General features: G+C 41.9%; 2 protein-coding genes across 2 annotated transcripts; both read right to left on the reverse strand.

Moving 5' to 3' along the window:
- Window positions 1–19695: 19695 nt before the first annotated feature.
- On the reverse strand, window positions 19696–78291 carry TTC17 (tetratricopeptide repeat domain 17). Its single transcript, XM_048058320.2, has 25 exons — window positions 78061–78291; window positions 63264–63353; window positions 61330–61499; window positions 60191–60302; window positions 58939–59070; window positions 58157–58266; window positions 57697–57841; window positions 57127–57266; window positions 56721–56881; window positions 56264–56376; window positions 54607–54747; window positions 54103–54218; window positions 52824–52998; window positions 52189–52266; window positions 49795–50019; window positions 47478–47664; window positions 32299–32466; window positions 31420–31670; window positions 30637–30802; window positions 28076–28196; window positions 27606–27765; window positions 27051–27134; window positions 25139–25258; window positions 22991–23134; window positions 19696–20348 (listed from the first exon to the last, which is right to left on the reverse strand). Exons 1-25 carry the CDS (start codon window positions 78274–78276, stop codon window positions 20217–20219), a joined length of 3657 nt encoding a protein of 1218 aa, XP_047914277.2. The 5' UTR covers window positions 78277–78291; the 3' UTR covers window positions 19696–20216.
- Window positions 78292–79129: 838 nt separating this feature from the next.
- Window positions 79130–94952, reverse strand: API5 (apoptosis inhibitor 5). Its single transcript, XM_048058323.2, has 14 exons — window positions 94774–94952; window positions 91194–91355; window positions 90541–90634; window positions 89489–89554; window positions 89006–89157; window positions 87487–87693; window positions 86839–86943; window positions 86106–86195; window positions 85331–85512; window positions 85020–85113; window positions 83557–83613; window positions 82537–82613; window positions 82007–82143; window positions 79130–81257 (listed from the first exon to the last, which is right to left on the reverse strand). The coding sequence occupies exons 1-14, from the start codon at window positions 94840–94842 to the stop codon at window positions 81178–81180; spliced, it is 1572 nt and encodes a 523-aa protein (XP_047914280.1). The 5' UTR covers window positions 94843–94952; the 3' UTR covers window positions 79130–81177.
- Window positions 94953–144179: the final 49227 nt, after the last annotated feature.

Genomic DNA, 144179 nt, shown 5'->3' on the forward strand with positions numbered 1-144179 from the left:
TGGAAAGCAGCGCGGCTGACACGCAGGCAGAATGCAGTCCCCTGGTTATCCGTGGAGCAGGTACAGCAGAGTAAATGGCTCCTGCCTGACCTATATGGCTCTGACGTTCGCTAGAGAGCACGAGCGGAGCTGATGCTTCACAGCCTTCCCTCTCCTAACCCCTTCCAGTCCCTACCACGGGATTTTCTAGGTTACGGTAGCACTTTAATTACCTGAACCAGTTTCTGCTGAGACCCGAAATGATCCCCATGACCTAAACCACAGAGGGAATCCTGAGAGGACCCAGGTACAGTGCTTTGATTTGGGGACCGAAAGAACAAAGTGCACCAACCACAGGAGAAGAGGCAAAACCGCCAGTGCGGAGCCCGCAGATGAAACCGATTTACAATTAGGGTCACATCCTGCAGTCATCACTCACAGCAAAACCCAAGGAAAGGCAAGGAAGAACAAGCCTCCCAAAGTCAGCGAGAGCCCCGGCGCCGCAGGTTTGTCATCTGCTGGCCTGTGCCTGGGGCTGGAGCGGGGCCCTGAGCCCGGCTATTGCGTCTCGCCTTTCCTCGGCGAGGCTCTGCAAAGCCAGCAGTTGGTTCTGCACCTCCTGGGGGCCGTGTGGCTGAATTATTGATGGCGGGAGGTGAAAAGCAATAAACAAGAAATCAGCCAAATTGCTAGCGTGAGGGAAGAACAGGTATTAATACAATTACGAAAAATGAAGCCCTTGTTCCTGCAAATGGGGGAAGGAGCGCAGTGTGGTGGTTAAAGCAGAAAGGGAGAGGCAGGACCCCAGGGCTGCGGCTCTGCTGGGTGCGTGGGCAGCTGGCTGAGGCCTCGGTAAGCGCTCGGTTGGTACTTGCCTTACTTGAGGTTGCACGTCCTTTGGTCAGGGGTTTCCTCGTTATTTTGGGAGGAGCAGCTAGTTCTGTGGGGCCCACGGGCAATGCTACGAACAGAGCTGGTGCTCGATGTAAAATCAACGCATACACATATGCTTGTGTGCATTTGTGACCCCTTCCTATTTAATTATCTGCCTACATCATTAAAAGCTTTTAGGGGTGGGTGCCGTTTACCTTTCTGTCTGTACACACAAGGACCTCGATCATGATTAGGGCCTCTGAGAACGGACACAATAAGAGTTTAAAAATATATACAGTAGTGGGTGTTGTGAGTGACCTTTGTTCCTTCTGCCTTAGACAGAAAGCCTTGTTTTTCAGTAAGCCTTACACAGTCTTATATAGCTTGTGGGATTTTTTTACCTCATGTGGCTGTCAGTTTAAGATACTCGGGTGGAATATTTAACTCGGATGCTTTTCACCTTCTTCTCTCGCTCTTTGCATGAAGCAGCACAGGTTTCTTCTCCTGAGCGAGCAGAGTGTCTCTCATAAAAACCATGGCAGCTAAATCTGGGATTTTTGTGATTTCTCCTTCACAGGTCTTGGTTCAAAATATTCAGTCTTGCTGAGAAAGCCCCTTCACACACAGGGAGATCTAGAGCAGCCAGTAAACTAGATCATGTCTCTTTCCTCCTCAGGAATGCAGCAGAGGAAAGCAGCTTCCCAAGATATCTTCCCTGGGGTCAGGGGCTCCCAATAAGAGAAGGGGAGTCAGCACTTGGAGGAAAAATCGTAAGCACCACCTGTTCACAGGAGAAAATTACCAGGACTGCAGCTGAGATCTGCAAATTTCACCTCTGCTTTTCATAGGTACAACACACATGACGCTGTCCAGGAGAAGGCAAAGATGGTTTTGCCCTGATGGATTTGGCACTCCTGTGAGAGACGTCTGGGGGGCTGCTTTGGTTAGCAAAAGCATCCTGAGGCCGTGATATAGCCCAGAATATCTTTGGTGCTCCATGCTACATAGATATTAACTCTGCTACATCCCCTGTCTCATGGCCACTAAATTAATGAAGGAATTAGCATAAAGATGCCTCTACCGAGATGCAGCTTTCCCTGACGTCGGTGGCACCACTCCCGCCTTGTTTGCCAGCAGAAATGGGAGCAGAGCAGAGGGGTAGGAGGATTTTCCCCTTTGCTCACAGACATATTTGGCCTGATATTTCTCCCCCTGAAGGGATGAGCATCTCCTCGCCTGGCCTCCCTGCCCCCCGGGCCTGACCCCCACCAGCCCACCCTGCAGCCGCGGGAGCCGGGGGGCTGCAGGCGGAGCCCTGGGGGGGGCACGTGTGGCCGCTGCCACAGGGTGGGCAGGGGGGTGAGGGGCTGTGGCGAGGCCTCCCCTGTTGCCCCCGCCCCAGCGGGGAGCGGGGCTGCTGCTAAGCTGCGCCAAATCCCCCTTAAAATCCTGCGGTTTGGTGTCTTGCTGGGTTTTATTTCTCTCTCCCGTTCCTCTCTCGCCCTGGAGTTCTGTAGTAGCCCTGAATTAGCATGTCACGTGTATGGCATGTGGAAATGAATCAGGGGCATGTGAGGAGGAGGAGGACGCCTGTGTCTGTGTTTGCATCCAAGGATCTCCTCTCACTCGGTGTTTGCGTAGGTGTCTAGCTCCCTGCTCCCCTCCCCTCCCTGCCTGCCTCGCTCTCCCTGCCTCCCTCTCATCCCTCCATCTGGCCAGCCCAGCTCTCCCTGCCAGCTCAAGCAATACCTCAGGCAGAAAATGCAGATTTTTCTCTGCACCCCGGTAGGAAAACGGGGTGGCCCTAAGCTCCCCGTGCGTACTCAGGGGAGAGTCTGTGTGTGCTCCCAAATACAGGCTCCCTTTCCTGCTCCCCCCTCCACCGCATTTTTGCTCCTTAGTCAGCACCCGAAGCCCTGCAGACTGCACCGAGGGCAAGATTATTAATGCCAACACAACTCAGCACGGCCCCCAGCCCACCCCAGAGCTGTGGGGGTCACACTCACCCCCCGTGAGGAAGCTGCCACTGGCGGGGATGGGACGCGTCCCCACGGGGGGCACCTCAGCAGAGGAGCTCGGCGCGGTGTGGGGGCGAAGGCCCAGCTTGGTTAGAGCTGGGGGGCCGGGAGGGGTGCTGAGGCCATCTGGGGTCACAGCCCATCACCCCAAAACAGGGCTGGTGCCAGGAAGGGCTGGGGAGTACACCCTGAGCCTTGTCCCTGCGGCAGCCACCCGCACCAGCCCAGAGCCCCCCCAGCCCCCAGTCGCGCTCCCGTTAGACCAGTCGCCCCCTCCCCTAGTGACAAACTCCAGTCCTGCCTTTTTTTTTCCCTTCCCTCCTTTTCTTTTGAAGTCTCCCTCGGCACTGGGCGAGCTGGGATGTTTCTGCATCCCCCAAGGCCGCTTCCCAAGCGGGGCTCCCTGCCGCCACCTCCCAGGCTCCCCCGGCGAGGGGCGAGGCTGGCCCCTCGACGCTTCCACTCCAAGCCCCCCTCCTGACTGGGAATAGCCGCCTCCCTCCTCAGCGCTCTCTTCCCTCCTCGGTTCTCTCCCAAACCCCATCTCTGATGGCCCCCTTCGCCCATCTCCACGTCGCCTGCCCCCCTTTGCCCCCAGGCTTTCCCTTGCCGGGCCTGGCCGGGGCCCCGTGTCCCCCCCCCGGGGCGGCTGCGGCTGGCGGCGAGGTGCAGCCCTGCGTGAGGCAGGCTATAAATAGCGCCCTAAGCTCCGCTCTCATTGACACCGCTTGGACAGAGCACGGAAAAATAAACAAAGGAGACTCCGGCTCCGAACGGCGGCCACATTCCTCCTGCTAAATAATAACAGATTTTCCACCAAGGTGCACGGGTAACGCGCAGACCGGTGTACGAGGGAGGGAGGGAGCAGGAATCAAAACAAATTATACACACCCAGTGCGTGTCAATATTTTGGTCCCTCTCATTCTGCCCTGTAGTAGCTAAGCACACACAGATTGTCTATATTTAGAGAAGGGTATATTTTTAAATACTGGGAGATGGAGCTTGTTGCCATTAATAATGGTGGAGCGCACCGAAGGAGGCAGCCCGGCGAGGACTTGTCGAATGTTGCTTTAGTGACATATAGAGGCCTGACAGATAAAGGACAAGGCAGGAGCAGAGCAAATATTTTGAAATCAAGCAGTGATTACCCTGAAGTTTGCAGTTGTGTTGCTATTTTTACACAGGGGGCTGTTTGCACCGGGAGATCATCCGCAGTTCCCTGGTGCAGAGACTCAGGCAGTGGGAAGGGAGTTATATTATCAGGGGTTTATTTTATTCGGTGTTTTCCTTCTTTTAATTGAGGACAGAACACATTCTGCAGCAGAAAGCTTCAGCTCACTATGGATGAAAGCAGGGGTGGGCACAGGGAGAAAAAGTAGTGTTTATTACCAAATTCTGGGATGCTAACTCAGCCCGCCTTAGGAAGGGCAGCATCTGCACTTTAACAATTTTTTTTTCCATCCTGTCCTTCCCAAAATAACCTCTCCCAATCTGAGTATTTCTATAGGGATTTTAATCACGACTTGTTATGTATATTAGTGGAAGAGGAAAACCATTGATTAAGACCTGCAGTATAACAGGCTGGGAGAGGTACATGCCTGGTAGTAAAACACTGGCCAAGAAGCTTAATACGTGAAGGCAGGAGGAAGAGAATGAAAATAAAATAATAAAGACAAGAGGAGCAAAAGACACGACGCTTACATTATCGTTGGGTAAATGAACATTGGGTGATTTACCCAAGGCCATGGAGTGAGTCTGTGGCATCACCATCTCGTCCATCTCAACGCAACACTCCCTATGTGACCAAGAGGATGCTTCATTTTTTTTTTTTTTCTCCTAGATGTCTCTGCTTAGACATCTCACAGGCAGGGCGGCTTACAGAAGCAGAGATTCCAGCAATTTTCCTGCTGCTCTCCATGGAGGCACACACACTGGTGGGAGCAGCCCCCTGGCTGAGGCCCCCCGTGGCACTGGGGACACCGGGAGAGCTATGAGGGCCCCCTCCGCTTCACAGCAGCTCTCCATTATGTCAAGCCTGGGGACGGGCACATTTCCAAGGAAAGCCACTCCTGAAGGGCCGTCACCTGTCCCCACCTCCAGGTCAGGGGAGCACTTTTCACTCTGCGGCATCCAAGGAGGGGGCCAGCCCTCCATGGCCATGACAGTCACTAATTATCAGATCTGTGGACACAGGTACACCCCTGATTCCTGGCAAAACCCAGCCGGGCATGTTTTACACACACTTGTGTGCACAAAGAACACCTGATAGGCGGGAAAGGGTGGAGGAGATGATGCTCCTCAGCCTCTTCCTGCTTCTGTCACTGTCTGACCTGGGTAAGCTGGCAGGGTAGAGCAGGAATAGATGGGGAAGGTATGGGGTGAAATTAATTAGTACCTCATAATGGGTGGAAGAAGCCAGAGAGTTTGGGCTGCACATGCTTGGGCCATACAGCCTGGGAAGGACAAGGCCTCGCCTCATCCTGGACCGGGCTTCACAAATACTGGCATGAACCTCCAGCTGCCCCTTCACTTGTGAAGATCTGGGTGGTTTGTTTTTTTTTTGCTTTTTCTTTTTAAACCTTGGAGTGCTCAGCCCACCTGTTTGAGCTTTTACCTCACAACTTCCCTACAAACAGACTCAGCGAGCGGCAACAGGCTACAGCTGCCTCCTTTCCTGTGAGGGAGAGGGGTGGATGCGGCGGGGCATTTCAGGCTGAGCCAGCTACACTAGCTGAACAATCCTCCCTTTACATCTACGCACGCAGCGCAGATCTATCTTCAGCTGAACGCTGGAATGAGAAACAAGCCGGCAGCCTCGCGCCGCCCGTCTGATGCAGGTGCAGCGCACCCCACACACACGCCGGGGATTTGGGGGAGAGCAGGCTGCGGCGGGGAGGGATTCCCATCGAGGAGCCCCCGCTCACTGCCTGCTCGGTGAGGCGCGGGGGAGGGCTCCTCTTCTCGGCGCCACAGACACGAGATCAGTTGCCTCACGATGGCACAGTTCCCTGACTCGTCTGGGAATTCACGCGCCGCTCTCATTTGCGGCCTCCAAGCAAACGGGACCGCGGCTGGAGCGACGCGCTGGGGCTCGTGCCACCACTGCCCACCTGGCCCCTCGTGCAAACCCGTCCCTGGCCCCAGGAAAGGGCCGCCTGGCCACGGTTCTGGGTGGGTGCTGAGCGGGCTGGGCCTCCCAGCTGCAGCACCAGTGCGGAATGACATTGGGTAGAAAAGCGGCTATTTCAGGAAAAACAGTCTTGCCCTCGCAGCCTCCCACTGGTCTGATCCTTGGTGATGGAGGGTGGGACGGGATTAGCTACCAACTTTTGCATCTGATATAGCTGCATCCATGGAACCAGGGGTTGGGAAGTACACTGATTTATGACAAGCTCTCATCCCCAGATGAAAATGGCCCTCTCCTCCTCTTTATGTTTCGGTTGTGACAGCTCATCACGCTGATGGTGGTGGAAGCTGCTCTAAGGGGGCTGCCGCAGCACAGCAGCGCTGGAGGGCACCCGCACTGCTTGCCTACCCAACCTGTGAGCTGCAGCAGGGTCAGCTGCCACCAGTGCTGCTCCTGACCGATGCCTGCTGAACCTCCTTGGAGGCTCTGCCAACATCCATTACCCCGCAACCTCCATTTCACAGAGCATTTCTCTGCACGGCAGAAAGCAAGTGCAGTGGTTCAGCACTGGCCGTGCTCAAATCCCCAGATGGAGAACGTGGACGGGCCCAGCCAAGGCCTGTGGTCGCACCACACATGGGGATGTGACGGCCGCACATCGGCTCCTCCATCCCAGCCAGCAGCTCCCCACTTAACACAAAACACTAAGACAAGCATAGGTTGAACCCGCTCTGCAGAGCTGCTGGGCTCTTGGGTCCTGTAACTACCAGAGAAGCGGGTCCAGGTACTTGCTAAGAATTTTTTTGACAAGCATGTTGATTCACGAAAACCAAACTGGGATGAGGTGTGAGGGCAGTGAAGACAAACGCATCTGTGGAAGACGGCTCTGAGGAAGAGCTGTAATAGGAGGCTGGGGTGTGGGATGACTCTTATCCGAGCACCAGGACTAAGATTTCCATTGGCCTTGATGACAATAAACCTCCAGCTGACAACGCAGGCTGCTGTTATGCTCTGATATATCTACAGGGACAGTGGCACCATGCCAGCTGGGTGTTTTATTCATACTTCGTTACTCTTATAAAGATAGGCTCAAGTGACTCATATGTCACTGGCCACACACCATACATTTAAACTCATTGTCATGGATTTGATTTCTGGGGGTTAGGTTGTCGTCTTTTTTTTTTTTAAAATATTAATTCCTTTCCCTCCACTCTCCTCAATTTAATTATGACTGTGTAATCTGGAGATCTGTAAAGCTCTAGCCTGAGGTCTCTGGCTATCAAGTTTCCATGTTCACAATTAGCAAATGGAGACAACGAGAGCAGCAGCGCTGGAAGAAAGCAGTTTTAACTTAAGATCCTTAAGAGGATCTGTGATGCTGTGGTCTCATCACTAACAGGAGGGCCACGGATGAGGAAGGATTTAGGTTTCAATCCCAAGTTTTGGGGCATTAAAAATAATATGAAAACCAGTCTTTGCTCGACTTCCTAGACCTAGATAATTGTTAAGCAATGAGGAGCACTAAAGGGATTTTAAGCCTTCCTCTGTAGTGTTCAGGTAACATTGTACCATGCTGATATCTTGTTGGTCTTAGCTGGGAAGTTCTCATTTCTCATCAAATGTCACTGAACAGTGGCTTTTGAGCAACACAACCCTGAAAAGTGTGTATTTTTTTCACATTCTGACTGTCAGCTGTTGCTTTCCCCCACTGTCTCGTGCCACAATATCCTCAGTGACTTCTCTCTAAAACTTTGCACTTGCTGCTAGACAGAGCCTCGTGGGCCCCAGGCACAGTCTAAGACCTTCAACGTCAAGAGGAAGATAAGGGGCTCTGAAAAGTCCAGGTTGTCACCTGTGGCACTTCCCTCAACATTTCTACGTTGCACCCATGTGTGAGGACCAGCATTAAAATCATGGCAAAATGATCAACAAGATTGGCCAAAAAGTTGCTGGCAAGCTCTTGAATTCAGTATCTGTACACCATACATTTTATACCACGTAACATCTGAATTCCTAGTATCACATTCCTGCAGTGCTAACTAGGCATCTTCAACCTCGTGTTGTCTTATTTTAGGATGAACTTAAAATATAGATTCAGAATTGTACCTTCCCAGAATCAAGAAAAGCAGAGGTGGTGTTTTGGGAAAAGATTTCAATGAAGTGATTGGATACAGCTCACGAACATTTTCCATTTCTAGAACAGATGTGCAGACATGAGGCATTCTCTACCATAACTCCCATCTTCCTAAGAAGACATTCCCCCCCACCCCCCCTTTTTAGAGGAAGAAATTTCAATTTCTTTTTGTAATTTTAACTGCAGTAGAGTGAAAACAGGTAAATATTTGCACTTGGATTTCTCAAGGAAAACATCATACCTGTTACCACCTACCTGTGTCTGATGATCTACCCTCCATCACAGGAGTATTACTGCCATCTCAGATGCTATGGATGCTTGCTCAGGTCCTGTGCTGTACCATGGTAATTGGTTATCAGGGAAAGAGAAGGGTGGTGTCTACACACCTCCCATGCAGACACCCTTCAGGCACCCCAAGATGCTAGTTGTGTCCAGTCAGACCTGAAATTAAAAAAAGAATACTCAAAATTTGCTGATACAATGAAAAGGATAAGCTCGTTTATGCAGCGTTATGCCTTAATTGTCACAGCAATGGAAAAATACTTCTACACTGTTCCTAATTTTTCTTGCTGTAGCTGCAGCTGAGACCTATTAAAGGGTGTATCCCTGAGCAGGTGGTCCCATGGAGAGACTTTGAACTGTCAACAGATGCGGGGAAAGAAAGGGAATAGGAGCACACATCAGGAAAGGCATCAGACCTTCTCACTGAGCTTAAGCATGGGACAGATGCAGTGACACAGTACGTGAAGCAAGTCATTTCTGACTAACTCCCTCCTCAGCAATGATGCTCCACTTCTACAGAAACGAAGGACAATGCAGATAGCCAGAAGTGTGAATCTCCCAGTCCAGCTTTCTAAGCTGCAGGCTCCTAGAAAGGCGTGCGAGGGTCTGGAGGCTTGCAGGCTACACGTCCCTCCACCCTGTGATGGTACCAAAGGTGGTTAGAAGATGGAGGATGCTGTTGTGTACTTGGTACTGCAGTGGTCTGGCACTGCAGCCTTAGGAAAAGGAGGAAACCTGACGTGAAGGTTAAAGTCAAAACTGAGACTGCCACCTCCTAATTTCTGTTCCAGGCGTTACCTGTAAGGTGGCTTGGCATGAGTCCCCCTGGTGCCTCGCTGCCCCTCTTTGCACGGCGGGGTTAATGACGCCTGCTGTCGCCTAGCTGGGGGTGCTGAACGAAGCCGAGCCTGCAAGGGGCTTTAGGAGCCCCCGCCAAGGGGCGAGGAAGCAAACCACGAACTGGCTGGTAGTAGACGTGCAACACCCTGCCTTCTGCATATCTGCTACAGGGAGGCAAAGGGGAAAACGACTCCAAGAGCTTCTCCTTTTCATTTTGCTGTAGACTTCTGCTGCCTATTTCTTGTGTCTGCTTCACCAGGGAAATTTCTTTGGATCTGTCATAGAGGCAGAAAAATCCCAGACCAATTTTTTTATTTTATTTTAGGGTGGAGGCAGCTGCAGATAGGAACCAAACCTGTACCTTTTAATCTCTCTATCTGGCTAGATTAAATACATTTATAGCACACAAAATGTGCTGCAAAGTAGAAACTAGAAGGCTGGCTTTGCTGGGCAGGAGAGAGTTAATCCCTATGGGGTGCTCATGTACGTCAGAGCAGGTTCCTGTCTGTGCAGTGCTCAGCTAGGATTGAGAGCTTTTGTTCCTTGTTGTTTTTCATGATTTCTTTGCATTTAATAGTGTTTGGATTTTTTTTTCTTTTTTTTTTTTAAAAATACATTTTAAAGAGCATTTCAAGCTGGCAAATGGGGGGCAGAGCGAGAGCCCTGTGGCCCGCAGCCCCCTCCTGTGCGTCCCAAGCCCCTGGCTGAGCACCCCAGGCAGGCAGGGGCCGGACGTGTCCGCACCGCGGCCGCTGCCACACCCTGCAGGGGCAGCCCCGGCTGCGGCAGGGCCGAGCCCCGGCCCCGCTCCCGTCCCCTCCCGGGGGGCCGCAAGGTGCTGGGGGGCTCGGGGGGGGCCCGCTGCTCGCCCCCTGCCCCGTCCCTGCCCCGCTCGGCCCCCGGCCCCCGTCTCTGCGGGGCCGGTGACCAAACCCCGACGGCCCCGCTCGCGGCTCGTCCCTTCGGTTTCTGGCCGATTTTCGCTCATCCCGGCGGGGAGCCGCGTCCCGCCTCGCCGGCTCTGAGCCCAGCCCGGGGGGGGGTCAGGGGCTGAGGGAGCCCGAGGTGGGTCCCGGGGCGAGCTGAGGCGTTTCGGGGCAGCCGCAGGGCAGGGGAACGCCCGTGCCCCGCCGCGGGCCGGGGAGGGCGAGCAGGGGGCCCCCCGCCCGCAGGCGGCTGCCGGCTGCGCCCAGCCGGGGCAGCCCCGAAGGGCGGGCGGCGGGGGCTCGCCCCGTCTGGGGCTGCAGACGAGGGACCTCGGGCGGGAGCCGCCCCGGGCCGGGGCTTTGGGGCCGCCCGGCTGCGGCGCCCCGGCTCTGCCCCGGCCGGGGGGCGAGGCGGCGGAGCGACAGCCCCGGCCCCGACGGCCCCGCAGCCCGAGGGGCGCACGGGGCCGCGAGCCCGGCCCGGCCCGGCGCCGCTCGCCGGGCTCCGGCTGCCACCTGCAGGCCGCAGCCGGCAGCGGCGGGCCGCGGGGAAGGCGGGCGGCGGGGAGCCGGCCGCCCACGGGCGGAGGCACCCGGGGCCCCGCCGGGGCAGGGCCGGCCCCAGGGCCAAGGCCAGGAGCAGCCGGGAGGGGCCCGGCCCCGGCGGCGAGGGGTGGCCGGGGCGTGCTGGGGGGGCGAAGGCTCAGGGGGAGCCCTGAGATGGAGGCGCCTGTGGGAGCGAGGCGGGGTGGCAGGGGACGGGGGGTGAGGCTGAGGCGGGCGCTGGGGCCGGCCGGGTGCCAGCGCCTCGTGGGCAGAGCTGCGGGGCTCTCACCTCAAACGGGTGCCGTGGGGCACGGCTGGGCAGGCCGCTGGCACCAGCCCGGCTGCGGGCAGAGCGAGGCAGTCGGGGCGCTGCCCTCGGCCCCTTCCCAGCCGCGCTCCAGCTGCCCGCTCCGCCGGCGTTCCGCTGAGGAACCAGGAGCGTTCCGGCGGTGGTGCTGGAGAGGTTCAGCACCGGTAACGTCTCCTTCCCTGGCCTGGAGCAAGGCACAAACACCGCAGGGGTGAGGGATCGCCCCGCCGCCCGCTCCTCAGCCCCTGCAGCTTCGAGCTGGGCGAGGAGAGCCCGGCTGGAGGGGGCAGGCAGCGAGGGCGGCTCGCAGCCCCCAGGTGCTCTTCCCTCTTCTTCCTCCCACTCCTCCCACCTTCCTCCAGCTGCTGGTGCTGCTCTTTCCTCCCACACAGCAGCTCTAAGAGGCTGTAGGAGACGGTAAGGAACAGGGGAAGCACTCGGAGGCTGACAGCTGCCAGTGCCTGGTTTCTCTGCAGAGCCCCATCTTCCCTCCACCTTTGCAGTCTCCTCCGTTTGCTCAGAGCCGGCCGCAGGGCTCACAGGGGTGGCCAGACAGAGCCACATGGAGGGAGCGGGATGTCGGGAAATGCAGGTGCCTGGGAGCTACAGCTGGGCTCTGGGAGGAAGCCTTCGAAGATTAAGGAAAAATAAGTAAAACTCTGCTGGTCCCCCCAAAGCCAGACGTGCCAGCCAGGCCCCATTTTGATGGAGACATCAGGAGCAGTGCACAAGCGAATGTACGAGACTGTAATCAAGGACTGCTGGTGGCACTGGGAAATGAGTTACAAGGATGGATTCATTTCCATCTTATCCACTGTGCCCATGTAGTTCATTCTATTAAATATCCCCTCCCCCCCCTTTTTCTTTTTAAACTAATATTATGAATTCATCCACACGTCTAATTCCCCTCTCAAAACTTGCTTGCACACTCTGACAGAATTAGAAAGTCTTGCTGCTCTTGTTCACTAACAGAAAGTTTTAAAGTCAAAGACTTGACGGGTTGCCCGTGGAACAGACAAATCACAGTAACCTGATATGTTAGGACACACTATCTGGACTGGAAGAACTGCAGCTGCCACTCAGTTACCCCAAAACACATTAAAAAGAAGAATGGAGCTCAGGGCTAAGCCAATAAACAAGAAGACAAAGAAAAGAAAAGCCCTCTGCCTGGATTCACAGAGCTAATAGGCAGGCCCTGCTCCTCTGCCTAGCACCCAAGAAGGCTGAAAGCACAGAAGGGGTTTGTCCTGGCTTCTCATCGGAAGAGTTTCTAAGGAAAGAGAAAAAAAAAAAATGGGTAGGAGTTTTTCCTCTTTTCTTCCTCTTGCAGGTCCTCCAGCTGAAGAAAAGAAGCCTTGTCAACACTAAAATACGTCCCATTGTTTGTTGCGCTGGTCAAAATGTCTTTGAAGCATTTTAGGGGAAAGTGGTTCATAAGAAACACTCTTTCTACGAGCACAGAATATCCTATTTATCAAAGAGGACACGGGGATCTTTGTCAGGATAGCAGTGTCGGTGCTATGCTGCTCTGCTCCTGAGGAAGCACAGTCCTTCCCCCTCAGCTGGAGAGGGGTTCAGTCGGGCTGCGGCCGCCCCGTTACGCGCTCCCCGAGGTGCTTGCACTGCTGTAGGTGTGGGAGCGGGGCCGCTGTGGAGGCTGAAAGGAGGGCCCACGTAAACCTGCGGCACGCTACGATAAAAACCCTTGCAGGGCTCTTGCAACCCAGTGCTGACCAAGCTGCTCCAAATCATTAAAATTGCCCTGCGATGACCACGGGCAATTAAGGAATTACCGCTTGTAAGGTCATTCACTTCGCCTCTGTCAGTTCATTGAAACAGACCGTAAGGCACCGCAGTAACCCACAGGTAACGCGCAGATTGCAAAGGCTGCCGTTCCAATTTTCATTAGGGCAGCATAACAGTTAACAGCACCAGCTCAGTGAACAAACCAGCAATTTAACGTTATACCCCACGGTTACAATTAACCACGGGGATGATTCTCATAGTAGCACACCGGCACGTGCAAAGAGCTTGGTGTGGCAGGGCAGGCGACAGTCAGCATTTGCTGTGACCCCACCGAGCCTGTGTGGCCAGACGGCAAACAGGGGCCCTACTTCTCTAACCTGATTAGGGAGGTACACATGGCGCTTTTTGCTACACGAGTGTGTGCATCCCTCCACAATTAGGGACCTCTACAGGTGCCGTTGTGCCACCTGCTTGCACAGAAAACTCTTCCTCAGCTGACCCAACACGCAGCTACATCCCTGTGCCAAGAGACAAGGCGCAGACCTCGCTGCATCTGCGGAGGGTGAGAGCAAGTGGGCCAGGAGATGCATCTGGCGTGTGGGCTGTAGATCGGCCACCCCGGTGTTAACACCTTGCTTACCTGAGTCACGTCCTGACCTTTCTCTCCCAGCAGCATTTGCAATCCAGGTGGAGAAGCAGGAGAGAAAGCAGATTGCAGATGCTGTACATGCTGATGATAAAAAATTCACTTTTTAGCAAGTGTTCTGTATTCCCAAACAAGAGTCACTAGGCTGAAAGCCAAAATGAGCCTAGTCAGGCCTCAGCTTAGTCAGCAAGGCATGCTTTAGACAAGCCTCCAATTGGAAAGGTGAGGGAGAACAACTGTGCATGGTCTCTTCCGGCACAAGAAATAGGAAACATCACTCGCAACTGGCAGGTTCAAAACAAACAGATGATTCTTCACCGCTACTTCTTCGAAAAGGAACCTGAACTCTGGAACTGCCTGCTGTGGCTGCTTATGGACGGGATGCTGAAATACCTGCAAGTTAGAAAATGGGCATACATCGTCACAGGAGGAGACCTGGCAGCGTCACACAGCTGCGTTTGAACGCAGGGCGCAGGCACCCCAGCCTGTCGGTGCGGTGGGCACGTCAGGCACCCCGCAGCACTGCCCTCGGCACCGGGGCGCTGCGCTGGGCTCCAGGGCTCTCCCTGCTTGTGCTCTTCCCCCAGCACCTGCCCCCGAGCTGGCTGGGGGAGCCGAGCCCCTCTTGCCCTCCCAATGGCATGGGGACTGATGGCACATCTGAACCCACAGAGGGCTACACAGCACCCGCTAATGGCTTCTCGTATGTCCTTCTCCGACTTCTCCAGACAACCAGAAGAAACCAACCACGCCATTCAGGGTACCTCTTTGTCCGGTCCTGCAGCCAGCAGCAGTCTTTTATGCTACAAAGGCTGACCCCTCGGCCTCCGCACTCCTACCTGGGGTTCTGAGAGATCCCCCTGCTCTTAGTCTCACCGCTAAAACCTGGTTTCTTTTCCCTGTTCCCACAGAACACCGTCCTACCTTAGCTCCTGGCGTGGCAGTTGGATAAAACTGGCATCCTCTGGGCTTCCACCATCCATTTATTTTGTTAAGATTGCACCTGCCCACGAGTCAGTGTCTCTTAATGACTTTTAAATATTACTTCTTTGCCCCTCAGCAGCACACGGAGCACAAGACAGGCTACAGCAAAAGGCAGTCATAAGACATAATGGTAACTCATGTTATCGTACTGTAATTTGCAACTGCAGCAGCTCTGAGATTTATTTTTTTAAACTACAGTAGAATTAGATAATTATAGAGAGAGGACAAGACTGGATTTAGATCAAAAAAACAGTCAAAAATTTAGGTTGAAAGTTTTCCATTACTGTATTAGAACGACGACTGCTTGGCTTGGCAGACTGCTGTGTTCTGCACAGAGAAACGTGGATTGCTCAAAGTTTGAAAACAGCAGCGATGTCACCGTGACAGGACTACAACCAGCAGATATGAATGAACAGCCATCTAATCCTTGACCGCGGAGTGAACTCCACAGGCAAAGGCTGTAACCATTGAAAGTTTACCGTGGGCCAACGTCTGTGACAGTGCTCTCTTCAGAACTGAGATTGTCTTGTCTGAAACACCTGGCCTGCTATGAGCACAAATAGATACAAATAGCAAAACTCTATTAGGCTAGAAATAACCCGATTCTGAAGGACCAAAAATGGAAGGAACAGTCTGAAACTAAATACAAAAATAAAAACCAGAACACCTGTCTTCAGACAATCCTCTTGAAAATGCCACAAGGCTAACTCACGAACACCTAAATTTGAAACTGTTCCTTCTGTGGCATGGTTATTGTTCCTCCTGTGGTACTATTGAACTTGGTTACTATTATTTTTGCTCTAAGACCCAAACACAGATAATTAGGATAAAAGGTTAAAAATCAACAGTTAACAGAAGTTGTGAGGGTTGCTGTTTCACGGGCTCAGCCTTACCTAAACGCTGTTCCAAATCAATCCTGCTCTTTTCCATACTTAAATCTGAGAAAAGCTTTAAGTACGAGAACCCTCTCATTTAATTCGGCAAGACTCCACAGTTAACGTTGTATGTACAGAATATAGGTTGTATCAATCTTGTCTAGATTTCCTAATAACAACGATAAAATGCATTTAAGCTCACTGCCTGGCCTTTCCTGTTCATCGTCTGCAGGACAGCCTTCTGTTGGCTCTCACAGACGACCAGCCATCAGATGGCAACCAGAAAACCACAAATTGATAGCAAAGCTTCATAAGCCTCAGCATTCACAGACCCATTTGTTTTGTTTGAATCAATACTGGCATGCTTGAGTACATTTGGCAAATTAAAAGAGAAAATCAACAAGATCAACCCCCCAGGCAACAAACCTTACTCTTTGGGGACATTTCTTTGAAATGAGTCTCACTGGCCAGAACGTGGCCAGCTGGTCCTCTTAAGAAATCAAGGCAACCTGCAACACTCCAGAAGGACACCTCTAGTGATGCTTGAGATGGGAGGACCATCTTGAACCTTCCACGCAACATCCAGTAGTTCTGGAGATGAAAAGGAGCTTGCATTTTTCTGAATGCCAAAAGAAGTTCTTCTAAAGCATTTTCACTCTTTCAATGCTGATACAGAGACTATTAAAGTCTTCCCATTCCCCACTTCATAGGTCTCCACACAGTTGTTTTTAATTTGTGCTGTTACTATTTGTATTCCCTGGCACTACAACTGTTTCTCATACAAAGACATAAACAGCAGCGATTCCAGCTCCAAAAACCCCATATGTTCTAAAAAGACATCAGACAACGCGTGGGAGGCAGAGAGGTACAGCGAGGAGGGGAAATGCCTCGCCTAAAGCCATGCAGAAGGGCAGCGACACGGCTGGGAACATTACTGCTCGTGAAGCAGGTCTAAACACAGGGGGCTCTAATTTGCTAACCAGACAAGTTCATGGCAGCTACTGAAAGCCGCCCATAAGCAAAATGCCACGAGTCGCATCCCAGTTCTGTAGTAGAGCTAGTACAGCACCTTTGGCTACCGTACAATTGCTATGGAGAGGTTATGGGGCTTTGTTTTTATTCTCCTTCCTCTTAGTTAAGAGAGAAGGTAGGAGGGTTAGAGAATGGGGAAAAAAAGAAGGTTGTAAGCTCCATCAGAAAACTTTTCAGATTTGTATTTTCAGTCTATTACAAAAGTTGGTCATCACAGGTGATGCAAGAAAACCACAGGCGATGGAAATTAAGATCCCAGCCTCTACTGCATTGTAAAACCTATTGTTTCAATGCAATGCTATGGTCACACTGGGTGCCACAGCACTTTGCATTTTTCTTCTTTGTAGGGGATCAGTGCAGCCCTGATCAGTACAGCTATGCCATCAATGGTGAATCAAAGCCACCACTCCATATACAGAAGCACCCAATTCTTTTCCTGCAAGTTGTGCTCTGAAAAGCCCTTTGATATCAGGCGCATGATGCCATCTGCAAACAAATGGAGACTTTTTCCCATCTGTACTTCAATTTCTGTGAACGCTCTGGAAACAACGGAGGGAAAAAATATATATTTTAGAAAAGAGGATTTTCCTGTTTACCTATGATTTTGTCATCTCTAAATTAGACTACTTGGGAGACACACTTAGCAGAGCTAGTCATTATGAAATAAGTCACTAAGTCTCATTAGAAATCATGTTTAAATTTAGTTGGTCAAAAGGTACTCAATGGAAAGGACTAGGCAGTTTGAACAGGCAATTTGTCACAGGGAGGGTGAATCACCCTCTGGAGATAATCATCTTCTCCATCTACTGAAGATGGAGCCCAGACAACTAGCTTAGCTAGCTTATTTTAAAATGGACTAAATGAAGATGGATTTCATCCTTAAATAGCTAGCTCATCCTGCAGAGAACCACACCTTTGCTCCATAAAATGCACTGGCTTCCCTTTCAACACGTTGTCCAACTTGTCTCCTGCTTCTAAGCTAAGCATAATTAGTTTTTGTTTGACTGACACTTGAACACAGCCAAACCACTCAAAACCCCCCATTCTTTGCATTTATGCAGGAGGGTTTCAGACACAGAAATGCGAAAGAAGAGCAATCCATCTGCCTTCTCCAAGGTGGGAGCCAGTGTTCCCCAGTAGATTCATCAGCAGGTGAAATTTTTAGGACACATGCTGTACTGCTGGCATTAGCCCAAGTTTATGCTCAAGTAGATCTCTTTGCTTCTCTGCATCAATTTTATGCACTGCTTATGCACTGCAAGCAGCTGATGGAAATCATTATAACGCTTAAAAGAATTACCTAAAATTTATGAAAAGACAGTTAAGAGGGAAGCACGAGCTATTTCGAAATTAGTTGCACGGCAGATACAGCATAGAGTAGCCGATTAACAAGTGAACAGCTGTACAAACAACTTTAATGGGAGTAAGGCAGTACACGTTCCCTTAAAACACTTAACTAAGATTCAGAAAAAATACAGGGAGCCAGACTACTGCAGTTCTGAAGAACCATTTATAAGGTGCGAGTTCTCTGAAAACGCACACAGATCAAGAAGATAAATAGCCTGCTACTCCTTGGTGGTAGCACCAGTTTACAGTATGGCCATGCACACAGCAGTGTTCCTGCCTTTTGTATGACGTCTATATACAGTGCACCTCACTGCAATTCTAAAACAAACAAAAAAACCCAAGTGCAGTAAGCAAGATGTAAACTGACAAGAGTATTAATGGCTAATTTTAAGTGTGCACCAGTGCTGTCTATGAGCATAATACTCGTTGATCCAGAAGAGGTCTATTTTAATTCCATCTATTGACACAGCCAGTGTTGACCACCTGTGCCCCTCATATGGCTGCTTTAGGTTCTTATGGAGCTGCCTTACTCTTTACTTAAATCCTAACATTGCTCATCATCAGTGAGACAGATGCAGTAGAAAGCTCAGCATGTAGCAATCACTTGATTTGACCACGATACATTAGGAAACTAAGCTGTAAGCTGGATCCTCTATCCCAAGTAAGAGAGGTTTGTGCATATTACGTTTTAAAACTAGCACATGAAACATAAAATTTGCCAAATACTCCCAAGGTTTTATCAACCACTATGAACGTAAAGCAGATCAGTAAAAAACAAAACAAAGAAGAATAAAATGCTGCCTCTCTTTGCATTTCTTTAGTTCAAGGAAAAGCCTTTTGCTTTAATATTTTTCTACCTCGAATGGAACTTGTTTCCCTTTACTTGCACCTACCTTACTAGGTTCTCCTCCCAAACATCTGTGAGAAGTCTCTGCAATTCATTAACCCAGTCCATGATTCTTTGGTGATGTATCAGACTTTCCAGAAAGTGATCTGCCTCCTCACACTAGAGTTTATATAGATGGATCTCCAGTCAACATTATGAGGCTTTTGAGTAGCCTTGGGAAGAGAATGAAATTTGATATGCTTTTGTCTCTGTTGACCATCAGAAATTCAACACATTGACCCATTTTTAATAAAAATCTACCCAACAGTAGCACTTGCTTATACCTCTTTGAGGCTTTCTAGATTAATAGAAATTACTTGCAGTAAAACAGAGGTAAACATTTGCCTTAGAACTGTTCATCTTCAATTATATATAAAAATATTCAGGATCCTTTTATGAAGTAATAAAGTAGATAAAAAAAAAATACGTTGATGCCATAATTTCCACCACTGCCATACTTGCTCTTAATTTGCGTCACTGAACGAAGAAACATTAAAAAGGAGCCAGGCACAGAGGTACTGAGAATTTTCCATGGATATGTAGAAAATCATTATCTAAATCAAGGGTGTTAAAGGCCCTCCTGACTCCCAGCTCTGTTTGCTACCAAAGAAAGGCTGTAGTTCCCCAAGCCTAATCTCCTTCAAATGGCACATGACACACAGATTAGAGGAGACGCTGTGTTTTGTTCATAAACAATTTATTTTATTTCAAATATGTGCCCTTGTTGATTCAACAATGATGTCTGGAGAATCATGTCCTCCACCAAACAAAAAGAGAACTGATTTGGAAATCTTTCACCTGACTCATTTGCTGATGATACCTTGACACTGCCTCCCTGCTCCTTCTCAGCAGCTGAAAGTATGGCTCAGAGTGAGCATAAACTTGCACCTTACTCTGAAATGACTAGAAATACAATGAACAAAGAACCAGTAAAAACCACCATTCAGGGAGGCAGAGGGCTATGAATATACAGACAAATAGAAAACATCTTATTGGGATTTTTACTGGTTTTTTTTTTCTGCAAGTAAGTTTAAAAACCACTTTAACTTTAGTGTCCTGCTGTTTTCCCCTCCTCATTTCCTCCTCATCCCCCAACAGAAATAATTCCAAAAATGCTAGATGTTCCTAACAACCCCTCCCCCCCTTTAAAAAGAAAAAACAAAAACGAACAAACAAACCATTTGAAATTCTGTCCCCCTCCTTCCAAAAAAGCAGGCAATGTGGGATGGAGTAAACAGGACTGGACAAAGCATGAGTTTCACATGGATGAACTGCTGATTATCTCTTCTTACTATTTGGTATGGGTGTTTGCTTTGCATTTCTATTGATGTAGATTATAAGACATGAAGCAAGTTATTTTGGATGCTGATGCCAATCTGAGCATTAAGGAAAAACTAATGATGCCTGAGTCCTGGCATAGGTGGTCATGGACTTATGGAAGTTCCTTGGTTTAATATTTACAAGGATGTTTCAAAATTATGGTCTGTGAAACATTTTCCGAAGATGTTCCTTTATCTGATAAAAAATAAAAGAACCCTTGATCCAAATCCCATCTCTTTTTAAAAGTCTTGTTAAAAATGTTGATTCATCAATTTATCTTAGCACACTTAAAAGCAGAATAGTGAATAATGACTTTAAAAAAAAAAAAGAGAAACATGCTGATCTCTACGGAGACCGTCGCTCTTTTTTCATAAGTAAATGACACTGAATGGTGCGGATTCGATTCTTTGCTGGGGCAAACTCCGGCTGAAGTTTTAATGTTGACTCATACCATTTCATCGCCTTTTCAAACTCTTCCTATAAAGAAAGAACAAAGATCGCATTAAGTCAGATTCTAAAAACAGCAGACACTACCATTTTCTATTTCCTCCCTGTTCTAAGTAGTTAAGTAGCATGGTATACACAGAAGTAACCGAACCATCCTGGTGGTTTAGTGGTTTTTATTTTTTTTTCCTCCAAATAACTCTGATATTTTCTTGGGCTTATATGACCCAATTTTGCATAACCCATGGAAGAGAGTCGAATCACTGTTAAGCATTACTGACCAATTCTCTTACCTTTTTCCTTTTAATAGTAGATATATGCATTCTTACTGTGAGATAACTTTTAAAAAGCAGATTTCATCCAGAATTTACATAGATCAAAGCTTTACACACTCTTGTATACTGCAAAAATATCAACTCTGCTGAAAAGGTAACATTTTTAAGAACAAACTTGAAATTAGTACTAAAAGATTACTCAAATTAAGGAAGTTAACAAAACAACCTAATAATTTAAAATCATACAGTAGCTAGACAATTTCAATTGATAACCTGGACTCCAGAATGATAGTAAGAAGCATTCATGGTGTAGTAACATTTATTTTTATAGTACTGAAATCTAATTATCTACACCATCCCACTTTTATTTATTTATTAACCAGGAAAACATGCCAACTTCCTATAATGTCTTAGAAGAAAAACACAAGCGGAAAAAAAACAGACATTGTGGGTTTTTCAGTCTATTTCTACATTTTTTCCTCCTCTTTTCTCATTATAGGAACTGAGCTACTCCTATGACATATTTTTGGGACTGTGAACGAGAATTTATTTATTTTCCAAATCTACTGAAGGGAACCACTAAAAGAGCTTTAAAACAGACGCTGGACTTGGGTGGCTTTTCTCTTAAACAGCATATTCAGTATTTCCTAGGGCAAGACTATTGATGAACTACTGGTAAAGAGCTAAATTAACACTGCCGTGTGAAAGCAGACAGCACGCTGTACACTGCCTCTAGACTTTGAATTTATTTTCTTTCTAAGTTAAAGAAGACAGAAGTTTGGGCAGACTGCTGGTTCATACTTACAACTCCCAGGATCTCACTCTAAGCATTACCTCAACTTCAGTCGAGTTCTGTTTCTCAGTAACTATTTGTACAGTCCAGGTAACATTCATCTCTAGCCACTTTATAGTGGCTACCTAGATCAATGAGTTGTAAAGTTGTCATTTTAAAAAAGTGTATTTTAATACAGTTTCAACAGGAATTACATCGAATATCCCATATTAGTTTATGGGAGCACTGACAAACAAATGAAAACAAGAAATCAGATTTTCTGTTTTTAGATGTAATCATTTCCTTGCTGTGATCTGATATTAATTTGAAGTTCCTTTACATTTATTTCCCACAGCATTAGTTTCTATAGCATCCATTCAAAGTTCTCAGTCCTTATAATGGCCAACAGTTTCTGCTTTTTAAGGCAATTTGCTGAAAAGTCTTGCACATAAAGGAATGTTGGCCTCTATAATGCTATACTATTAATTAACATGGTATCTTTTACAACCCGGTTGCCAGGGTCAGCTCTCAAATATAGCTGGCTAAATATGAAGAAAATAAACTAACTTTTCTTTATATCAGTGTAAGTTATCCAGAAGATAAGTTTGTCCTGTTGTTAGTCATTTTATATTATGAATATGTGGCTTCATTGAGAAATCTCTCATATCCAGGCGAATAAAGTTATTCTTAGGCCCTGTTCTAACTTGAAAAAGACATTCAAAACTCAAGCATCAAACTTCTACTCCATTTCTTTTTACTGTCAGAAGTAACACCTTAACAGAACAAAGTCGTTCCTTTCTTCAGTTTGTTTGCACTGTATGTTTGACAGCACTGTGCATTCTGCTCTTTTCAACCCTGATAGCCACAATACATGACTACCTGCTCAACAGGTCCTGTCCTGCTCTACGACAAGTGCTAAAAACTGGCAGGGATACACAGGAACACACATAATTGAACATACTTCTGAAACAGATGTAGGTATTAGCTATGTTTCAGTTTAATGGTGTCTCTCTTACCTTTCAAATATACCGGCCCTGTTAAAGATGAGAATAAAACGTGCAAGAACCAATCCAGCCTTTGTTACGTAAAACAAATGAACATTTTGCATTCACAGGAAATACTGAAAGCTGACTTGTAGATTAGAATGTATAGGCAGCATGAAGAAATTTGAATTAAATCTGTAAACTATTCTGGGTGTTGATAGTTTAGATGCTGAAGTTAAACACCCCTTGTGTTTGTTCACTGCAGCAGCAATCTGTGTTTTACTAATTATGTTAAACTAAGCTCTTCAGGATAAAAACTCAGCTTATCATTTATTTTCCAGTATTACAAAGATATCCTGTGTTTAGATGGGAAGACAACCAAAATTATCAACTGTTTGCTATTGTCTTAACAAAGCTTTGCAGACAGCATCCTGAAGCCAGCTTGTAAGAACACTGGCCTTCAAGAATTAAATGAGTAATAGAGAGCTTTGACGGTCTTAAAAAGTACATTAAAAAAATTATATTCTCTTATTGATCCCTCCCTTATTTAGTGAATGTTGCTCCATCAGAATCCCAACTTGTGGAAACAGAATTTGTATATATACTTTACTGAAGACAAGACATAGACAGGGGCAGCACACTCACCATTGCTACGTAGACATTTGCCAACGTGAAATGATTAACCACAAAGTGCGGTGCTATTTCCACTGCCATGGTAGCTACGATGATGGCATCATTCCAAAGTCTGGCATTGTGGAAGATGTTTGCTAGGCTTATTAGTGGTACATCCTGGAAGAGAAAGCGATAAACAGTGAGGTTCCTTCCACTGAAATAGTTTCAGGATCAGGAAGACAGAAGGCTCCACCACCTGGCCACTCCACTACCTGATCACTTTTTGAAGGTGATGAATTAGACTTATTTTACTATAAAAAGGGCATTTCAACAAGAGTTATGAACAAACAAACAAACAAAAACCCCTCTAATAAACACATCTGCTTGCAAAAGTGACAAACATGACTGTTGCATAGACAAGTGATTCGAAAACTAACTGACATTAAATGTCCTAGCACATACATTTAGTTTTTAGATGCTGCTGCATTAGTTTTCACCCAAAAGATGAGATGCAGTCTAAGAGACGAGAGAAGCTGTTAGTCTAACCCCCCTCCTTCAGCTGTTGCATAAAAGGGGAAGGAATAGGAATAAAAAGGGAAAGAAGGGACGTGAAAAAAAGGGTCTAACCATTAGTGCAGCTGACACACAGTTTTCTATCCTGCTTCTGGTAGAGAATTCCTGTAAGATGCTGAGTAACAGCTATAAGTAAAGTTTTCTCAGGTAGTCACTGATGTTTTTATTTTCTGAATTTCCAGACTGTGACCGTGTCTGACTGAAAAAATTGTGGAGCCCTGACAGCCATAACAAACTCTCTGGGAGCTTCACATCTACAAAGGACAAAATACTACTCAGAAGCAAGTCTTAGATGCCCTCAACGGAAGAATACAAAATTTTGGATGTATTTGATCCCTGCCACAGTTCTGATACTATACAGATACTATGGAAGTGAGAATCACAAAAGAAGCCCACAGGAAAATTCATTACTTTTTATTTAGATGAGAAAAGGTGAGATAAAGTAGAGAGAGCACATAAAGCCAAGGAGGAAGATTAAACAAAATAGTAAATAGCAATTCATTCAGTGTTAATTCTCACTGAGTTCAAGTTGCAGCTCAATCTTTACGAACAAGACCCCCAGTTTTCTCTGGAGGCATGGGGGCAACTTCAAAAGGACAAAAACAAAGCACAAATTTGGTGTGAGCCCATCCCAAGCAACACTGTATCACACCACTAGAAAACAGTCAGCCGTACCTACACCATAAAAGAAAGGTAAGTAAATAAAATAAACGAGCATGTTGTGTTAGACCTTGGCTCCAACCTTGTTCTAAGAAGACAACAGCAAAAAGACAGAATTACAGGAGACAAAAGACACTCAGGATGTGGAGTCGGAATAGATTAACATTTCTTAGCTGAGGTATTTCTGCTGTTAATGGCTAAACCTCCTAATAATACAGACCGTAAAACACTGTCTTCTGATTTTCAGAGAAGGATTTAAGACCAAGATTCAAAAAGTGGTTTGCACTTTGCAGTGTTGCACAGTTTGTTGTTCAGGTCCCAGAGTGAAGTCTTCAACGTTGAGTTAGGGGCCTGACTGCATTTACCAGTTTGCAAGGGGGAGCCTGGCGTCTAAGAACAGACATCCCTGCTCAGCATCTCATGGGGCAGGGCCAAGGGTATACGAAGCACTTCAGTCAACTGTAACACTGAACAGGAGACTGTCCCAAATACTGCCTTTTTGGACTAAACCACAAAACTGCTGCACAAAGTCAGGCACTAGTCAGACAAAACACGCTTTAGGCATTTATATTATTCCTCTAGAACTTACCACTTCCCCCCTTTAAAAGCACAATGACAAGACATACTTCCCACATTTTAGGTTAGAAGACTTGTACAGGCAGAGGCTGACAACGATTCAGTCCTACATAACAGAGGGGAGTTCAACCCTGTATTGCCCAGGGAGGCGTCAAACCCGCTGAATTGCAGGAAATTCCTCTTTTGCAGTTGCCCACACTCAACACATGGTGAGGGTCTTGAGGTTTCACCACAACTAGCTGATGTCCAACACATTACAGACACTTGATATGCACAATTCTGGCCTTAATAGTTTGTGAAAACTCCATATGGCTGTTACACAAGCAAAACATGATTTCATCCATGTAGCAGGCAGATGTGATGCGTACACACCTTCATGTGATGGGGTGCATAGTGCAGCGCTTGCCGTAAGCAGTCAATTGCCTTCTTTCCTTGGCCTTTCACCCTCCAGTAAAGAGCAGCCATGCTAGAGAGGACCCATGAAGTCTGATTCTGGCAAAAGAAGAACACAAAACCCAGTCATGCAAACACCTGTAGTGAACAGACTCCTTGTCTTTCACTGTTTGAATTTACTTGATATATTGAGGGTGGAGGGTGTTACACTTAACAACTGTTCACTGGAACAGGCTCCCCAGGAATGTAGTTACGGCACCAAGCCTGTTGGGAGTTTAGGAAGCGTTTGGACTGCGCACTTAGTCACATGGTCTGAATTTTTGGGTAGACCTGCGTGGTACCAGGAGTTGGACTCGATGATCCTTGTGGGTCCCTTCCAACTCGGGATATTCTGTGATTCCACGTTTCTATTCCAAAGCGTCAGAATGAGTTTATCTAACACATATGCAGCAGCCAGATCAATGAGACTGCCATATGAAACACAAATTCCAAATGCAACATAATTTTCTTAAGGGAATAGCATCTTAATAGCTTTATACAGCAACAGCAGTTTCAGCAGTCACAACAGCTTCTAACCAGCTGCCAGGTGCTGAGCATTCAGATGTGTACACGCATTACCCTCTATAGATCAACACTCTTAGCTAAGTTAGCTGACTGGACTCCTTAGGCTCTCGGTAGTCACTGGAAAGAGAAAGGGTGCTCTGGGATGCAGCCCAGGGCAGACGCCTGTAAAGTCTAGCAGACTGAGTTTGTTGCCTCTAGTTGGCTGACTCCCATGTCACGCGTCAGAAGGGAAAATACCATGCGCTTGAATTCTGTGGACTCAGACACTTTAAATGAATGTTTATGTTCACATATGCAATTAGATAAGTAGCCATCTTGATTTGTTTGATTAGCTCTTGTGAATAATGAATGAGACTGGTACACAGTAAAACTGCATTTTATTTGCAGCACAGCTAGCCTTAGTGAGAATTTAGTTCCTGGTCTGTTAGTACTAAATTTTCAGCTAATTTGGATAAAGCTTGCTGTCTGCAGGGGGAAGTGTAGCTTGTAAAAGAAAAGTTGGTATATCTGAAATCAAAAGGAACTAAGATTTATAATGCAAGCTTAAGGGTAACATCTTCACTTTCTGGGAACAACAAAGGTATACTGGCTTTAGTTTCAAAGCATATTAAGTTCTTTTGATGGCCTTCTAGAATAGGCTAGGGGCACCAAGCTGTTTCGGTAGAACTCTCTTTTGTATGATAGTTTGGAACATCCTCCTTGCACTGTAAATACACAACAACAATCCCTACATCCCTATCCACCTTGTATATCCTGAGAAAAATATGTTCCTAATCATCTCTCCAGCAAGAACAGGAACTGCAGCCTCACACATGGTGCTATACCTCTGCCTGAAGGCATCTGACACTTCAGTTCAACACTGCATAAGGTAAAAGGAAATCAGTAAGAAAGAGAGGAAGTCCCTGCCTGTCAGCTGCCTGCCTGCCAGAAGTGCAACTGGAAGAGTTGAGCCATGGCTTAACTCTGACTTTCTATAAGCTCCAAGCCAATGTTGCATCAACAGAAAGAGGAGGATTAAGAAATGTTAAAATAGTTTAATAAATATCAGCAGCTAGCAATACGGCTCAAAGCAGGGCTGGTAATACACTGGGAAATACGATATGCTTATGTTTTAGTAGAAAAGTAGGCAAGAGACCTGGCAGCAGGACTACCATCTGTAAGCAGAGGATATAGCTCAAGAAAGTACCTGTGAGGGCCTTACAGAAGCTGAATAGACACAAATCTCTGGTCTGAATACTACTGCATTCCTTGACTGGAATGTCAGTCATATGGTTTGAGACTGCATAAACTGCACCCAGACATTATTCTTTTTCTCATTTACACGTACCTTTTCCAAAGCTTTGGCTATTCGAGTACCAACTTGTTCTAATGACTGTGGTGAGTACTGGTCTTTGCCAAGATTCTGTAACACCTGTGAAAGAGGAAAAACACATCCTGAGAGGATGGAACCTGATAAGAGATGCCCTTCACTTGTCTGCTTGTTTGCTGCTTTTTTACCCAGCCTTTTACAAATGCCCTAACTTGTTCCATCCCAAACGTCACTGTGTATCTTGAGTTAGTACTACCTGTATCATCACAAAGTGTTTTAACTCCATGCCACTGAATACCAGGAATGCTAGAAGTTTATTGCATGCTTAATTGATTTTTTCTACTATTAATTCATCAATACAGAGGCACTAATGGTGTTTTAGGATTTCCCTCAGCCCAAATCACAGAAGGCTAGGAAAACAGTCTGGTAAAATATTAGTTGCATTGTTCTTACAGTTTTATCCAGGCGTTCACTCACTGAAGATACTTTTAGAGACAGGGCACTGAATTAAATGTACCTTGAATCTGCCATGGTATGGCCATTTTTGTGTGAGAACCTTCACCTGTGGCATACCTCTTTAAGTTGACTTTCTCCAGTGTAATGCAAGCTTGCCCGACTAGAGACACCTTGCAGGTGGTCCAAAGTATGCATACTGGCTGGTAGGTTAGGGTTGCAAAGGGGCTCCATGGCTGGTTCTTGCAGCTGCGTTGCAAAATCGATGTGTTCTGTAATGCTACAAAGGTAATAAACTGAATCAGTCAGGAGAAGAAAGGGAAGAGTCATCACAAAGTTCCCCAGTGAGTGTAAACTGCCTAGAATCTGGCAGAATCTCCTTTGAGTAGCTGAAGAAGCAAGAGACACTGGACCTTCAGTCTGCAGTTGCACTTTTCTTTACAAGTGTATTAATGAAATAGCACATAATGTTTTCAAACTTCTTTGAAATTCTGATAGCTCTTAAAGAACTTTCAGTTAATATATACTTGAGGCCATACAACTGTCTTCCTTTGTGTGAGTGACTTGCAGTCCACATATCAGATACTTACTCAATGTTTTTAGCAGAAACAGCAAGCCACGTGCTGGCCACAGTGGTAAGCTCTACCCTACGGAGTTTCAGGCATTCATCAGGACTTGGCCAGCCAAGGCTACGATAGTCACGCTTTTTTCCTAAAAAGGGGTAAAAAAAACCAAACAAAAATTAAGAGAAATTCTCTTGAAGCAAAAAGACATTCTGCTTTAGTACAATGATTTACAAAATACTTCATAGCAGCAGATACATTCCCTACATTATAAAAGTCACAGTCCTGCAGCCAGATTTGTTTAAGAACAATCCCCAAACTAAATACACTTAATTCCACAGAATTGGATGCTATGGAAGACACATTTGTAGGTGAAGTCTCAAAAAAATGTTTTATTATAATTTTTCAATAGCTACAGATTAAGAACAATCACTGTTCTTGTTTACACAATGTCTCTACCTAAATGTCCTTAAAGGAAGTTCATAAGTGAGTCATCATTTATGTTCTACACCTACAGTAAGAACTAACAGAAGTTGAAAACTCCATCTTCTGACAATTCCAGGTGAAATATACTGCCATTTCTTATCACTGAATATTAGGACAGACACTAGCTTTTATTGCATTCTTACACTCAAGACAGCAACATTTCTGAAAACTACTAAGCAATTACACTCCAACTCTCCTGTTTTGCAAGAGTTAACCAAGGCAGGTAATGGTTAAATAATTTACTTTATGCTAGGAATCTGATTTTCAGATTTGATCCAAACCCTACTGAAATCTTTTCCTCATGCGTGGTGGATATGGTACCAGATCCTACAAACCTGGATCCTACGTGTTAAATGCTGGGAAACATTTTTCTCTTGCATCAGAAACATCTGAACTGTTTTGAAGGTAAGATTCATCGTAGCCATAAATTTGCAGAGTGGGAGGCCAAGTTCAACAACGTGCAGCTGTCTCACCAGGTACACAAGCAGTATTTCAGCACCTATTTGTGGCTACCTAAATTTTTGACCATTTGGATGCAAACCCTATTTACTTCAAAGAAAGTGTTTCTGTTTCACCATAATTTTGCAAAACAATGACAAAGCCTGCAATGCCATATCTTTTGTAAAATATTCTGACTAAAGGAAAACTAACTTTAACTTTGTGAAACACTGGGAAACCTCAGAAGGAACAGATCATTTCTTGTCATCAGCACCTTGCACTATCCGATTACAACTTAACTATGTGCATGAATGGCAAAAGACAGTGAGAGGTATGGAAATGCTACGCAGGGACAGATAAGTAATCAAAGCACTAGTCAGATACAGGACAGATAGCTTCATTTCCCTGCTCTCCTAGGAACTCCCCAGGCAACCTCCGATGTGTTACTTAAACTTTCAGTGATTTAGTTCTCACGAAGAGGATGTCAGCAGACCTTGCCTCTCAGGGGTGCTAGGAAGTTAATGACTTTACTGAGGGATGCTATATAATATATGCATAAAAGTAGCTCGGGGAGAAAAAATACACTGAGGAGAGGGAAGGTGTGTGTTCACAAATGATAGTTTGTTTTCATGTAATCTTCCCTATTTAAATATTTAATTCAACAACTTACCTTTGTCAGCTGCTTAAAAAGGAGCGTGTTAAAGATTTAATGTAAAAGCCTTCAAAACGTGAACTCACATTCTAGCCAACAAACTGTCAATGACTAAAATGTAGCAGAGAACACATTTTCGCTTACACATCAACCCTACAGCATTAAGATTTTACGTCCTTTGAAATCAAGGTAAAATGAGAAGTATGGGGGAACCATTATTTTGGCTCTCCTAGTTGGCATCACCAGGTTCCAGAAGTTCCAAATTTTATTCTAAGTAACCATGTGCTGATGACTTCTACCCACCTCAACAGACCAATGGAACTAGCATGCATTACCTTAATAGCTCTCCTCTCTGGTACTGGTTACTTAAGTTGCAAAAATTCCACCTCTCTCTGCAAACCTCCTCACCTACGTTGGTGCAAAACTGTGCTCTTCTGTAGCTCCAGTCTTCTGGAAGACAGCATCTAAATTTTCTCTTCTAATATCACCAGATGAATCACAGCAGATGTAAAACTTCATATTATTTCTACTAGACCAAGTTCTCTGCCTTTTGATTTGCTTTTGTTATATTTATATTTTGTTATATTTAATCAGTTAAAGATATCACCCTGTATCTGTCCCTGAAGGTCTCTCTCATCTGGTAAATAAAGTAACTTCTCTGCCCGTTCAGTTTTAGAGGAAAAAGTCATTACTTCCACCACCACCCCCTTACTACTTCTACTGACATTATCCACATCTTTCGTTCTCTACTTTTATCACTTCATCCCCAGAAGTTCTGGCAATTAACATTTTTCTTTCAGCCAATAAAGTTATGCTGTGCTTCATGAAGAAGGTGCTGATGGAAGAGATTTCTTAAAAATCCACATTCCCATCTAGAAGGTGTATTTCGCTATGTAGTATTTGTGATGCATATTTATGATAATAAACCAGTGTAATATAAAAGCTGCAAAGAAATAAACCACAGTATTCCGAAAGCTGCAAAGGACAGCTTTCTCTAGTTGCAGCAGGTTACCTATTGGTCCAGGAGAAGGTATCTTTGGTCCACTGATCTCCAGGGCAGTTTGGTAGAAGTTTTCATTTTCTCCGTTAGTCCCTTCTTCTCCGTTTCTCCCAACTGGCTCCTGGAGATCCAAACTATCAGCTTTTGGTTTCTTTAAACGTTTGACCTGAAAAGTGATCTACCAAAAAGACAACATTGTCAAGGTTAACATTAAGAAGCATGAACATTATCAGCTACAACACACTACCTGTTTTAGCCCAAAGATTCGATTTTGAAGATGTTACAGATTTCTTTCCCTTCCCATCTCACCCCATTCTCTAAGCCTGCTCATTATTCTCACCGCATCACACCACACAAGCACAGTACACAACTACTACCTCTAACATAGCAGAAACCAATTTAACTGCTGGAGAAGTGAAACGCATTTTTCATTTGTTTGTAACATGATGACAACAGGTATTGTGTCATCTTCATGCTAACCAGAACTTTTGCTTAAAAACCTGTCGCCTTTGCAACTATAAGTAAGAAGTTTGAAGGCACCCAGCATCATTCAACACCTAAGCTCTTGCTGTTCATAATTAACACCAATGACATCAGTTTTAGTGATGTGGAAGCCTTTCCTTTAAGAGAGATTGAAACTACTTGTTTATTTCACACAAACCAGCTCTCTCAGACCCACAGATGAAGATCATGAAGATTCCATCTAAACCAGTGTTAAAACCCACAAACTGTCCTAGTCTTTCTCTCCACAACAGTAAGTTGGTGCAAGACTTTTACAAACAGATCCAAACTTACCCATTCAGCTTCGTCATCGTCACCACAGTCCCCAAAACAGGAGCTAGCCAGTCCATCCTGAGCTCCCTTTTTTAGGACACGGATTCCCTGCAAGTCCATCCGACGACCTTTTACTTCCAGTGCCCCTTCAAAAGCTTCCTGAGGCCATGAGTTTTCAAACTCATCCACCAAAGCCAGCATCTCTTCAGACATGTGATCATCATCTAAACCCTCCATTCCTTCTGAATCGTTGCTTTCTGGAGTAACTGTGTCTAAAATGGAAAACCACAGAAATGTCAAAAATTCTTTACTTACTGCATCCATGAATTGTACAAAAAAGTTTTGATTTTTTTTTTCTGTGACCTATCTCTTCCACTTGCATCAACTGAATACTCACTGCATGCCGCAAATAGAGAATGGGACTGGAGAATGCAGACTTGCCCGATGCAAAAAAGCACCAACCGTTGCTTCAGAAATTAACACCTCTAGAGCACTTCCATCAGTTTCCTTTCCAGACCAAAGTTCTGCCCATTCAAGGGGGCAGACAGGAGATGATTTTTGACATATATGCATTAAACACCGAATAATGCTCTCTGTACCTTAACCACAGAGACTGCATTCCCTCACTACTGTCTGGCACAGCTGATACAGAATTTACTAAGGTACAACTTACATGTCTTTGTAGAGTCTTGCAGGAAACTATATCCTTTACCATGGAAAGCATCTTAACCTTTTATCTCATGCATTTTCATGCCAGGCTTGGGTAAGAACAGTGAACAGAATGAAGTTTTAAGGGTTACTTTTCACTTGAGAAAAAACGTAGCTTTCTTGGAAGGCAGCTCTTTGAAAAATCTAGAAACTGATTCACCTGTCAGTACCAATTTTGTTATGCTGACTTACTTTCCAGTCTCAAGATGGAGGGATCCCTTGCTGAACCCTGAGTAAGGACTTCTGGATCTTCTGTACCTCCCTCAGAGTGTCCTTCTGCCACTGCTGTGACTGACTCATGGTGCTCAAAGTATTTCTCCTTGTCATGACTGCCATCTAGATTTTTCTCATGACAGTGACCTGAAAGAGAGGAATTTATTGATATACCACATAAAACTGCTCCTCTTAGACACAAGGTGCAGAAACTACAGTCTTCTAGTTTTCTACATACAGATTAATAGTACAATTCCACAAGGTAGCAAAGACATTGCTGAGAAAAAACAAAACCAGAAAACCTGTTCTGCCTCTTCACAAGGCAGATCACCTAAAACAGTTACTGATAATGTATTTAGATATATACCGTGAATTACCAATGAAAGAAAATTCAGGTATCTTTTGACAGGAGGTGGCACAGTACCTAGGAAATCATTGTGTGTTGGTAGCAATTCCAGTGAGTGTTCCCAAAGCATATTTTCCGTGACACTGGACCATGGACCATACACGGGGGTTGCCTGCCGTGTGAACCTCGCTAGACACTATAATGCTCACAGTGCTTACGTTCAAGAGAAAAAGGGCCAATGCAGATTGATGTGGGATTGCCTGGCTCTGATCTCCTGGGCCAGCAGCCAACAGTAACTAGGTAAGAGTAGCTCATAAGCAGGCAGACAAAAGCCATTGGTACTAATCTGTACCAAAAATCAGCTGAACATTTAACTCAGCACCTAAATCACCTGCAACTTTTTAACAAGATTTTTGATCTCAAAGCCATTTTAACTCCAGACCTCAGAATTTCCAACAGTAATTACTTGTCAGCCTTCCAGGTGGGGTTTTTAAAGAGCTGTTCCCCCTGTGACTCCCCTGGGACTCCACAGGCACAGAAACGTGCATTCCCCCCGTGGGGCGAGGGCAGGGAGGTGCCCCTCACTTTGTGGCACAACTACAGAGCTGACACACAGAGCAGGGGCCGTGTCTGCAGCCTCAGTCTGTCACCAAGGAGGAGAACAGATATTCTGAGCACTGAGCTGTTGCTGCTCTAAAATCCCTCCTTCCTCCTCTCCATCACCTGTGAGTGAAAATAGCTTCCATACACAAGTGAATTAAGAAGCACATAGTGAATCAAAGAGAGATTAAACTAAATGAAAGATTATCAAGTGTGTTCCCCGGTCTATCCTCACGAACTCTAACTGTATTGCTCAATTCATATGGAAAGCATTATTTTTTCAGCTAGCAGTGTGAACTATGAAGAATATGAATGAAGCAGATCAGTGACTCCTTTTTCCTCCACCCAGTGATCCCATGTTCTCGAAGAATGTTTCTAGGCCTCGCTCTTCATCAGGCCGGGAGGAAGAGAGGATGGCTGTAACTCTCAGGTAGATGTCACCTGTTCCACCGCCTCCCAGCGGAACCGAGCCGCAGCTTTTTACTGCATGTTCTGTACTTTTGCAGCTGCCAACACTCGGGTGACACCCCGGGAGGAGAAACAGACCGGTATACTCATAGGGTTATTACCAAAACCAAATATATACAACTGTACTCATAAATCCTCCGTGAAAACTATTTCTTGCCATACCTTTTCTGCTATATATAAAAAGTCAAACAAGGCTATTAGATGAGTAAACGTTCAAAACAGAAGCTGTTAACTTCAGAAACTGTCCTAACATCTGCCATACAATTATACTGCCTTTCCTACTTATTCTATTAGTCACTGTCTCTTTCTTTAATCCTCTCCTTACCTCCCCCCCATGCTGTCAATAAAAAATTAATTGGTTTCATTAAAAAAAAAATCTCTCTTCAATATATGGAGATCCTCATGATTAATTCATGATGAATGGTGTGCACAGAACCCTGAAGATGGAGCTAGTCCTTCTGCCTGACATCAAAACCAGCCTGATTTTGATGCAAGTCAGGTGCTTCCCAGCAATGCGATGACCACCACTCCCTTTGCTGAAGGTCAGCTCATCACTGAGGTGTGTGTACGTGTGTGTGTGTGCGGGGGGCAGCAAAGGGGCTCGAATACAGTCAACTATTTTTAATTGAGATAAAAACACCAAAATGAGAAAAAAACTGGAAATAGCAAGCAGGAGGAAAAAATGATGCAGACGCTTAAAATTCTACTTAAGACTAACCTTGTTATTATTAATTTACAAACACTGACAGCTAAAAACAGATGATGGGAGTGCTGGCTTTCTTGGGATCTGAGAGCTGCTATATATAGAAACCTGAGTGGCCTAATTTTTCCAAATTACTGCTTCCAGTTGCCTGATGTCACAGGAGAACAAAAAAGAAAAAGCTGGTAGAAAAGACAATGGAAGTTTAAGATCTTTGATGAGCTTACCATGAATCTGGTGGTACCAAAACATTGCAAATCAGAATTTTACAGCTTGTATCAGCTGCGTGCCTGGAGAACAACTGGGAAGAACACCAGGTACGAGTGTCAGACCAAGGGAACAACGCAGCCCTACACTCCAGAAACATTCCCTGGCGGCAAAGCATTGCTTGCGTCATTTCAACACTTAGTGCACACTAGCTGTGTGAAGGACAGCAGCAACTGCAACCCTAGAAACGCTCAGCTAAATAGGATTTATTCACATATATTCTGGTTATCCAAATGCGCACACGAATTTTGGCTGTAAAGTCCTGACATAGTGATTACAGGTACAAAATTTAAAGTCTACAACTACTTCACAGTAGCTGATCAATTCAGCTTACTCCATCCTGAAAACTTGCTAAAGAAGGATCACTTTCCTGCTCGTTTGTTTTTTGGGAGCAGCTGCTATAACTCTTTCCTGTTCATTGGAAAGAGCTAAGAAAGTTCAGATAAAAACAGAGGATCAGCCTCTGTTCTGCCTTGTGTATTACAAGATCTAGTTACTCTGGTCCAGTCAATGGAACAAAGATGCTAGAGACAGGACACAACACATATGTGGCTTTCTGCACCTTTATTCAACTGAAGGAAATGAGACAAATAGTTTGTGCCTGTCTAATGTAAAAACTGGAAGGAAAAAGTGAGAAAAGTTCCTAAGATACACAGCATATCCATGGGTTAGAAAAAACAAATACAGACTCTAGACTGACGCCTGGCATTTTTAAGGATGAAAAGCAGAAAACTATTATATATTAAAAGGTCTCTACCTCTCACGTCATTTTAGCCTGTAATTTTTTGGGCCAATGTGAAAGCACTTGGACAGCTACCACAGCATAGAATCATTGAACACTTTGGGTTGGAAGGGACCTTAAAGATCATCTAGTTCCAACCCCCCTGTCATAGGGGGGAAGGGTGTGTGTGTGCGCCTTACACTCTAAATCCAGAAAAGCTCTGCTAGATCTGCCTTTCCATCTAATATTAACCATCTGCTTGGTTTTCAGGACCGCTCTCGAATTTCCACCAAAGCTTTAGTACCTACTACAGCTAGTAAAGCTAAAAAAAACAAAAACAAAAACAAAAAAACAAAGCAAGAAGTTTGAATTCACACTTGTTTTCTGGTGCACACTCAAACCTGTTATTCCGCCAAATGAAGTTTAGTAGGTGTTTTTTTTTTTTTTTAGTAGCAGGAATGACGTATCACTGAGCTCAATGGAGAGAGGTTTGATTCCCTGAATGCAGGTGAATAGCCTCATCTATAGACATTTCCAGTGCAGCGCACCAATAAGTAGTCTTCTTTTTACTTTTGCTAGTCACTGCTTATGCAGATGCAAAAAGACATGAGTCAAACAATTAAAGAGGGTGGTATATTATCACTTTAGCTATGAACATGAATAATAACTAATGCACTTATTAGATCATGTGAAAATTTTGGGGGTGCTTGCTGCTTGGCTGATACTACCTATTTATAATTAGACTAAAATACACCCATTAGAGAAATTGAACTGAAGAAACTGTCACCTATCACTTTTACAGGACAAGCCTTGTTCAGTGCTTCAAGTCCCAGGCAATACAATTCACCAGAATTTACAAAAATAATCTGGAATTAATAAACTCACCTACCAGAAGCCTTCATGTATCTAAAACTACTGGGATCTCAGTCACCAAAACATGTGCCAAACTATCATGTGAGGAACTGTCTTAACGTCCTGCACCACTTCACTGGTGACTTCGCTGCAATATCACCTCCAGAAAGCCAGGGTAGTGTTATGGGGAAATGCTGTTCGAGGGACCATCCTTCAGTCAACATCTAAAACATGGGCTTTGACTTTCACAGCAATGTTAACTCTGGTGATTACACACCACACATCCCAATTACCTTGACGTTTCAAGGTGAACAGATCATTTTGTAAAGATCTTGTAAGCTATTAACAACCACCGTGTTATTCTGATCACATATGAGTGGATATTTGGTTGCAAAAGAAATTAACATTCTTTAGAATTACACATTTGCTAAGGGGAAAAAAACATGCCAGTTATTTTAAGATTACTTTTAAAAGCAATAGCATGAGCAGAAACTAAAAAAGAGACCTATCTTTAGCAGATCTTGCTGCTCTGCTCACTTTAATTATAACTTATTGTGCTTTTATTAAGATTTTTTTTGCTCTGAAGTTCATGCCTTCCTTTTCGTACTGTTTTGCTTTCTTTCTAATTACAGAAAAAATACATATTTGCACTTCAAAAAATAAAATCACGTAATTGAGCTTTGAAAGTGGAAACTGCAAACCACTTCTGACGGAACAAGACTGTCATCAGGAACCTGCCAGAGCTGCTCGAACTGCAGGACTGAACTACGCTCCAGAAGCAGTATCAAAGTAAATTTTGTGCTTACCACACACAGGAGTGTAAAAATAACGAAACATAACAAAGGAGTTCTCAGTTTCTTTTTAGTAAAAATGATTAATAGTGACAATTGGAGCAGGGAATTAAAGACAGAAGAAAAGTAGAAGTTCTTAATTACAATTACCTCGCTACGCACTACTGACATGTGAACGTTTGATAGGTCTATATTTAACTGAGGAGAAATACACAAGTCTTGTGAGATATTCGCTGTGTACTCCAGGGCTCGGAAAAGATACAAAGCAAAAGGACAGGCTACATCTGCAGAAGCAGAACAGAGAAGCCTTGCTGCAGACTCTAAAAGCAAGCCAGCCCACCCAGAGGTGAGTCTTGCTCCCCCTGAAGCCAGTAACTTGACCAGTAGTTTCAAAGCATGACTAGGCTTTGTAATAATAATACAAATGTACCTCCGATATCTTTTACAGTTGGAATGCACTGGGTAATCACTAAAAATCGCATCTGCTGCTCTCATACCATCATAGCTATTCTTTTAGAATAACAAAGGACAGAGTGTATTAAGTTCCCTCTCAAGCTTCAAGTATTTTTACTGGAAGAGAATGATGACTGTAGTGCCCTAAAATTTAGACTAAGATTTTGGTATGTTTTCTCCCCACATGAAAGCACTGCTCATTTTCAGCATTTTTCCTTTAATTCTCTCCTTTGCAAAACTAAAGGTTACAAGACAAAAACTAAACAAACGAAACAACAAAACCCACAAACAAACAAAAAAAACAAGAACAAACATTTTCAGGGGCATACGGCAGGACATTTTTCTAACCAAAGAAGTAAAGACCATGAAAATGAAAAGTAGTATCAAGCATTTTAAAAGTTTTCATACATTCCTACCTCATCTTAAATTCCTCCCTTAGATGAGCAGCCAATGGCAACTTCTTCAAAGATGATGAGGGGCACACTCGAAAGCAAGTAGGCATACGAGTTCACTACATAACAAGCTTTGGTTTGGTGCATAGCAAACAACAGTATGATTTGCATGGTCAAAATTTAGACTTAAGCACACAAAATGAAGCATACAAGAGTTCATTCTTTCATTATTTATTCCAACAACAGGTTTTCAATTAAGAGGATTATATTGTAAAACAACTGTTCTCACTTGTAGGGAAATAGTTTTTAATGTGATTTGTAGCCAAAAAGATGCCTCTAAATTGGCTTAGCTATAGATTTAAAGATTATCTATGTGTCTCATTACAGCAGTTGTGATTAAACCTTTTAAAACACAGATGCCAACCATTTATAGCCAGATTTCTTGTTCATATTAACAGACAGAAATGCCTCAGCATTGTGTAACAGACTAGTCCCTGACGCAGACTGACAAAAAAATTTCTCCTTACGAAATATTAGGAAGCAATAAATAAAACATGAAAAAAAAAGAGGCAGATAAACCGTGAACACAGTGCAGGTTAATAAGGGACATGCATGCAAAACTTTCTGAATTCAGCAATACTGTATAGCAGCATAGAAATCTTAAAACAAAACAAAGCAAAAAAAACCACAACAGAACAAACAACCCCCAAAACAGCTGTTCCATAATTAAAAACAAGGAGGGGAAAATCAAGGAGGTTGACTATCTGAAGCCTTCACTGTCCTCCTTCGTCGCCACCCACTACAATAGGAGGTTGTTTTATTACGACACGTGTCTAGAAGCAATAACTTGCTTTGTGATGCCTGGGAACAGTGCCCAAAACATAGAAACATCTGAATTTAAGTTCTCAAATCCTGCCAGCAGATAAGATAGACTAGAAATGTCTCTTTCAGGGTACTCTGGGACTACATATAGAGCAGCAAGGTAAGCAGCACTCCAGCCTGAATTTCAGTTTGTGCCTCAAAGATAGTTTTTTTTTTTTTTTTTAAAAAAGTTTTTGTTCTGGAGAAAGACAGAAAGAAAGCAAGATAAACAAGCACACGTAAATTTCAAAGACAAAGGCTTGTCCTCAATGACTCCTCCAGCATGCTTGATTTTTTTCCCCCCTAACATCAGATAAAATACCTACTTAGTAATTTCTTAACATTAAATACCCGCCTACACTGGATTGCAGTATAATATATGCTGTGAAGATTGAATGGCTAGTATTTGGTTCCTTGACTTCACACAATACACTTCAGAAATATGTTTCTGATTAAGCCATAGGAATTCTTGCTCTAAGTACCACTATGAAAGTAAAGGCAACAGTGTCCCATGTTTGTTTCGCCTTTTTTTTTTTTTTATCTTCCCTCCATCATAAGCCCCATACCTCCTCCTATGCTAAACATTAAATATTCTGCAGGACTCAAGTTTAAAAGGGGCTAAATACAAAAGTAGCCCATTCATGAAAAACAAACCCTACAACAGCTAACACAATGGAGTCAGCTAACTTTCCATTTCTCTCAACATACACAGAGATGCTAGGAAGCCAAGTAATGACCTTATCTGTGTAGCTTTTGACCACAGTTGTCTGTAAGGTTTGTGCTATATGGGTGAATTTAAACGGTATTCTGCAGTGATCTGATTTTGTATATTTTTAAAGAAAATATTTTTGATAGCCTTTGTTTTACATTCATCTGTGTATCTCTTCGGTATATTATACTGCTGAGCCAGAGCAGATTAACAGTCAAAATTGATCCACAACAATTGTTAGATTTGTTTGGGACAAAGATTTGAGCAATATTCCTCCTAATTGAATACCAAAGCAAAGAGACACTGTCACAAACAGCAAAAGAACGTGTTAACTAGCCAGGTAGGTATGCCCCTTACTCATTTAAGATAGCTTTTAAGTGCTTAGTTGTTTGTCTGATGGGCTACATTTTACACAACACCATTAAAGAGCAGAGTTGTTCCTGTAGATAAAATAGACAAAAATCAATTCTAGTTTTGAGGGAGCAATGAAAAACAATCAAAATCTGGATTAGCCTTTTCTACAGCCTGGGTAGGGAACCCCTGCTGAAGGTTAGGTCAGGCGAGAATACTGCCAATCACCCTAGTTTAGGATTCAAGAGGAAAATACTCTCCTCCTGCTGCCAGCGTTGTACAAAGCTATAGAACAGCCCCTGCAAAAACGCATGGATTTTTGGAAGAACTTCCTATCTCTCCAAAACTGCTGCGTTCAAGAAGCATCTATCCCTTCCTCTAGGGAAACTTCGAATTGTCCTAGTTTCGGTCACCAGTAGCCAGAATGGATGATATATTTCAAGCTTTGAGGACAGCCAGAGCACAGCAGATTCTCACATGAACCAGGCAACCAGCCTTAAAAGGAAAAACAAATCAATAAAGTAGACAGATCAGGGGTAGTTAAGTGCCTGGCACTCCATGGCTCAGCATGCAGTGCTCATTTTAATCTGAGCACATGGCATTGCATGCTGCTTTGAGACAATCTCAACATGACTCATTACAGGCTGAGGCTACACATCACCACTTTACAAGTTCTCAGATTCAAGCGAAGTGAGCACAGCGTTCAAGGTCTTGGCAAGTTGTTAATGAGACCAAACAACGTACTGTCAGTTCGCCCATACGTGGGGGCCACACGTTCTTTCTCTTCCAAATATGCTTTAACCAAATCACTAATTCAGTCTGCACAGATTCACTACAAAGTTGTTTGTACAGATACAAGCCCATCAAACATACGCAGTTGTTGGACCTTTTTAAAAAGGTCCAGCTCTGAGGAGAGCACACCATGCAGGATTAGTATGAAATTTTAGCAGCTATATGCAAAAAATCACCACCGGCAAAAGCAGCCTCCTAAAAGAAGATGAAGACAGAAAATAGCAAATGTGTCAGTTTCTCTACATTCCTACCACAAAAATGGACCAGGAGCATTGCAGAGAAAGGTTAAGACAGAAAGAGAACCTTCTCACTTCCATTCTAAACCCTGATGATCCTCCTATTACATATGTATGCTGAAGTAACTGAAAGATCCAGATATGTATCATGAAGAATCATTTGCACTATAAAGGCAGATAAAAATGGGAATTGTCACACTATATTTAGTCTAATACTGTACTACTTTTCCTTTATATGTTAATAGTTTTGCATCAGTAAACTCTTGCTGAACTCTCCATCATGCTATCTCTGTCTCCTTAGCTCTCCCACAGCTGAGGCAATGCCTTCCTTCTCCTCCCTCTGCCAGCCTGTGGCTTTCTGATTTGGGAAAAAGACAGAACGAATAGAGAACACTAAATATTGTGGGTACACAGCTCTTAATCAAATATGGTACAAAGTGAGACTGATGACTTCTGGGAGCAGTTTTAGGTACACTGGCATGCTGTAAATAAGCAGAGTAAGTACATAAGCTAGCAAGACAGACCTTGTAGGATGTACAGAAACTATCTAATGTTAGCACAAAAGAAGGCTGCAGACCACATTCACCCACACCACTAGCATGTTTGACAAATGCAAAAGAGACTGACATTTAAGGAGCACGGTTATTCTTAAAACAGCATGCTCAGAAACTTTTAAGATGCACCATGGCTTTCCAACAAGTGTAGCTTGGAAACAGCGTGCATGAGCAGTGGGCTATGCAGACTTTGGAATACCGTTGTAGCTAAAAATGCAATGTTTAATGTAGCAGTACATTCTTTGATTCTAAATATCTTTGCACAGTTTTGAAAACAAAAATACATGGAGTGTGGAAAGGAAAGAAAGACGTGTTTCCAGGTGAACTTTGCAAGGCTTTTCACTTTCTTGTCAGGGCGAGATCATTCACTTTCAACTTTCTTCAGTAACTGGAGAAGCTAGACAAAGACTTTTCAGGGAAAGGTCTGATTTACACAGCAGGCACCAAATCAAATAGTAAAAAGTATCAAAAAGCCTACAAAGAGAAAACATGCTTCTTCATGCAACAGTTTATGAAGTTAGAAAAGCGTGTCATCCTCTGACAACAACATATCTAGTTAACTATCTTCCAGCACTGAAACCGTACCAATGCTGTGATTATTGCAGCAAAGGTGGATGGTAGGAACTGCTTCTTCCCTGGCTGGGCTAGCAGAGCTGAAACTCTCACACAAAATTCGAGGAAAAATTGTGTCCCATTACTCCTGTAGAGCACATTCTCTTGCAGTATTTCCTGAAGATCTCCCAGTCCAAGGTGTGTCTGACAGTTTCAGACACCTCCACCACCTAGGAATGTCTGCCTCCAACAGGACAAAAAGCAGTCCTCCTCCCCTGTATCTCCCATCTGCCTGCACTAGGCAAGATGTTTTCATTCTACGCAAGTACAATTTAACCTCCTCTTACTCCTTTAGCATTGCAGAGCCCAGGGAAGGTGACCTAGATTCCACCTGTGCAGCATCAACAGATCTTTCAGATGACCTAACACTGCGTGATTTCCGTTGCCAGGGATTCGGGAAAGAATCCAGATCAACTTTCAGCTCCCTGGTGAAACTCGCAGGATGGACAACGAGCTCACGTGGAAGAGATAGAGTGTGGGAATAAGCAACTCAACATTTCACTTCAAATGACAACAGTTATATTAACATTGCTACTGTTTAAGACAGAACTCGCTTTCTCTGTGGTGTTACCTGTTTATTAAATAACACAAACATTTGCCCTGATGTGTTTCCAAGAGCTCTGACAACCAGTTTGTGTGCTTGATGGAATTCTGCTTGTTTAAAAGACCCGCTTTGGGGACTATTCCTTTTGCACCAATGAACTTTCCTGTAAGGTAGTGGAGAGACAGTAAAAGCAACACGGAAATGAACGTCACAGACCCAACCCTTTTCATTAATATACTGAAATAAATAAGAGCACTAACATTTCATGGTAGTCTGTTTCAGGAGCACTCAAGAATTCTGCCTTTACATGATAAACAAGACAAAGAAAGAAAAAGTTTAAACACGAGGTAGCGTTCAGGTCAGAATCCCATGCAATTAGTGTAGGTTCTGGACTAACACTGTAAGTGATGAGCATTCCTTGGGGCAGCAAGATAAGGCAGTTTGAGAAGGAAGCTAAAATGCCTGTGATAAAAATGTCTAAAAGGACCTCATGCTGTAGCAAACAGAAACAAAATTTAGCAGCCCCTTACCTGGGACCAGTCATTGCTGGCTGGGGATCAGTGAGTAAATGAAAGGTATGTTTAAGAATGTAAAGAGCAAGTATTTCACATCTCTGTGTTTTAACACACACTACTGTAAAGGAAATGTATGCTTGTTTTGTTGTATGGAGTGCTTTTGCTTAGTGTTTGAGTAGCTGAAATTGCTATAGGGAACTTGAAATGATTGTAGCTATTAAGTTAAAAGTCAGAGGCTTCAATTGTGATGTTGATTTAAGTAAGTAATTTAATCTGTCTGTAAAAATACTATCAGAATTTCAAGCAGAGAAATTCACCTTTCAGGTCAACCTTTCTTTTTCAGGTCAACTTACTTAAAGGTCTAAGCTTATTAGCTTTGTAAGAGTTTATGTGCTGGGGGAGAAAGGGAAATGTATACACTTATGAGTGTAAATACCTTTTCCCCATGTTTTATTTTAAGAGGAAGCAAATGAAGTAAACCAAGACTCTTGATTTCATGTGGTATAGGGTATTTGTACCACAAGAGGGCACTGGAACCATACTTAAAATGGACCATTATGCTACTGTGGAATGCATCACAGGACCAAATCAGAATATGAGGAAGTCTGCGCTGCTTTCACATACATACATACTTGCTACTTAGAAGCATTTGGAGATCTTGATACTACAGAGATATTCATAATGTACTCACACTGCCTATACCTCCAGAGGAGCAGCAGGAAGCTTTCTGTAAAAGCACTACCCTGCCAAGTAATAAGACAAGATACTTGAAGCTTAAAACATGTAATTCTTCACCTTTTGAATACCAATTTATTAATAAATTTAAGATTTTGAATTTAGATCCTGTCTAGAAGAACACGAAGGGCACGAGCTCTTCTTATATGCATGAAGTGACTTGGGTTTGAAATAAAAAAATTCTACCTAAAACAGGTAGTTAGAAAAAACAGTATGAGGCAGCAGTATAGACAGGAACATAAAAGTAAGCATCCAAAAAAATCAGCACTAGTGTAGTGCACTTCCAAAGTCCTGTACTAATAGCAAGTGTCCCAACATGCTCAAAAAAATTCCAATCTCACCCATATGGAATACACAACACCCTGTAATCTAATACCAGGCTGTAAATGCAAAATTCTGATCCTATATTCCATGCACTGTACCATGCATACAACTGCCACTGACCATTTGCTGCCTTTTGCTGACATCTCATGGCAGCAGGGCAAGGAACTGTGTGTCTTGCTAGTTAGTGGTGTACTCGTGAGGCTTTTGACAGGCCAAACAGACACACCTATCACAGAGGCCTACGGTCCCAAAGTAGGGCACAGGCAGCCCTGCTGCCATTGCTTTCAGAAATACTGAGGAAACGCTTGTCAAAGTAAGTTTAGTAAGAGGCAACATGTGACATTCCAATTTTTAGGTGAAATTTTCAGCGTACCAGGTACCGCAGGATAGCTATTCTGTAGCTCTGACACTTCTCAAAAAAGATGGATGTAAATAGTTAACAACGTGCTATCAAGTGCATAACAAGAGGACTAAGTGCCAAGTTCCCCCAAGCAGGAACACACGATCTATGGGCCATGAAAATCTCCCAAATTAATACACTGGTGATCCTCGGATTGTCAAGCACACGTTTGAACCTAGTATTGACATATGAGCTGCATTAGCTCTGTATCTAAAGTCCCATTCAGAAAGGTGTGTGGAAGTATTGTTCGGATTGCATCTTGTTGTCAAAATGTGAATTCCAGTCTGTCACGGAACCAAACAAGAACAGATCAAGTTGCTCTATGAATCTTTCAAGTCTACATGATATGAACATACTAAGGAATGTTCTAAGTGCAACGGGGAACATTTAATATTAGCATCTAAATATAGTTTGCATTTTTTTGAATACTAAGTGGTTGAATAATTGCATGTACTAATAATAATCTTAGCAAAGGTTTGTATTAAGTATTTAAGGTAGAAATTCAAAGTTATCTCTTTTCAGTTGTTTTCTTTGGTCTGAAGGATGAACTGAAAACTCCAAAATTTCAGGATACTTGTAAGATTGAAGTGTGAGTTCTGTGTATGCATTCTTGAATTAATTCTGGTTTTGGAGACAACTTCACTTTCACGCAGCCTGTCAAGTTTCCTCTCAAGTCTGTTGAAGTTTACAGCAGGAGAAAAACATTTCCCCAAACCTTATGGAAATAAGATAAAAAATGGAAAGGTAGATTTGCCTAACTCTGATTTTTGATTTAAACCACAAATCTTTATCAAAGTTGAATTAACCAGCATGTTTATTTTATGTTCTGCAGAAGAATGAACAAAGAACCTTTACACTGTCAGGTTCATGCTTTCAGGTTTCTTGCACTCAGATAGAAGACGACCTAAAGGGTATTACAGACAGAAATGGAAGAGAGAGAAATATTAAGACAGGAAGAGTCCCAGGAAAAGGCAAAAATACAGAGTAAAATACTTAAATACTAAAATTCTGACATATAATGATCAAATGAATATGCTAAGGCATATTCAGCTTTTTTTTTTTTTTTTTGAATGACCAGCTTTACAGATTCCTTAATAAACAATAAAAAAAACCACAACCTACCAGACAAATATATTCACGGTCACTTTGTTAATCTGTGGCCATGCTAGCACAAAAAAGAAGGGTAACACTTCTTTTCATATGGGTTCCTCCTCACATTCGAGAAACACAAACTTCTTAAACTGCATATGCACTGATACTCATCTTCAAAATGAACATAATTATCATTGAAGATAGTCATCTTCAAAATGATCCTGGATCGTGAATTAACGCAAACAGAAGCTAAAAATCTGCCAAACTACAGGAGTACACTTTAAGGTATTACAATAAGATTTAAGGAAAAAAAGCACACAAAAGAAGAGAAGACTGTAAAAGATTACTTTGTGGTTCAAAACCAGCCATTGTTTGTTAGCTTCTCAGTTCTGTGAACGTATCTTTAAATTACTCTTTTGGCTAAATTCCAAAATAGAGTTGCTTTCATTGAGGTTTGACTAGAACAATTTTAACTTTGTGAGTTACAGGCTTTTTTTTTTTTTTTTTAAAGATCTTAATAAAAAGTAAACAGACACTGATTTTTTCTTCCACAATAGCAAAAGAGACTCTTGTGATGAGAAGTTCAAGTTCTACTACTTCCTGTGGTATCAGGATATTTAAGAGAAGGACAACGCAGTGTTAAGGGATGAAAGGTAGCAGTGTACAAGCTGATGTTACGGAAGTCAGTAAGAGACCCACCAGATGGGCCTTAATACCACTTCCTACACTACATTTAGCCAAACAGCATTCAGTTATCTGTACAACTGGTGTGCTGTCAATCAGCAAAAATGCAGAAGACCGTAAAAGATAGTATTATTCTGACCACATAGTCCTGGAATGTCAACTACACTGGAATCATCCATATCATATCAAGAGGTATGGATAGCGTCTGGTCTATGCTTAGACAGCGTAATTCTAGATGTTAAATCAGAGCAGTTTTTTCCATGTTTTCCCACTAGAGGTGGAATTATAAATAAAATAAAATCATAAAAAAAATAATCAGAGAAAGTCCTTGCAATACTAAAAATCAAAAGCATTATTGTCAAGTGAGGTTTTCATTTAAAAACAAAAGAAAGATTAGATGAAAAGATACCTTAGTGACAATTTAGGAGAAATCTGGGATACCAAACATGGTAAGTGCTTGTAAAGGGCTTATTCAAGTAGCCACTAACAACAAAGCACTGCATCTCAAATATTTTCCAATATTTTAGCTGGGAGAGATTAGGTTCTATGGTTCTATGTTAACATTCTTGGCAGATTTTTGGGGGGTGAAAAGCAGTGACCACAGATCCCATATAAACAAAACAATATTGACATTATACAGCCTATTCCATAAAGACTGAATACTAGAAAATGACATACAAAGTACTGAACACACTGAAATGGTAAGAATTAAAACTAGAGCTGCTCTTTACCAATTTCTTTAGCTTTAATAAAACAAATCCATCCAACTGTAAAATTTGAAGGGATGTACCAAAGGGGCCCTTGAGTAGCCTAGCAGTAGCAGCTGTGCGCTTCCATAAATATTCAGTCCAGCATTCCCCATTTACCAGTAAGAGATATCAATCAGGCTGTTAAGGTATTACTGACATACCCAGGAAGTAATTTGCACTCAGTGGTAGCCTTCTAGATATTTAAGAAGTCATCCTCAAGCACTTCTTAATGGACCATAACTTTTCCATTAAAAGTAGTGCCTCAACCCTGGTCCTTATGGGGAAAATACACTACAAAGCAAAAGGGAGGATCCTTGGAGAAACAGCACAGTAATCAGGAATTTCAGGTGCAACACTCACGGCAAAAGGACACTATTTCATTTGTGGTCCATCTTTCAGCAGTTGCTTACCGCTGCATACAGAAGAGGTGATGTTGTAAAGAAAAGGATAAAACTGCAAACAACGGATCATCTTCAGGCTGCTTTCACACTCCAGACACTTGGTAGTCAAATCCAGTGCATGTCTGAAGGCCTGCAGGGCTCCACTGATGTTGTTCAGAGCCAGATAAGCATTTCCTAGGCTCAAAAACGTCAGAGGCTACAAAGAGAAAAGCAATATACCTCAGCGTAAGTATGTTCACCATTTAAAATAGAAGTCGACTAGGAAAAACCCCTGTCAATCCACACCCTCCCAAACTTGGTACACTTTCTCAATAGGGATTGCCTATTCCTCGAATGGAGAGCTAACAGCTTGATGCACTGGTGCTAAACAAAGCTGTTCTGACATAAGGTTGTATTCAGGATTCCAATTTTCCACAAAAACTGCTGTTAAATACACACTGAGATGAACCTTCATGAACAACGCTCACTGCACACAGTAATAAAGAACTAAACTGAAACATCTGAGGATGTTTTAGAATGATTAAAAGTCAGCACAAACATAAAAATATTACTACCATTCCAGTAGTACAGATAAATTTGATTTGTCAACAATGTTCAGCATTTACTCGAGCAGACAGAGGTTACTGAAAACACCCATTTCATATTAGTTTAGGGATGTACATTTATTTTCAGTTCTTTTTAAAAGCTAGTGTTTTTGTCCATTGCTTTTGGCCAGTCTCCATATAATATGTATTTTTAAAGCACAAATTGAACACCTTTATTACTGGTTAGAACTGAATCAGCAAATACAGGCACATACTAAAGCATTACTTTTTCTTTGACTGAAAACAGTCCTGGTACTTACACAAAGAAATTTGCTACAATTAATATAATACGAGAATAATTACTATAATATTGTGACATGGCAGTCATTTTTGCCCCTTTTGAGGTAATTTTACGTACATTATCTGAAAATTTGGAGATTGACCAATAGCATCAGATTTTTCAAACTCTCCTTGCATTATTAAGCATCATTCAGAAAAAGTTGAGCAACTGGATTCAAAAGTTTAAGCTTTTGCTCTCATAGCACATGCTTAACTCCCTGTAGCTGTAATTCATTTTGATTTATATTTACTTCCCATTGTACTCCAGAAAGTTTCATGTAAGCACAATTTTTCCTGCCAAATTTTTTTTTTTTGAAACAATAATCACTACAGGACTGTAAATGCCTGAAAAAATAGGAGCAGGCATTGTTGTACTGAGGCAGGACTCACCAATACTGTTGAAGAAAAGTCCTAATCCATGCAGTGTGGTCCTAGGTTAACCTTCATGGCTGTGTTTTCAATTGTTGTTCTTAAGGCATGTCACTTACGTGTAGTTCTTTGCATAATTTGTTTTTGCACTTTTACCTGTGACCCACATTGGCCAGATTCTTTTCCAACAAGTGCAAAATTGTTGCTGAATGTTCTATTAAAAAAGCTTATTCTGCTTCTTGCTTTAAGTGCTAGGTGACTGGTAGCCTGGCAGGTGTAAGCCCTCTGTCTTATCTAACTACAGAGGTGCAAGCACAGGAAAAAGTTATTTCAGCTTCTTACTGAAGCATTGCAAATTTAACTTCTAATACTGAAGCATTGCAAATTTAACAATCTAACTTCACGTCCCATCTCATTTTAACTCTTTTTCCCCCTCCTTTCCTTTTCACAATTGTTCTTTCTAGCTCAGTAGTTTAAACAGCTTATATAGTGACTTTTCCCCTTAGATAGGTGACAATCTACAAAACATTTATAATGTTACCATTCAGAAATGCAAAAACTGTTTTAAATCTATGGTTGGAAGTGAAGTCAAAATAACTAGAACACAGGTTCACATCCAGGTATGTACATTAAATCTAGGGACAAATAAAACAGTATATAGAAAAAGCAAAAACAAACAAACAAACAAGTGGCACAGGAAGATGTTCACACAGTTGAAGACCTTACTGACATGTCTGCTATTTAAAGGGTTCAAAAATCAAGATAGAATGACAACAGCATTACGAATCTCTCTTTTAGATGACAATGTTGCCAAAGTATCAGGACTGGATTCCTTGAAGCAACTGGCGACACAGGCTTTGGGAAGCAAAAGTCTGTCATCTATTCCAGAAGCATTTCTGTTCCAGGTGCCTACATTCTTAGCAACCAGCATCACCAAGCTAGATCAAGAATGCAAATGAAAACTAACATCCAATCCAAACCACAGGTTGGAAGCTGAGCTGCATGCTTCAGGTAAGTAAGCATAAATACCTAACATTCCTGATCGAGTATAGGAAAGGACAGCCACTACTGAACCAACACAAAAAAAATCTTACCTCAGAGGCATTGATGGCCAAAGCCTGCAGCAAGAGCCTGCTGGCATCCAAATGAAGACCATAATGAATCAAGAGGTTAGCAAGATTGACCAGAGGGATATCCTGATATTCATGTGGAGCCAAATTAAATGCTTTTTGCAAACAGGTGATAGCAAAGGTGCTATTTCCAACTGCACGCCAGTACAATCCAGCTTCATTAAGCACAAGCCATAGAGAATCTTCAGGCTATAGGAGAGTCAGGGAATAGGTTGAAAATATCCACAAAAAAGGTGTCTCAGGGAGACAGAAGGGCTCAGTTTGGTGAAAAACAAACAAAACTCACCCTTGCATACTATCTTACTAGATAGATACACATCACACTTCACTCTGCTCACACATTGAGTTTTATCAGTGCACAGCAGATTGAACAAACTGATCTGCACTGTAATTTAGTAGGAGCTGTTGCTCACACACTTTACTCATATGTCTGCCTTATGACATGGCAACAAAATCCCTTAAAATATGCAACTGATAATGGTTAGCTCACTTCAGAGCCTTAAAATTACACCAACACAGTTCTATGTAAAAATGTTACCAATTTGAAGGTCAGGCAGTTTCCAACCACTAGTTAGATGTCCTTCCTCGTCCTATACCCAACATCAAGACTGTCAATTTAAGGTTTCAGAATTGCTTTTTCTTAGTTATCTATTTATGTTTTATGAATAGATGACAAGGTGACAAGATGATGCATGAGATGCTGTTTAAAGATTATAAAACAGCAAGCAACAAGTGAGGGCATGTGGAATAACGGAGGAAGTGTCAAATACACCTTAAATATTCCTTCCTCCTCTTTCACCTAGAACAGAAAAAACAAACACTCATCCTAGAGGAAAAATAGTAACATTTTAAAATCCTGTCAAGTGGGCAGACCTAAGTAAAACATCCTCTTTCAGATGGAGCAGATGGAAATGCTTTAGAAACATCTATGTTCCAGTTTTTTAGTATTTTCAGTGCTACCCAGTTATATGAAGAGCTTAAAGTATAAAAGCATCAACTAAAATTAATGTTTTTCCAACCTACATGTCTGAAGCTCAAATCCACACGTGAATAGGAAACATGCAGCTAGGATTAAAGAAGCAAAACAGATAGGGATGTTTACAGTAGCGTTGTATTAACAATACAGCTGGCATTACAGAAATGTGTAGAAAAAGTTAACTGATACAAAGATTTTCTTCAAAATTTTAAAGACAACCTCACACAGAAGGGCTTTTCCTATGGTTCAAGATGTACAGGAAGATATCAACAGGATATATCAACATAATAACCTATAATTTTGAGATTATTTATCACCCTTATTTTGCAATGCACATACATTGCTTGCATGTTATTAGTGTTGAACTCCTCACTGAACCACTCTCCATACACAGGTCTTAATGCCCTTTAACTAAATCCTGAACAAGTTATTAACACTTTGTCTTTCCCAATACAAAGATACCAGCTGTGGCATTCGTGCTCTAGAAAGCTGATCATTAGCAGAATAGGCGTGACATAACACTACTCATGCATCAGCATATAACTGATGAAGAAGTTCAGACTTTTAGCATGAAGGCAACAGAATACAACAGTAAAAAACAAAATAGGTATGCACTGCAACAGTAAGATATTAGACATATATAGGTTTGTTCCGAACAGCATAACAACAGGAATCTACTCCTACTGTTAATTTTTCTACTTCTGTGTAAGACAGATGCACATAGTAAATTGTACTGATTTTAGACTAAAACCAATACATACGTACACTGCCTTGACACAACTCATACGAGAGAGTTAATTTGAGAAATAATCAGCTTGAGATGTCAAAAAGAGCCAACCCCTATCTCAATGCTTCCTGTCATTTGACTTATGATGACTCTCAAAGGCCCCACGCAAGATGGAGGTGGCATTCTACAGGGTGTTATACAGATGTACACGCTTTGCCCCAGAGTGCTAATTATCCTGACAGAAGACTGGCAGTGGGTTGGTTGTCTTTTTGGGGGTGGGGCGGGTGGGGGCAGGCTAGTGGGGAGGAGGAGGAAGAGCAAGAGGCAGACATGCAAGAAGGGGTGAAAGATCAAACACTACCAAGTTACTTTGTTCATTTAAATTAACGTCTGCCAGGATTAGCTAATATGTTGCTGCTCAGTGTCCTGCAGTCACAACAAGAACAAATAACTACACCCAGCTAAACGAAATGGCTTTTCTCTTTATGTCTGTGCTTCTCTTACAAGCCTGGATTTTCAAGTTAGTTCCATCTCACTCACAGGCACAGCAAATAACCTTACTTCTTGAACATCTCTGACTGACTTCATTAAAAGTACAGAAACAAGCCTCAAGTAAGAATTCTTCATTTATCTCATGCTATAGTTTTTGACATACCTTTTTCATGGCATGATCAAGAAATGCTCCCATATTTTCCTGTGTAATAGTTTGATTGCTGATACGAGAATGCAAGATCTAGACAAAGAGATTTTTTTATTTTTAAAAGAGAAAAGACTCGAATGACCCATGTAGCTATATATTGTAAAATTTCAAAGGATTTGAAATTTAGTTAAAAATTTAGTTTAAAAAAAAGACAAAATGTCTAAATTAATCATTACACTTTCACATTATTTACATCATTTAAGCAGCCAATCTACAGAAAACAATACGAAGGACTAAGCTCGGCCTAAAGTTACCATCTTGGTAGAATACAGCAGTTATTGGAAATCTCAAGAAGATGAATCATTTCAAGTGACTTAGAAGTTTTAAAATAAAATAGTGATTTAAAATAGTAAATTATTTTTCTTATTCTATGTGCAGCATTTAAGGGAGGTCAGACAATAGCCTTATGCTGAGTGACAAACTCTCCCTTTCTCCAGCAGTATTAGGAAGCACTTGCTTTCCTTTTTTGGACATGTGGTATCAAGTCATCTTTTAAATATCAGAACCTTTGATGTCCTGAATAAGAATTTTAAGGCGAAAAAGAGATGAAATTTAAAACAGAAGAGAACCAATGAGAACGCATCTCTTACTTGTCTTGCTTGATCATCTGGCATCTTAAATTTCAAATCTAGATTACTGTCTAGTTCTTTGACCAGTAGGAACAGAGATTCATTGTTACGAGCATTGGTAATGGAAGAACAGTCTGGTGCCTGGGTTTCTCCATGCCCAACAGATTCTCTTGCGGTATTTAGGATTGACTGGACTCTAGGAATAAAGAGATCCAAGACAAATCAATAGCACATGCTGCATATCACTGATAAATAAATGTAACAATCAGCTATGAATCAACTGACAAGTCTTCTCTGTGGACTGGAAATGAGCTAGAAATGATAAGAGTTCAAGCACCATCCTCCCTTGACAAGCATTAATGGATAAGGTCTTTATTTCCAACTTTTAAGCTCATAATACCTGTAAACAATGAACTATTCAGTAGAGTCTAAGACACAGAAGGTCCTAATATTATGCTAACAAGGGCTGTATGAAGTTTAGGATTAAATAGGTAAGTGACAAGAAAATGCAAAATTATTTTATAACTAAAGTTTTATTTTGAAAACATCATCAAGAAGTAGCCAGATTATTTCAAAAGAACATTCTATTTAAGGTAACACCATTTTTCCAAAGGAAGCTTCAGGGCATTTGTGGATGGGAACCTCTGCTTTAACAAACGCTCAATACTAGAATCATACTGACTAGGAGAAAAAAAGCATCCCAAGTATCAACACTGTAATGTTAAGTGAATAGAATATTATGAAATTACCTTGACCCACATAAGATAAGCAGCGTAGACACACTTGTTTTACCCTATTTAATAACAAATACTGTTGGCTATTCCATAACTAAGCTGGTTTTGTACCTCTGTCCCAAAGGAATAATCCAAGGCTTTCCACTCCTAATTTTCTGGTCTACACAGCTTGCCATTAACTAAAGCTAAGAGGATGTCCGCAACCTACAACAGTTAATTATGCTTATTAGATAGAGAGAACAGACTTTTTTCTCTTTCTCTTAAAATATACTCTAGAATATGTTCATACCTGCACTTAAACCTTCATTCTTTTAGTAACACCGTAGATAATTCATGTATTCACCTTGCACTAAAAAAAATCAAGGATGGAATTTGGTCTGTTACAGTTACAGCAAAAAAACAGTAAAGGAAAATCACTCATTCACTTGGACAGCCAAAGGAAGAGATCTGAATACATCTGTACCGTTGATTACTAATTGTATCCGTCCTCTCCAGAGAAAAAATGGCCATTCATTAAAACTTTGTGTCAAAATTTATAAATGTGAGTTTTTAAAATCAACACTTGCCTGAATCCCCTGTTTTCTGGTGGCAGGAAATAAGATGGCAGCTCTTCTGGATCAGGAATTTTGGGGAAAGATTTCATGCACTCTGATCGCTGAGGCCAAAGAATATGCTGTTTGTCCTAAGGGGAAAAGGCATTATTTTGATTATTTGATCAACATTTTTAACATTCCAATTAACAATTTAATAAGAAATAAGGAATAATCTGGAGGAAGAGTAGAGATCTTCAGAACTATGATTTTTTATCTTTTCTGGAACAGCATCTCAGTTTCTATTTTTACTCAGCTGTACTGCTTTACTTGCACTAGATTTTTGCAAAGGTAGTGAATAACAACCACCCCCCTCTGCACTGTAGTAGAGTTTTAAATTACTGGAAACTGGTATGCAGAAACCATATAGGCATAGCATAATAAAGAAATGCTACAAATTTTCACACAAACAAGGACAAGATGAGATGCACACTTTCAAAACTCCTCTTTGAAGCAGCAAAACTTATCCTGTTCACTTACTCTATTGGATTCTACACTCCACACTGAAACGATGGAACGAGCAACAGGGGAAGACCGCAAGGACTGGCTGTGATCAGTCTGGTTTGTATCAAGATCGAAATTCAGAGATGTCATACTAGAAGTTGAAGAGTCCTCACCAAACTAGAAACAGAAAAAAACCAGTATTTCATAAGGAGAAGAGATGTTATATTATTGGCTGAATTTCTATGCGTTTTTTCCCCACTACTTTATGTAATTAATCTTACTGATGATCTGAAATTGAGTAGCAGAAAAAAATGGAAATTCAAGTTTCTTGATCCACACACACCACGGAAAAAGCAATATCCATGGTGTAAGTCAGTAATGAAAATACAACTACAAATCACCAAATAATGCTAAAAGGTATCAAGCCAACATTTCTAATAGACCACAAGCTATATGTACAGATATAGACCACGTATCTCTAGTTCAGGTCAGAATTCATGGCTTGCAAAACAACCTTAATAACCTGAATAGGAAAAACATCCAAGAAGAAAACATTGCATAGTTAAAAATTATTATTCCTGTTTTCTTAAATTAGTTAAGAAGCTCCAGAACACATTCCACATTACAAAATACATTAAAGGATAATCTTTATCTGTAGTTCTAACACATCAGCACGGCTGCTTGGGTTTTCAGTGTTAGCATATGCTCTGCTTCCAGCACTTCTCATTATTCCTGTATCAAATTTCCTTAGTGCACTGTCTAGTTCAAGATACACAATTAGCAAATGCTCATGAAACCAGGCTAACACATTATTTTACGGCTGCTAACACACTATTTTAGTGCAAAAAGCACACACTAGATTCACCACAAATGAGCTCTACTCTTCTATCTGTTAATTGGGTATTGCAGTTTTGTGCTCCTTCTGGCAGGAAAAAAACAAAACAATAAATTTGAAGGAACATGCAAAAGTTACATAGTTTGAGTCATATTGATAGCACAATAAACAAAAGAAATTTCAATTCACGGAGGCTGTAGAGACAAATGATTAATACAATATTAAACATATTTTTGAACTATTTTAATGGAAAGTATATTCCTATATAGCGTAATTCTCATTCCATATACCACTTGTACACTTGAAAAGAAAACTTGGAAATCTTTGCCTCTTCATTAACTAATACTTTTCTTGTCCTCTTTGATGGATAATGAATTGGAAAATTCAACTTGTTACGCTCCTACTAGCATTCCTGAAATGTAGTATATTTAAGTGACAGAAAGCTGTAATTCCTCAAGTTAGGAATTTCTGTATTTCCTAGAAATAAATGGCTGTCTGTTCTATGCAGGCTGAAAAAGCGAAGGAGACTACAGAAGTGGCTAGTACCTCACACAAAACTAAGACTTGGGAAAAAAATAATGCATTTAAATTTAAATAACTCTAATAGTTCTCTTTTCTAAGTAAAACAAAGCCTTATTTAATAACAACTCTACAATTCTATAATCCACTGTTGATCTCAGCTTGTATTACTAGCAAAAGAAACTAACATTTAGTACTTTAAACTCTCGTAAGGGGACTAAGCTATTCCTCACTATAATTATGACACCCCAAAGATACCTCCCTTTGTTAAACCTCTCGAAGAAAAAATAGAACAAAAGAACTGCAGGTTAGAACAGTGGTATCAATTCATAAACAAACCTGAACATATTCCACATTTTCAAAAATGTCTCCACGGTGATAGCGAACAGGCTGGTCCCACTGGCAGTGCAAGCTATGCTGCTGGTTGCCCAGTCTACAAATCTGATGGTTCCCTGCAGAGCACAAAACATGTTGCTCTACAATGTAAATGAGGTTTTCAAGAAGAGGAGAAGAGTATACAGTCAAAAAAAAAAAACAAACCGAAACAAACAAAAAAAACCACAGAAAAACCCACCTTCAACCTCTACCGCTTTTTTTAAACCAGCTCAAAAATTTCATCTTTTAAAAGACTCAAAAAACACCTACTCAAGAACAGGTCATAATCACTGGTTTAACAGGTGAAACAGAACAGCCACTAAAGGCCATCAAAATATACAAATAAGTTATGCCCTGACATTAGTCTGAATGCATGCAATTCTTCATTGCTATAATCAAGATTAACTCTAAAAAATTGTACCTAATTGAGCTTCTTTAGCCATCTGTGTCTCATGAATGATGTTCCTCAGGATCTGTTCCTCCTGGATGAGCTTGTACTTGTCTAAAACATCTTGTTGCCTAAGGTAATGGTCATGCTGCTTCTGATATTCCTTCAATTCATTCAAGGTTCGCTGAAGTGATCTTGAAAATTTAACAGTAGAAAAAAATTACTTTTATTGCTTTTTAAAATATAATTTTTCCTATAGTACTGTACATTTTCAGCTTTGTTCTGGATTGCCTTAAGTATTCTTATGAATAACTTCAGCAAATAGACAAAGAAATGTAGAAATTAAAAACACTTATTCTATTTGAAATGTAAAGAAATGCTGCAGCAGGACAATAAATTGAGATTGCATGAACTTCCACTAGGGTGCTTCTTCTGTTACCTATGTTGAGCTTCCAGTTTTTGCTCAAGTTTCTGCTGACATAGGACAGCATGCTTCCTTTTCACAGCTTGCTCAAAACCTGGCTTGGCCTGTAGAGCATGATCATAACACAGGACTGAGTGGTTGTACTCCCCAAGCATCTAAAGAATGATGAAGAGACAACGAATTAGCCATTGTTCTGTAATATTTTATCTTTTTAAAAATTATTTTTAAAGAAATCATTAACTCAGATTTTAACCTGTGGTAACAAGCAGCCTATCTTTTCAGAAACTCAAGCCACTATATTTGTTAAAGGGAGGCTGTAGGATGAAAATATTTTGTAATAATATTAATATAATATTAATATAATATTAATAATATAAATTATTAAAATATAAATTAATATAATATTAATATAATATTAATAATATTAATATAATATTAATATTAATAATAAAATTAATATTTTGTAATGCATGTGGAACACAGGAACACAAGATACACTGTAGAAGACTAAAGCATTACAGGTCAAGCCAGAAAGATTAAATATTTGATTTCCTATGAGTCTTGAAAAATAAAGATAATATTTACTGCGTATATATTTCCCAAAGTGTAGTAGCTGGTAAAGAAGTCGCTGTAATCCAGAGCTGCGTGGACCACAATAGCTGCATCTGCAGAGAAGTGAGCTCGGTGCAGAATATTTGCCAAATTTACCAATGCAATATCTTTATTTTGCCTAAAAACAAACAAACAAACAAAAAGCAAAACCAAAAAAAGGAAAGGAAAAAAAAAAGATTAAAAGAAGGTTAGGCTGTATAAGAATCATGCAGAAGAACACACTCATTCTTCAGTCACATATTAAATATGCAATTTGAAAGAATCAAGTGTCTGAATTACATATATGCCTCATTTAGCACATAAAAACTAAGAACAAGTTAAATTCTTGTTACTTGTTTATTTCCTAGGATACAGTCTTAAAAATTAAAATTTGTTTAGTAATTAGGATGACTAGAAAAACAATCTGAAAAAAATCTTTGTCAGCAATTCTCACCTTGAAGAAAAATGAAGGGCACGCATGGCACATTCAACTACTTGGTATGGTTCGTTTTTTATTCGCCAGTAAAAAGAAGCCATATTATAAAGTACCCAGGAAGAAGAGTTCTGCAGTAAAGAGAAATGCACGAACTATACAATCAACTAAGACATGAACTAAAAGGTCATTCAGGGCTTTAATTACTATGGGATAGAAAACTGAGCACTGATAACTCTAAGTTATCCTTTTCCTCTGGAAACCTGTCATTTGGCCATAGTTGTGAATCTTCAGGAGGAATGAATCAGCATGTAAGTATATGAAAGAAACAGAACTTCTGCCTTTCATACAGGTAAAAATTCAAAGTGAGATGAAATATGAAGGGACAGACAGCTTGAGTTGAAAGAGTTCCTGTATTTTGCAGGAAGACATTTAAAAATTTCAGACATTTCGGTACTACATTTAAGACATTGCAGTACTACCGTTTGTTCTCTAAGTACCCGCATTTTTGTTTAAAAGCTCTTGTTACTTTGACAGGGCAACGTACGTGGCTTGATAGACCACAAAAATAGATGAGTCATTAAAGATGACAGTAAGTATGTACTTACTGGCTTTGCTGAAGCTTTCACCTGCCTCTGCTTACCTAGCAGAAAATGTTTTTGCTCTGCCTTTTGTAACTGAAATGTAAAACCAAAATATATGTGCAAAACTAGTACTGGATCTGACTGCATGTAGTAGGCATATCTTATATTCTGAGACCTTTTTAGCACTCTTTTTGAGTGTACAAGTTTACAGTTTCATACCTTCATTAGTCCATCATAAATACGATGTCCTATTTCTTCTATACTTCTTCCCAGCCTCCGCGACAAGTATGTGAAGATTGGATCTTCTTTAGGTAACAAGGGCGCAGAAAGATTGACTCGTTCTTGGACTCCCTAAAATAAAAATTGAAGATAGGTGTTTGCTGACACTTTAACTAAAAACTAGAGAAATATACACAAGAACATGTGTATATTTTCCTTCCAGGAAAATTTACAGTTTATTTTGCATTCTTATCATACTTTCGTATCAAGATCTTCAAAACTTGACAGGATATTACATCTTCGACATATGAATAATATATATTACTATGGATTGGCAAACACTTGAGCAGTCATTAATATCTTTTCTTCTAAAAGCACCCTCTGCTTGAGGAACGCTACAGGGTAAGTACCAACTCCTGGTAGCTTTGCACATTTGATAGCTACTGATTTCACTAATGACCACTGAGGCACTTAACTCACACTTGTCATGTTACGTGCTATGGAATTACTTGCTTTTCTTTCCTTTCTTCTTTTCTGAACAAAAAAGGTACTTGTTTCCAAATTACACACAAACCCAGAATAGAACTAGAAAACTTGTGTTTCCGTTTTCTTCATAAGAAAATCCTTACTTGTAGATGAAAAATTGTTCTCAAGACTTGCAATAAAAGAAATATCAAGAAATCTGGGTCTGCATTAGAAAATGTGTTCATACATTATTGTTAACAACAGCAATTTTTGCACCACGCTTCTGTAACCATTCTAAAGAGATGAACTACTAAAGAACAATCATCTCATCCTCTGGGTTAGAGTTTGGCATTCAGATATCAAAGGTACGGGCAGGTATGTTATGAACGACTGACAAACATGTAAACCATTTTCTGACCATGAATCTTTGCACATCTTAATGAGGCTGCTTAGCGCTCCCCAATTTTCAACTGAAACAATTTACAAGATATAAGCATTTCCAATGAAAACTGTCATTTTACTGATGAAACATGTTATGAAAACAAAAGCCTGAAAATGCTCTCTAAAATAAGAGAAGAAATAACAAAAGACAATTGTATCTGACAGAAGCATCCTCCTACAAACAGGTCCTTCAAGCAGGGTAAAACTGTGGTTCAAAGAAGTCTAAGACAGTCTCAAAAAATTATATTACCTTTCAACCTTGACTGAGAACTGCCAGTAGGAGTTTTCTGATCCTCTTCCTGATGGGGACAAAAATAAAATAACATACTTCCATTTGCTCGCTTACCCGTAAGTGCTGAAAAGCATGAATGCTGTATGGAAGATCTAGAACTTTTGTACAGTCTGGCTGCTGCAGGTCTGGAGGCACTGGTGACTTTGTGTCTATATAGTCTTCAGGGCTGAGGACATAACATAGTGGACTCCAGATTAAAATACTGTTAAAGTCCATAAAATACAATATTGTAGTTGACAGACATAATATTCTGATTTGACTGTTACAAAGCCTCTTTGTTTGAGTTCATAACACCATTTCTGATGTCTCCCCTGATTTCAGTTGTCTAAAGATGTCATCACTATAAAGTAAATAAATTACTATCTGCTTTTAAAAAGATATCAACATTTGGATAGCCTCCAAAATGCATCACCATCAACCTACTGTATCGCTAGTATGATTAATGATTTATATGCTCATCAAATAACAACGCATGCAGACTAGAAGGCTCAACTGGACACCCCCAGAACAAAACAAAACAAAACATCCCCACAACCACACAACAACAAAGTAGTTAAAAGCCCAAACGAAGGTATCTCAGGATAAAATTAACCTTTTTCCACCTCCCATACTCATCTGATTATGTTCAAAAAATAAAAACACAAAAACAAAACAGTCTTCCCTGAAGATGAATTACCAATGAAGCTGAATGTCAGACTTCTACACATCCTTTATTTGCTAAATGCATGGGATAAAATTTCACCAGGAAGTATAACATCTTGGTCATAAACAGAATTTCATTTAAAATTAAGTCAAGAGAATTCCCACTACAAGAAGTATATCTAGCTCAAAAAAAACGAAAGCACTCAAGCAGATTTGACCCCCTTCTGCATGAAACACTTCAGTTTAATTCATGTGTGCTCTTGTCATTAGGATTACCTTGGTAAAACTGACAGGGAGTCTGGGAGAAGAAATGAGAAGTGTTAGGGTAGTCTCAACAAGTAACATGGATGAGTTTTGGGAGGAGACAGTAGTTCTGAACTGTACCTTTTGTAATTAGGGACAGGTGTTGTTTCAATGTTAGTTCATGTTAACATAAAATAAAACGACTCATCTAAAAGAACAGTCACACGACAGTGTTTTTCTTTTTAATTGCACTAAGAGATTTTTTTTTCCATTCAGAAAAGATCTTAAAATATAAAGCATCTTATTACCGGATATCTTTGCTCTCTAAGGTGATATATGTGCCATCATATAGATCTAGGTCCCCCAAGGGCACCTTTGCTTTAATGCAGTCTGGGTCCTCTTTATTGTGCCGTTGTTCCAGCCCTGTGTCTCTGTCCTCATTTTCCTCTATATGAATCTTTTGAGCAACTAACTGTTTCTGTAGGAATAGAAAAAAAAAAAACACAGAAAAATGTATCCTGATGAAAGCAAAGTGTATAGTAACTAGCAGTTGAACAATCCAGTTATTTCCTTAAAACAAAGTCAATTTGAAGAACATGTAAAATTTTCTCTTAATATTCTGGGAATCTTTCATGATATTTTGTAACATATGTAGGACATTTTTTGGTTTAGATAGAAGATGAATACTTTCAGCACAGATAATACAACATGAACAGGCCTTTATTTCTCCTGCTGTAGCTAAAAAGAAGGCTTATAGCATTTCAATTTCATTGGTGGCCATTCAGAAAAAGAAGAAATAGTAGTTAACAATAAACCAACTTTTCATATTTAGACCCTTTTTCTCCACTTCAGGACATCACAAAATTAGTATCAGAGAGTGCAAACAACATGAACTGTTAGCCATTCAGCATGCAAAGTATAACTGAGGCAGCAGGCCAACAAGAATCGAGACAGAACAATTTTTGTTATGTCAGCTTATGACATGCCTTTGGGGCTACCCTTCACCCCAGAAAGAATGTTATTATGAATAGACAATGGACTAATCATCTATCCTAGGACATTATGCTATATTTAATTCTCACCTAGATCTGCAAACTGAAAACCCACTAAATATCAGAAGGATTTGTACGTGTGAAAAGAAAATTTGCATTTTAAAGCCAAATGTATTTGATAACACACTATTATGCAATACTTGAGATATATGCAGTAATAGCATCTTCTGCAAGATCTTAAAATAAATTATTTCTGCTGAAAGTCGTTTGTATGACACAAATTTTACATTAGTGATTTACAAACCACAAACCACGTCCTGAGGAGCTTAAAATTATTTTTTCCATAATAGCTAAAATGCCCACTACCACAAAAATAAGTACACCTCAGTGAAAAAGATCAGCCAAATATAATCACATATGGGGCAGTCCTGCTTTTTTCTTCCAGTATTCCCCTCTTATTTTCCTGAAGTTATCTCTGGTGTTCATTTAACTTCTCAGTTAGCTAGTTACAATAATCTGACAAAATGAAATCTGGCACAAGAGAAAGAGGAGTGAATGTGTGGCCAAAAGAAAGGCTGAGAGCTATTTGTGTGCCCATCCTTATCATATTTAACCTTGTACAGGTATAGGTTGCCCAGAGGGGTCTCCCTCCTTGAAGATCTTCAAAAGCCACCTGGACACGGTCCTGGACAACTTGCCCTGGGCGGCCCTGCTTGAGCAGGGGTTGGATCAGATGGACCTAGAGGTCCCTGCCAGCCTCAGCCATTCTGTGATTCTGTAATAAAGGGGCTTGAAATAAACCAGTGGTGACCTCCTCTCTGATTTGTCCTAGACAGAGCTACGAAAAGAAGAATGGCCTGAAAAAAACAGTGAGGAGTACAGGAAAAATCACGGTCTACAGGATGTACTCTCAATAGCAGCTACAACAAATCTAAGACAACACCTCTATAAATAGTTCTGGAAAACAGTAGTCAGCAACAAAATCAAGTACATAAATGATTTGTCTTTACTTAAAAGCATTAGGCTTTATGGATAACAACTGGTAAAGAGATGCATCTGGGAAAAATGATAACCAGTTGAGCAAACTTGAGGCACAAAGATCCTGAAATCTGAATAATTCTTCATCCATTCGGTTAAGCAGAACTATGCCAGCAATAACTCTTGTTCCCTGTCTAGATATATCACTAAAACCCCTATGAAATAAAAGTTGTACCTTCAGCAATTTGTAAGTACTTAAAGTTTTGTTTTACCTCCAGTTCTTTGAGGTAGTTAACTGTTGTTTCTTGTCTCATTAGTATTACCAAATCATGTGGGTTCCTCAAGTTCATCGGTGAATCAACCTGCAAGACAATTCAACAGTCCAGGTAAGACATATTCTAAATTAGAGTGATTTTAAAGGATAGGAAGTTATGCTCATTCAACTACAGTTTGTCATTTCAGAGATTTTATGTCCACTCACCATTCATAATATTCCTATATTTTTAATCTGTATTTCCAACTACATTGTAATTGGAGAGTCCAACCCATGCTTTAACTTCAAACCTACTTTGGTTTATTCAGGTGCACAAATTCTAAGCATAAGAGGCAAGTAAAATACCAAAACATTGCTAGGAGTACTTATTGCTGAAGTACTAAAGTACTAGATAAACTGAAAGTGCTACTGCAAAAATCTGTTCTCTCTTACAGCTTTAAAATTCCTCCGTCCAGTTCCTCAAGAGGTATAAAGTATTTCAGCTTCAAGTGAACTCTTCCACACAACCAATTTAACACACAAGCCCAGTATTAAGCCTTTCAAAGATCTATTGCCTTCAGGATGACGAAGTAAATGAACGAAATCAAGAGGTAAGCAGACAAAGATTGAAAACTTTATTATAGAGACTTTGCCACAGCTTCCATAGCTATGCACAAGAACTGGTAGCTCGATAAATTCCAACATTATGGGCAAGTCACAGACACGAGTGGTCACATGCTGACTTTTACTGGTTCCTAAATGGTTTCAGTAAGCTACGGCACTTCCTTCCACAGCTGAAATATTCCAGCCCTGTCCTCACGCCAAGCCAACTCTGGTGCCTGACTGGGTGGGGGAAAGTGACTCCAGTGTTGAAGGCGCGCTGTGGGTCCCACCCCCAGGCTTCCAGTCCTGTTTCCCCGTTCTGTCACTGCGGTAAGTTAATACCTCGTCACCTCTGGTGACTACCTGGCTCTCCTGAGCTAAGTAAAACTCGATAGTTCAACAGGATGTCACCTGCTGCTATTTGTTGCTCTACCTGAACTAGTAAATTAAAATTAGCTCATTGAAGATCCCATGAGAATGAGAACAGAAGCAAGGAAATGGCCAGGGGGATGTGATGACAGGATGAGGAAGGAGGGTGAGAAGAACAGCAAGATCTCCCCTTTCTGCCATTAATTTTTAATGTTGATGAGTTCACCCATTTCATGGAACTGTACCTCAGGCTGTTATGGTAGATGATCTACGGCAAGATATCCCTGGATCTGCTCAGTTTACATTCAAATTTACAGAAAATGGAACCAACTACTGCATAAAGACACAAACACTAACTGTGTGTTAGCACTGATACCTCCCCTACAAGGGCTGCCCACCGCTTTCTGCCTTAATCTGTTTCTATTTTTTAAATTTACTGAAGTAATGGGAGCATTCTTTGCCAGGTGTGATTGCTTTGCTGCCTTTATTTAGTCTATACAAACGTGGTGACATTATAATTTAATGGAAGAGCCTACCACATATAGCAGCAGAGCCTCTGAGCTCCTGCTTTTCTTTTTTTCCAACTTTCCAAACAACTTGGACATATTTCTGGACCTCTTATTGCAGGGAATTGCAGCTCCAGCAGGAGAAGAGCAAATTGATGCTCATTTTTAATGTGACCTCTCAACAGATTAAGCCTCGAGCCAGGTTCTCCTGGCTCTAAGTCAAAGAAGAAGCTCAAATCTACATTTTCTGGACTACTGACCATTAGGCCCACCTTCCTTACAAACCTCCCTACTAAGCAAGGACTCAATCTCCTAAGCAAAACCAAGTATTTGTGTGTTCCTGTGTTCCCTCCACCTCAAAACCAAACAAAGAAAAAAAAACCAAACAACCTACAAGGTTGCTCTTCGCTAAATTTGGCTAAATTTTCCTTTTCAAATCACAAGCTGAACTACTTCTCTCAGCATGCAGACTTTTTGGAGGGTGGCTATCTGCACACTCATCTTCTTCCCCAGTGAATTATTATATCACCAGATGAAGAGAAAGTAATAATTAACTGATACCAGTTACCCTATGAATTTGGAGATTATGGATTTAACTGTTGCCAGCAAAGGGCAATAGAGTATCCACAATAATCCAGAGAAGCACAGAAAATGCAGTAGCAAAAACACCCACAACAAACAATGCTGTTAGTTGAAGTATTAAAGTCCACAGCATTTTACTTACAGTTATATGCCATATTTCCTCCTATGGGCCCCACCTCTATGTTACTCATAAAACGGAGTTATGTAGTGAATGTAGAACTTGTTTGTACCTCATTTGCTGGAGAAATTATCATGGTATGTGCAAGTGAATGAGGTATGAGTTTGCAAAGAAAACAAAGGTAAATTTTACTATTTAAAGCCCTTAATCATGCATTCCAAAACAGCACTGTTCCTCTGACTACTAAAGGCTGTTTGCACAATATCACACTGTCACTAAGAGCAAAGTCAACTACGAGCTCCACTTTCAGTGACTAACTGCATCTGGGGAGTGTTTTTTTTTTGCAGAATATTATGCAGGCATCACTGTTAAGACAGGCTGAGGGAGCTGGGGTTGTTCAGCCTGGAGGAGAGAAGGCTCCGAGGAGACCTCATTGCAGCCTTCCAGTACCTAAAAAAGGGGGCTTACAAGAAAGCAGGAGATAAACTCTTTGTCAGGGAGTGTACTGATAGGACAAGGAGTAATGACTTTAAACTAAAAAATATTAGATTTAGATAAGATATAAGGAAGAAATTCTTTACTCAGAGGGTGGTGAGGCACAGGCTGCCCAGAGAAGGTGTGGATGCCCCATCCCAGGAAGTGCTCAAGGCCAGGCTGGATGGGGATTTGAGCAACCTGGCCTGGTGGGAAGCGTCCCTGCCCTTGGCAGGTGGGTTGTAATGAGATGATCTTTTCTAAAAACCTTATTCCGAAAGTTGAATGATTTCAGGTGACCATTCATTCAGAAGCAGAGTCATACTAAGAGACAGCTTCTGTTTAACTGAGTGGCTCCAAATTCCTATCAACTATCACCTGGCAGCAGAAATCACAAGCAACAAAAGCAGCCGAACAGCAACACCCTTGAATTCACTCATAAAGTTACGTCAATCCACCAGGAAATTATATCATGTTTAGCAGCTTCAGCAGCATGCATGATCTTATTTAGTCTTCAGGTTTTCAACTCCAGATCTGACCTCAGTCCGTCACAAAATGAAGACTTTCTAATGATAGCAAAACCCTTCAACTTAGTAGAAAGTTATTATTATTTAATAATCTTAGCAGTTATTGTCTCCAAGACCAATGCAAAGCCTGAAAAAAAAGCTCTAAAATAAAAAACTTAGTACTGTCAATCCAACGTTGCATTTAGATTTCATCATTTCTGACAATGAAACCTCAAGACTTCCATTGTAAGAAATTATCAAAGACTTCACTGTTAGGTCCCAGATATAAAAATCCACTTAGATCCAATAACTTCTGAACAACAATTTGAATGGGAAAAAAATAAGTAGCAACACTGGTCAAAAATACAAGATTTGGAGAGGAAACTTGATCCAACACAACCAAAGTATTCAAAGCATTTTTGGTAGCTCATAAAGTGAGCTGAATGCAGTGTACTGCTTCTTGTTCTCTTCAGCTTGCACATCTACAGTACAAAGGCATTGTATGATTTTAACCAAGGAAATAAAAAGCATTCAGACCTACAGAGTAATGCCGTATGACACAAAGGAAAACAGACTCTTAACTGAAATCTACAGGAGATCTTATGATATGATGCCTACAAATGAGAAAAATAATGTCAACCTGGCCCTCAGCAGGCATCAGCCTGGAGGACGATGCCACAGAATCTGAAGTGCAGTTTTCTGAGCTGCTAGGGCTGATCCAAAATATCACCGGGCTGCCAAGTGGGGACATCTTCCCTTTTCTTACTATCTATATTCTTAGAGCTCCACTGAGAAACAGCTCATTCAAACCAGGTAAGAAATAACTCAAAAAGATTGTACCATTAGTTCTGAGGCAGACCAGCACACCAGCCCGAACTGGCCTCAGGTGAGCAGCTCTCATCTCGGGGCTAACCCCTGACAACCACAGGCCTCTGCAACTGCCACCAGACAGGCAACCTCCTCTCAGACCCAGCCCAGAGTACTATCAGGACTTGGGGTTTGTTATCCACCATTCTACACCATCCTCTTCCTGGATGGAACACATTTTAGTTTTACAATGCCAACTGTAAAAAGCTGGAAAAAAACAAGAGCTGACCTACTCGGCTGTGAAGATCACCCGTGCTACCTCTGACACCAAGGGTGTCAATTCCACCTCACCACGGATTTACCACAGTGAGCAGGTAGTAAACGAAGCTTTAATGTCAGCATAACCTACACAGCAGAGGTAACAGTATCAACAGTGGTAAAGGTAGGTGGGTAACAGCACCTGCTAAAAACAAGCACTCAGCTCTGACTCCTGCAGGGCCTGTGACCCAGGTTCTCCACCTTTACTGCGTCCTCGCTGCTGGTGCTGCCTGTGCCAGGCTCGCCCACCACCTTTTCACTTTTCTGTGCAGTCATATCCCCAAAATTGGACAACAGTACACTGAACACAAACTTAAGACAGGATAGAGCTTTTCTGTGGGCTGAAAAAATAAAAATTGAAGAGATGGCAACACAAACAGGAGATTCAGAAAAGCCCTCACGGTTTCACTCATTTGTCAAAGAATTCTTTAGTCTGAAAAGCTACAGTCCAAATATGTATTTAATGGGTACCTGGAGGACTGTTCTGGATTACATCTCTTTCTCCCCACTAGAAAGACACTCTAAAAGACTTTAGGTAGATTTTAGAAGATACTGGTTTCATTCAGGCTCATGTCCTGTTTGTGCTTTTACAGACACTCGATTCCTCTACTTAGTAGTCACCTAGCAGGCTGATCTCACTGTGGAAATGCCTCCAACTTCAAGAAAATATCTAAAACAAAAAAAATAGGAGGGAGACTGGCTCCACCAGGAAGCTTTGCATAAAACATCACCTTATTTTTCTTTTCATGATGTCTCGTCTTCGCACAGTTGAACTAAATCTTCGTGGCATCCACTAGAGAAAATATTTCTTTAGACAGAAAACAGCAGTGGTACTGGAACAGTTTGAAGAAAGAGCACATCGCATCCATATAGGTGTAGATTCTACAATTGCGTATGATCTCACAGTGCACAGGGCATGCATCCACTAACTTACAGCCATAGCTTCCTTCTTGACAGTACAAGTATTTGCAAATAACTGTACTGAAAGCCTCCTGTTGCGAAATAAAAGGTGTAGGTGACCCCTGTCTTACTGAGCTTCACCAGACTTGCTGATGGCACAGCCCCAGAATGGCTGGAATGAACACAAGTTTGTATTTCTTCAAAGCACTGTTAAAGATGTGTGTGGCACAGAGTTTGCATTTAACGCCAATTTTTATACATTTAACTAATAGGGAAAGCAAAACAAAAAACTTTACTCTGGAAACTAATCTAGAACTGACTACAACCACTAGAACTTTATTAGAGAGCAGGTATTATATCAGAAGCAGTCATGTATTTCAACACTGCAGCAGGTACAATCCAATACCCGTGTGCTAGGCTGCTTCTTTTTATCTTAGGATTGAACCTTTTACTGTGCCAAGACTTGGTTTCACTTAGAGTGTCACACTTCCCCTTGTCAAACAGAAAGTTGCAGATACGTCCACCCACCAGCCAAGAGTTAAAATTCATAATATCTCATGCTTGCTGCCTTGTTTTAGACAAGAGCTGAGGTTGTTACCATAAATTCAAACAGCACTGGAAATGGTAGCTTCACTTTCTTGCAATATGGGACCATGGCCTGCCAACACTACAGATCCTTTACCCTTTCAAAGTCTACATCTGATGTGCCTTATCATCTCAACAGGGCACTCAGAAGAGGAAAAAAAATAATAAAAAAAATAAAAAACAGATATTTAGATTTAGCTAATCTTTTACAAAATTTAAGGAACTCCCCAGAATGCTCTTTCAGGTGGAAACAAAATGGAAGTCAACCTGCAGAACACATACAACAGCCTCACGGTTAGAAGGGACTCTTGCACCAGAACAGATGCTTGATCCAATTATTTACTTTTAACTCAAAGTGCTTGGCTGATGGCAAAGCACCATGTTCATTTACTCCTTCTCTAAAGTGCTGAAACTGTGCCATCCAAGATGAACTGCTTGAAATGCAAGAAACTGACTTTGATTCAAGCATAGTAAACAGGAAAAAAATGGTGCTGAAAAGCCTGCCTTGAAACTCTAATGGCTCCTACAGCTACACTGCAGAAAGTCTGCCAGGAAACCACTTTTAAATTTTGTTCTCCGTTCAACTTTGCCCAAAGGTGAAAGTTTCTTTATAAAGCACAGTTCAAGTTTATTCATCTTCACGAAGTACAGCAAGAACCTGATTCAGCAAGACGCTGAATTTATGCAACAAAAAAAAGACAAGAGCTGAATCAAACCCTGAAGTCCTAGAGGGTCTCCTGTGTTACCTGCAGGTATCAAAGCCTCTGAATACTTAGACCTTTGCCAAATCTTCCAGTGTATTTTTTCCCTCACAGTTCAATTACATACACCAGGAATTATTATTATTATTATTATTAAAAAAAGAGGGCAAATGAATACCTCAATCAACTATTTTTAGGTTACACTTTTCCTTCTTCCTTTTTTTTTTAAAGTAACGTGGAAATCTCACTACTAATTGAGGTACAGGACTACCAGTTTCAGAACAGCTGTTAGTGCCTGTGCATGTCCTAAAAGCTATGACATGCAGAAGGCAGATTATGACAGGAAGATGCTGGAAGATGCACTACATTAATGTATGGTATGCAACAAAATGGGCTCCTTGTACTTGTTTTATAGACTGTAAATACTCAATTTTTGCCACTTCACTTAGAAATTAAGGCGATTCCCACTAGACTAGAATCCTTTGCAGTCTCAAGTAGGAGAGAAGGATCTAAAAACTGCTGCTTGCCTTTCGGTATATTCTTGCCATCTCAAGGTACTCTACGCTAATGTGATACTAACATGGCATTTCTGAAAAAGCTGCAGAAATTTCTGTATAGGCTTCAGTGTAAGACAAGCTACTGAAGTGGAAAATAAACTCTCGGGCTTATCCAAATGATGAGCAGAGAGCGTCAGCAGATACTTGTTCCAACGGATGTCACAAAGGTTCACCTAGAAAAATGATGCTGAATTGAGTTTCTATATTAAATATTCAGCTACTTGAAAGCTTACAGCTGCAGGTTCTGTTAAAAAGCAGCATTAACCATTTTGATATTGTTAAAAAGAGCTGAGCTGCAGGGAAAAGAAATTTTAAATGCCTGCAGCACTTCAAACATAAAACCTGACAAAGTTTCTGTATTATCCAATAGCCCAACTGAGATCACTTGAACAGAGCACAGTGGCTATGAGTATCGTAGACAACAGATCTAAACACAAAGGAAAACAACACTTGATTCGTAACACCAATTGTATGCAGCGTATTGGTGGCCACATTTACTGGTACAAAACAAATTTCCAATGTGTATATTCTAGCTGAGGTTTATTTTCGACAGTAGCCAAATATGTATCAGCTGTACACTCAGCCAAATCAAAACAAGAGATGGAGATCACCAGTACAAATCTGCAATAAACAAGAATTTGTTTTCAGAAAGGCAGACTGCTTCCTGCTGCCCAGTCGCTGCCAAATCCTAAAAACACTGTGTTCTATTATTCAAACTACAGAAAAAGATAAATACTCTCACAAGATACCTAAAAATGTTAGTATTGAGTAGTAATTTCTTCAGCAAATAGTGACAACCCACACACAACCCATTAGGTATTTCTGGTTAATGAACAACTTTATCCTATGCTATATTTTTAGGGCAGGCACTTTATAGCATGGCTTTCATTTCTCAACTGGCTTGTTAAAAACAGGTAGGGATTCAGCTTTACATGCAAAAAAAAAAAAAAAGTAAATTCAGCTACATGAAAAGCCAGTGGATCGTACAGTCTTGCTGACATTGCTCTTCTGGCTTTCCCTGGGCCTTTCTGCACACATGTGCTTGGGCAGCTTCCAGGCCGCCCTTTTGCTATGAAGCTCCTGCTATGGGGGAAAGCTTGTCAGGCATCAGGCAGAGCCTCCACCACACAACAATCGGGTTCGAACAGTTGATTGGCATCACCTTGTCAGTCCGCCTTACTCTTAAAGCTGACACAAAACAGGGTAAGAGGCCAGGATGCCAAATCATGAGGATACCAGGAGAAAGGAGACCAAGGAACCAGACGCAGCTTAGGGGACAAAAGCCACATGGAAACACTAAAATCGGACAGGGACGGGGCCTGCGCTGGCAAACAAGAAGAACTGATCGTGCTTGCAGGCTGAACCCCCTCAGTGCCTACTGCTACGTTCGGCCGCCTCCAGCCACGCCTGTGTCAGAGCTCTGCTGTCAGCAGCCAAGCTCTGGCCTAAGGGTTGGCGTTGGCCGACGCGTGAGGCGCGGGGCCGCTACAGGCCCTACCCCAGCGGCCTGCCCAGCCTGCGCCTCCACTGCAGACCTCTCGCAGCCCAGCTGACAGCAGTTACACCTACTTATCCTCCACCACTGCCCCACAGAATAAAAGATCCACATTTCTGACTGCACTGCACGTGCAGGCTAACACGAGGACTACTTTTATTGAGTTCTGATCAGCCACGACCTTCGCGGTGACACAAAAACCCGTGCTTCGCTCCTCAGCGGGCACGCAGCGCTGGCAAAGCGCAGTTCTAGGTCAGGAGCACCTGATCTGGGACAACGAAGTAAACTTCTCAGACATCCAGCACACGGGTCCCAGCTTTCCACAGATTCTCACGAGAAGGCAAAAAAATAAAGTGAAGGAGTTACTTTTATTTATTTTTATTTTTTTCCCCACTAAAGAAAGGCGAAAATCCTACAGTGCTTTGGTGTTTAAGCGAGAAGTTTTAAAACAAAGCAAGCGTCCCTTTTCAACAACGATAAGCTGACCTACACTTCAATAACATCACGCTTCAGGTCGTCATCCTGAGGTTGGATGACAACTCCCGAACTTGGGCAGATTCACACCGATCTCCAGCCGAGGTCTCTCTGTACATGCTCATCCAGAGGCACGCATGCTGGAGACTGCTTTGAGGAAGGCGCTCTGTTACACACACCAGCAATAAAGAGCAATTTGTTTTGTTTAGCACACAGCAGACTTAGCAGAATTAGAAATTCAGTCAAGAAAAAGGTCAGATGGCCAAGAAAACCAACCTTTAGAGAAGTAGCAAAGCAAACATCCACCTGTCATTTTCAAGATGAGACTGAGCAACTGCTTAACATATCACAGAAGATGCTCTGCAAACAGAAAATAGGTTTTTGTTTGCCTGCACTAGATTTTCAGTTTTCCTTGGCTTTGGGTGGCTGCTTTTTCTCTAGTCTGAGTGTATACATAGACTGTTGTTTTCATCTCCACCTGCTGGTGTACCGTGCAGTCAGGCGGCAGTCAGACTGACGGCAGTAGTGCACTCACTAACTTTAAAGCCATCTGTGAATCATTGTGCCTTGCCGCCACTTGGGACACACTCACATTCAAATCCATCACCAAATGAAGACCTATTAGGTAATGCTTCTCTTCTTGTACTAAGCAGGAATCCAACACGATGTCTCTCTCCATGAAATTCGGATGTTGCTTACTGAGGGGCTAGTCTTCTCAGCGCAGTACAGGCTAAAAGCCTTGCTCCTTCACACTGTTCTTCTGGTCATCTCTTAACAAACTTCAGCACAAAACAACTTTCTGCCAGCTCAGATTCCTTGCCTGAGGCTCTCTGCTCCTGGCAACGCTTCCTCAGCCCTGCTTTGAACCATCTGTCTGGGAGCTCTTTGCTACTTTCGTTTAGTTACTCTGGACTGACTTTTTCAGTGTTTATAGCAGTCCACATAAAGGCAGTTTTTGGAGTCCAGCACAACGTGCTTGGCTGTAATTGTCTCCACCAAGCCCAAACGTGACCTCTGTGAAGACCCTACCTCAGCTGTGGTATGTCAGGTCTCTGGTGCATGACAGCAGCTAGTGTCCACCAGCAAAGCCAAGAATGAGTATGAAAGCTGTTGGCTGCACCTTATTTAGTCTGTCCTCCCTATGCCGAGTTTCTCTGGTCTCTTGAAGTACACTAGTGCTTCTGTAGGGTAGCCAGTTTCCCTACAATCATAAAAGCACAGTCTAAAATTGGTTATATATTAGTCTGAACTTTATACTGGGAGTTGTGAAACAAAAAGGTTTATAAACATGCACTACGCAGATATAATTTCATCAAAGAGATACGATGACTTGGTCCCTGACTTCGCAGGAACACACAGCTGAAGGAGGACTCACACCAAAAAAAGAACAGGAACCGACTCAGAGAAAGATGTATGTGACCTGAAAACAGCTACTAGAGCAACAGATACAACTCGATAACTTTTCTCGTGATGGTGTACTGAGACAACGAAACGTTACATGCAGTGCTGGGAATTAACTTGCTTCATCATTCAGAAATACTCGCCAGAAACTGGAACAGCAGGGCCTACTTAGCAAGCATTCCCATTTACTAGACGAGATCTTGGTGATACACTGCAAGTTGTTAGGTTTGCCTTAGTTTTGCCACTTGTCAGGCTGCTCTACCACCAGGAACTCCATATGAAATCTCAGTCAGCAAGCTGTCTTATGCCACAGACAAGTCAATCTCACTCCAATGTAGTCTCATACTAGAGGCTTACACTCTTACTGCACTACAAGGAGAACATGACCAGTGGAGATCTTAGGGCCATAACATAAAAACCCTTCCCTCAAACAGATCCAGGCTGTTGGATTTTGTATAGAGGTCAGGATCTGTAACTTCTGCTTTCAGCTCCTCATCCACAGTGCACTTTGGTAACAAGGAAAACAAAATTCACTGCAGCAAACTACGAGCTGCAGGGAAGTCACTTGTCACTGGTACTTATCTGAACATCTACAGCTAGTGAATCATTTAACAGGGCAAATGGCTGCCTTTTACTATCACTTGAGCTTTCTGCCCATATCTTTACCAATTACATGGGCTTCCTTCAGATAAACCTACGTAGTCCAAGTTAAGATTAAGCCCTTCCTGCTCCAAAAAGGTGACAATTTTAAAATGCATTTCAGAGTTTGAGAAAGCTAATACTTCTAAAATTAAGCAATACAAAAGCTACCACAACTCTTAGTCACCAGACAGCGCTAGCCACTTCCAGTGGGAGGCTGCTGTGCTGGAAGGGTTGCGATCAGCAGTGCAAAGTCCAGCAGTGGCTGGTCACGAGCAGCATTCGCAGGGATCAATAGCGGGGCCAACACTGTTTAGTGTCTTCATGAACACTGTGGAAAAAAGACCTCAGCAAGCCTAGTGTCCTCTGCAAATGCGGGGCGGGGGTGGCAGGGCAGAGGGCAGGGCTGCTGTAAGAGGGACAGCTGCAGAAACCATCGGGCCATTCAGCAAAGGCAAGCACAAAGCCAGCGCCTTTGGAAGTCTCCTGCTCCAGGAAACGCTGGGGCTGGCCAAACACAAAACAAGCTTTGCAGAAAAGGACATCTGGGTTCTGGTATGGGAAAAAAATAATGATGATTTGTCAGCAGCATTCACTTCTGCAGCAATGAAGGTCAACTGCACACTGGGCTGCAGTGGCAAGACTGGAACCAGCAGGGTGAGGAAAACAAAAGCACTTGGAAGAATAAATCAGCTTCAGCTTTCAGTCCCTGGCATGAGACAGACACCGACGTACCTGAGCACGGCCAGCAAAGCCTGTTCAAGGCAGCCAGGGGCCTGGAGCACATAGCACACAGAGGGGCTGAGAGAACCGGGCTGACTCAGCCTTGAGGAGGACAGGGGGGCATTGCTGCTGTTTTCAGCTTCCTCATGGGAGAGTACAGAGAAGACACAGCCAGACTCCTCTGAGGTGCCACAGTGAGAGGCATCAGACACCGGCTGCTACAAGTGAAATTCTAATTAGAAAAGATGAAAAATAATTTCACTCTGAAAACAGTCAGCCACTGGACCAGGTGTCCAACGGCCCAACAAAGCTAAAGCTGTTGGATCTCCATCCTCAGACGCTAAATTCAGGTGGGCAGGGCCCTCAGCGACCTGCCCGAGCTGGCCCTGCTTTGAGCTGCAGGGCAGGCAGTATTACTCTACGATCCTCTTCAGGTTACTGTGCTCAAACCAGCAGCAGCTGAAGCTTGTTCCAAACGTGAGCCTTCACTTACACAGCTGTCTTCTGGAAGATAAGGTTCTCCAAAACTCAAACATGGGCTGCCACAGAAACAGCAAGAATGAATCGTTACTTTGAAGTTCTAAGGAGAAGTCTAGAGTACTACAGAGAAACCTGGTGTGACAATATCTTTTGACAAAACAGCAGCAGATTAATTAGAAGGACTAAAAGAAAGGTAAGGTGACAGGTAGCACACCACATACATTGAGAAGCTGAAACTCCAGACACTGCAGAGAAACACAAAAAGCTGCACAGCCCAATGGCTTGCAAGATGAATGTAAAGGAAAGCGGAAAGCCCCACTGAAAACACACAAAATTAAAAAAAATAATAATAAATCAGTCATTCTTTCTGGCTAAACAGTACTGGTAAAAAGACAACTTCTCATAATAAATATCAATTTAATGAAGAGTAACACCCTGAAAAACTAAAACAAAAGGATGCTCTGAGGGGAAATTTTAGGCTTATGCTTTGTTAATAAGTATTTAGGTCTTGGTATTAAGAGAACAGCCCTAATATTTTGGAATTCAATGGTACTATCAATGAATTGATAATAAATCAATTACAAATCATCCTATTACCAATGCACAGAAGACAATTCCTCCTTGCTGGACAACTGAAGTACTCTGCTATGATTCAACAGTTAGCAGCAAAAAATAATAATTATATTTTGGCATTTAAAACAACATTCAAGTTCATTCTAGAAAATACCCAGGCTTCTCATTCCCCAAAATACAAATAAGTGGGACAAAGTGAAATTCAGAGGTGCTCTGCAGGGCTGGCAATGGCAACACCCACAAATTTGTTTCTTCTTCTCAAACACCAGAAGGAAAACAGTAAGGGATGCTGAAACACACCTTACTCCAAAAAAAACTCACTGGACAATTGGCAGCACTTCGTGAAGAAGCGCTGTCCCCCAGCTACTGAAGATGAATGCAGCTCCTCACGTTCCAAGTACCACCGTATGTAGAATCTGAGTTTCCTTGCTGGTACTGGGTGGACTCATTTTGACCGTGCACGCCAAAAAAACAGAAGTTACCTTGTTCTGCAGACGTTATTCCATCACATCAGCTCTAGCATTTGAGTACTTGACATGAGGAACACGGGAACGTTCTGGCTGCTCCCCCGCGGCTCTGGGGCCAGCAGAGCTCCACACCCACCCCCAGGCCGCTTTCCCCCAGCTCGCCTCCCGCTGCAGGGAGGCCCGGGGCAGGCTGGGGCTCCACTGAGCGGTGGGTGGCACGGGCAGGGGCTCTCCTTAGAGGGCGCAGCTAATTGTGATTGACCAGCTTCCTGCACAGCAATCGTACAGTGGAAGCTTCTACACGTCCCATCAGTTAACTGACAGCATAAAAAGCCACTTCCTAAAATCAGTGCTGCATTTAGCTAATTAGATTTTTCAAGTCATGTTAGCTAATTAGATTTTTCCAAGTCACAGCTGCTTTTCATGCAATAATCAAAATCAACACTTCACCCAAATTTGATAATATACAATTAATATACACATGCAGATGCTTCCACACCATCATCATACACTCTCATCACTTCTCCACTATGTAAAGTGGAAAAGGGAGGAAAAATAACACTGGAAATGTTGTCATTCATTAATTTGTGATTAACTAGGGTGAGAGAGTGCTTAGACCTGTGTAGACAACTTAAGACCCATAAGACGGCGCCTCAGATTGATGAAGACAGCAGGAGGTTCTTTTACGGGAAGCCGGTTCCACCTGTCTCAGCACTGTAAATGCTTTCTGATAAGAGACCCCACCAAAAGTGCCTCAAAAGGAAAGTGATGTTTACAGACACTCATCACTCCCTACTGCTCTATTTTTGATAAAAATTACTGGGGGAAGACCACGCAGCTTCCTGTAGAGGCTGCTTCTTCCACTCCAGCTACAAACAGACGTGGTAGCAATGTTTATGCCCATATCAGATCTGTCATGATAACACATTTCTGGTGCTGTTCCCCTTGCAACAGAGAGGGATCGAAGCCAGGTAGAGAGGACCCAAACACAAATACGCGTTGACTCTTTCAGCCGCTTAGTGCATGTGAAGTACAGCCCGGTACCAAAACCGGACGCTTTTGACTGCAGCCACAAAATTACTGCCGAACGAGGCAAGCGCACAGTCCTGCACCACGCTGACATAAGATCCTTTCTCCTTCTTCCAGAAGAAATGGGAAGCAGCTGGGTGGGCGTGGTGGGGATGGGAAAAATCGCAAACTCATTCATAAGCCAGCCCATGCCGCTCCCATCGCAGCCTGCTTCCAGGACTAGCGGGGGTCTCTGGGGGTGGACACCGGCCGTGAGGAGAAGGGCAGCGCAGCGAGTGCCTACAGCAGGAGAACCCCTGCCTTCACCGGCAGGGCACGGCCGAGGGTCCAGGCCCTGCTGGCTTTGGGAGCACGGCAGGACCCAGGAGGCGGCCTGGGCGCCTAAAGACTGCGGAGAAGCCGCAGGTAAGCACCTGCCCGGACCCAACCCCCCAGCCGCCCCTCGCCGCTCCCGGCCCCGCCGCTCGCCCCCCGCCGCGGGGAGGCCGTGCCGGAGGGGCTCCCCTCACCTGCTGCTGGATCTTCCCGTCCTCGGTGACCACCCAGTGCGTGGTGGCGGCGGCGGGCCGCGGCCCCGAGGCCAGCAGCGAGCAGAGGCCGAGCGCCCAGCCGGAGAAGACCCACGCCCGCCCCAGCCCACCCCGCCCGGACGCCGCAGCCGCCGCCATCTTCCCCAATCCCGGCCTGCCCGCGCCACCCGGAACCGGATCCGCCCGCGCCGCCATTTTGGGAGGGGGGAGCGGGGCGGGGCGGGGCGGGGCGCGCCTCCCGCCGAGGCCCTCCCGGCTCCCCTCAGGCGGGGCCGAGGAAGCCCGAGCTGCTTCTGTCCTACCCCGGGCGACTGCGTCCACATCACCACGAGAAGTACCCGCCCTGCAGCAGCCGCACCTTGTCCCAGCCCCAACTAGGATCTTCCTAATTCGCTTTTGCTTATTCTGCTTTACTGTTAAGTTCGCAATTGAGCTGCTAATGGTTCTGTTTCTTAAAGAGACCAGACTTCCCAGAGCCTGTTAAACAGTAGAACTCATCTGTAACAGAAACCCACTGCATATAGTTGAGATGAAACTCTACATGTGCAGTCACAGTGATTAGCTAATGCAAGGGCTTGTGTTTCGTTAAGGATACCGAATAGGTTCCCACAAATACAAGTTACTTACTGCTGCCGAAGTTTTCACCATAGCACATTGCTCATTTCACCGAATAAAAGAGGTTGTTACTCCAAGCCACTATTGCTCTATCATAAGATACTAATAAATTTTATTGCACTGTCAACATCTAGGAGATAGAATAAGACAATGTCTCCTTTTCACATGATACATTCCCAAATAAAATATAATAAGTCTATTAGACATGCAACTTCTGAATATTTAAATTACTGTCCATAATTTTGCGTTTAAGTTGAATTATTCAGAAATTGAAACAGCTAACACAGTGTTGGTAAGTATTTCTTGGTGGTAAACAGCTCAATACATCTATAGCAATCTAAGGAGTAAGTCACTAAAACAAAAGGTACCACAGTACCCTTTTAGTAAGCCACCACAACATGTTGTAGAGTAACTGTGAAACAATGAGCCAAACAAAATTACAAAATGAATTTATTCCAAAAGCGTAAGGGAACATTTACAATTCAACAAGATGGTAAACAGGTGTCTCCACAAGAACTCACTGCATTAAAATTAAATATGAAACTAGGGAAGAAATTTCTAACTACTTCTGAGACTACAAGAACTTTGCACATCACCTCTGAAAAACAGGAATCCTGTAAAGGAAACTCACTCAAAACTCAGTGAAAGAACAAGCTGCTAGTACCTGGTTATTAGTCTAAACACAAGCTACGCTTAGGCTTTGCGATAACATTCTTAAATCCCCTCAAAACACAAATTATAGCAACAAGTGCAAAATGTCTTTTTTTTTTTCTTCTTCTTCTTCAGTGGAAGCCTATTACCTATCCATTGCCTGTTTTCAGAGGGACACTTTGATCTCTTGAATTTGTACTTGAAAACTCTCTGCCAAGTTTGTTGGTTTTAGTGACAAATCTGAGTTCAGCAGCTGGCATGTAATCAGAAACAAAGTAAGCTCATATGTCCTGGAATGTCCAAAGTTTGCTGCCTACTGCTCCAGAGTTGAGCCAAAACAGACTTCAAATTTAGTCAACAACTTCTCTAACTTCGACATAGTTTTGGTATTCTGTCCTTTTGACTGCAGTGATAAATGTCAATGTTAATGAAGACACCTGAATCAGATTTACAAGCAAATACAAATGGAACTAGGTGGCAAAACATCACTTTCAGGCATTTGTGTGTGGATATCAAATGGCTGCAGGAAAAAAAAGGAGAATCAGAAAATTCTTCATCCTTCCAAAGCCTAAGCTATTTTACATCAACACGCCCTGGAACACTTTTTAAAAATTGTCTTCCTCTGCCCCAACTTCTTTTTACTACCAGCTAACCCCTTTACAATGTTGAGTGACCTGAGAAGTAAAAATTTTAAGTGGTGAGAATAAAAAAAAAGCATTGTGCTCTTACATTGTATTTTCTGGGTGTATACCAGTAAATAAGAATCCCAAGTTGCTATGAAAAAAAATAGCATGGAATTGTTAATTTTTCCACTTAAATTTAACTACATGCTGGAATTTTTCAATGTTACCCAAAATACAATTTTATTTATATATTTTTAAATGCAACTGTATTGGTAAAAAGACAAAACAAAACTGAAAAACAATCCTTGAGTGCCAACTAACCCAGAAATCGGCAAAACACAGAAAAGAGCCAGGTACTGCTACAGTCCAGCTCCAGTCTATGAAGCTTAATCACTGCATCAATCTCTATCCATTCCTGAAATAATTCTACTCATTTATTATTTTTTTTCCTGTTCATTTACTGCAATTTCATGGCATAAGTATATGCACATATTCATATTCAACATTAAAAGTTCCTTTGCAAAACACCACTTTTGCATTACAATGCACGGAGAAGAGTAAGATGTGCAAAACAAAAAAAACACCACATTCTCCACATCTCTAAGGAAAAGGACTGCTTCATGCTACAAGCAAAATAGATTTCCAATCATGCTGCAAACTTCAGAAAACCAGCATGTCTCTCAGTCAAGTCCATTATAATAAGTAAATAAAATCAAATTTAACAATAGTACTCTTCTCCACATATTGCAAAATATGGTTACAGATGAGGAAAGGATTACTTCAGCTGCTAAGCTTATCTGACATGTATCTCTGTAATCATGCCTTTCCTGTCCATTACTTAATACATGAACTCAATTACGTAGTTTGTTATGCAGTAGCTGATTTTTAGGTTAATATACAAACAATTAAGATGTAGCTTTTGATAAGACATCTATGCTCTTTTCCAATTTTGAATAAATCCTGAAGACACTTCAAAAATAAGAACCCAAAACTGCTGACTGTAAGCATCCAAAAATACAGCTGTAGTTTCACTATGGACAAGTTGTAGTCCGTTAGAAAAGTAGATCATACATACAAAGGTATAAAGAACATTTAAGTCAGTCCTAGTGGAAGGCAGTCCTTGAAGGAAACAATATTCCAAGCAATCTTTTGCTGAGTAGTACTTTTACGTTAGCCCATTGGGGCTGGGGAAGATACAACGGTCTACTCAGTAGATTCTTCCTCGACTACGATTGCCACGTCCTCCCCAGCCTCTTCCTCGTCCACCCCGGAAACCACCTCTTTGCTCTGAAACAGAAATTAAAACTTTGTTCATGCATGCTGATCAAAATTAAACAGTAGTAACTGCAGGCTGACTTAAGTCTCTGAGGTTAATCTTGCTTATTACAAGATCTCAGAGTTGCACCCTGATGGGCAACAGACCCTACTAAACGTAAAACAATGTCAACAGAGCTAGCCTCTCTAAGCTAAACGCAGTCTTCCTGTATACTAGGATACAGGGCTGTCCTATTATTTCAGAAGCACTTTTGAACAAATCCGTCTTCACAGAATTGAAAATTGAGCTGTAAATAACTTCAGTAGCTCATCCTTCTGTCCAATAACACCACATTGATCTTCACATTTGCCTGACTCACTCCTAGTGATTTTATAAAAATGATGGCAAACCACAACTTCGTCAGTCTGTCGTTTCCTATCCTTAAGTTACATCAGCGTACTTAAGTTTCTTCGTTGGGCTGGTATCTCAGTATATACAAATTGAGGATCTTAAGCATAGCTGGATACCACACGAACTATTTGTATACTGTGGAAAATTTTTGTTTCTCTTTGTCAAAAACAAATTTGATCAGAGTGAAAAAAGCACAAAACATTTTGTTAAAGTTTCTTGGGATTTGTTTGAAAGTATTATCAAACTCTCTCATTCCCCGTCCATGATTTTTCTTCACGTACAGCCTTAAAATACAGGTCATATTAATCTACAAATAGAACCATGGGAACAACACTGACTAGAAAAAGTTTTTCCAAGCTGCTTAACTTACCGTAAGAAAAACTACCCAGGTTGCTACTGTATTTTCCACTGGGAGGATTATATATCTGCCTGGCATCCCTTTTTGGTCCTGCCGAAGCTTTCTTTGGAGGTGAACTTGAGGTTGTATCTTCACTTGTTCTTTTTTGACTGATGGAAGAAAACAAAAACAGATCATTTCACCCCTGTGGCAACAAGTACAGCAACAGTAGCTGTTCAGCCTCAAAGACCAACAGTTGTAAACGAGCGACAGCTAATGAAGATGCCCTGAATAATACTTCAGAAGAGGAAGTAAGCTAATCTCCAGTTGATTCAGTCTATTGCATCCCTAAAGCAAGAGTAAGATATCATACCACAGCCTTAATTCCTTTCAGGATGGGTGTTATTTTTGGTTGTGAAACTTTTAGCTCATGCACCGTATACGTTATCCATACACAGCTTGAGATATTTATCTTGCGAACAGCAAAAGTTAACACACCTTTTTTCATTTTATCTATATATTTATATATATAAATATTGTATTTTTCATGAAAAACCTCTTACCTTGCATCTGCCTTCTGTACTGGTTTCCAGGACAGTGTGACTGTACTTTTGTAAGAAGGAGGAATGTGGAAGAGATCCTGTGGAGACAAAATTGGACAGTTTATTTTACAGTTAAACCCATGTCAACTGTACTCCAAAATTTTAGGTATCTGTAGAGGCTCCAGAATAGCACTTATCTTCCAACAATTTTAAAACCAAAACCTTTTAACTCCTATGGCACAGTAAGAAGGCGACAGTAGCTAACTGTCTTACCTTGCTGTCTTAGTTCCATATACTTTAGTAGGAAATTCAAATGAAATTTATGTTACCAGAATAGTAATTGCAATTACTTATACTGCAACTACACACTGTCTTTCTCTACCTCTGCATGTAAAACATCTTTTAATGAACTACGATGGCTATACATCTGATATCCCAGCTAACGTAGTTAAAAATAAAAAAGGCTTCTTGAAAGCATAGGCAATATTTAGTTTATGGTCCCGTATTGAAGATAGGAGATGAGAAATGAAGCAATACAGGCCACCTAGGGAAATCAGTGGAGTTCTTAAAGGGTGGCTAGAAGAAATCAGAAAGTTTCAGGGGCTATGCACAGAAATGGCTTTCTACAGCCCATCTCTCCTAAACTCTTTGGAGAAAAGAGCTCTGTATAGGAGGCTTGCTTTGCCTCCTCCTTCCATCTACTTGTACCTCTTTGAACTTGCGTCTCCCTACCATGGCAGAAAAGGGAAATAAAAGGGAAAGACAACTCAGCCAGAATCCAGAGACCCCTAAAGCAAGGTTTTCTGCTCCGGCTCCTAACTGCTGATGCTAAGGGCCTTGACACCCTCTACCAACAGCAGCAAAGGCTCAGAAGTTTGCTTAAACAGCATGTCCATTTCTGCTTCAGGTACAGTGAAGCAGACAGCATCCTGAGCTGAATAACAAAGACTAATTTATTAATACAAGTTGATTCAAATCTATTCCTTTTTTCTCTGTAGGTTTCTCTACTGTGTGAATTTACTCCATCATGTTAATACTTACCTTGATTAAAACATTGATGTTATTGGTTATTTTCAAAGCAACCACTTTGATCTTGTTCTGTAAAAAAAAAAAAAAATAAATCAAAAATACAAGAACACCACTACTGAATACCTTCTATTCTATTACTTTAAATTATATCAACTGCATTTCATGAAGTTATAACATTAAACTGACTGCTATTCAGTGAACTACCGTAGCAATAGTGAAAGGTGTGCACACTTCCAAGAATACGTGACAACTGTTTTTTAGGCTTCCAGCAGTTCTATACTAGCTAGTGGCTTGTAACGTTCCAGTGTATTTCCCACTCTCAATTTTTCTCAACAGATAAAACTTCCTCCTTCAAAGCAAAACACAGAGCACAGTTAAGTGAAATACATATGGTTGTGCAGAGCGGCTTAACAAAATTACCAAAAACTAACAGATCTTTTTAGCTTGCAGAACTCAGCATCAGTTATGACACAGCTGCACATGAAGTTTTCCTCACTCCCTCCTCCAGAAGTGGCACACTGACAATGACATCACCAGTGATGGGGCCACAACACACACTGATCTGACATCCACTCAGGTCTATAGAACAATGGACAAACAAGAGTGCAATTTAAACACAGTTCAATACTAGCAGTTCAAACACATTTTTCTGTAGGCAAACTCACTTTTTGGTATTTTCAACACACAAGGCACTGTCCAGCAACACAACAGTGTCAATACCCACAGGCACTAACACTTAACTGTGTTACTTCCAGCTCAACACTTGCTCAGAAATCTACAACTAACACTGCAACTTTCCTGCTTAGAAATTTAAAAGACTGCTGCATGAAATCAGGAATAACAAGTGCATACTTCTGCTATCAGGCTGCAGTTACATCATTATGAACCACTTTAAAAAATAGCAGGAGTAATGCTCAGGAAAGCTCTGACTGTTCAGTGTAAGGAATAATCCAACCAGATACTCAATCATTATCTCAACCGCAGCCTTAATAGAGCTTCAGTATTATTCAAAGCCTTCCTGATGATCTGGAACCTAACCAATCTGCAGAACTCACCCCAAGTTGAAGGGGATGAGGTGTCAAGTTTTTAATCACAGTCCCCAATACCTAGCAACGTTTTCAGCTTCTCTGAATGATAACCCGTAATCTCTTACTTCAGATCTGACAGCATCCAGAAACACAAAGTTCAGGAGTTTGGTATTAATGTTAACTGAATTTTAGTAATTAACTATAAGCGTACATGCAGAAAAATAAAAAACACATCTTTGAAGTAAGACTAGTGCACAAGCTGAGTTCTTATCAGTCATCCAAAATATCGACAACTTAAGTATGTTTAAATGGAAAATGGTAATGATGTTAAAGTATTATTCCCTTAATCTGTTTGCATGCTTACAACAGATGTTAGCCTGTTAATTTGCACCAACGGTTACTTCTGTAGGCTCAATCAGAAAATCAGAATTCTTATACAATACTTACCTCCTCTGTTTTCAAGGCCTCTCCTGTTTTTCCTTGGAGTGCTAGACGAAGCTGTCGAATATACACCTGCAACCCTCGAGCAAAATACTGTAGCCTAAAAAGTTTAAGAACAAGATGTTATTTTCATATATTCATATTAAAAAAAAAAGCATAACCAAAGAAAGTTGTAATCTTTTTATCTTCCCTTGAAGAAAAATGGTGAGAGGAAGTCTTCTACCAATCTGATTTGTGCTTCTGTAGCATCTAGACACTAATAATTCATAAATTCATACTTCCTAACAGAACTCAAACACCCACCCCTAGACAATTACCTGATTTTAAAGTCTTTCAATTTCTCTGCATTCAACTTGGCTGTGAGGAAGTCTGGAAGTTTACGACCTAACTGATGGAAGCTATACAGCAGACACTCCACATAACTGAACTGCAACTTGGGCTCTTCATTGCTAGCATTTTCCCCGTTCTCTGCTTCCTCTGGAGGAAGTGGCATATACTCCTAATGAACAGAAAGAAGAAACAAATAGATGAGGCACCCTTACATGGACTGGCGGTTCTCCTGCAGTGTACATACTGGTGGCTTTATTCCTGCCGACAATTCAAGAAGTATTCCCAGTATTCCCCATCCTTGTACTAACAGGATCAGGTGCTGCACAAAATCCTGGTGCAGGTGGTTTGCCTACACTCACGCCACTTCACACCCCCTGACTAGGAGGAAATATGGTAGTGCTACTACCACAGAAAGCAACAAAGGACTGCACCAGTACTTCTGAAAGAGTGCTGCCTTTGCTTATGATGAGCAGCACAGATACAGTGTTTGATGCAATCCAGCATGAGTCTCATCGGTTTAGAATTTAAGAAGTAACAAAACCACAAGTATACTGAACGAAAACCATTATGCAGCTAACAGCATACCTTCCTCTATATCTAGAAGGGCTCTGAATTGCAAATTATGTTTTTCCTCGAATCATGGACAACGCTATTTGTGATACAGCCACATTCAAAAAAGGATAAATAGATTAACGGATAAAAATAACTTGTTTTGCTGTTCATTTTAGTCTTTTACCTAAGTAAAAATTGAATTAGTCTTACCAGTAATTTATCAAACAACTTCTTCAAGTTTGATTCAAGCTTTTCCATATCTCCACAAAATGAACTCATTTCCGCAAGAAGCTTCAAAACCTAGACATAAGGATAGCTGTTTTTTTTAACGTGTTAAAAGATATGTATGGAGGCTTAACTTCCAAACTAAAAAGAGATTATTATATCATTACGGCTGGCATAGAAGAGGTCAGCTATTAAAAAACCCTAATCCTCAGGAAAGAATACAAGGAAGAACATGCCTAGTCTGTTCTCCACGTCTCCAGACATAATTAAACCCCAGAAACATGGGTGTCGCTGTCTAATCCCAACAAGCACCATTAATCAACAAGCGAACAAAAACCTTGACAACTCATGCCTGCAGCATAGCTCACCTTCGCAGTGAGACTCACAAAGATCGAACTGCAGCTGCAGCAATGATTAATGTAACCAAAATTGCAGACATTAAACCACTCCCTTAGGAGACTAAATTAGCACAAGCCATGCAACAATCATTTCAGTAAATGCTACATGCTTAAAAAAAACTGACGGTAATATAAAGATGATTACACTGCTCTACTTATTCTAGCCGTGTCTTAAACGCCTGGGACAAACGACGCATGCTTTAAAAGGCAATGCTCAGTCAGGCCTCAATACAGCAAACATCTTTTTCTAGCGTAGCTGGTTCTCCTCCAGTACAGATGCATATTTGTTAGGATTGAAAAGGACTGTAACCTTCGCTTACCTCTAACTGGATATCAACACCCTCCACTGGAGTAGTCAAAGAACCGAGGTTCGGAAGCACGTGCTCACAGAAGTAAGTAACAAATTTTGTGGAATGAACGTTCTTCTGCAAAAAACACCATGCTTTATTCAGGCTGCTCTGAGTTTGAGTGAGTTAAATGTTTTTCCCCCATCACTCTCCCAGCCTCGTAAATGCCCACCACACAGCTATACCTTAAGGCTTTATTAAACTTCTCTTTAACTCTGAAATGCAGAGACCCTGCCAGGTAGCTTAAGCTCAGAAGCAGTCTGCAACAGGGGCTGAAAAGATTGCCTAAAACCTGAAAATAGACCTTTACATGCTGCAATTGCCTGGCACTGGACTTGTATTAATCAAACATACATACATGAACCTAGTGTGAGAATCTTGTCATAATTAACTATGACGTCTTAAATTTGAAAGAAGATGTTGAAGACGAGAATACACAAAAGCTCTTTGTATTCACAGGCGTAAAGGGTGCTTTCTAACAATCTAATACATTAAAAGGTAAAGGTGGAGAAGTACTGGTACACTGTCACTCTAACATAAACATTCAGAACACTGAAGAGAGAGGAGCTACAGCTATTAACTTCCCACAATATTCCTCACACAAAACAAATAAATACATACTGAGAAGAGCGGCACTGCCTGCCGAGTACACTGTAGAAGTCTGTCCACGCAGTCTGGGTCAGAGGGATTGAATGTTTGCTCCAGGTCAGCTTGTTCGGCTACCAGCTCCACTAGTTGCTGCCTCCCACTTACTGTCTGTAAGCTTTTCAATCCAGACAGTATTTTCATGAACAGAACAAATTCCTCGCCTGTCACATCTTCCAGCACCTTAGCAAAACACCAGAAAACATAATTCCATTGTGGTAATTTGCAAACCTCCAAGTCAAACCTACTTGATTTGAAAAGATAAAGTGTGCGGTTATGTAATATTTAAATTATCTCCTAGTTATTTAAAAACAAAAGGTTAAAGGAACTCAGGAAAACATTCACTATGACTGTACACATCTCCAAATTAAATAACTGCCATCACATCGTGCATAGATAACATTTTTCTTCAACAGTAACCTTAGGACAAATTTTCTTATCTAACAAAATTGTATGTTTCAAGCAGAATAAATCTTAAATGAGTATCTACTTGACTGACTGTCTTAATACTTTCTGCATTTTTTCAGCTTAGGGAATGCACTGGAATCTCATGAAATCCAAAAAGGACAAATGCCAAGTCCCGCACGTGGGATGAACCAACTTCCCTGCACCTGCACCTGCAGGGAACGGGCTGTCTGTGGAACTGCCCGGCTGCAAAGGCCCTGAGCATCCTGGGGACTGGAGGCTGATGAACACTGTCCTGGACCGTGACAAAGCCATAGCCAATAGATTGAGGGAATCAAGCAGATTGAGGATTCTCCTTCACTAGGCTCTCATTAGACCAAACCGAGAACACTACACCTAGTCGTGGGTCTTCTGCCATGAGGAAGTTGTTGATAAGCTTTGGAATTTCAGCCATGAAGATATCAGTGTCTGGAGCACACGACCTATAAGGAGAACTTAAGGGAACTGGGCTTTTTCAGCCTACAGGGAAAAAGTTGTGATGGGGAGATGAGGTACCTGACAGCAATATTCCAATACTTCAAAGAACATGACCAAGACTACAAACCAGGCTCTTTACTGAGGTGCACGGGGAGAGAAAAAGACAACGGTACAAAACTGAAATGGGAGACTCTAACTGGATAAAAAAAATTTCACTTCAGGGACAATTGAACATTAGTACTAATTGCCCAAGAAGGTTGGAAAATCTCCATCCTTAGAGGTGTTCAACACCCAGCTGGACAAAGCACTGAGAAATCTGATCTGAATTCAACTAAGCAGGATTCACAGAAATGACTCATCTTTCCAGTGTGCATGATTCTATGATTCTAATAAAAGTGGCTTTTACAAAATGAGAAAAGCCTAGTATTATTTTATTGTCCCCACAAAAAACATTTCAAACTTTGAACTGTAGCAGAACAGGAAAACTAGACAATTGTAATTTATACAATGCTCAACCCTATGTGTGATTTTAAACAAACAGACCTCCAAAATATCACCAGTGATAAAAGATTGTTTAATAATACTTAAGTTTATAGTAAAATAAGACACTCACCTTCTTTGATTCGGATAATATGAACTCTTCGACCTCCTTTGTCAACACCTCCTCAGGCAGGGTTTTCAGTTTTGTAGAGAGGAACTTGATAGCCCTCTCTCTCACAATATCCTCCCCCTGAAGAATTTGACTGAATAAGCCTCCCAACGTCCCTGAACAGAGAACAAATCAGGTAACACAAATTATTTTAAAAGTTAGGAGCTGAGCCTTCAACACATTAGAAAGCAATTTCCTACTGTAAGACTCCATGAAACATTTTAAGATAATTTTCACGTCTTTTGACCTAAGAAACTGCAGTCTTTTATTGGTCTGCATAATTCAGATCCACAACTGTTGAGAATTTCAGTATCATTTGCAAAACAAACCAATGAGTACGTCTCTAACTTTTGCATTGTACTAAGATACAAATTTGGGTCCTGCTCTCCTCCCATGAGACTGGGAAGTATTAATAAAAGACATTTAAAGAAAAAGTGTGTCCTTTACCTTTAGCATCCATCTTAAAGATACTGAGCAATGCATTGTTGACCAAATTGAATTCTGCAGAATCATCTGAAGAGAGAAAAAAACCTCGCATACATATCCTTGAAAGGCAAACAAACATAGAAAAACAGAAAGATTTCTGGTATCATACAAGAAGAATTCTATCTTCAGCATTATTAACAACATAACTTGTGCTCAAACTACTATTAGACTGAGGAAGTAGAAACCCACGATTACGAAAGCTGGAAGCCAAAGAAAAACCTATCTGTCATTTCATCTTCCCCCTCTTGCCCCCATAGCTTCAATATTACAAACTTGATAGGACTGAAAACCTAAAGCAAAGTTTTAATTCCATTTGTTTGGTCATTGTAAGGAACAGTTGAATAAACAAGCTCACTTTTACTAGATTAAAGTAAATCAGTTAACTTCTTTTTAATCTACAGAATTCCTAGATGGAAGAAACAATTCTCCTTGAACTAAATGGAGAAATGTACATGTTCCTAAAAACTATGTTTCTTCTGAGGAGCAAATCTGTAGAGACGTAAGCATGCATTTTTAATATAATTTGGAACATGTAATATTTAGCACTCCAAAAGCATACTGAAATATAAAAAATACATACTGTATATGAAATTCTGAACTAAGTATTTTGTACAAAAAATGTACTGCATCAAAGAAAATGCCTTTTTTTTTTTTTTAAGGTTCCTGAATTAGAAATCCAATAGCTCTCAGTTGGAAGGCAGTTTCCTGTAGACTACAACTGCGTATTTTTTTTTGTCTACAAACGCTTTTAGACAACTTGAATGAAAATAAAAGTCTGAGATATAAAAAAAAGATTTTCAATTTAGATTCGATTAATTAGCGAAACTAGTAGCATAACTGGACAGCAAACATAAAAGAGGAGAGAAAGAACAGAAGCAGGACATGAAATCCACTGGGACAGGCAGCTTTGTAACAAACTAATGAATCAACAAAAAATGTTTTACAGAACAAAACTGCATACATTTCTAGGCGTGCACAAGTAGATCAGCCAAGACACTACCGATGTCTCCTACCTGACTGTAGAAGCTGGGTCAGTATGTCTGCTACCCGGGGAAGATTATCTCCGGTGGCAAACTGAGGCAATTCCTTAATTGCCTGGCGCCGGATCTGTTGAAATTGTCAGTAGCATGAAAAGAAAAATGAAAAAATGATTACAAAAAAATCAGGCAATTCAACTTCCATATGAAGCTTGACAAAAACAAACAAACAAACCACCACCAACAAAAACAGAGAAAGACCACATTTTTTTAACAACCCTATGGCTTTCAGGTGCAAACGAAATTTTCTTGTCTCTAGCAAGATTTATTAGAATCCGTTACCATGAAGTGCTTTGAAAGGAAAAATGTAAGATATTCAAAGAAACCATATCTCAGCTTTTTTTTTCCCTGCAGAGATAGTCCATTGATCAATGATGGGGGTGCAAAGTCAAATGAAAACGGATTTATCTTCCCATACCATCACACAGTAGATTTTTCTATTGCAGGAATACACTAACAGTCTTGTATCTTTCAGTCTTCCAAAGACCAACCTTCCTCTCCCTCTCCAAAGAGGCAGGTTAAGGAAAAACAAAACAAAACTAAAAAGCAAACAACAACAACAAAAAAAGGAATAGCAAAATATAAATCAACATATCAACTCTCTACAAGGTTCTAGTCCTTATTCTTACAGAAACATCTTCATCCTCACAGAGGTCCAACTGGGCATTGATAGCTGAGTCAGCTAATTCAGGAAAATGCTTGAAGAACTTAGGAATGAACTGGGCTGCAAGTCTCTTTTCCTTGGCACCTCCTTTCACACCATCCAAGATCGCCTGGTAAGCATCCTTATGCTAAAAGAGGAAAAACAGAACACACAAATAGAAAAATCTTGGGGTAATCTCAAGACAAAGAAAGGATTTTTTTCTCTCCCGTCTACTGCGTCTATTTAAGTGAACTATATTATACAAGCTTTATACAAAGAAACATATTTCTCTCAGAGCAATTTCTCTCATTAATCTAGTAAAATTCGCCTCGACTGACTGTACCGTTATTCGGTTTCTCTATCTGTTCAAGTGCTTACTGTTCAAACTGTTAGGGCTAACAGCTCTTGCACACCACTTGTGATTAGATTAGTGTAGACTAAAGGAATTACATGATCACCTTCTTCACTGAGCTTAGGCATTTTTTCAAGGAGTTTTTGCCTTCTGTCTGCTCTTTTATTGTTTCTTAAGCAAAGGCTACCTCTCCCAGCAAGCGTACTGGAACAAATCATGAGTGATTTTTAACACATACTGCTCTAAAGCATCTTTGGCATGTTTGAGCAGTTGACTTGAATTGAGGTAAGGGAGTTCTTAACACATCTGTTAACAGAAACTGGATGCAATAAATAAGTAAACAACAAAAAATGAATCTCCAGTTGAATTGCAGAGATAAACACTTCAGCAAAAGAGTAGAAAAATCTCTAGCAGCTCCAACTAGAAATGCACAGGCATTTCTGATTTTGTGCGTGCAGGACTTGAGACTTCTGAATAAATTCAATATTTGTTGTGGTTACAGATGTGCTTCATAGAATCACAGAGTGGCTTGGATTAGAAGGAACCTTAAAGATCATCTAGTTCTACCCCCCTGCCATGGGTAGGGATACCTCCCACTAGAAATAAAAGTCAGTGTTGTTAGGATGCTGGCAGAAATCAGAACATTCTACCATTAATTTTCCTCATCGTTGTGAAAAAAATGTTTTAGACAATGTGTCCCAACTGGAACAGTAGCATCAACAACACAGGATGCTTTCCTTTATATGCACCAAATTTCCCAGAGCCACATGTATCGCACCCCCATTCCACATAAAAGTTCACTCACAGCAAGTGAAGACACTGATTTACAAAGCAGTATGCTGCACTAATTCCCTTTACAGTAAGCTGCATTGTAATGTTCAGTACCAGTGCTGCTGAAACACTCCCTACACCATTCTGGCACCTATCTGTGGAGCCAGTTCTGAACTGGATTGGGACACTGATCTGGAAGAAAAATAATTGAGGATAAAAATGGTTGGTTTTCAGCTCATCCACACCCGCATCCAGTTTGCTCTGTAGCTGTGCCTTCACGGCACGCTCAACAGCATGGGCAGGAATGCGCCAGCACAAACTAGCAATGAAATACATATTGTCATGGCTACTGGTTCTGAGGCTGCACATTAAGAATGACCTTTTGTGGAACAAATTACTTAAACCTAATACATACTTAAAAAGTGTCCAAACAGCAACTGAAATTGAGTAGCCTGGAGTACCCTGTGTTCCATTAATTCGTATTACTGCACACTCATTGTTCCTAAGACACAGTTCAGGCAGAAGTTTGTTTTACCTTATACTTAGCAGCAATGAATGGTCAAGAAGAAAAGTAGGCAAGTGCAGAAAATGAGTGATCCTTTATTTTTGCACATTTCCTCCCAATCTGTAACATATGAATGAGCTAAGCCCAGAGTCCAGACCCTTGTTTTTAGTAACTAAAAATTGACCTCTCATCCATTAATTACTCTAAATCAGCTCTTTGACTGATTTATACTCTATAACACCCCATGACAAGTTTAACAAGGTGTTATAAAGTATGCCTTCCTCATTATTCTAAACCACTTCCTGGTAGTTTTTTTTTTTTTTTTTTTGACGTCGCCTTCATTCTGCCATTGAGGTATACTCATCCTACCTTTGTTCTTTTCTCAACCAAAACACTTTTAGGAGCTGAGTATTTCTGGTGTTTTAAATTATTCCACTTAATGTCATAGTTCCGGTTGTCCCCTTGCCCTTCTCATGTTCAAAGCTTCCTTTTTGAGGCAACGTGACTATGATTTTTTACAGTGAGAAATCACATTCATAGGGATATTAAAAGATAATAAAATCGTAAGTGGGATAAAATCAACGAATAAGGAACAATTACTCATGGCTTCTCAAAATGCAAAAATTAGACATCAAATAAGATTAAGAAATGACAAGTTCAAAGAAGGTAATTTCTTCACAAAGGTTAATGAAATAACAGAACATTTTGGCATAGAACATTCATACGCCAGAAATATAACCAGATAAAAGAAGTGCCAGAGAAGTTTGCTGAAGAACAATCTAGCATGAACGCAAGGGGTCTCTCCCTGACTCTGGAAGCCCGTAAGCTGTAAAGAAATAAAAGCCAGGAGAGCACACCAGGAACCATCATTCTAAACTTGCCCTGCTCTTACCCTGAGAGGTTCGGAGACACCTGGCATTGATCCCTGCCACGAGCAGCATTCTCAGCTCTCCTGGAGCTCATCTATCTCATACTCCTATTCCTATCTTATGAGAGTTACCCATACTCATGAAAATGATGAGGGGCTACACATTTGTAAAAGAGCACGCTAACAGCACCTATTTTATTCTGCATCTCTCCCCACAGATCTCAGCATTTTAGTTCAATTTTTTGGTTGCCTCTAAGCTGCTGTTTTTGTTGGACTGCCTGCAATGTTGGGGGAAAGTCACACAAAGTGAGCAGACCCGAATTAAGACTAAACTAACTTTAAAAGCAACCAACCAGCAACAAAGCCCTATTATTTGTTTTCTTAAAGAACTGTCCACATAACCTTGTGTACTAGCATGTGGTTGACAATCCACTGCTAGATAAAAAAAAAAAAAACAAAACCTAAACTCCTTCCCTACCTATGTACATTATGACAAAAACATAATAATAAAAAACCACTTCTACTACTTTTTTGGATAATCATTAAATAGCATGAATGCCTCATGTAATTAAAAAAATAGTTTTAATTAAGGAAAATATTTTGGAACTACTAATATACTAAGGCATCCCCGTGTTTGGTGAATTCAATATCGGTGGCGCTGAGCCGCCGCTCTTGCTAGGATTTTACCAGTCTCCTTCGGTGGTGAGAACCATTCTTAAGTGAAAACAAGGCTGCGAGGAGCTACCACCCGGTAACACCTTCACCTTCCCCCCCCCCAGTTTAGTTCCTTCAGGAGCCCTTTAGCGGAATCACCGCCGCCCCAGCCCCGCACTGCCCCCGCTCCCCCGCAAGGCCGGACCCCGGCGGGCCGAGCTCGCCGCCCCGGCGAGCAGCACCCTGCGGCCACCCTGCGGCCACCCCGCCGCCACCTGCCCGTCCCCACCCCGCAGGGCCGCCCCCGCAAGCCGTGCCGAGGCCCTGCAGGCGGGCAGCCCCCGGCCCGGCCCGGCCCGCGGCGCCACTCGAGCCCCAGGCCCGGCGAGGCCCTGCAGGCCGCATCCCCGCCGCACCTGCCCCGCCGTCTCGGTGGCGTCGGCCAGGATGCCGTAGTTGCGGTAGAGCTCCTCGACGGTGGGCATGGCGCGGCGGGCACGGGGAAGGGGCACAGCCGCCGCTGACACCGAGGCCGCCGCTGACACCGAGGCCGCCGCCGCCGCTCCGCGCAGGCCGCCGCCGTCAGCACCAGCGAGGAGGGAGGCGCAGAGCGGCCGCGGTGGCGGGGGCCGCGCGGCGCCCCCTGCAGGACCGGCGTAATAAAATGAAATAAAATAAAATAAAACCGGCTGGGGGGAGCTCGGCTTGAACGAGGACGTTTTGTATAGTCATAAAATATACATGCGTATGTTCATAAAATCGGCGGTGCCCAACATATCACACCGACTCCAGAAAGGGGGCGTCAAGAGCGCTTAATTAGACCCCAAAGGGGCATAATTAAGAAACTGGTCTCAGGGAAAGAGCGACTGGCAAGGGTCTGGGAGTGACACAAAGGAGACTCGGTGTCCCACGTTGGGCCCGGGGTGCTGTGGCAGCAGGTTGCAGCACCCTGCGAAGGTGGTGGGTGTTGTGGGTGTGCAGCCTCGTGGGGCTCCAGCAAAGCTTCAGCCTGCTTGAGGAGGAAGGAAAGCAAACGACTGGGAGACTTGTGGCATGGGAAGCTTCTCTGAGAGAGAAATCCATTCTGGGTAGAAATCAGACCCATTTGTATCATGCAGACCTAGGAGGGTGTATGGCACCACCACTCTGGCATCCTGTAGGTGCTGTTAATTTTGGTCTTCCTGCTGAGAGAGCCAACAGATAATGATGTTTCTTGGTTTCCTTTATTTTTTGTAAAGAAAAAAAAAAAGATTTCTCACATCAGTTCCCACCTTTGCAGCCACTTCCCTCTTTCCCAGACTATTTTTCACTTTCTCCATAGATAAGCTGCCCCTCAGTTTCCCATTTTATCTTCCTGGGAGCTCCCTTCAGGCTGTCCCCGGCCCTCAGGTGCCTAGCTGCAGCCCCAGGGATGCCCTGTGTCCCCAGCCAGCGCCTCCAGGCCATGGGCGTCAATCTCTGCACCTGCTGCCAGCTGGGCAGCCATTTTCCTCTCTCAGTGTTTTGCCGCCATTTTGTGAGGCCTGCCTGGCCCTGGTCTCAGTCAGCAGCCGGGGCACCCTGCTCCTTTTCTGGGTGTGCATTCTTGCTCAGGAACCTCTTGTTTACCTTTTGCAGCCTTTCTTTTTTTCTGTATTATTTCACTTTTCTTCTCCTCATTTTTCTGATTTCTCTTTTCCCACAGTTACCCTTAGGATCGTAGAATCACGGAATCATTAAGGTTGGAAAAGACCTCCAAGATCATCTGGTCCAACCATCACCCTAAGCACCCTAAGCATCAACCATGTCCCTAAGCACCAGGTCCAACCTTTCCTTAAACAACCCCAGGGACGGTGACTCCACCACCTCTCTGGGCAACCTGTTCCAGTGCCTGACAACTCTTTCTTTTCTGAGGAGAAGTCTCCTCATTTCCAACCTAAACCTCCCCTGGTGCAACTTGAGGCCATTCCCTCTAGGCCTATCACTAGTTATCTGTGAGAAGAGGCCAACCCCAGCGCTGCAGAACGTCCTTGTTAGTTGTAGAGAGTTGTAGAGGTAGTTGTAGAGAGCATTACGGTCTCCCCTGAGCCTCCTCTTCTTCAGACTATACCATCCCAGTTCCCTCAGCCGCTCCTCATAGGACTTGTGTTCCAGGCCCCTCACCAGCTTTGTAGCCCTTATCTGGACATGTTCCAGGGCCTCGGTGTCCTTCGTGTACTGAGGGGCCCAAAACTGAACACGGTACTCGAGGTACACAGTACTCTACTCACCAGAGCAGAGTACAGGGGACGATCACCTCCCTGGTCCTGCTGGCTGCACTATTCCTGATAGAGCCAGGGTGCTGTTGGCCTTGTTGGCCACCGGGGCACACTGCCGGCTCGTGTTCAGGTGAGCATCAGTCAGCACCCCCAGATCCTTTCCTCTGCACAGCTTTCCAGCCACTCTGCCCCAGGCTTGTAGCGCTGCAAGGGGTTGTTGTGGCCAAAGGTCAGGAAACGGAACTTAGCCATGTTGAACCTCATCCTAGCACATAGAAACCAAAGTACCTGCAATGACTGGCCCTGTAGGCAATGGAGGGAGGATGCACATGGTGAGCTCAAATGACCTAAAAATGTGACAAAAAGTAAAACCACTCTAGCAGCAGCTTCCCCTTGTCACAAGGTGCATTAGCATCTTGGTGGTTTCACCAGCACTTGATGTGACCAAGAACTCCATGAGACTGTGATGCTGTCAGACCCAGGCCTGGCCTTGGTGTGTTTGTGAAAATATTGTTCATCCAAAGCTGTCTTCTTAATATCTTGGTTAATCTTAGCAGACAGAAGAAAATGTAATATCGGAGAAAGAGACATTTTTCAGCATCAAGAGAGCTGCATGCATGCACAGCTTACCCGAACCTTTCATTTTCTGTGGTAAGACAGCTTGTTCAGGCAGCTGGACAGATACTGGGAGATGTCCATCTCTTGCCCTCAAACATCTTGCAGTCAGCATCTCCGCTGAATGCAGAGTTGAAAACTCTTTATAGTCTACTTTATTGGCACTACCATGGCAAGCTTTACACCTTGGTCCAAAAGGAGGAAAGATAAACCTCACATTTAGTTGCTTTTTAACCCCCCTGAAATATTTATGTAGATGGAGGTGCCTCATTATCTCTTTTTCTTCCTTGATTCCTCAACACATGCTGTTAGATGGTGATTACATTCTACAGTAACCATCAATAATCAGACCAATATGTAGCATTTGTATATTATTGTATGAGAGCTGTGGGGGAAAAATAGAGAAGTAGGTATGGATGACTGTGGGTAAGAGAGGGGCTGTGTGCATGCTGGGAAAGATAGGCACCTTGCGGCACAGCAGAGCAGGTGCTGGAGAGGGGTGGGAAAGAGTGGTGAGTTGAACTATTCATCCTCGGCTTCACTAGAGGGAGATTAATGAGTAGGGTGGGATGTTAAGCAATTTCAAAATACTATAATACCATTGTATAATGTGCTATATACACATACATACAATATTTTAATCACAGTTATACATATTGCATTGTAATAGGTATTATATGCATTGGAATTATATTATATTACCTTATCTGACAACAATCCATTCAGCTGGGATCAGTGACTCTAAAAAAGAACATGCAGAAGGGAAAGGGACATTCAGAGCCACATTAAGAACACATTTTCTGCAGTGTTTATTCTATTTCTGTCCTTGTTCTTCTTCCACGCATCACCTTTTTTTTCTCACCTACTTTCTTGTTGATTCACATCATTCTTCTCTTAATTTTTCTCTCCTTACAGAAATTTCCACCTTCCAGTCTCTAGTTTTCATCTTACTCATACATGATTTTTTTAAATTATGATTATTATTATAATGAAACCTTAAAATTAGTTACCATTAGTCTTCAGCATTAATATGGAAGGAATATGAATGAAGAGTGTTACAAATCTGGGACACATTGTTTGAAATTATTTTTAAAAGTTAATCAGGTATCTCTTGGTCTGTTAAAGCTGGGATATTTTTGGAAATGTATCTGTAGAAACTCAAAAGCTTCAAATGCGTATCTATGAATGGCAATATAGCTTACAACAGACTGTGCGGTGCAAGCATCCTGGTTTCACAGAATATGATTAATGTGGCCATCAGTTAGGATTTTCATCTCCTCTTTCTTCTCAATCTCATGCCAATTCATGTGGTGATAACCCTATGGTAAGTTACTGAGTCATTCGCTAATGGACTGCTACCATTGTACATTTGACTTCCATCCCTGCGTACTGGCCACTAATCCCCATACATTGGCATCACTGCTGATCTCCACACAATTTTCAGTAGGTTCTCCAGAGGAAGAAACTTGTGAAATTTACTTGTGAAATCATTGAAATTTGCTTCTTTTCTTGGATGAATAAAAAATACTGTTCATGTCTCAGAATTGTCTTGCTCATTGGTGAAGGATAGACCATATGCAGCTGTGTACAGTGGAAGTAATAGGCTTGTATTTTGACCACATGGGGACAGAAAGAGAAGACATGCTTAACAAAAACATCTCACAGGCACAGTGGTTTAATCACGTGAATCCTCAGGTACCAGGGCTGAAAGGTTTCTGTGGGACAGATACCTGGTGGATAATAAAGTGTCTGAAATTGAGTCCATTAGTCAAATTGTGCCAGATGAGCAATAAATCCCAAATTCTTCTAATTTTCTGTTTCTCACTCTGTAGAATCAGACTCGAATCACTAAGCCTAGTTTTACAAATGAAGGGATATAGCAATTATCCCCATTCCATCCTAAACATTGCATAGTGTTTATCAGAAAAAGGTCTTTGGGTATCATGGGGGAACACAGTGAATGTGTAAAATTGGTTAGCGATGTAATGCCTTTTGTTGGCACACATTCGACGCAGCTTGCGTGGTTATAAGCCTCTGTTGTCACGATCTGCTGTCTTCAGCCTTGGCTCTATCTAGCCATTAAAATTTTTATTTATTTTATTTATTTTATTTTATTTTATTTTATTTTATTTATTTTATTTTATTTTATTTTATTTTATTTTATTTTATTTTATTTTATTTTATTTTATTTTATTTTTTTTATTTATTTTATTTTATCTTATCTTATCTTATTTTATTTTATCTTATCTTATCTTATCTTATCTTATCTTATCTTATCTTATTTTATTTTATTTTATTTTATTTTATTTTATTTTATTTTATTTATTTTATTTTATTTTATTTTATTTTATTTTATTTTATTTTATTTTATTTTATTTTATTTTTTATTTTATTTTATTTTATTTTATTTTATTTTATTTTATTTTATTTTATTTTATTTTATTTTATTTTAATATTTTTATCACTTTAGTATTTACTTCGTCTTTCTCAGTATGCTCTGACCGAGCTGCAGGTGCTCTCCACGGTGCGGCTGTGTCACATGAAGGCGTTTTCAGCCTCACCTCGCTTTCTCCGGGTCCCCTGTCGCGTACTCGGGGCCGTTTTGCTGGTGGCGGCCGGCCCGCAGCCGGCAGGCGGCACTCCGCGACCGCGAATGGAGCCGGGCGTCCCCGCCTCTGCTCCTGTCGGGACTGAGACGCCGACAGAAGCCCGGCTTTGCAGGCTGGGAAGAGAGGCTGTGTCATCACGCCGCATCTGCCTCCCCAAACAGAGCAGGACTGAGTCTCTATTGAATGACTGCTGTGCAGGGTTGAGAATCAGGCTGCGTTTCTGTCTGAAAAAGCGGTACAATAGGCTGTTCCGAGTGACATTGCCAAACTCAGCAGAAGAACAAGATAAGAGAAATAAAGGTTTTTATTGTCGTTGTTTTTTCCTATTTTTTTCGTGTTGCTGACTTCGTACGTGTGATAGCAGTCTGATTGTATCGGTCCTACTGTTTACCCCACTGCAGTGTGTAGCAATTGCAGAGTATCCTTTCGAATGATTTGTGAGCCAGACAGTAAGCCTCATTCTCTTCTATAACTCAGAAGACTCAAAGGCCTGACAAAGCATTTGTGCCTTGCATGTTAACTATAGTTAACTGGCACTATTATTTGGAGCCCATAATGTGTGCCTTTCCACATTGGAAAGGTTGTTTAAAGATTGAAAACTCCAGACTTGCCAGAGTTAATTTGATTCTCTTGCTAGTGTGGACTATTCATACAGCAATAATAGAGGGGAAACATCTCAAAGTGCAGAAAAAAGTGACTGTGAAATTCAATGTGTGGCAAGACAAAAATGGAGACAGCAGTTATGGATTATTCAGCTCAAAGGGTATCTATGGAAGGGAGGCAGATGACTGGTTTATTGTGGGTTTATTCTACCTACATTGAAAAGATCCACATTTATACAATGCTGCTTAGGGCACATTAGTGGGACAGATAATGAGTCCTCCATCCTCCTTTTGAAAAGATATAAAATGGTAATTTGCTGCAGGCTAAAGCCTGGATTAAACATTAGCATAGTTGAAAAGTTGTAGTAATATTTTGAGGAAAATTTCAAAAAGAAAGTGCCATAAAATATGTTTTCCAAACATTGGAGTGTGATTAGTCATGAAACTTCTCATGTAATCTCATATGAATATTAATGTTTTATTTCATGAAATATTCCCTGCCATTCTGATGAAGTATTTCTGCAACTTGAATAAGACATAACCCTGAAATCACACAAACCAGACCATACAAAATACTCATCTAGTATTTTGTGAAATATTTCATGAAACTACATAAAATATTTGTGCTACCATCCATGAAGTATTCTCTCTTGACGCCTTGTTAAATTCTGCAACATCAATGGAATGTTACACAAAGCGAAAAGAAAGCAATACAGCCCCAAGCTTAATGAAACATAAGGGTAAAATCAACTTGTGTCCTCAAAGAAGGCATCCCTGAGTACGTGTCCCAAGCAACTGTAAGTTTGGAGAAGGAATTACACACCGCTACCTCCCAGTGCTCAGGGAGCATTTCCACCTTGTTCTCACTACATGTTGGGCAAAACTCAGTGCTTCTGCCACCAGCAGGCAGTTCTTTGCAGCCTTTCCATTTAGTGAGAGGCAGTAATGTTTATCCTTTTGGCACTTGAATACTTTCTAACATGATCCTGTAGCTACAAATGATTAAGCAACTCTTTTCTAGCATGTTATTAAGTAAAAGATTTAATCACACATGAAGGATGAGCAGGTCTTTGCAATTATAGGGAGAATGCAAACACCATTTGTCTGTTACGGTGATAGGAACAAATCACCAGTTTTGTTGAATATGAGTTTGCAAATTCCTGGCAATATCTGAATCACGAAGGTTTCTAGACCATCTGCATTCACAGTAGTAAGTCTGCCATTGTGCTCATCCAGGTATGGCAGCCCAATGCAATGGTACCCATTTCTGCTAACAGGCTCTGACACCTTGTGTGGGAAAAAGAGCAAACGGTCATCCAACATATCTTATTTCAGACTCTGAACCATGTGTGCACAAAGCCCTCAATAAACTCTGAACAGTGGCAAACCTCGTAACATCTGCTGACACTACCTTTCTTCGGTGCCCACCTCCAGCAGAGAAGTTCAATCTGTCTGCACCAAACTGAGCTGAGGAGAACAGGGACAGCATGCTTACCTGCAGGAACTCCAGTCCTCAGGTAGGCGTATAGACTTTGAGCCAAATCCTCCACAGACATCCAAAAATTTGGCCTGTCGTATCCAGAAACCCAGCAGATGCTGATGGTTGTCCCAGGACCTTCCCCACCACTTGCATCCTGTCTGATAAATTCAGAAGCAGCATTTCAGCCATGGATGGTGACTCACCCTCCTTGCTGAGCTGCCTGCCCTCCTGGGCCTTCCAGTGCTCCCGAGGCTGCTGCTGCTGAGACAGCTGTTGTAACCGCTTCCAAGACCGTGAGAGCTGTTCCACAGTGGGGTGGCAGGTTGGCAGAGCAAAGGCCACGTGGCAGCAAGCTGTGAGAACATCTCCACAACTTGTGTGTATTTGCAGTGGCATTTGCAATGGCGCAGAGCACTGTTTTCATCTGTGCTGGGTGGTGAGAGTGTGAAAATGGTGCAGGCTGCTCAGGAGGAGATGGACGGTGACAGAAGAGAGAGCAGAATCAGGAGTATTTGAGGTTCATTTTTAGCTAGCTTTGGCAATGTTCTCCACAGGTACTTCAGCAAAATTTAAGCATATGGGATTGAATACCTGAAATACTTGGAATATCTGTTCAAAATAGCACTCAATACTTTGTAAAAGGTCTCTACCATCTTGATGAAATACTTTGGGCTGCAGCAGGCTGTATAAACATGGCTACAGAAACCACAGCCTGCAGCAATTACTGTGCTCTAATTTGTAGTTTGAAATAGGATCTGTGAGTAGTCACTCCCAGACAAAAGTTTGGATCTTGACTAGATTTGAGTTAAATAATATCACTCTAACACTCTGAGCCACTCTAGTGAGAAAAATCATCCTAAATAGATTCGAGCCTTTATTACATTGGAAAAAGTTTGATGGTAATTTGTATTTCCAATTACTCTTAAAAAAGGAAAATGTTATTTTCCTTTCTCTCATTTCTTGAACTAGAGAAATTAGACTGCCAAGGAATTTTTTTCTGGCATAGCTCTAAGACTTTTATTGTCATGGGGATGTCAATTAATGTGCTAGATTGCTATGTTCTTAACTTAGCTGTGCCAGCAAAAGTTTTGCATGTAGAACAGGTTTTATACTAATCTGAAAACTCAGAAAAACAACAACAACCAGGAACAGGACTTTGTTTAATAAATTGTTTTCTGAAGTCTCCACTGTACTCCTTAATGCTTTTTTCCTTGTAACCATACTGTATTGAGTAAATGAATGTACAGGCATGTATTGCATGTGTACAGTTTTAAAGATGTAATACTATACCACACAGGTTTTGTTATTGCATTTAGAATCGTAGAGTCATAGAATAGCCCAAGCTGGAAAGGACCCACAAAGATCATCAAGTCCAACTCCTGGCTCTGCACAGGGCCACCCAAAAATGTCTGAGAGTGTTGTCCAAGCACTTCTTAGGATCACAGAATCATTAAGGTTGGAAAAGGCCTCCAGGATCATCTTGTCCAACCGCCCCCCTACCCATGAAACCATGTTGCTAAGCTCCACGTCCAGCCTTTCCTTAAACACCCCTTATTCTTGAACTCCAGCAGTCTTGGTGCTGTGATCACTGCCCGGGGGGGGCTGTCCCAGTGCCCGACCACTCTCTCCATGAAGAACCTTTTCCTAACACCCAGCCTGACCCTCCCCTGTCCCAGCTCCATCCTGTTCCCTCGGGTCCTGTCGCTGTCCCCAGAGAGCAGAGCTCAGCGCCTGCCCCTCCGCTCCCCTCGTGAGGGAGCTGCAGGCCGCCATGAGGCCTCCCCTCAGCCTGCTCTGCTCTGGGCTGAACAAACCAAGGGACGTCAGCCGCTCCTCATACGTCTTGACCTCCAGACCCTTCACCATCTTCGTAGCCCCCCTTTGGACACTCTCTAATAGTTTTATGTCCTTCTTATACTGTTGTGCCCTAAACTGCACACAGTACTTGAGGTGAGGTTGTGCCAGCGCAAGGCAGTGCAGGACAGTCACGTCGCTTGACCAGCTAGCTGTGCTGTGCCTGATGCACCCCGGGATATAGTTGGCCATTTTGGCTGCCAGGGCACACTGTTGACTCATATTCAATTTGCCATCGACCAAAACCCCCAGACCGCTTTCTGAGGGGCTGGTCTCCATCCTCTCATTCCCCAGACTGTACGTGTAACTAGGGTTGCCCCATCCCAGGTGCAGAATCTGGCACTTGCTCTTGTTAAATTTCATATTGTTGGTGATTGCTGAGCTCTTTAGTTTGTCAAGATTTCTCTGCAAGACTCTCTATCCTTGAAGGAGTCAGTATTATCCATAAACTAACTTAGCAGGTGTGGATCTGCATCCAGATCATTTATGAAAACATTGAAGAGAACTGGCCCTATAATGGAACCCTGGGGAACCCTGCTAGTGACTGGGTGGCAGCCTGATGTAACCCCATTTACCATAACCATTTGAGCCCAATCTATTTGTAGGTATAACTAATTTAAAATTTACTGGGGAGGCTGGTGGTGAGTAGATCCTGCAAATGCATGTTGTAAGCTGCAAGCTGTTCCTTATGAACAATATTATTTCATATTTTTTTGGGTAAATACAAAGAGTTTTATTCTTTGTAAACTCATTTGTCATACTCTACAAAAGTGTATATAACTCCACGAAAAGATTTTAGCCTATGCAATATAATGCGTATGTGACTTAAAGACTGTAAAGCATACTTGTGAACAAATCTAATAATACTGCATTGGTAATTCTACCTTTTCCTTTAGAAATATTTTAATATATTTAGTAGAGTTCTCTCTTGCTTACCAGGGAATTTAGGATTGCTCAAGGACTTCAAAAAAACCCGGAGAGGAACAGACTTTATAGCATTTTGCTAGATGCTTTGCACTGGAGCTCTGCAGCTGCCTCCTCTGCCCCAAGAATCTGTGCTCCTTGGAGCACATGAATATTCTGTGCTGAATCAAAACCCTTGCTGTCTGCCAGCAAAATGTTGACAGTGCCTTTGTTGGCTTCCCTTGGGACTTCACGCAAAGCACTTCAGAAATACAACAAACCATAGGATCCCTAAATGCTTCTAAACAAGACCAAATTAGAAAAAGGCTTCACATTGAAAACATAATTTTCAATTAGTGTCTATTCAGTGGGAATGGGAATGGGGCGGGGGAGAACTGGCATGTGAGATAAGCTGGATTTGTGAACATGCTTTGAAAATGCTTGCTGGCTAGCAGGCCTTTTTCCCCTTGTAAATGCTCACCTTGCTGTAATTTGGTGACATTTCCACAGTTGCAATATGCTCTGCTCTTGTACTTCAGGCAGAAGGGAACTCTGCCCAGTAGGAGGTAGACTTGCGACAGCCATCAGCAGACTGTGTATGTGTGTTGTATACACAGGTGAGAGTTGCTGCACAGGATGAAAGCTAGGAAAGAAACAAGTCATTTCTCTCCTCAGTCCAACTCTATTAGTATCAACCAGTGCATTTATGAGAGCACTGAGCAGGGAAGCTGATGACTGAATGGGCCAGAGACAAAAGTGACATCTCATTCCATCCAGAACAGCACAGCATGACTCTGGTGTAACTGATGTAGGGAGTAGTTTTTCCATGGACAGATGACGCCAGTCAGCAGGAAAAGCACTGAGGACCCTTCACTGCCTGAGTGCATTTTGTCAGTGTTCTCTCTTGGCAGAGGAAGAGGAGAAGTTAGTTGCTGGTGCAGCTGTAATTAGTGGAGGGAGAGGCATGAAGTACATCACTTCAAAACTAACTACTGTTTCTTTTACCCCTTATTCTTTCATTCTGTCTACTCCCCAGCTTGTGGCAGCATTGAGTGTTTGTCCTAGTTTTATGAATATGTGCGAATGTACCTAGTTTTATGAATATGTGTGAATGTACCTGAATATGTGTGAATGGTTCGTTTCTCCCTTCTTTGGTTTTCTTGTTTACAGTACATTGTCTTGGACCTCCTTTAGAAGACCTCATTTTCTGTTTTGCCCCTCACTTTGCTTTGTTTCCTGTTGTTGCTGTTAGAAATCATCCCCTGCCTTTAATCTCAGGAAATAGCAGCCATCAAAATATATCAGCCTTGCCATCTTTTCCCAGGGCTGTGCCATGCATGGTACTTTGCCCAGTGTATGGAGTCCTGTCCCCACTCATACATGCTGCGTAGTTTATATGCCCTCTCTCACACCTTTCAAGGCGCTTTGCTGGAGATGCTCCTTCACATCTATCTGTGCATGCCTGGGACCTCGGGAACTCATCAGATTAGTAGTGCCTTTCAGCTCATCATCTGGCCAGCCTGCTCAGTCCCCGCTCAGCTCACCACAGCCTGCCACAGAGATGAGGAGCGCTGCCTCTGGTCTGCATCGTGCACTTCCTTGTCTTCAGTTTCTGTTCTGACATGAGGGAGTGAGATATTGATGGCATTTCTAATGACCAGAAGAACCATCACAGGACTTAAAACTAAAATCTGAAAATTCCTTTACTGAAGCTAAGGCCAATTAACATCTGGACAGTTATTGCTTGGGTATTTGTGTGAAAACATGGAAGCTACAGGATGCTCACTTTCTAGTTACACTCACTGTGGTGAAAGTGTGAAGATTTTGTGATACTGTTATGAATACTGTACTGGTTGAGCTTCTTTGCTTTTTCAAATGGAAAGAAGTAATTAGGACGTGAACATAAGCAAGTGACAGGGAAAAGTGGGGAAGATACATCAGATGTTAATGAGAGAGTGAAAGGACTTCTGTGTGCTGACAGATACACTTTGGTGAAGAGGATGCCTTAACTTTTAATAATGGAAACGAGAACAAAAGAACCTTACAATGAAAAGTTTTTAAGAAAGTACTTCCAACTTTTGGAAACTTAAAAAAACTTCTGAAGAAGGACATGAAGTTGTACTTTAAGTATTTCTTAAAGAAATGTGACTATTTAGAAGTCTTCCTGGCTGATGAAGCCTCTCCAATTTGCCATGTGCATTTGCACTCAGGTGTTCTTTCTGCAGTCAGATTGAGAAAACCACGCTATTTTTCTTTAGAAATATTTGCCCGTGTGCTTTTCACCTCTGAATTTCTTGATCTCCCTTAAAAGAGCATGCTCTCTGTGCATGACCAGTTTGGGTCTATTTTGTGGGGGCCATGGAAAGAGGCAAGGGAATTGTTACCTCTCTTTCCAGTTTATCCCTATGAGAAAATACACTAAAATATAACTTTCAAAAGTAGCCAGGTATGCAGCAGAAAGGTTAGTCTCCTGAGTATAAATATCAACAAATTACTGTGATACACATACACAGAAATACTAACATTCTATATTTTGAGTAAGGTAAGTATAAGAGATCTTTCCTGGTAAGCCAAGCCATTACTGGAACACTCCAAATAAATTTAGCACTAAGCTTAATTTTCCCTACTTCTTTTATTCAATTCCATCATTTTCCTTGGCATGTATGCCCTATAAAAGCTGCTGAAACCAGACTAGAAGTGGTTCACTTATCATTTTCTGCCAATGCTTTAACTCTTAATTTACTTCTCACGTATTTTCTTTGTTTCTCTCATCTATTTTCCAAGCTTCAGAGGCCAGAGAAGCTCATTATGTACACCCTCTTGTTAGCTTTAATATCTCTGGCAGAATGGTACCTCAACTTTATAAACTGGACATTTTTCTCTTTCCCTCAACATTTCATCTGCAACATATTCCAAACAAGCATCAGCTCCTTGATATAGTGCCACTTTTCTCTCTGTGCCCTTTAGAAAATCCCAAGCAACTGGTTTTGTAGTTTAAGTTATATCCTTTCATAATGGAAATCTGCAATCACGATATGTCTTACAAATGAAAGAGAAAACTGAGTATAATGCATAGATAAAGTGCAATATTCACTTCAGAATGTTACAGCTATCATGTTATCTCACAACAGTTTGGAAGGGCTCAGTTGGAGGGGATTAACCTCAGTTACCTCTTTGTCCTTTTAAAAAGGTGTGAACCAGTGACTAGTGAAGGTATCTGAGCATGAGCATTCACCGGCAAAGTTTGTGGACTGGCTAAACTTTTCCCCTTACCTTCTCACTTTTCTTTCTGCACTGAATTTACAACAGGATGCCATTGAATTCTCAGCCCTTACCTGGTACTGACCAAAACAACTACTTCTCAGTTCAGACTGAACAAGCTTGATGAGGAGATGATCCACAGATGTGTAGCCCTTTTCCTCTTCCTTGGTTGTTTGATGCAGCACTGAGAACCGCCTCCTGGAGGGAATGAGCAGGCAGCAGCTCTCTCTAGCTCAGGGAACAATCTGAGCTTCTGCTTCTGGCAGAATGGGTTCAAATGTCTTGATTATTTACTGCTCATGGTTTGGCTAATAATACATGCTGGAGCATGAAGAGCTCTGAAAGAGAGACCTATGCTTCCCTTTATGTAGACATAAATATTGGCCACTGGCAAGGAAACAGCAAAAGGTTAAACTGCTTAATGTGCACTTGACAGAAGTGAACAATGCAGACTGTTTCCTCATTAGTTTTATCGGTCCCAGCAAGCCGTTCCAACTAATCCCTTTCTCTTGCCATTGAATTTGGCCCTTCTGGAAGCTAAATCAACTGTTAACGGGTTATTTATATGTAGCTTGCAAAAGAGCAAGACAAAATTAAATGTCTGAATCACAAATTAAATAGAAACTTGGGGAAGACCTGTGTTTTTCTCAGAACTCTACGTAGATGAATGTCTCTGATATCCTGTGTAAAACAGGGATTAAGGACCTGGCATATTCTCCCTACTGGATTTGGTTAGCCTTTCCTGGAGCCAACAGACAAACTAGTCAAATGTCATGTTCATTATGCCTCAAGTGCTATGTACAGTGGAATATTCAACCAGTGTTGATTATTCATGATCCATGGACAATCTTTGACCACACTGCTGCTCAAACCAACTCTCACTTCTCATAGACCCTCCTTATACGTGAAAGAGGAACATGAATGTCCTGCATCAGATATTCACATGCAACACTTTCGCACCTGACAGAAAAGTTTGGTGTCAGAGATAAACTAAACCAACCTTTTTGGTTCATCCCTATTAAAACCCTGTATGACTTCAATTAAATATTTTATTGTAAACAGACTGTGGGTTTTTCTATGCTCTACTGAACAGCTGCAGTGTTCTCCCCTGTGTTTGCTGCATTTCACTGGCAAGTCAAAGGATTTATGAGAAGGATTATATGACATGGTTGCCTGTGATAGCAGGGGACTGGACTCAATGACCTAGGCAGTCCCTGCCAATCCTATGTCCCTATCTATTTTCCTGTGATTCCTGTAGAGTATGTCAATTATATTAGGATTGCTGGCATGAAAACCACAATGCTAATCTGTTTTATTATTGCCTTATCCATTTTGAGCTGGCATATCCGTATCACAGCATTTGATTTTCTGTTGTCTTGCCGCTTATGCTGTCATTTAAACTTACCCATAAAGGGTGTTGAAACTCAACTGAATCAGAATGGAAAAGCTTGAAGCTCATTTTGCACAGATGTAAAATGATTGCTCAGGCAGGGGGATATCAGCCCCCCGCGTATATGTTGATACACCAAAGCTCCGAAGCCATTTTTAGCCTGTTGGTCTGTGAAGTGTCCTCTTTCAACAGTTTAACACTACAAAGTGTAGACACCCCTATGCAAACAGAGGATCAGGGTGTTCCAAGCAGAGGATTATGAATGCAGGAGAACTTTCTTGCAGTGAAGGGTTTCTTTGCAGGAGAATTACCATGGTAAATAAACACATAGTTATGAGAGCAAAGGAACTAATGAAGTCTGATTTCTGATGGTTTTGTGTACTGTTGTTTTTTCTAATACTCAGTAGGGCACAGGCTGCAGGTGAGGATTTTCAGACAGTTTTCTTAATGTAGGCTATCTAATGTAGAGTGAGGATGATCATATCTCAAAAATCCTTGTTTTCTCAGATAAGAAAAACACCAGTTAAGAATGATATTTACTTTCCAGTGTTGCTGCTGGGCAGGCTAACCGTGAGAAAGAAGCAGCAGTCTTTCCTATGACCTGTCCATTAAGATGGCCTGGTACAGTGCACTGTCATACTATTCAGGAGCAAAAGTGCTGCCATGTAGCCCATATACATGCACCATGGTCAGTTCTGCAGCTGTTCAGCTGGGAGGAACTATTAATTTAAAGATAGGGCTGCACATATTTTCCATGAGATGTTGGCTGCTTTTACAAGTGCTATTATAAAGCTGGTTGCTTTCAGTCACTGTGGAACTCCTCATCAAAGAATAAGCTTTTTTTTTGTTTTGTTTTTTTTGTTTTTTTTTGTTATGATGAGGGTATAATAAAGCACCCATGACCCACTCAAACATGTGAATCTTCAGTGTGTCTCTAAGTAACTCTTCAGCTCTTTCATTATATTAAGGCTCCAAAGTGAGCATTTTGTTGTCCTCTGTGGAGTAGAGAAAATTAGATTGCTTTATACTGCTTGGTTATTATATTATAATAAATGAATTGGAGATTGAGCTCTTTAATTAATATCTGTAAAAGAAAGGGAAGGATCCACTATCGAAGCTGCTGGGCTGCTTCAAGGAGAGTTAGAAGGAGCCAGAGAAAAAGAAATAAAACAGCTTCCTGAAGGACATACTCATCTTATGTGCAAGCACCATGGGGAGCAGGATGCCTTTTCAGTGGAGGTCACATCTCAGGACCATCACAGAGAGAAAATGATGGTGTCATTTGGGTCAGCATCATCTTTTGTCTAAGTCAATTTCTCTGAGGGTTCCCAAAGCAACTGAACAGTGTCAGTTTAGCCTTCTTGCCCTCTGGGGATGTGTGTGTAAGTATTGTGTTTTTTTTCTATGTGGCAAAGTGAAGCACCACAAACTGACAGAGCAAGGTGACAGCAAAGAGGTCAACAGATTCTGAAAACAATGTTCCTGTACCCTCTCTGCTTCTGCCCATGGTGAAAATGCAGTTTGCCAGTTATTTGTATTTGTAGATTTATAAAAAGTTTACCCTGTTTTTGCTGGAGGACCAAAAAAGTAGACTGGCAGCTTTCACAGTTCCATGTAAAGGCTGGGAGGTGTTACACTTCTAACACACAACCTTTCTTCCAGCCTGGGTGGCCAGTACCAGCGTAGGCCTCTTACAGTTGTAACGCAAAACTGGCTCAAACACACAGAAAACTGAAGATTAAATACCTCCAAGTTGAAACCTCGACAATCAACACTTCCCTTGAAAACATTGAATCTGAATATAAAATAGAAGCTTAAAGGAAGAAAGGACACAGCTATTCTTTGGTAAAATGCAACAAATCAGATCAAGAACATTTGAATGATAAATACAACTCAAAGTCTTCAGTCTCTTTGGCAGCTCATTCATCTTCCCAATATGCCAGCATGAATGCTCAACATTCAAAAGAATCTTTTATGTCATTTTTGCCCTTTCTGCTGCTGTGTCCACTTACAGCTTGATTTCAGATATTAGCAACGTTAAGGGATGCACTCTGGTCAGTTCAGCTTGAGCTCAGATGAAAAATGGTGCCTGACTTTCATGAGTAGATATTTCGGTGTCTTTTGGTGTCACTAGCATCTAGCCAACTTTTGCACATCCTAAGACGGCAGGTTTAAATCTGTGTTGCCTCTACTGCTGCCTCGGTCGTAATGAATTCAGCTATTATTGATTCACTGGGCTGGAAGAATCCACCTCCATGTCACTGGCTCTAGAAGTGTTCCCATACCAGCTCAAGAGATGTTTCTCTGAAAGAGCCCAAATGTAGCTTGGCTACATTTAAGGTAGATTCAAGCAAAAATGTTCAGGCTGCCAGGCTGGGAGAAGGTTAAAAGGGCTATGATCCAGACCCACAAAACTACTTCAGATGAGCTGTTCCAAGGACTCATTCACACCTGGGAAAGTAGGCTTGTCCCTCCATCATGGACAGTGCAGGAAAATGGCACAACAGCTGCCACATGTCTTTTTTCCAAACCTGTTCCAGACAGGCTTGAGGAGGGGCAGGAAACTCAGGGCTGACTTGAAGCAGAATTTGGTAATTTGGTAATTAAGGTCTGACTGGCTGAATGACTCTGACAAACTTCTGAAGGACCTGGAGGACCAGGAGCAGATTCTTTTTTGGCATGCTAATACAAGCCTGTGCTGTGAGCGGCTCCAAAGAACCATGTAAATGCAAATGAAGCCAGAAGATGAGTTTGTGGAACAAATACCAAGTTTGTCTCTGATTCTCTTTGCTTTGATGTCTGCTACCAATTAAAAGATAAAAAACTTTTACAGTACATATAAGTCCAATTAGATCTTGTAATGAAATCCTCAAGTGCTACTGAGGTGGAACTTGCAATAATTAGTTTTGATACATAAATAAAATTTCCAGATGGAATTTGTTCTTTTAAGCTCATGTTCTTTTAGTTCATAGCGTCTTATTATTTCACTGATGTGTGAGAAGTGGCGTCCAATGTTTCTGTTCCCTTGGTTCTTACAGACTCTATGCTAATGCGTTAAAAAGAACTAGAATTAATGACAAATTTAATAAGTAATTGTTCTAGAGGCAATGCAATGAACTGGCTTTCTAACTTTAAGAACAGGTGGAAAACATCCATAACTCCTTAGTTCCATCCCTTCGTCTATCCAGGGAAGGGCAAAGAAACTACTGATCATCGAGGCACTGAAAGCATGACATAGATTTTGCAAGTGAAACTAAACTACAGGCATAAAATTGTGTCTACTGAAAGGCTCCTTATTCATGATGTGGGAATAATAATATTTACGTAACTTATAGCTGTGCTGTGAGACCAAATACATGAATATTTATAAGAAATATACAGAAATCCAGATAAGAGTTGGTTTAGCCTTTGTTAAACAGGAATGTTTTAGAGTGTCTGTACCAGGGTACTGGGAAGTCACTGACAGTATACAAAAGATAAGGAGGTGCTAATTACTACTGCACGTCTGGCTTACCTTCAACATCCCTAGAAGTTCAAAGGGCAGGGTCTCTCAGGCTTTTGCAGGATTCAATGCTTAGTATTGCAGATGTTACCAGGTCTGGCTGTTCTAAAAATTTCTGTGCCAGGCTGCTGCTTTTCCACCTCAAAAGTCACTTCTCTGGACCGGAGCCTTGGCTGCCTTATTGGTGTACTTCTCATGCTGTCTTCTTGCTTTCTCCTGACTGACATCCTGGGCAAGTAATTTTAGCTCTGTCAAAATAATTTAATGCTACATCCTTGCTGCATGTCTCAGGTTTTATCATTGCTGCCATAAAGGGAAACTCAAGAAAGGTTTGGGCATGTACACTTCAGATCTAAGCCAGTGCAGACAGCAGAAGAGGGAAAGGCCAGGCTTATCAGCCCACAACACAGCCTGTGGCCACAAGAAACCTTTCTGAGAAGCAATCCATCACCTGCAAGGGGCTGGGAGTTGGTGGAGATGATACAACAGTGTGCCTTATACTTCATGATAGCCTCAGGTGATTATAACACCTTCCTGCCCCAAATACCATGGAAGTCCCTACAAAGGACTGCTCACTGGACTGGTTCTCTAAATACATTTCAAGTTAATACAGGATGGTTAAGTCACTTCTGGCCCAGTCATAATGTTTATTCCAATGGGAATATTTTCAGCTTCCCAAACTGTGGATCTAGGCCGTTTGCCCACCTTCACAATCTCACCACAAAATTGCTAATTTAATATCTTTGACCACATGATTGTATCAGCTCTTGGTGGAGAAGAGGGATGTGCACAACTGGCTTCATTCCATCTCACTCGAGGTGTGTAAGTCAGGTACCTCCGCTGGTGATTGAGATATACCAAGATATCCATAATCAAGGGAAAGAAAGAGGCATCTCCAGAGGATAACGCAGATTTAGCTAGTGAAAGGCAGTTTTGTAGGAACATCCCTTAAATTAACAGGACATGACAGCTAACTGAAGTAACACCTGTAGTCCGGAAGCCATACAGACGCATTAACATGGCTCTGTATCCCCCATTTCCAACAAAAGCGGCTCTCTGAAATGTGGTGGGTTTGAATGATACACACTGTTTATGCACTTCTTCCAAAGCACAGCTGGAACCAAGCCAATTTACAATGTTGTTTCAGTATCTGGCAAATAACTGTCAGTGAATTCCCAGCTCAGAATACAGCTGATAGCAACGCGGATACAAAAGTCTGCTTTTCTCACAGCCAGCAGACAACAGGCATTTTTCATTCCAGGACTGTTTAGGCAGTGAAAATATCAGCCATTTGATGAGATGCTCCTTAGAGCAATTTGAAATAAATTAGTGAAAACAAAAGACAAAACTTGCTTATGATCACTCTCGGCAATCATGACCACAATAAAAGGCCATTTATAAAACAAATCAATCAAAATTTCATTTCTTAGAGGGCAAAAGAAATATCCAAGTACAAAAGATACTGAATCTCATAAAAAACACGGGCTAAGGACATGTTACAACCTACCATTTACAGGATAAGCAAGTTCAGTTACCTTAAGAATTGCAGGGTACTTAAAAATTCTCTGCATGTCATCCTCAACGAGGATGCATTTTCATTCAGCAAAAACAGGTGAAATGCCTTCTCCAAAACCACAGTCAGGGGTAAGGCTTGTTTCAGCAAGGCAGCAATCCAGGGCGCCTGCTCTCGGTGCTTATTAGGAAGTCTACAAAAGCAGCCCAGCAGTGATGGCTGGGCCAGTGCCCTCAGCTCCAGTGGCCAGCAGGGACTCGGGGTGGATCGTGCCCCTGGACCTGCCAACCCAAAGCAGGTGTTCCTCAGCTGGGAACAGGAGGTAAAACAGCGGTGGGCATTGCCAGGGTTTCCAAGGAGAAAGAGGGACCTGGATGGTCATTTCCTAGAGCAGACAGACTCGTTTTCTTTTTTTTTCTTCTCACTTTTACAGCTGGCTTACACCTGTCACAACACACTTTATCCATCCCTAATGAGGTCCTTAGAGAATGATAAGCTGGGTGACAGAAGGCACCGGGAGCAACAGCACGTTCAGCCCTCGGGTGACACTCCTGTTGCAGCAACAGCAAAGCCCCCAGCTCACGCTTGACTTCCCCGTGTCCTTGGCAGGGTGGTACAGACACTGTGCTGCAGAGGAGCTGGGCATCACGCTTCCAGCCCACAACGGCGTGCTGTGCTGCCCTATCCCCTTGGTCAAATAATGACAGAACTAAAGCAGGAGCGGAGGTGTTAGCGCACACAAAAAATAAGACTTTCTTCTTCACACACATGGAGCTCTTCCTTCTCCCTCATCACAGAGATTTGCTTAAAACTGCAAACACACTTTTAATTGAAGAGTCTAAATCATCAATCATGAAAAAGAGCTTGCCACATTCTGTGCTGCCTACCACCTGCTTACAAGGAAAAAATAGAAAGTACCAAACGAGCATATGAATTGAATTGTATTGAAAATTTACTCAGTCAATCTTTCGGGACCAATTCTTGTCTCTCAGAACTGATTTCACTGCACTATTTGTCTTGGTAATATAACCAGAAGTGCTTTCTTCCTTCTGGGAATTGAAATGCCTGTTGCTTTAACCTCTCCTGCGCAGCAGCTGAAAACACAGGGGCTGTATTACCTACTGGGCAAATTCTTAGCTGTTAAAACCTCTCTTCTTCATCATGGCCCACTTTAAGGTACCCTCTGTTCTTTACAGAAAAGACAGCCGTCGGGCACATTAAACCTTTCCTTCAGAGACACTCAGTCCAGCGTGCGCCAGCTCTAACTGGCGCTGCTGTCCAGCAGTGGACAGCGATACGATCCTTACGGGTCATGAAATAGCATCCTCTCCATGGAGTTAGATCAACATAGCCAATTAAATACTGCAGATGTTTTCCTTTGTTCCTGAAGGAAAAAACGTTTTATTTGTAGCCAAAGCCTCTAGTAAGAAACACAGTACCCAAATGCCAGACTTTTGCTTGCTGCTAAAGAAGAGCCATGTACATAATGGGAACTGCTGGCGTGCTGTCAAATGTCAGTGTGGTGCCTCAGTCAGACTGAACCCAGCTCCGTGGACTCGGAGAGCAGTAACCTGAAGATTGCATTCCTATATCTAAGCAGAATGGGCCTCTTGGATCTCAGGGCCACTCTCATGGGCTGTTGTAAATTGTATTTGTAGCAACTGCTCTGCTAGTTTATGACTGCGGAAGGGAGGCTGGATCAGCTCATAGCACTGAGGAAATGTCCTGCACAAGAAGAATCACGTTTTACTGATGAATATAGCCTTGGTGTGGCAAAGAGAGAGTCAGCAGAGAGAGGAGGAAGGGGCAAGGGTGAGTTGGTCAGAACACAGGAGCAATATTGAGATACGCCTTGTGTGGACCAGAGGATGCAGTTGTTTGAGATACTAGCAAGAAAGTCATTAATACAAAGAGGTCCTGGTGTGCAGCCACGTGACATTTTTCAGTTACCTCTCAGCTACCAATAATTTTGCAAAGACATATCTTCTAGCATATTTCTATTGATCTTTGCAGTACAAGAAAATCCTTATGCCAAGAACCAGGCTTTCCTCCTGTCTTCATATTTCCCTCAGAGAGTCTGTTCCCAAATATCCTTGGTATCATCTCTTGCCTTTTCCTGACACTTCTTCCGAGTCTTATTCTCCAAGATTGATCTGTCTGTAGTGTGAATGGGAAATCCTCACATGTCCACTCTACACCAGCCTCTAGTCCAAGCAATTTCTCACCTGCCGCTGCTGTGATCTATGGGAACAATATATATTGATTAGTGGCTGGACATGAAACTGTGCAAGGCTGAAGGACGCTTCTTTTATTGAGAACCAATTCCCTGCTTGCTCCATTTTCCTGTTATGAGCTCCAGAAGCAAAGATTAATGGCAGCCGTTCCACTTGTTTAAACAGCTGATGTCTCAGGCCCAGGTCCCACCTGGGGCTCCCTTCTGGGCAATAACAACAGACCATTACTGAGCTAAGCAAAAAGCCACCATAAAAATAGCAAAGTTTTAGCTTCCAAGTAAGCAAAGAAAATAATTTCTTCAGGAGCAGAAAACCCATTGAAGGACAGAAAACAAGATCCACTACGGACGGCAACAGAATTTTTACTATTGTCCATTGCTATTGTATTTTCGTAGATGCAGATTGCAAAATGCAGACATTGCTCGGATGAGATGCAGCTGTTGAATATGAAGAGACACAATTGCCGTAAGTGCATGATGGATGTGCTCACAGTATGAATGAAATGTAGGAATGTAGAAAATGGCAGGGTCAATGATAATAGATGCATAGATACAGGGGAAGAAGCTAGAAGAATGTAACAGCAAGAAGAGCAGGAAAAAAAAGCCTATGGAGCTGTTTTGGGCACCTATAGCAAGTGCTTTCGACACAGAGAATAAACACAGCATAGATAACAGGCCAGCAGAGCTGGATCGTGGGTTAACACGCTGCATTTAAGAGAGGCAACTTAAAGAGAAGGAGCAAGCCTGGCCACTCCACACCCAAAGACCTGGCTGAAGATATAAGTGGCCCAGGACAAAGGATACAGGTTGTTTTACTGCTTCTTGGCACTGAAGGAAAGAAGAAAACAATAATAATGAAAGATGGTGCGGTGGTTTTACCGTGCTAGGCAGCTGAACACCACAACCGCTCTCTCACTCCCCCTCCTTAGATGAGGAGGGGAAGAAGTAAAGAACAACTCACGGGTTGAGATAAGGATGATTTAATTAAAGGGAAGAAAAAAAAATTATTAAGGAAAGATTATTATTAATTAAACAATTTAACTAAACAATTTAACTAAACAATTAACAATTTAACTAAAGGGGAAAAAAAGGAAAGGGGAAAAGGGAGGGGGAAAGGGAAAACTAAACAAAACAAGTAAAGGCTATGTGGAAGTGCAGAGGAAAGAAATTACTCTCTACTTCCCACAAACGAGCGATGCTTGACCACATCCTTGAAGCAGGGCCTCAATGCACGTAGCTGGTGTTTGGGAAGAGGACAGACGTTTTCACAACGAGAGCCCACCCCTTCACTTTTCCTCCTTTTTCCACCTTTTATTGCTGAGTGTGACATCATATGGTATGGAATATCCCTTTGGTTGGTTTAGGTCAGCTGCCCTGGTGATGTTTCTTTTCTCACATCTTTGCCCACCCCTAGAGGGGTTAGAGAGAGTCCTGATGCTGTGCCAGCACTGCTCAGCAGCAGACACAATGCTGGTGTGATACCATTGCTGTTTTAGGTACGAGTGCAGAGCACAGCATTGTATGGGCTGCGGCAGGGAAGGTTAACATCCCAGCCCGACCCAGTACAGATGGAGAGATTGTGTTGCTGCTACATGTGCTTTGTTTATTCTCTGGTTAGAGGACTTTAGGGTTCCAAGATCCTTGCTCTGTTATTTTTCACCAGTACAAAATTAATTTACTGGAAATAAAGTGGTCAAGAATATAAGTTGATTAAGAGAACTACTTGTAATACTTCTACAGGTGAGTACTGGGGGTTCATTGCTTTCTGTTTCTTTAAAAGCTCCACAGTCAGGGGTATTGCACCCTTTCTACAACATATTTTGGTATGCAAAATTTCACACGTAGGTCTCAGGTACAATCAGAGAAATGAGAAATTGGGCTCAAGCAGCCACCAAGCCTTCCCATTATATTTTCTTGCCTCATTCCACATGAAAAATATCAGCTGAGCCTTGAGTTGCACTGCAAACCATTGAGCTAATGAATATTACATCTTGTAGCTGCCATTAACTTGCAGAGAAGGGGGAGTTTGGAGGGTGTTACTTGGCTGCCATTTGTTTGACTAAGGAGCAAAAGAGGAAAGGAAATACTGCACCCTCCACCCCTGCCATCACCACTCTGTCTATCTCCATCTGTCATGCACGTTGGCTCTGAGTGATGAAATTCATAAGCACTTTCAGACACGTTGAGGGAGTACTGCTGAATCAGGAGAATCACAGTCTGCTCTTAGCATGTGTTTCTTTCAAGCATCGAGTTAATCTTTTAAGCCTCACATTAGCTAAAAGGACTTTTGTGGGTCCTTGGTAAAACCCAGCTGTCGCTTTCAGAGAACCTGTAAACACCAGAGCAGAGGACCTAGGTCTTAGATCCCAGCTCCTGCACTATGGCCCTTGGGGAGGAGGGGTGAAGCAAGTGTGATTTCTCAGCAGTGACTTGTCCACTGCCTTTTCCTTGTCTTGGGCTAAAGGAAAGCTGCTGAATCTCACCAAGGAGATTCAGGATGGGCTGGCATTGTGTGGCCCATCTGCAGTGTTCAAAATGACAAACAGAGACTCTGGAGGGCTCTTATTCTGCACGGTACTCTACAGGGTGGTGTGTAATCACTGGTATTGGTGACTGCCACTGCCTAGACACCCTGGGAGACAAATAAAGACGGGACCATCTCCCTGGAAATGTGGCGTTTATTTATATCTCAAAGAAAACCCCGGGTTTTATGCTTACTTAACACTGTTGCTGTGGGCCTCTTTGTAATCATCAGGCTTCTGTGTGTACCTTGATGCACCAAAAAGGTCGCCTCGTAAAAAAAATACCCTGAAAGGCTGAAACTTTGAGACACCAGTTAAAGGGTTTTAAGGAGAGAAGACGGTAGCAAGTTGCATAAAATCCACATGTATTCTGCTGAGAATGAGCTTGAGAGCAATTTCAGGTAAAGCAATCTTGCTTCTCAAGTTGGGACTATATGAAATAAAGCTCTGTTGATCCCTCCTGAATCATCTCGCTAAATCTAGTCCGACTCTTCAAATAGCACTCTTCAAATAGCTCCTGATAAAAGGGAGACTAAGCATCCAATGCCAGTCTTTTACCCACCCCTTTCCTTCTGCAAACAACACATAAATGTCAGAGTGGTTTTACTGACCTCTATAAATGCTAGCGGGCAGGCAAAGATGATCCCAGATACTGCCACTAGGATGCCGTTAAGATTCACGTTATGTTTCCACAGCCCCTGTCAGCTGGGAGGGCCTCTAAGATTTTACAGCCTACAGGCAAGGTCCAGTGTTCAGGCAAGTGCCTGGGGCTGGGGGGAGCATGGGGGGAAGGACGGGGGGTTGCCTGCCTGCCTTCCCTGTCTGGGAAGGGGTGAGCAGCGCTCAGCGGGCAGCTCCCATGCAGCCAGAGGGGATGGTGACTGGAAAAAAGCCAGGTGAGACGGTGAAGGTGCAGAGATATTTTTCTGCTTCCTACTCTGTGCCAGCTAGCAGATTCTGCTGGCTGCATGGGTGAGAAGAGTGTGCTCTGCCCCGGGAAGGAGTTTAGGAGCAGGCTTGTTTCCTTGCACCATGCCAGAATGCTTTGACTGCTTACTTTTGAGTCCTGAGGGGCAAATTTATCTCTAGCATGAGTCAATGGATTTCCACTAGAGGTGAATAAGCTCCACTCGCTTTGTAAGAGGAATAGAAATGTTTTCAGCAGCCAAGTTAAAAAAAAAAAGAGGCAAAAAAAAAAAAAAGCTTACGCTAGCTCTGAAATCAAGCAAACACCTGGTAAATTGCTTCAGAGTGGCAGATACAAGCTTCTTTCCCCTGCTCTCTCCAACAGTTTCCTACCCAGAGGACTTTCCAGGTATGGAGCTCCCATATGTTACAAAAACCCTCTTGTGGTAGACAACGAGGCAGCAGAGCAGCACGTCGGTACTGCAGGGACGAGGGGTGTGCTCTGGGACGTGTGGCTGGGGAGCGCTGCGGCTGCGACTGCAAGTGCTCTGGGGCAATGAAGAGTGGATCAGGCGCTGGCGCATGGCATCCAGTGCCACCTGGCCGTGTTCCCTCCCTTCCTGCAGGCAGAACCTTGGGCCATTTTTTCCCTGCCCTGTAGCATTCGTTACTTGCCCAGTTCCCTGGTGCTCTCTTTCAAAGTCTCCTCAGGAGGACTTTCCTTTGTTAGTCTGTTTCTAGCATTGCTCTCTCATTTTGGATTTCCTACTGTACTTCACGTAGAGGAGCAGAAGGAAGGATGAGCAGAAGATGAGAAAACAGATTGCCTGCTCTCATTTCTTTGTCAAAGAGAAGGTCTGACCTCAGCTGGAGAGCAGTGACTCATGTAGAGGGACAGCGTATGAACATTGATGCTTCAGAAACCTCAGATTATTTTTGTTTTCTGTCCCGAGAACAGAAATCACAGTGGAGGCTCTCTCCAAAGATGCTGGATGTGCCCAGAATTGGCACATGCATTTACAATGGAAGACATTTTGACCAGCACTAAATGAAGCTGGGTTCTGCACTCAGTTACAGCAGCAAAAACTGGCATACTCATTCAGATGCCAATGGCATAACATTTTTTTTTTTTTCTTTTCCTGAGCCCTGAGCCAGTCCCTGGCCCTCCATCCTCCCTCCTTTACATTCATGGGAACCTTCTACTGAGCGTGTATATTAGTTTGTATCTCTTTTCATCTTCCTTTCAGCATGTAAAACGCTAGCCTAGAAGTAACAACTTAGATGTAGTAATCAGGAAGCAGATGGATCCAAAGGAGGTACAGAACTCAAAGGCTGATATTCTCTGTACAGATCTCAGCATACAAATGCCACCAAACTTGGTGAATGTTCTTTCCAAGTTTATTTCAAAGGCTTCCAGTACTCTCTGGAAAGCTGGCTTTGGCCATCCCTTCCTCCTTACACTTCCTCTGCTATCCTTTGAAATCCTTCACTCTTTCACAGGAGCTTTTCTAAGACACTATCTTTGCATTTTTGAACAGAGCGTGGACAAAGCAGAAACAACTGCCCCTTCTTCTTTCAGTATCAGAGTGCAGTTTACTCTCTAAGCAGCTGCACTTTGCTAGCCAGGCTGTGCGTTTGGCAGTCCTGAGGAGTGGAGTTCCCTGGGGAGCAGAGCTCTGTGTTAAAAAGCAATGACTCTTCAGAAACCTGTAAAAAAAAGCATTTCCAGAGAGGCTTTCTCTCACTGCATCTCATCTTTCAGGGAACTCCAGGTATTTTATGTTTTATCCTTTCTCATTTTTTTTTTCTTTTTCCTTATCTCTCCTTTTTTATTTTATTTTATTTTATTTTATTTTATTTTATTTTATTTTATTTTATTTTATTTTATTTTATTTTATTTTATTTTATTTTATTTTATTTTATTTTATTTTATTTATTTTATTTTATTTTATTTTATTTTATTTTATTTTATTTTATTTTATTTTATTTTATTTATTCCAGAGGGCAACTGCTTTGGAGGAGGCATCTACTTTTTTATGTTTAAACCTAATTAAAGTTAACCCCCTGATCGCAACACACAGATGATGTCATGTTTGATGTATGCTCACTTCAGGTTGTTTCCAAATACTTAGAGTATTTTTAGAAACATTTGTTTTAGCCACATATAACCCCCTATTCTTTTCCTTTATACTTTTTCCTTTGTTTCTCTACAATTCTTAAATCTCCTTTTTCATTGTCCCTTTCTGTGTAATACTGCCCCCGTGGCCACTGTTGTCAAATCCCATAATCATCTTTTTTTTGAATCTCTTTGTAGGTTTTGTACCTCAGCCTCTCCAGCTCTGTCTAAATGACTTTAATAAAGTCATTCATGTATGGAAATGTGCTAACAGATTTACCTCAGCAGCGTTATGCAGCTGCAGCCTTTCCTCCCTTCTCCCAGAGAGAGTCCCCAGCCAACAATCCCAGGAGGGCTACGGGCAGCTGAAGAAATAACCTAGTTCCTTGGGAATGTGAATGGATGGAATTTTATGAGCATGTTCCTCATGGGGAATGTTGTTGGGACTTTGGGATCTATCTATATTTTAATTAATTTGGTTGTCCTACATTTTCTTCTGGGAAGAAGGGCAAAAGAAAAGAATTTTAATGAGATCCCATAGGTTTTTGCCAGGTAAGTGATAATATCCAAAGACAAAATTCAATGAATTAGGTTCAGGGCATCATGAGAAAATGTCTGGATAATGGATATAGTTTTGCATAACAGGGAGCACAGTTGTAGCTGATACATTTGAAGAAACCGTGGTAGAACTTTAAAGCTGGAAAGATTGCTTTTTATCAGGCCTGAAAGGCACTCTAGCTGTAGTGGGAAAAAGAGATATCAAAATGAGAGTAGGAGGTGCAAATGAAGGGAAATGTAAGAGAGTTTTCAGTGATGAGACCAAGAAGATTGGAAGTCATGAAAAGGGAATGGTCATGAACTGAATGAACTCGTAATAAGCTCTGGAGATGAGAAAAGCAGGAGTGAAATTGATGTAAAGAAGGAGAATTAAGGTTGATGAAAAGCACCATCTGTTTTTCGTATTTCAGTTACTTGAAACACATATATTCACAGAATTTTCAGTTTATGTTTACCTTTGATTTTGTAAGGTAAAATATTTTTCAACAGAAATTGGAACAGAATGTTTTTCTTTAAAAAATATACTCCTTTTAGCTGAAAAAAAGAACTTATATGTAAACATTGCCACTACAAACAATATGGACATAATTTTCCAACCTGTTTGAGTAGACAGGAAGGAGATAAAGGATTTTAAGTCCAGAAATAATTAAACCTTCCAAAAGACTGAAGAAGAGTGCCTTTGGTATACAAAGGAAGAGAAAACTTGGGACACTAGAAGTGGGACTTTGTCCTGGATATTGGGCATATGTATATGCACTTGCTGTCTGGAATCACTCATTCAGAAATCCTTGTTTTTGATGGCATGGGGACAGAGGTGACTCTGTTATTCAGTAGGTCACTTTGGAAAAATTCATGATTTGGAACCAATGTCTGTCTGTGCATGCTTTGGTTACCAAAGGGGTTAACCAAATCCAAGTTTTGACAACTGGTTTTACTCTTAAAGAGCAAAAAATGATGCACATCCTACTACATCTTAAGGTGATTGCTCTAACAGTAATTTAAATATATAGAAAGTAAGGAAGCTGAGATCTATATGCTATTGATCATTTAATCTGAAGCAGGAGTTGGGAGAATCCCTTTGGCAAAGTAATAACCCATTCAAATGAGTAAGTTGTACCAAGGTGAAGGATCAAGAGCATAATTCATACATTAATTTGTGGGGTTTTCTTTAAAAAACATCCTATTTTAGTCCTTAAGGTTCTGTATAAAATGTGATAGATTTTGAAGTCAACTTTGCTTTACTCTTTATTTCTGTTTACTAAAACAAAGCCCAAAATGTCAATGAATGGTTTTAATTTAGAGAGAAACTCAGCTGTTTTAGTCTGAAAGAAACTTAGCTTAAGCACAGGAGTGATACTTGGCAAAGTTGTGAATGGAAAATAAGGTGTTAACATTTTCACCTGCTGACAAGCTCTTCAATAGGAGGAAAATATTTGGTGTGTCTCTGTTCACTTTAAAAATGGAAAGGCAATGGCTGCAAAATGCAAGATGTTGAGAGCCTTGGAAGTGAAGGTGGGGGGCTGTTCTGGAGACCAACCAAGGAACATGGAGGTCTCCATCAGCATTTGCTGGACTTGCCCTTTACCTTCCTTCCTAATGTTTAAACAGAACTCCACAGTACACAAATTAAATTGTAAGGCACATTTTTTTTTTTTTTCTGAGGCAAACTGGTTGTCTGGAAGATTTGCAGTGCCACCATTTCAAACCCATAACATATGATTGATTTTCTTTCCTATGGAGCTTTTTCCACAAATGACATAAGATAATAGAAAGGTCAACATTTTCAGAATTTAAATGTTGTTGCTCATTCCTTGCTTCACTTCTGGATAGACTGATTTTTTATTTCCCCTTTCTGACCTTCTTTCCTCCATTTCCTTCTATAATTTCTACAGCTGTTGTGATTTGTTTTATAAACCATCTCTGTATGGTCTGCTTCTGTCCTGAGTGCATTTTGTTTTGGGCTGATGTGTTGCCTAAATTGTTCCCTATTCTTTGATGATATTAACAAATTGAGTTGCCTCTCTGGATTGACTTTTCCCCTCATTTATTTCAGAGAGCCTTTTGGATTGAAATCTCCAAACCCATCACAACTGCCATTGTAAATCAAGCTGACAGTCAATTACAAGATGGACTATGTATTTGAACATGACCAGCTTTGAGAGCCCAGCCGTCTCTAATATACTTACGGACCTGCAAATGCTCTTCATTTGCAGGACAGAGGGGTGACCACTGCACATGAACAGCTGGTGCCAGGGTGTGGTATAAGTAAGAACTGTAAGAGATCTCAGAGGATTTTAGTTGAAATGATAAGAAAAGTGTTATCTGCCTCCCAAGGAATAAGCCTCAGTTGGTGGGGGTGCTATTTTTGATGAAGCTTTATTGTATCTGAGGCGTTAACACTTTCACTACTGACAGATACTAGCCAGATTCTGACACACCACATTTCAAAAACAGCAGGGCACATATTACAAAAACAAAGGCATTTGAGTGCATAGGAATCTTGTAATCCATGAAGAAATGCACAATAATGCCTCTTGCACCACTTTCAGGTTTAGTGGAAAAATATTGCAGCAAGACAATTTGTGATATGGGCGTATGTGTCTGTGAGTAAACTCCAGATAGCACTTGGCACAGTTTAATTCCTCTCCATTTGGCAAATCATCTGGTATTCTCCCTTCTGTTCCATATCCCAGAATAAAATGAAGAAGCTGATTCAAAGTGTACAAAAAGAGTGAGCTTAGGCTGCAAAACTACCGTATTTCTAATGCATCAGAAACTAAGGTAATTCTGCTTGATTTACCATGCTGTTAGTGTCATCAAAAATCTGCAGAGATGTGGAAAGAGCACCAGCTGGGTAATTGCTGCAGAAAACATGCCATGGTATTCAGGATGGGCTTTCCTCATGAGAACTGCTCCAATGGGGTGGTGTGTACAACTTTGTATAACCATGCACTGAAAAAGGGCTGACAAAAGCAAGAAATCCAGCTCTTAGTTCAGGGAGAATGCAGTCAGACCAGCCCAAGCATGGTGGAACATATGAAATGCACACTCTGTGCAAGTCTCTCTGTCAATCTTTCATTTTATGTTGCCAGTGAGTCTGTTGCCTTGATATGAACAGTAATGAGAATATATTAAAAATCTAAAGAGAGACTGAACAAGTGAGCTGATGGAAGAAATAGAAGATTCAGATTTCAAAAGCATGACTTTTGAAGCAGTTGAGGAATATGTTCTTGCTTTGAGAATTAACACATATTCTATGATTCAGGGAGCTGGACTAGAAATAAAAACAAAAGTCACAACTCACATGCTGTGCTAGTGTTACAAGCAATCCTCTCTCCCTTGCCTGCAGGAATTTTAACAGCAAAAGGCAAAGCACGGGAGATGATGTGGCGCACGAGTGTATCAGGACTGGGGAGGGACAGGCCTGTCCCCGTCTACTTCTTTGCCCCCTGCAGGTTTGCAGGAACATCTTGTCCCTGCCTGGGCTTTGGCTAGGGCGGAACAAAAAAGAAAGAAATACACAATGTCGAAACTTGATTTACTGCTGTAGCCGCAGATAGAGGAATGGCCAAGGTGCTTCTGTTGACTCTTCATTGGCATTGCAGCATTATGTTCAATTGATTGGTTTGAGCATGTCATGTTAAACGGCAGCGGACTTCAGAGAGCTCTGTTGTACTTTTTTCTTCTACTCATTCTATCCTGATTTTCCCTTCATGCTCCGTCTTGCTCCTAACCCACTGTTTTCCTGCTATTCTTTTGTTAAGTTATTGTGACCTCCCTCGTGGGCCAGAATAATGTGACATTTAGCGGGATACATAGTTCTTCTCCTGTGTGAATCCTGTTTCACGTGGCAGCCAAACCCACTTCAGCTGCATTTAAAAAAGAAACTTCGAAATGTCTTCTATTGCTCAGATGAATGGCAAAATCAGCCACTGTAAACGGTACAGTACCAAAGAGTGAATTTGTTCTTTTGCAGAGAGCCACTGGAAGGTTTATGTACCACTCAAGTCCCATGTGACACTGCTGAAGAATTAGCTGAGACTTAAGCAGACAGAAAAGTGAAATTCATCTACAGTCTTTTTTTTTTTTGGCTGTCAGATTTCAGCATGCAGGAGTGAGAGCTACACAGCAGCCACAAGCATGACCAGGAATTCAGGAAAATAAGAGCCTTCACGTTTAGCTAGCACCACTCCTGGTGCTGTGGCATGGCTGTAACATGACTGCTGCAAACTGCTGCATTGCCAGGTGGGATATAAGGATGGTCGATTTGTCCTTTATGCCAGCTTCTGAGCTTCCTGAGCCCTCCTTTCAATCTACCTTTACAGTGCTCCCTTAAGTCAAACTGCATGGCTGGTTTACTCTTAATATCATGCTGGAGAGGGGTACTCAGTGAAAACAGTGGTAATTTTGCAAATTTAATCTAAGGTTTCAGTCAGTTTGTAATTTGGACTATCTGACATGCCTGCTAGGGGATTATGTCAAGTGCTTTTGATTTATAGACCTCTCTGGTGTCTAAATGTTGCACGAGTTAAGCTCCTTTAAACACAAGAGGACATTTACAGATAATCTAGTGCTTAAAACGAGCCAGTGTACAACAGCACCCTATAATGGCATTTTATTTCTTAGAAACCAAATTATCTACACAGCTAGAGTTTTAAAAGGTCTTTCTAAAAAGGGATAGGGAGGTTACAGGCCCAAACTTCTACTTTCCCCATTCTGGGTCATTTTTTCCACTTCCCACTATCTTTTCCACATTACTAACAATAATGAATACAAAACCACTATCATTTCATAAATTGTGCAATTTCTGAGTAACCTTCATGGAATGGTGACCTCAAATTCTTGGTAACTTCTATTTCCTCCCTTCTATTTCTGTGCAGCACCTTGTTTTGCAGAAGTGTGTGTGTCTGGTGGGTAAAGCACGGGTGCTGCCCATGGTGTTGGGGTGGGGGACCAACTGGTAAAGGCGGTGGTGAGAAGAAGATGAGTTCAGAGAAGGAAGAAACAAAATGAAACAAAACAGAACAAAAGAAAAGGAAAAGAAAGAAAAACTGAAAACTGATATTCCAAACACTTGGAAAAAATGGTGGACGATTTCTTAATGAAGTTGTTCTCTATCTCTTTAATTATTTCATTTCAGAGGTATGGGAAGATCAAAAATGTCTGTTGTAGTCTTCAGCTATCATGCTTAATGGAAGTAAGGCCTGTTTTTCTTTTATACTTTTTACAGAGCTATTTTGGCTGAAAGAAGTGAGATATGCTATGCTTTGATATTAAGTATCCCTTGAAGGACTTGGCTGCTCTAAAGATCAGGAAGTTAATGATTTTTTGTCTCGCAGCAGGGTGACTTTTTAATGTATACTTTAGATAATACAGCAGTTCAGTGATAATATTGTAGATTATTGCACATTTCCTTCCTGAGGGTTTATATTAAATGGCTAAATATTTCTGGGCAAGCAAAGCTTTCTTTTTCAAAGTTTTTTTCTCCTTTTCCTTTATGCCAATGCATTTCTATTAGAGGGGCTTTTGTGATTTTTTTTTTTTTTCTGGCTTATGTTGAGGACAATTCCTCCCTGTGGCGACAGCTAGCATAAAACCTCTGTGCCCCACCTCGGAAAATGAAGTAAGATGTAGGCCTTGAGCTTTGCATATGGAGCTATAAGAGAATTAACTTAATCTTCCACTCCCCAGAACAGCAACATCTCAACTTTAGCAACTGAGTCAAACAGCCTTGTAAGTCTGAACACAGTAGCTGCTTGTGCAGAGTAGTTTTGTATCAGTGTGCACCTGTTATTTAATAGGCAGTTTCTTCCCTATAGACTTGGAAGGTCATGTCCCAAAGGATGGACAGACAGATGATATATGGTAGAATTCCTGTTCTGAACCCAGTTCATCCTTCCTATAACACCACCTTTAAGATTCAGCCACTTCCAGTGACAAGCAGCTAGGGCAGTAGCTGTACTGTCTATGACCCAGGAAAGCTTGAATGTAAAGTGACTGATGAGCCTCATCAGGAGAGGCAAAAGAGATGCACTAAATGTCTATGCACTAAAAGTCTATGCTGCCAGACTTCACTTTGGACAAAAACTGACTCACTTGACATGATTACAAATGCTTTTCACTGAGAACATAAGCAACATAAGTCTCATCTACATTGTCTTGGAGCATGAGCTGTGGTCTCTGCGTAACCACTGAGCAGGCTGGTACTTATATGTAGGGCAAGAGCCCTGTCTGGAGATACTGGCTTTTGTCCTGACAGCAGCATGACCAGCTTAGCAAGAAGCTCAGGGTGAGTTGTAGCTAATTCTCTCTGGAACTGTGCTGGACTGTCCCACCTGGGGAGCTCTTTTCATGTGTGTGCTCTGATGTGTGGTGCAATGCAGTCACGATGACAAGAAACCGTATAAACGAGTAACACCTTTCAACCTGTGCTCAGAGATAGTTTGATCTATTACAGAGATGGTCTGTTTGTGAAATTCCCGATCATTCTTCCCAAACTTCTGAAGTGTCTTATTCATGGATATGGCAGAGAAGTTAGATACCACCTAGCATATAGAGACCAAGGCTCCTGATGAGCAGGAGACCTAAAATCTCCTCCTAAAAAAGGTGAGGATTTTGCACTGTCATCTTGGGTCCTGAACGTGCACGCAGCCTGGCACACTCCCAGCCCTAGTGCAGGTAGGGTGCTGAGGAGAAGCAAGGGTACTCTCACGGTATCACATATCTGGCATGCTTCCTTGTAAAAGACCACCGAAATTATCCTGTGCTTTGAAAGGATACATGCTAACAGTCTGCACTAAAGAAATGATTTACCTATCTGAGCAGATAACAGCAAATGCTTGGCACAGAGCCAGACACCTCCAGGTCTAAAGATTCAGAAGCTGTAATAGAGGGATGAAAATGCATGAGGTATGTTAATTGAGCAATAACTGAAATGTATGATTAAATGAAGAGGTAACCTTTGTAAGGTAGTCCCTCCTAACACATATTACTTTGCATTATACCATTGGGTTTTTCTAGGCTAGAAAAAATGAGCATAAATAAGGTTATGTTTGGTTCGGTTAACTCTGACCTAAAGATGACCGCTTTGCTAACGTAGTTGTGCTGCGATGTTTTTACCTAAATTGAGCAGGTCAAGAGGTAGCCTTGACTCCCTGCAGATGCAGTGTTGTTCATAGCAGTGCTGTTTTCTATCACCTGCATAGCAGTGCTTTTTTCTCCTGCTTTACCCACTCCTCGTACCGCCACTGCCCACCCGATCGCGACAGGCGTCAGGTGCCTGGGGGAAGCATGTGAGTGCGAGCAAAAAGAGCGGGTGGTCAATTCACACTACATTTCTCCCATGGGAATTGGGGCATGGCTAGGAATCTACACGGCAATCCCGGGTCTTGTTCTCCCTACTGAAGCTCAGAAAAAGTTTATGAAAGTTGGCAACTGGAAAGCTACATGCATGCCCAGAACACAATGCAGGAGGTTGACTAAGTATTCTTGAGGATGGCCTGATGTTACAGGCATCAGGAGGGTGTGTTTTTGTGGCAGACAGTTGTCACAAGGTTTTCTGAGTCCACCTCATATGGCTTGTAAAGGTGGCTGTGTGTAAAGACACTTTTGTCGTTTGTTGTTGAGGCTTAATTTGGATAATGCAATGCCCTTACATGGACCACTGATAGCATGTGCTTTTCTCCCTAGTTCACAAGGGATTTTTCTTCTCTCTCCTGGTTCTTCCTAAATGTCTGTGCTGACACACTACAAAGGTGCTCCATGGGAAGACTGAGGAGGATTCAGGTAATTCATTCTGAAAATCCAGTTGTGATGCCGAGGAGGCATCTAGCCAGGTAAGCACAGCAGTGTCTTCATTGCTCTGTGACACGAGGCATGCACCCTTTGTAGCTCATTTAAAGACATTGATTGCACTTAGTTGGTGGGGCCACTGCTTCATGCTGATAAACACTCCGGTCTTGCACCTGCATGAGGACTGGTATATGATCTCTCTGCTTCATGAATCGCAGGTGCATTCACCCTGCCTTGCCTTTGCAGTGTTACATACCCAGGCATGCTCTTTTGCCTTGCCAGGTGTGGACCCACTTGGAAGCAGTAGGTAGCAAAGGGGTGCTCAGAGCACAAGTGTGATGGATTCTGCTGTGACCAGTCGTGTGGACCTCACTGACTTCTACTGCCTGCTGTGCCTCTGATTTGTGCTGCACCAAGGTGAGTCTGGATAGCTCAGCTGGATAGTGAGGGAGGGCAGACTGAAGGCAGTAAAAACAGACGTGTCCATTGAGTGTATATGTATGAGGAATTTAATTTACAGCCAGTAAGTGGAGCTAAAGTTCCATGAGAGGTCGTTTCTTTAGAAAATATATGGTTAAAAAATGCTGATGGAACTTTTTTCTTCCCATTTCCTTGTATTTATTTAGTCCTTTTGTTGCACATAAACAGTCATGCTGCTGGGAGCTCATGGTGTGAGCTCTTAACTTTTCTATTTCATTCCTTGAGTCACAGACAGAACACAGGATCTTTGCCGCATTGACTGTGCAGTTAGCACTTTCCCATGCTATTTGTTTATTTTGCAATAGTTCTTCTCTTTGCTAATTTCACACACAAATCTCTCCTTTCTGCTAAACACAAAATAATTACATGTGTGTATGTGAGTGGTTATGTTTTCAAAGGGGACCTTCATATTCCTATTAGTCTAATTCTATTAATATCCTCAGTGGTAGTGTTGTGGCCAAGCATTTGGGGAAAACTGTCCTTCTCTTGCATTGTTTCTCAATACTGTATTCATGTACGACATCCAATATGTACATCCAGAGATTCAGCTTGCATCCCTTTGGTGTCTCTCTACTTTCTTCCTCAATTGGAAACACTTTGCAATTACATTTGATGGTCTCCATTTCTGTCTGGCATGGATCGTTTTCTGCTTTTATTCAGCTTGTCTTCTCTTTATAAATGTTAGCTCTTCATTTGGAGGATTTAGGCAGGAAAGTACTTATATGTGCATCTACCTTAAAACATTTGAGCTGTGCAATTAATTCCAATGGGACTAGTTATAGCACCAAAGTTAGGGATGTGATTGAGTGCTTGCTTGGACCCAAACCACTAATAGCTCACCTTCACTTATATGGCTAAGAACACAGCTCAGGAGTGGATAACTGGAGAGACTTGGGCAATTCTCAGAATTTATTCTTTTTTCCCCCCCAAAAATGGCAATAATACAACCTGGCAATAATATAATATGGCAATATTGCCAATATAAATGGGAATGATACAACCGCAAGTCCTTTGTTGAATAAAAACATTTTTTTCTAAACTGGGCTATCCCTTGGAACAATAGAACCTATACGATTGAGCTTGGCTCCCAAAGTGTTGGACATTCCCGATTGATTTTGACAACCTCGCATTTCATTACCACTGTGGCTAGCCATTTAACTCAAGTTCTTGGCCTGTAGCCTGGGAAAAAGAAGATCACGGAATAGCCCAGATCTAGTATGTGCTTTTAGAGCAATTCGTGTCTGTTGTTAGCAGATCCACAGCACATTGAATCTGGCCTTTAATTTATTAAATCTGTAAAATGAGCAGCTGCTATTATGCAAAGGTTCAGTACAATCCATTAAGCACATTTTGCTGACATGGGTTGGGAAGGAGAGGGCTGTGGAGTGTTCAAGAAGAGAATTTCTGGCAGGTACTTTTTTTCTTTCAAGGTGACTAATTCATCAGTTCTAGAAGATGTTCCGCATCCTCCCCTTCCCGGTGCCTTTCCACTGACAAGGGGGGAAATATTCCAAGAATTGTTACACACACGTGCACACAAACATGCACACTTGCTTCTCTAAAATCTCTATGACATGAGTGAGTGTTTTGGCATCACAATAACACTGGAGAGAGCACCACAGCTGTTAGAGAAGTGGGGGATGGAAGGGAGGATTGACACTGCAGGGTCAGGTTCTGCCAGAGACATTTTTATACCGAGATTTTTTTTCTGCCCAGCAAAATTCAGCATTAAATCAAATCAGAACATGCCCATCCCTGCTGTATACTCCATCCACAGCTGTGTCTATAGCAGCATAGCTCTTCCCTCAAACAGATGAAGGATACTAGTGGGCATCTGTTCCTTTGCCATATGCTGGAGAGGGCTCCACAGTGACAACTGGAGGAGCTCAGTGGAGATGGCAGCAGTTCCAGGAACTCCTTGCCAGAGTCAACAGGAGCACTAAAATAGTTTTGCAAGACCCTGTTTTGATGCAACTCTGTAGGGTCTATGTGGCAATGGTTTGGTAGCAGAGGTGCTGCAGGATGGCCTCTGTGAGCAGAGCGCAGCAGAGGGAAGGTGTTTTTGGATTGCTTTTAGTTTCTCATTTCTCTAGTCTGCTAGTGATAGGCAATAAATTATAATAATCTCCCTACACTGAGTCTGTTTTGCCCGTGATGACAATTGGTGAGCAATCTCTCTGTCCTTACCTCAACCCTTGCACCCTTTTCCATCTTATTTTCTCCCCCTCCTACTTTGAGGAGGGGGAGTGAGAGAGTGATGTGCTGGAATTCAGCTGCTGAGCAGTGTGAAACCAGCACAGACTCTCCCAGAAAGTGATCTTTCTGGGTAATCAGGTCAAACACTGAGTTGTTCTAGAAAAATAAATAATAGTAATAGTATTTGGGACACTATGATCTGAAATTTTCATAGGCTGATCAGAAAATATAATTTTATTTTGAGATTTTTTTTTCCCCTCTCAGTTATGTCAGTTCTACAGGCTGGCATAACCAAAATGATGCAGGGCTTGGACTTCATGGAAACATGGAGTTATACCAGGTATGAAACTTTTTAAATGCTTGTTTTATTCTCCAAATAGAGGTTTAAACTCATGCGTGTGCTCTCAGTGCCTTCCAGATATATTGCATTTTCCCCTAGAAATTTCTAATAAAAGCAATGGTTATTAATGATTTTTTTAAAATAAATTTTGTCTTGTTCAGTACCCCCATTAGCCCTCAAACAAAACCTTTTTGTTCCAGAATAGTTTTTTTCTCCTATAGAATGACTGTGCATTTAAATGTTTTCCAACAAGAAAAGATGATCACAGCATCATCTGATTGTCATTTCCATCATGCAGTCGTATGCACTCAGAGCACTCAAAACATTCTGCCAGCTCTGGACTGGTATTTCTTTTGCTTCTAATAGCTGTTTGGGCAGACATCAAACCCATTTCTTAAGCTGCTGCTCCCACGCCATGAACCTTTGTCCATTTTCAGACCATTTCACTGAAATCCAAGCAAAGGACCGATTACTACAAAGCAGGAGACAAGTGCAACATGTACTCGTAACAAGTGAGCATCTGTACGAAGTGGCAGGCAAAATGTCACTAGCCTCCAATGACTGGTGTTTACTCTGCCAAGACAAGCCACATACAGCCAAAGTTATTTGCTGCCTTACAAGCAAAGGTTATGCTTTTGCAAGCGCTAGGCATACGCTGGAACATTTGTTCTCAGCCTGACGTTGGATGTTAGTTGTCTAGGGCTGGGGAATCACAGCGCCGTTGCACTCATCCAGTGAGGAAGCGATACGCAGCAGCAGAGGTCGGAAGGCGCTAGGATCTGGCAGAGTGCGATCGGAGCAGCTGGCCACCACGTGGAAGGTTCTGAGGGAGGCTCCGTGCTGAACCTTACCAGCAGCAGGCTGAAAGGCAGTTCAACAGCCGGGCTCGTGACACCGGATGGAAAGATGATGCTAATGGTACACTCTGATTTTGTACAAACAGCCTCTCTCCTAAATATTTCTAACTTGCTGTCGCTGTGAGACAAAACACTTTACACTGCCAGGCAAAATACTGCCTTTTTCCCCTATGGATAAAATCCTCTGGATTCAGTTGCCCCAGTGGGTGCTGAGGCATAATTATTACCTCCTATTTCTGTGATAAGAATTTGGAGACCCCTGAGCCCCTAGGCCACTTTCTATTCTCTCCTCAATGAATGCACTGACCCCAGAGAAGGTACAAAGGAAAACACAGATAACGGAGGACAAGAGGAACAGAAACCTTTGATTCTAGCCGCCAGCAGCAGGCAGAGTTTTAAATATTAAATGTTAAAGTTTTAAAGTGAATTTAAACAAGGTTTAGTTTGCTCTCTATCCTGCATACAGTGATGCTTGAAGAGATATCTGTGGGATGCTTCAGTATCTGTAGGATGTCTCTTCAAGCAGGAGAAAAATGTAATGATTTTATGGATTGGGTCAAGGTCCTTAGGAGCAGGTTGGCAGGCTTGGTGGGTTGTCATTCTCATGAAGGCCTTGCCGCCACAGAATAACTTGCTTGTCATCTGACACTCTTGGGTAACAGATTTTTGGAGGAAAGCTTGAGACTTTACACAAAACAGGAAGAACAGCCTGTCAATTCAACTAGCTAAAAAAAAAAAACAGGAAATGCCATATTGAGAAAGGTTATGTTTTTATATTAGATCAGGGGCCTAGGTGACACTTAAGTCCAAACAAGCTGATTTCTGTGTTGTATTGTGTTCATTCACCTTTTCATTCTTGATCATTAAACCAGCTGGCGACATAAGTAGGACGGTTTGGATAATGGGGCTTAGCCCCAGCAAGAAAAGTAGATGTAACCAAACTTGCCCTTGAAGTCTTGTCTGTCCTCTTATGTTTTAGGACATACTCTTTGATGACTCAGTGGCAAACCTTTTCTCATGGAATCTCATTCACAGCACAGCATGGGCCCTGCTTGCAGGCTGAGTCAGGCTTACACAGGGCACAAAATCATTTCATGTGAGGTGCCTCTGTTATATGTCAGAGATGTTAACCAAGGTGCAGGCAATAAGACAAGGAGTGTCAGGAAGAAAAGAAAATTCTTACGAATTGGCAGCTGACTGACATAGAAGTAGAATCTATGCTTGTTCCTCCATTTCTTCATCTATTGTGAAAAATTCTTCACAGGATATTTCTATTATGAAGTTGGCAAATCATTTAAACGATTTTTTTTTCAAACACAGCATGTGTATTTCTCATTTTCTGGATGCCTAGCTTCTAGCTTATTTTGGCCTCAAGCCATTGAACATGTTGAGGATAGAGACTGAGAAAAGGAACTTAATTCCATGTCCTCTGGGACGCTAGAATACACAGCTGAAGTCTGGTAGGTGTATTTGCCATAACCCCTGTAGCTGAGGTAATGTACTGTGGCTTTCTTTACTAGCTGGATTTTCCTAAGAAGCACTGTGAGAGTTTGGCATCTGAGACTGAGGAGTTCTCTTTTTCTATGCACAGCTTTGACCAAATGGGCTTTTATATCAGTAGCCTAAGGTGCCTGCACCATAACAGCGTAATCCATGCACAGTGCCATCTGTTGGCCTAACTTGCTTGAATTCAACTTCAACCACCTGTTTTCATCCATAAGCCTTGGTTGGACACAGGAAGGAGAATCAGAGCTTTTCCTCTGATTATTGCTGACAGTGACGGATCTTTTTGTGTTGTTTAAACTCTCCCTGAAGCACTTGAGCAAATGCATAAACATGCTGGATACTTCCCAAAAGGTACTGCAGTGCTCCTTAGTGCTGTACCCAGCTTTTCGTATCTTTGTGGAGAAGATGAAGGAAACTGATAGTTCATTTTAGCGAGTGGAGGGAGGAGGAACTAATTATTCTGACCGAAGCAATGGAGGTGGTTTCTCTTTGAGACTGAAGAGAAGGTTGCAGCCTGAATGTGCAATGTGATGGGAGTTATTCTGTCTTTACTTGAGGACTCAAAGACACAAAATAGATGGACCCCAATCTGAGTTGGCTTTCCCCAGGCTGAGTCTGATTTCACCTCTAATTTTGCAGCCCTATGTTATATTCACAAGACGTATACTCAATACAGTAGCTTGCAGTTAATGCTAAGTAAACACCTATAAATATTAATTTGGTACTTCAACACTGTACAGTAATTTCTAATTTAAGTAAAATTAAATGTGAACTAAAGCATGGATATCTATGGATGATATGAAATATTTTCCACAGGCATGTTTAAATTGCTCTGGCCAGCTTTCCAGCCACCCAGTTGAATATACTTCTTTAGCAATAGGGCAAGTACTGTCAGCTTTATTATTCCTGTGGTTAATTCCTCTCCATCCCCAGGACCGAACAGCTTTGGGTAGCACAGTGAATGTTCCTTCTGTAATCTTTGATACTGCCGGTGATAAGCTGGGTTTTGTTTGCTTGGTCTTTCACTTGAGATTCTGCTCACAACCAGCAGCTGGGTGCTTTTCTGTGTATCATATGATTGCTCCAGGCTGTTCAGAGGCCAATATTTCAACACCATGAAGGCTGATCCCCTACTAGTCTTTCCCTTATGAGCAGCTGAAGCATCTCTTTTGCTGTTAGTGAAACATAATCTGAGCTATTGGTTTTGATCATCATATTAACAGAGGCAGCTGGTACACAGAGAGGTCCCATGTTAACTAACCAGGAAGTTCAAGTCAACACCAAGTTTGCTTAAATTGGGAAGAGGAGTGGAGTTGAGGTGCAGAATTGCTTTTGATGGATTTTTTTCCTTTGAATTACTGTCAAACATAATGAAAAAAAGCAATGAGGGAAAAGTTTTTTTTTATACAAGCGGGAGCTTGATCCTGACTCTACTGCAGTAAGAGCTTCCAGATGAGCTGAATGGCGCTGTTGCTGTAACAACTTTTTCTTGACTTTTTCTCAGCTTTAACACAGAGGTGAGTCTGGAGCTAGTCTTTGATGTTTGATGTTTTGCATTTGGCCTCATATTTCTCTGATGCCCCAAAGGATGGCACATTGTCTCTGTGAGCGAGAGCACGTTGTCTCTTGACAAGACCCCTAGGCTGGGAGTGTGTATGGATGTAATGCTACAGACACACAAGTGCAGTCTGAGACTGTGGCCCTGCCCCAAGGCCGAGAGTGGATCTAAGGGGCGGAACTGGATGCTGGGACTTTCCATCACTGACTCACTGTCAGGAAAAGGGTCGTTTGGTGACAAAGGCCTACTATGGCAGGAATGAGAGTTATTAGTTACCTTTTATGTAGGGTGTGGGGGATAACTCAATAAAAGTTATCAATGTCCTTTGAGATTTTCTGAGGAAGGATGAAGTGAATGCAATGAATGGATGCACTATCCTTGTGTGAACTGGTTGGCCAGTGCTGCATCATGCAGGTGCTCTTGGTTCTGGCTCATCTGTCTATCCTTGCTCTTCTGACTCACCTTGTAGGTGCAAAGACAAGAGTTGAAGTTACTAGTGAGCCACTTTCTGCAGTTCTGCCAAAAATACAGGAGCTTGAAGGTTCATCACAGTGGGGAAGTAAAAGGGCACTAAATATTTAATACCAAAAAGTTAAATATTATCATAAAAGTAATTTAATATAAATGGCTTTCAGCAAATCCTTATCCATATTTCATGACTGAAATGGGTGGCTGGTTTCTAATGTTTGCATGCAATTAATTTTAATGGGTGCAGCACATTACTTCCAATCCTTTGTCCCACAGAGACCCTGGCCCCATCAAGAAAAGCAAATAGCAGGACATCAAATGTCAGTGACACAGAGGGTGATGCAGCGCCCTGTGTGTAGATCTGGAAATGACAAGTTAATAGGCTATTGATAGTTCCTGAAGTGTATCGAGAATAATTATTCTATGTATCTGGGGGTAAATGAGGAATGACAGGAACTCCACAAGGTAAAGATAAATGAAAATATGAATATATATTAGGGACATATAAAACTTCCATTTTGCATGCCTTTGTAAGGTGTGATCTGAAGTCCATTTAAATAGGTGACAGTCTTCCCACTGATTTTACACAGTTCAGAAGAGCTCTTCAGAGAACTTTGTGTTTATGGATATCATAAGCAGCTTTGTTTGGGTGAAGCCAAAGAAAATTTCTCTGATCCTCCAAACTCATTCATACCCACTAAGATCTGTTGTGAAGGAGGAAGCTACAAGAGGAAACAGAATATGGGGTTTCAGGAAGCTTTAAAATGTGGAGTTTGCTGGTTGTTCACAAGTGTCACTCCAACTTCCATTAACTAAAAGATGTGTAAGGTGTCTGATGATCTTTGAAAATAGTAGCTGAGATTTTAAAATTTAACCAAATATATCTCAGACCATGAAGTTGGACAGAGGAGAAGTCTGGCACAATTGATTCCAGAAGAAATTTCTGAAATGGTAAAACCAAAAAGAAACTGCCAGTGCAATACACATTCTAATTCTAAAACTGACTTCATTGTGGGTTTCTAGGGTTGAAAGTCTCCAGCTTTAATTAGCATCAAGCTTAACTCTCTTCTGTTTCAACCCTGAATATTAATTAGTGATGCCCTTGGGGTAATCAGCCCTTGTGGATATCTGAGAAAAATGAACTGCTTAGTAGATTGACCTTGACAGTTCCCAGGGAGGAAGCTGAAAATACAGACTGTTCGACTATGCTGCACTGTAAGCTTAACTTTGAGTAATCTAGTGTACTGGGAAGCCCAGAGGAAGAATGAGGAAAACTTAATGAGGAGGGTAGTTGCCGTTCATTTTTCCATTTGAAAATGCAAGTCTTTTTTTGCATTCAAGCCCTGAATGGAAGTTAAATGGCTAGACATGTGTAGTCCTTCAGTGCTTACATATCCATTTTATTTAACCAATACTCATCATCTATTATCTGAGCTCTGGCAACTTGAACTTAGAATATTTGTAAATATTTTCAGAAGATTCCCACACTAATTATATGTAGTCCATGAGATATTCCTCTGAATCTCACTTCAATCATTTCAAGTTTACTTGTTGTTTCTTATCAACAAGCAGTTAATGTTTTCAGGAAACAGAGGAGATTTTGGAATAAATGGAAAGAGACCCAGTGTATGACACTCCATTTGGAGTCAAGGAATTTTACACGTAACTCCCTCACAGATTCCTCTTTGCTGGGTTCCTCTTCTGCCTTTGTCAGTGGTTGTGCAGTCCTGGACAAATAAAATATATCTTCTTGCCTTTCCTGAGTATGAATGAGGAATAATAATCTCCATTGTCTAAGATACCTTGTGATCTATTGCTCTGAGATGCTCAGAGTGAAAAGGATAAGGACTTTAAAATTTTCCTATCCCTTTACAACCTTTTGTATTAAACTTTGTTGCTTCTCCTTCCTATAGCCTCTTTCTTATCAGATGATTTGCCCTTGGATAAGTGTGTTATGCCATTTCCTACTATCTTGTTTTCCAAGGGCATTTTGCAACATGGTCCTTTGTCTTTCCTGTGCCATTCAAACCTCCTGAAGCCCCAGCTAAGAATTAAGCTGCATGGCACAAGACCCAAAGTTGTCATTCAAATATATCAATGCTTTTCAGGTTTAATTTCCCAAAAGTGATCAGAAGATGTGAAAGAGTTATTATTATGAAACCATAGGTTTGTATTTCAAAGCACATTTGAAGCTAGATAAGCTGCAAAAAATACTTCAGGCAATGAAAGAATCTCAGTCTTACACTGAAAAATAGAGAAGATAAGTAATGATGTGCTCTTGGCATGCAGCTAGGTGGTCTGGATTTTAGTTTTATTGTTATTGTGGGCTAAAAATCAGATAGTATCATACGTGCATTCCCTAATAGAGATCGCTAATATAGGACCCACAGAGATGCTGACGGGTAGATAACAGAATTCTAAACTCTGCAAAACTCATTGATGTCATCTTACCCCTAAGAACAAGCCAAACAAAGGCATCTACTACACAATACTTTGACAAAATTTGATGCTAATTGAAGGTGCTAATTTTTTTGAAATCCATGGAGACTCACATTTGCTGTTTATCAGGGCATAGGTACAGCAGCCTGCCAGGGTGCCTAGAAGAGCATCTGCTAAAGGAGAACGGTTGTTCATGCTGCGTGGCACTCAGAAGTAGAAAGCTCCTATGTAACTGCCAGCAAGGGAATTGGTTAGTGTCAGTTTCTTTTAATGAATCAGTGCAAACAGCATATGTATGTTCAGCAAGGCTTGTTGGCAGTAACAACAGAAATGTCTGCTGCTGAATGTGCCAGAGGCCCAAGTCAGACCTAGGGTCAGACTACACCCTGGTCAGGCTGTAGCATTGCACAAGGAACATGAAACGATCTTAAAGAGGTGCTGGAGGTAGATCAGGAACCAAAAGACAGGCAGCAGTATAGGCTGCAAATTGCTGGGACTGGCAAATAGCCATGTCCCATTATTGATCTGGGAGGTGGCTCCTCCAGTTGCAGGTCACTCCCTACCAGCAGCCTTTTCCTCTATTTTTTTGGAGGCAAAACCCTGCCTAGTGAGGGCTCTCCAACAGACATTTTTATCTAGCTCTCCCTGGCCCAATATCCTCCTTCCTGTAAAGTTCTTTTTTCTTTTTTTTTTTTCTTTCTTTTTCTTTCTTTTTTTTTTTTCTTTTTCTTTTTTCCCCTCTGTAAGTTTGCTGCATCAGAAAGATAATTCCTACTGGAGCAAGGATTGCCTGGGTAAAGTGCGAACTAGTTTAAATGGAGAACAGTGTTGCCGTAGCTGGGCTATTTGTGGTACCTAAGGTAGTTGGTTTTAAAGCCAGCTCAGGTTTCTCTATGCTACACTGAATTCTGCAGACAACAAACATCCCTGCCATGTCATTAGAACTAGATTTAGCCTATCAGAATGTATTGAACATGCTGGGGTGTTGATTTTAGTCCTCTGTACCACTCACTGACTGTCTGCCAAATTCAGACTTAATGTTAGTCCACCCCATTGCGTAACATTAGTAAGTTAGAAATAAGCTAAATAGGCTGGTTGAGAGAACGTAATTAACATTTTAAATTGCATTTTAAATTCTCTTTGCTTCTCAATGTTATATGTCTTCCTGCTTGTAAGTGTTTTTGGAGAGAAGTTGCATTTTTGTGTGACATAAATGCAGGGAATCCAAAACCACTGGGATCCCTCATGGAAGTGCTGAAGGACTTTTGGCGTATAAACAAATACAACACTTTCAGACAGAGCCATCCAGACTGCTAAAACTGACAGCACTCTGGGAGGGATGTGGGGCCCGGGGCACCAGAAGCTGCTGTAAAGAGATCAGTAGAGCAGTAAGGGTGGCTTGTGACTAAAAAGCCAAGCTGTGGAGGAGCACAGTTCCGTTCATTGATTGGCTTGGGTGTGCCTGAGTAAAATTTAAGAAAGAAATGCTTATGGACTGCAGGAAAATGAGAAAGTATCTAATTCTAGCTAGTATTATTGTATTTCCTTATTTCAACCAGCATTTAATGGTTTATTCATTCGGAAATAAATGTGCATTTTGCTAAAAATCTGAAGGAAATAAAGTGCAAGCCCCAGTGATTTTCTCTTAAAGCACTATTTCCTTTAATTTCTTGATGGCAAAGGTCCAGATTACTACATATTATGGCAATTGCTACTGTGAAATTTGCTTGTGCTTAGCTGTAGTTAAAGTAAACCCATCTGTTACAAGAATGCTGACAAGCATTTACGTTTACAATGGACAATGGACGTGGACGTGGACCCACGTTGGACGTGGGACTAAGAAGCAACTGAAATCAGGAGGCCTGGAAGACTCCCCTGGACTGAAGGGGGCTGCAGGAGGTCTGCAGCCTGCAGGAGCAGGCTGGGCTCATTGCAGTGGGTGCTCAGCACCGTCCTGAGGTTCTTCTGTTACCAGGAGAGTCAGACACTGCAGGCTCTTTCATGGATTTCATGGGTTGTGCACCTAGGGCAGGATTTTAATTTCATACCAGCTGGTGTCATAGTCTGGATCTGGCTTTCATTCTGTTCCTAAAAGCCATCATCACTTTTAGGATACAGGGTTTCTCTGAACCTCCACCTGGATCAGCCTTTCTAAGATTTCCTGTTCCTCTAAAGCTTCAACCCTTGGGAATTCATTTTCTGTCTCTCTCTGTCTCTCTCTCCATCTTTTCCCTCTCTTCCTCTTTTCCTTTCTTTCTCTCTTCCTTTCTCTATTTCTTTTTATTTTTCCAATTGTTATGTTGGAAATTTTTCAAGGCAATGCTTCTTCTGGTGCTAGGGGATTCTGTAAAGAAGTAGATGGCTACTCCATTAAAGGTAGCTATATTAGGAAAAATGCCAAGCCATCAGTTTCAAACCATGTAGCGAAGGAGTCCTCATATGCCATAAGAGTCCCCAGCTCTGAAGCAGCATTTAGGACAACAGCGGGCAGGCTGGCTGCTTCTGCACTGTCTCCTTGCAGGTTAACAATTAGTTAATTGGTGCTGCTCATTACAGTGTTCATTAAGCAATCCCAGGTGGCAGGTTTACCCTCCCTATCCATATCATTGAAATATTCTGAATAGGATTTCATGCACAAGCGGAGGCAATGGCACTTTCTGTTTCTCTCGCATGCAAACATACCGCATAAGTGATATTCAGCCTCCCATGTTAAGTACTACAGCTACATCTGGGATTACTTCCTGGCCTCATTTCAAAGAGAAGAAGAACTGTGTTCTTCTGCTATAGAAATGCTACCTTATTTTCCTTATTAATTTCTACATACTTTGCCCAGGAGAATAAAGACATTTAGTTTCTTAGGGATGATACCATTAATAATGCATGGGACTTACAACGAAAGAGTGATTTACATTGCCCACATACTGTTAAGTCATAAGATTTTGTATCAGCATAATCTCAGAAATAAAACCCTGGAAGGATGTATGGAATCCATGAAATCAGTCCTTTCCATGTTGCTTTGCAGGTGGCTGTAACTACTGGTTCAAACCAAATTATCTGTGTAGCTAAAGGTTGTTTCACAGATGCCCCACTGACTCCCATTCCTCAAGACACCAATTAACATTTCTGGACTTCAGGGTTTTTTGTACATGGCTATCTCATCTTCTCCCCAAGTAAGCCAAATACAATAGGCTTTTTCTCCAAGATTCTGCTTTGTGTCTGTCTGCCTAGTTGATTCTGTATCTTTGTTCACATTTCAGTTGAAAATCCCCTGCTTTTTTTCTATGCTTTTATCTCTTCAGCTCTATTTTTTTCCTCACTTCTGCTTTAACTTCAAGGTGACATAACACATTGTTTAGAAGCACTGGCTGTATCTGTGGATTGTATTGCTGACTGAGTTACTTTGGAGTGAAAGGAACAAGGCATCCTTGCCTTAGTTTCCCAGTCCATAAAAAGGGGCAATTGTCACTTAAAAGGCACCTTGTACATACGGAGTAGCATTATCCACTTGTACAACTCTTCTATAGATCTCTATAAATATTCAGTTGAATTGTTTCTGTTACTATTGGCATGATTTGTTTAATTCTCTGGATGTTCTTCAGTCTGTAAAACTTTTTTGTGATAAGTGATGCTACATGACACTACAAGTGTTCTATGATTCTATGAATTTTATGATGATGATTTCAATAAAAATGTGACAATGCACTACATGGACTGGCCTGTGGGACACACACACTACTTTTCCTTTCATGTATGTAGATGCCTTCATTTTACAAACACAGAATCACAGAATCACAGAATTATAGGCGTTGGAAGGGACCTCGAAAGATCATCGGGTCCAACCCCCCTGCTAAAGCAGATTCCTTAGAGCAGGCTGCCCAGGTAGGTG

The sequence above is a fragment of the Anser cygnoides genome, chromosome 5 (genome assembly GCF_040182565.1).
Source record: "Anser cygnoides isolate HZ-2024a breed goose chromosome 5, Taihu_goose_T2T_genome, whole genome shotgun sequence".
Taxonomy (NCBI): domain Eukaryota; kingdom Metazoa; phylum Chordata; class Aves; order Anseriformes; family Anatidae; genus Anser; species Anser cygnoides.

What these genes read in the sequence shown, in the direction of transcription:
- TTC17 (XM_048058320.2), bottom strand. Translation starts at nt 78,276, where the DNA reads ATGGCGGCGCGGGCGGATCCGGTTCCGGGTGGCGCGGGCAGGCCGGGA. An exon ending in GGCTAAAGAAGCTCAATTAG is followed by an intron (nt 56,377 to 56,720) that starts GTACAATTTTTT and finishes TGTGCTCTGCAG; the next exon opens with GGAACCATCAGATTTGTAGA. An exon ending in TTGATCATGCCATGAAAAAG is followed by an intron (nt 50,020 to 52,188) that starts GTATGTCAAAAA and finishes ACTCTCCTATAG; the next exon opens with CCTGAAGATTCTCTATGGCT.
- API5 (XM_048058323.2), bottom strand. Translation starts at nt 94,842, where the DNA reads ATGCCCACCGTCGAGGAGCTCTACCGCAACTACGGCATCCTGGCCGAC. An exon ending in CTTTAAGATGGATGCTAAAG is followed by an intron (nt 89,158 to 89,488) that starts GTAAAGGACACA and finishes TTCTCTGTTCAG; the next exon opens with GGACGTTGGGAGGCTTATTC. An exon ending in TATTATCCGAATCAAAGAAG is followed by an intron (nt 87,694 to 89,005) that starts GTGAGTGTCTTA and finishes TGTTTTGCTAAG; the next exon opens with GTGCTGGAAGATGTGACAGG.